This window comes from the organism of the source record quoted next, unplaced genomic scaffold (assembly GCF_019419815.1).
Source record: "Pyrus x bretschneideri cultivar Hongxiangsu unplaced genomic scaffold, Pyrus_bretschneideri_v1 Contig62, whole genome shotgun sequence".
Taxonomy (NCBI): domain Eukaryota; kingdom Viridiplantae; phylum Streptophyta; class Magnoliopsida; order Rosales; family Rosaceae; genus Pyrus; species Pyrus x bretschneideri.
In genome coordinates, this window is record NW_025999801.1 from 1692651 (window position 1) to 1836829 (window position 144179).

The 144179-nt window shown below is 36.2% G+C and overlaps 10 protein-coding genes, 1 long non-coding RNA gene and 3 pseudogenes across 17 annotated transcripts; 5 read left to right on the forward strand and 9 right to left on the reverse strand.

Annotated features, from left to right (window-relative positions):
• Positions 1–3559: 3559 nt before the first annotated feature.
• LOC103946231 lies at positions 3560–4532 on the reverse strand. Its single transcript, XM_009356887.2, has one exon. The coding sequence runs from the start codon at positions 4178–4180 to the stop codon at positions 3560–3562; it is 621 nt and encodes a 206-aa protein (XP_009355162.2). The 5' UTR covers positions 4181–4532.
• A 3982-nt stretch (positions 4533–8514) lies between these two features.
• On the reverse strand, positions 8515–11044 carry LOC125471874 (annotated as a pseudogene).
• A 7295-nt stretch (positions 11045–18339) lies between these two features.
• On the reverse strand, positions 18340–20675 carry LOC125471871. Its single transcript, XR_007253981.1, has 2 exons — positions 20503–20675; positions 18340–19053 (listed from the first exon to the last, which is right to left on the reverse strand). It is a non-coding gene; the product is annotated as an uncharacterized LOC125471871 (long non-coding RNA).
• A 1313-nt stretch (positions 20676–21988) lies between these two features.
• Positions 21989–24297, forward strand: LOC103946165 (MATH domain and coiled-coil domain-containing protein At3g58270-like). The gene is made up of 4 exons (XM_048572614.1): positions 21989–22132; positions 22225–22380; positions 22501–22658; positions 23327–24297. Exons 2-4 carry the CDS (start codon positions 22253–22255, stop codon positions 24142–24144), a joined length of 1104 nt encoding a protein of 367 aa, XP_048428571.1. The 5' UTR covers positions 21989–22132; positions 22225–22252; the 3' UTR covers positions 24145–24297.
• A 2286-nt stretch (positions 24298–26583) lies between these two features.
• Positions 26584–28408, reverse strand: LOC103946233 (annotated as a pseudogene).
• Positions 28409–30563: 2155 nt separating this feature from the next.
• On the reverse strand, positions 30564–39010 carry LOC103946167 (CO(2)-response secreted protease). The gene is given in 14 exon segments (XM_009356814.3): positions 30564–31522; positions 31738–31951; positions 32446–32560; positions 32821–33063; positions 33152–33252; positions 33326–33681; positions 33684–33862; positions 34070–34181; positions 35212–35260; positions 35262–35338; positions 35341–35364; positions 38288–38385; positions 38523–38635; positions 38785–39010. Coding segments are annotated over 14 exon segments (2340 nt in total). The 5' UTR covers positions 38893–39010; the 3' UTR covers positions 30564–30971.
• Positions 39011–41568: 2558 nt separating this feature from the next.
• On the forward strand, positions 41569–83068 carry LOC103946168 (annotated as a pseudogene).
• Positions 83069–93024: 9956 nt separating this feature from the next.
• LOC103946169 (transcription factor GAMYB) lies at positions 93025–97760 on the forward strand. Its single transcript, XM_009356817.3, has 5 exons — positions 93025–93342; positions 93574–93780; positions 94515–94937; positions 95900–96902; positions 97094–97760. The coding sequence occupies exons 3-5, from the start codon at positions 94578–94580 to the stop codon at positions 97375–97377; spliced, it is 1647 nt and encodes a 548-aa protein (XP_009355092.2). The 5' UTR covers positions 93025–93342; positions 93574–93780; positions 94515–94577; the 3' UTR covers positions 97378–97760.
• A 5106-nt stretch (positions 97761–102866) lies between these two features.
• On the reverse strand, positions 102867–108139 carry LOC103946234 (inactive protein kinase SELMODRAFT_444075-like). The gene is made up of 9 exons (XM_048572689.1): positions 107510–108139; positions 107030–107172; positions 106740–106837; positions 105826–106079; positions 104999–105685; positions 104728–104876; positions 104256–104486; positions 103930–104073; positions 102867–103145 (listed from the first exon to the last, which is right to left on the reverse strand). Exons 1-9 carry the CDS (start codon positions 107682–107684, stop codon positions 102867–102869), a joined length of 2160 nt encoding a protein of 719 aa, XP_048428646.1. The 5' UTR covers positions 107685–108139.
• A 5708-nt stretch (positions 108140–113847) lies between these two features.
• Positions 113848–122759, forward strand: LOC103946171 (light-mediated development protein DET1). 5 transcript variants are annotated; one of them, XM_009356818.2, is made up of 12 exons: positions 113848–114011; positions 114248–114372; positions 114711–115135; positions 115243–115471; positions 116599–116715; positions 118492–118560; positions 118733–118789; positions 120533–120613; positions 120705–120878; positions 120992–121087; positions 121438–121537; positions 122199–122759. In XM_009356818.2, exons 2-12 carry the CDS (start codon positions 114259–114261, stop codon positions 122336–122338), a joined length of 1602 nt encoding a protein of 533 aa, XP_009355093.2. In that variant the 5' UTR covers positions 113848–114011; positions 114248–114258; the 3' UTR covers positions 122339–122759. The 5 variants fall into 5 exon arrangements, with proteins under 5 accessions (XP_009355093.2, XP_009355094.2, XP_018502733.2 ...); XM_009356819.2 differs by having other exon boundaries at positions 118739–118789; XM_018647217.2 differs by having other exon boundaries at positions 116614–116715.
• An 809-nt stretch (positions 122760–123568) lies between these two features.
• On the reverse strand, positions 123569–133103 carry LOC125471816 (SUPPRESSOR OF ABI3-5-like). The gene is given in 16 exon segments (XM_048572609.1): positions 123569–123981; positions 124301–124485; positions 124843–125480; positions 125482–125848; positions 126604–126796; positions 127854–128018; positions 128471–128539; positions 128653–128744; positions 128824–128911; positions 129472–129622; positions 130393–130472; positions 130555–130647; positions 130744–130815; positions 130902–131680; positions 131894–132260; positions 132918–133103. Coding segments are annotated over 14 exon segments (3027 nt in total). The 5' UTR covers positions 131556–131680; positions 131894–132260; positions 132918–133103; the 3' UTR covers positions 123569–123801.
• Positions 133104–134038: 935 nt separating this feature from the next.
• LOC103946173 (protein SENSITIVITY TO RED LIGHT REDUCED 1) lies at positions 134039–135155 on the forward strand. The gene is given in 2 exon segments (XM_009356823.3): positions 134039–134416; positions 134419–135155. Coding segments are annotated over 2 exon segments (855 nt in total). The 5' UTR covers positions 134039–134139; the 3' UTR covers positions 134997–135155.
• Positions 135156–136211: 1056 nt separating this feature from the next.
• On the reverse strand, positions 136212–138943 carry LOC103946178. 2 transcript variants are annotated; one of them, XM_018647221.2, is made up of 4 exons: positions 138788–138943; positions 138632–138700; positions 137360–137403; positions 136212–137278 (listed from the first exon to the last, which is right to left on the reverse strand). In XM_018647221.2, the coding sequence occupies exons 3-4, from the start codon at positions 137360–137362 to the stop codon at positions 136469–136471; spliced, it is 813 nt and encodes a 270-aa protein (XP_018502737.2). In that variant the 5' UTR covers positions 137363–137403; positions 138632–138700; positions 138788–138943; the 3' UTR covers positions 136212–136468. The 2 variants fall into 2 exon arrangements, with proteins under 2 accessions (XP_018502737.2, XP_009355108.2); XM_009356833.3 differs by lacking the exon at positions 137360–137403.
• Positions 138944–140969: 2026 nt separating this feature from the next.
• Positions 140970–142584, reverse strand: LOC103946177. Of its 2 annotated transcripts, none has more exons than XM_009356831.3 (2): positions 142447–142584; positions 140970–141949 (listed from the first exon to the last, which is right to left on the reverse strand). In XM_009356831.3, the coding sequence occupies exons 1-2, from the start codon at positions 142480–142482 to the stop codon at positions 141158–141160; spliced, it is 828 nt and encodes a 275-aa protein (XP_009355106.2). In that variant the 5' UTR covers positions 142483–142584; the 3' UTR covers positions 140970–141157. The 2 variants fall into 2 exon arrangements, with proteins under 2 accessions (XP_009355106.2, XP_048428738.1); XM_048572781.1 differs by lacking the exon at positions 142447–142584 and adding an exon at positions 142256–142410.
• Positions 142585–144179: the final 1595 nt, after the last annotated feature.

Below are 144179 nucleotides of genomic sequence, written 5' to 3' on the forward strand. Positions count from 1 at the left end.
AATTAACAGAGACTATACTTACCTAGCACCTAACGAATCTGTCATGAGATTCTTGAGAGATATAACAGAGAGAGAGTGAGAGAGATTGTCTTGATAAAACCAGTGAATAAAAATAATAGAATTTGACACACCTTATATACTTCGCTAAGTCCTTGTTTTAAATCGTAATAAAACCCTAGGCCGTCCACAGTGGGCCCAAAATTGCTATTTTGATTCATGTAAGTTAGTGGTCAAGTAGATTTATAGACATAGAATCTGCATCACGGTGCATAAGCTTCATTGCTTTCAGCATTGAGGTAAAGCATCATCCTATTTAATTTAATAAAAAAGTTGATTTTAGCCCAATTCTTATAGCGTAATTGAGGGTTAAAAAAAAATCGGAGTGAACTTTTCATACCTATTTTACCCTCCACAACTAGTTTGCACACAATTTACTCATAATTTATGCCTTTAACTCTCTTCTTATTGGTTTCTATATGTTTTTATTGGTTAATTTTAGTTATTGACATATATTGGTGATCCCTACCTTTATTAGAGATGGTACAAATATGTAGTAAAAATAACATTACTCTTATATTTAAAGTTGTAAATAGTGGGGGGGGGGGGTTTTTTCTTGTTTTCTTTATGCCATTGACTGGGTCTAAATAAAAAACTAATATAATCATCATCTCGATAATCAATTGGTGATTGTAATTAAAATTATATTTATATTAATTGTATATGACAATTGAATGATAACAATACAATAAAGTCTAACCCTACTAAGTGGAGTCGGCTGTATGAATCCTAAAATGCCACCGCGCTCGGTTTGGTGCCAAGTTTTCATAAGCTCCAAGTACTCCATGATCTTTTCTTAAAGTCTCTTTTTAGGGAGACTTTGGATGCAGTCCCTAGTTATGAAAATTCTTTGACTGAAGCCTTGTTGGTTTTCAATTTTTTATCGAAGTCCCTGAAATTAATGTGATAATTTATTTTATGTACGTTACTATATTTTTTTAAATTAAAAATTGAAATTTATAGTTGTTTATATTAATGAGATTTTACATAAAAAAAACTATAATTTGTGGGATTAAAAATATTAAAATATAAATATAATATTGTGTGTGTGTGTGTGTACATACACATAAACATGGGCACACCATTGCCTAAAACTCATGAGACCCTACTTAAAATGAGATGAAATAAAAACAAGGGTTTTTTAGATATAGACCCTTACAACTCTTATTTCCTAAACAAAAATCCACCTAGTTACAAACATCAAAATAAAACCCAAATTTGAAAATGACTGCCAAGTAGAGAAGTAATTAACCTATTATTACAAAAGATTTACAACTTGTACCACAATATTCAAAATAAATCAATAAATGTAATTACTTACCTTAATTACAATAAACAAATAGTTATTGCACATGTTATAACCCCTAACACACACACACACACACACACACACACACACACACACATATATATATATATATATAGGCCCTTTAAGGGAAGGGATCTCCATTTTTTTTTGAAAAATGGGGACACCCTCTTGACCATTAGATTTGACTTTAATGAAATTATGTGGCTGAGATTAAATCACATGCCACAAAATCTCAACCACAGGATTTCATTAAAGTCAAATCTAACGGTTAAAAGGATATTCCCATTTTTTTTGAAAAATGGGATCCCTTCCCTTAAAGGCTTCCTATATATATATATATATATATATATATATATATATATATATATATATGTTCAAACATGTTAACTACTTAATCTACCTATATGTAAATTTAGGATGAGCAATAACGTATATTTTGTAGGTATATTAATATTGAATCAAATAACATTATTTTATTTTGTAGGTACGTAATATATTTTCCATGTATTATTACATATATTTGGCACATTTTATTGTTATAAGATATATGTACAAATAATAGGTAAACTAATTTTGAATCAAAATAAAATTGCTTTATTTGTAAGTAAATTAATTTTGAATCAAATAACATTTTTTCATTATGTAGGTATTTTATTTTGTATGTATCATTGTTACATCCCACATCATCCAGGAGAGTGGATCATGTAAGCCTTGTATGTATATTCCCATCTCTACCTAGCACAAGACCTTTTAGGAGCTCACTGGCTTCGAGTTCCATGGGAACTCTGAAGTTAAGCGAGTAGCGCGCGAGAGCACTCCCATGATGGGTGACCCACTGGGAAGTTCTTGTGTGAGTTCCCAAAAACAAAACTGTGAGGGCGTGGTCGAGGCTCAAAGCGAACAATATCGTGCTACGATGGTGGAGCGGGCCCGAGATGTGGTGGATACCGGGCCGGGATGTGACAATTTGGTATTAGAGCCTAACCCTGGTCGTGGTGTGCCGACGAGGACGTCGGGCCCCTAAAAGGGGTGGATTGTTACATCCCACATCACCCAGGGGAGTGGATCATGTAAGCCTTATGTGTATATTCCTATCTCTACCTAGCACGAGGCCTTTTAGGAGCCCACTGGCTTTGGGGGTTCCATAGGAACTCCGAAGTTAAGCGAGTAGCGCGCAAGAGCACTCCCATGATGGGTGACCCACTGGGAAGTTGTCGTGTGAGTTCCCAGAAACAAAACCGTGAGGGCGTGGTCGGGGCTCAATGCGGCCAATATTGTGCTACGGTGGTGGAGCGGATCCAGGATGTGGTGGATCCCGGGCCGGGATGTGACAATCATCATATTTATTGGGCACATTTCATTATTATATGTACAAATAATAGGTAAACTAATTTTGAATCAAAATAAAATTGCTTTGTTTGTAAGTAAATTAATTTTGAATTAAATAACATTTTTTCATTATGTAGGTATTTTATTTTGTACGTATCATCATATATATTGGGCACATTGTATTATTGTATGTCCAAATAATAGGTAAACTCGTATTGAATAAAATAATATTACTTTGTATGTAGGTACATTATTTTTCATGTATTTGGGGATTTACTTTATTATGTAGGTAAATTATTTTGCATGTACTTTACATTTATTGGGTAAATTATTTTTCTTTTGTTTTTTTTTAAGCAATCTAACATTTTAAAATTTGAAATCTAACATCTTTTTCAACTAAATAAAAAAAAAAAGTATTTTAAAAGTTCTTGTATGAGTTCCCAGAAACAAAACCGTGAGGGTGTGGTAGGGGCTTAAAGTGGACAATATCGTGCTGTGGTGGGGGCCCAGGTCGGGATGTGACATATTAGGCATGTTTTATTGTTATTATATATTAGGCAATGAATTTATTATTTTTTTTATTTTTGTAAAATCATTAATTCTCCTTTATAATCCGTATGGAATTAATTGTGTACATTAAACATTCAAATAGGGGTATTTTAGGCATAAAAATTTTAAATGTGTAAGTCAAATATAATTGATGTGGAAAACTTCTGTCGAGTTTTATGTGGAGAAACTAAAGTCATATTTTCAGTAAAAACAAAAAGACGAAACAATTCATAGTCAGATCTGATAACCGTCCATGTTTCACTATGTAGTTGTATCAAGTGAGAGACTACTGTTGATGGAAAATCCAAGGATAAATTAAGCTAAGGGATACCCTAACTCACTATCCATATCTATCTTGTTAAAGCACTCTTCTTCCGCCTCTGCCAAATCTCTTTTTGCTACCTGAAGATCGGCTTCGGACGCAGCTAGCATAGCCCTTCGCCTTCTTATGTCGTTCTCGTTCTCCAAAGCATCCACATCTTCTCTCTGTCTATTCACTCTTCCTGCCCTTTTGTTCATCACAAGAAAAGATTGAATGTGCGGCTCAAGCCAACCCAAGTTGGACTTCAAGATCTCAAGCTCCTCCCACAACAGTTGAAGACGTTTACAAGCATCAGGAGTTGTATCCTTCACTTTTGTAGCCTTCAGAAAATGCAAAAGTCGGCCCAAAGCTGTGAATGCGGATTGAACAAACGTACGACTAGCACTTCTCTTCTTGAAGCACTCTATCAACGAAGGATAAGACGAACAAACCTCCTCTAGCAACGGAACAAAAGTTCTCTCTATTCGTACTAAACCCCTAAAATCTAAAAGCTCGCCAGATTCTTGGTCATCTAAAATCTTGATACCATTACGCACTGAAACTTCAACTTCAACAATACATAAATCATTCACCAGGTACCCCTTATCAGGATCATGAAGCTCACTTAGAGGCATGAATGATTTAAAACCCCAGCTTTTATTCTCTGCCACAAACTCTCCACTGCTATCTGCAACATTAAATTGGATGCATAAAACATTAACCAAGCAAGAACGCAAAAGAGGCAAAAAAAAAAAAAACGCAAAAAAGATGAATCATTCATAATCCCAAAAATACCACTAGCTAATTAGGGTTTTAAAATAAAAACAATTTAATTAAAATAAATAAATAAATAACCCAAACTAACAGAACAAAAGCACCGTAGCGGGCAGTTTTGGTTCATTTAGTTGTTTAAAATTTTAAATAAAAAAATATAAATTACAAGTAAAGAATAAAATGTGTAAGAGATGCTAGTCAAAAGCATGCATAAAAGGTACAAGACCAGGTAAAAAAAGAAATATTGGTGATAGACAGAGGAGGCCAGCCGAATTGTAAAAACGGAAAAAACATTCGATTATGTTGTCAACCATCAAATATAAATATGTTGATGAACAAAATCAAATCGATTTTAGACCAACTAATTTGGATCATAAATCATACATACGCGCAAACACAAAGATATTTCGTAGTTCACCTCAAGTTGAAGCTACATCAGCACTTGTGTAGATCCAATTTCATTATGTAAATTGAGAATTACAATATACATAGAAGTTTGTTTCTAGAGGCTAGGGTTTGCCCTCCTTTCTAAAGTGAGGGTGAGATTCCTTTTATAGAATAAGGTTTTCCCTCTCTTCTCACCTATGTCATAGGCTAAGTAGTGGGGCCCAAATATTGAGGCTCAATATATGGTACAACAAAATATATAGCTAGGTAAGAAAATCACAATTTAAACAGATTGTTGGGAGATATTTTAGCTGATTACAGACCTAATTATAATATATTCAAGACTATAGAGTACATTGTCAAGACTTCACAGTCAAGCCATCAACCCATTACTAATCACACTGATAAGTATTCATTTATAAGTACGTAATAATATATTTTGTCAAGTTTCTGATAGGATTGCACACTTCAACATACACAGTCTTATTTTTTTTAATACTATGGCCTTGTTTGATAGAGAAGATAGACTTGTATAGAATTATTCATTATATTAAATGTATTTTAAGGAAAGAAATGAATGACAAATTTTTTTTTGTCCAAGTTAAAAGTTACTTATGAAGAATAGTTCTCCTTTTTCATCCTACCACATGAGTAGCCCTTAACTTGGACAGAATAAGAAATTTGTCATTTATTTCTGCTTTTAAAATGCCTTCAATATCAAAAGTTACTTATGAAGAATAGTTCTCCTTTTTCATCCTACCACATGAGTAGCCCTTAACTTGGACAGAATAAGAAATTTGTCATTTATTTCTGCTTTTAAAATGCCTTCAATATCATAAAGAGTCATACCCAATTTACACACAAAATATACTGACAAAACAGAAAAAGAAATATTTTCAACATAGAAAAAATTTGAATGCGTGAAACAAAACAATATTGCTCTAATGAATAATGATCTTCAGAACACCAAATATATAACTTGTTTTTTGTTAAAAAACTAAAAATCAATTTCCTTAAATAATCACGGGCACATCACAAAAATTGGAAGTAATGACGAAGACACGAGTGATCAACCAAACAATCTATTCTACGAAATAGAAGGGAAGAAAACGAACATAAATTCCAAGGTAAATAAACATTTACATGATCAGTAAAGGAAAGTACTCTTTTTTATTGACTTGTTGCTATCAAGTTGATGAACCACGGTGAAGCTGTATTTGGCATATCTACTCCACCCAGATGGCAATGTTGAAGCATCAGGAACATCCAAATCTAGCGACAAGTGCTCTTCTTGTCTATTCTGTAAACAACTAACCTGCCTGAACAAAGCAAGTCCACAAGCATTTACCTATCATCATTTATAATTAAGCACAAAAATCTTAAGCTTGTAAATTGGAGAGACCCGATTAATTAATTATTAAAACGTGCCACTTGTAACCACCTATGAAGAAAAAGTCAGAGTATTGCCAATGGCTCCTCAACTTAGAGAACCTGTAAATTATCCATGTGAATGTCCCAGACCAAAGATTCTCCTCTTCTTCTTTCTTCATTCTCCTACAAGCTTAAGCCACCAAACATATGAAAAAAAACACACACAAACACACACACACACATACACACACACACACACACACACACACACACACATATATATATATGTATATTATACAGAGCATATAATAGGTGATGCAAACCACCATGGTCCAGAAGACAGACGGTCAGTTTATTCAATATATTTCTTTATGATATCTGCCATTCGACTCATTTGGGTAAAGGGTGAATTCTAGCCTCCTTTTCATTTACTTTTTCATTTCTACCTCTCTAGGAACTCTCCGCCATCTTATTTTTTTCGCACAATGTTTTGTAATGTTGGCATGTAAATTGTGCCAAAAACATGAAGTGGCGGAGTGTCCTTTGAGAATCTCATTTCAGGAAAGTCTCTTTAGCATTTCTCAAAAATCCAATGTAAAAATTAGTGCAAAGGTTGCTAGCATTTATCAATACTGATTTTGCTAATTCCAACTTCTGTTCCTCATATTACATAATCCAATGATTCACTCAAGTAAAATTTTAAATGAATGAACCAAATGGTATTATGGTAGGGAGGGAATGTTCCTCTTCCTTAAACAATGAGAAAACAATTCTGCTTCCTTTCTAATTAGTGGTTTGTCCTGAGCGAACAAAAAAAAAAAGAAGAAACGACAAATGTTAAGGGGACTCTTTGTCATCTTATATGTTTAGCACAATGTTTTATAGTGTTGGCACGAGAATTTACGTTAAACTGAGAGATGACAGAAAGTCCAAAAAAAGTCTCACTTTTGAGAGAGCTTCATTAGCATTTCTGAAGGAGAAACCCTACCTCTCAGTTCTGTATATTTCTTTATGATTTATACCAAAGTTGTTAATACATTTCGTATAACAGTAACGGAAGTTACCAATTAACTATCCACTTACTTCAACACACAACCACTTCATTAGTACATAGTAGCAGTAACAGTAAATCCATGCCATGTATTCACACACACACACACACACACACACACACACACACACACAAGTAACTCAAATATTCATGGCTGGATGTTGCAGAATGCTACAAATTGTCTCCAAGCTCAGTTTGAGGTCCTAATGATGTCGTAGTATGGTATATGGCTGGCACACATGCAACTCATTGCTTTGGGAGGGTACGACTCCAGATCCCATTCAATTTATACAGACGACTGCTTCTCATCTCCAGTAATTTCTACAATCCTAGCCATCCCCCTCAACCGTGATTCTCTCCGTCCCCTTGATTTGGTCTAAACAGGCTTGTGGTTGGTTAAAACTGAATACAGATGGAAACTTCAATGCAATGGGTGACTTTGTGGTTGGTTTTTCTCGTGAGTAAATTGTAGCAATGGTCTTTTAACTTTAATCAAATTGGAGCAATGATCCCTCAACTAAAATTTCATTACTATTGGTTTCTCAACTCATCAAAATGTGTAGCTATGGTTATTTTCGTCAACTTCGTTAGAATTTTATCAAAATAAGTTATGTTGGAATGACCATTGCTACAATTGGGGTCCTTTAACTTGTCAAAACGTGTAGCTATGGTCATTTTCGTCAACTTTGTCAAAATTTTGTCAAAATGAGTTATGTTGGAAAGATTATTGCTACAATTAGGTTGAAGTTGAGAGATCATTTGTCCAGTTAGATTAATGTTGAGAGACTTTCAGTTGAAGGACCATAGTTGCACGTTTTGATGAGTTGAGAGACTAATAGTAATAAATTTTTAATTGATGAACCATTACTACAATTTAATCTTTCCCATGTGACTAGTCCTGTACTAGTTGAAGCTTGGCTGCAAGGGAAGGAATCAGCTTAGCCTTAAGCAATGATGCTTCCCATACACCCAGTGATTGAAGATGTGAAATCTAGTTTACGATCCATTTCTAATTCCCGAACTTACGGACGGTCAGCTGATTGTCGTGCATCATAGATTGGTCAAGTTAGCCCTAGTAATTGAGGTTCCAATATCATCGATGATATTTTTTTGAAGATTGTAATTATTTTTTAATTTATTTTTAACAAACGATATTATCTACACTAAGAGGATGGAAAGTACTTAGCCTTACAATGAGTTTGCAATAATGTGGTTTAAGTTAGCTTTTGGCAAAAATCAAACATAAAATCTCTACTCATAAGTGAAAAGGAATACATCTAGATCGTAATGCTTATAAGTGAAAAGGAATACATCTAGATCGTAATCCTAACTACTAAGTGATAAGGTTATAATTATTAGTTATCAATAAATCACTATCGTTTCGTGTAAAATTAAAATATATATATATATATATATATATATTAAACATTGTGCTCAATTCCAAACAAGAAAAAAAAAGAGAATTCCCACTTGCTCTAATAGTCTTGGAATATCATAAAATACTAGAACGCAAGTGCTTAATACATAATAGTTTGGAATGTGTTGGAGATATTGCACATCACTTGTAATATCAACGAGATGTTTCTCAAATGAGGTTCAATGCCTCCCATAGCCTAACTCCCTGTTCATATCGGTCTCGCCGAAGCCTTCGTCTACCTTTGCCAAGTCTATTTTTGCTACCTCTAGATCCAACTCTGCAACCGCTAGCCTCGCCCTTAGCCTCTTCACTTCCATCTCCAACGCATCCACACCATCTCTCTGCTTTTTAACCTACCCCTGCCCTTTCCACAAGCTTCTTCACGTCCAAAGCAGATTGCACGTAAGGCTCCAGCCAACACAAGTCAAATTTAAAAGTCTCAAGCTCCTCCCACAAAAGTTGAACGCGTTCACAGGTATCTGGGGTCATATCCTTCACCTTCGTAGTCTTCAGAAAATGCAAAACTCGACCCAAGGCTGTGAATGACCATTCAATATAAGTACGGCTTCTCTTCTTTTGGCACTCAATCAACGAGGGATGCAATGAACAGACTTCCTCTAGCAGTGGAACAAAAGCTTTCTCTATTTTCCCTATACCCATAAAATCCATGAGCTTACCATCTGTAGCGGAAAGCACTTCCTCGTGTCCCTTCACTATGGAAGGGTCAACAGGGATATCAGTAGGCTTAGTGCAAACTTCTCCGGTACCTGGTGCAACCTGAAAAGTAAGAGCCTGTTCCGATTTCACGTTTGCTTGCACCTGTTCAGATGTAGGTGTTGTAACTGGTACAGATGAGTGTGGAACTTGCACTGAATCCAAACTTGAAGGTTTCGGGACTCGAGCTTCTTGCTTTGAAGGCTTTTCGGGTGCAGAACTGCGAGTTCCTTGGTTTTCGAAATTCTTTATGTCCACCTTACGGACTGCAACCCTGGCTTCAATAATGCATTTATCGTTGCGAACAAACTTTTTCCCGTCAAAAAATTCATTTAGAGGCATGAATGATGTGAATCCCCAATCACTCTCACTTGCATTGAACTCGTGTTCAGTCTCTGTAAAATCAAAATATGAAGGATCACAGAAACACTTAATTAATAAAATATTCATAGCAAACCGAGAACTAATAAAAAAAAACAACAACAAAGGAAGCTTATTCCTAATTGTAACCCAACCAAAACCAAGACCATATATACATGTACAGGTATTCAAACACATAAGAGGAAACATAGAATTTCCTTCTGAACTTAACCATTGAATGAATCCATCTAAAAATTATATTAATTTCTTCAAAAGAAATCTCACTTCTATTGGTTCTTGGACAAAAAAAGTGACAATTCTTCTTTATCTCTAACTAATGGTTTTCCCAGAATGAAAAAGGGAAGCAAAATTGTATACTTCTTCTAGTTTATCTTTCCCTCAAGTCCCTGATTCCAAACAAGTGTAAAACTTTAACTACAACCGAAGCCCCAAATCCTGAAGTGAACTGACTATTGTTTGTTAACAAAGTTGAACGGTAACTATTTCTTTCTTGCAGACAAAACTACAAACAGGGTAACAGGGTGCCCCATTAGCGATCGTAAACAATAATCACGACTGAATCAAAGCAGAGCCTCAATAACCGGATGCAAGAATCGCAATTTCCTGTTCATAAATTAACCACATTCAAGCAGAATTGGGCACAAAATGAAAAGAAAACACACACAAAAAAGCAAACGTAAATGCGAAATCAACCCAAATGAACAATAGAGAAAATACCCTTGGTTATCGACATGTTGCTGCTCCGCTGATTAACCACTGTCAAGCTGAATTGGGCATACCTAGTCCACGGAAATGGTAAATCCGAAGCATCTACAACCTCCAAATACAAAGACAACTGCTTTGCGTTGTTCCCTTTCGGAAACACAAGGATCCGCCTGATCAAACCAACCAATGAAATCAATCAGTCCCAAAACCAACAATAATTCATCTCAAAACATACAAAACCTCGAAGCGATTTAAATATTAGCAGGAGGAGATGCATAAATTAAATTACCATTTCCAATCACCGACGAGGAAAACCTCAGAGTAATGCTTCTGGGTTTTCAACTTAGAGACATTTTCGATTGTCCATGTGAATGACTTAGTGACAAGCTCCCCTGCGACTTGCTGCTGATTCTCCATTGTTGATGATCCAAGCTAAGCTCTCTAATTTAAACCCATAAACAGTAAACAAATCTGTATCGTTAGCACGAAATATCGAACAACGGAGACTAATTTACAAGACCCACAACTCAGACATACCTTCCAATCGACGATCACAGAGAGAGAAAGGGCTCTGCAGGGATGGCACGGCCGTCGGTCAAGCGCCAAGCAGAGGAAAGTGTTGCCAGTAACTTTACCGATTAGAAACTTTATAGCATGAAACTTTTTGGACGGCAGATATTTTGAAGTATTTCTAAGAGGCGGTGCCATAATTGAAAGTTTGATTATAACGGTATATTTATAACAAAGGATGTGTTATCCATACATCTTAAATTATTTTTCACACATTCTTATTAATTTATATCTGTTAATCTTCTTCAATTTATTCAATTTGATGGCCTAAAATTAGAAGGGTGTGTGAGAAATAAAATGGTATGTGTGGATATCACACCCCTATAATAAAAGGTGGGACACACCAGGGCTTGCATAATACTAGCCTTCGTGCATGCACTCAAGCGCATGTAGAAGACATTTTTTAAATCACGGCGTGCTACGTGTGACTTACACGTTTTAAATATATTTATATGCGTAAATTGAAAAAAAAAATCAAATATTTGAAGTAAACGAATAATCTTAGATCATGCTAGAACAAATCGCTCATAAACCAATTAAAGCAGCTGAATCCACAAAATAAAATCTGTCTTTATTGAATTTATATTAAGAATAAAGAAAATAATATTTAATAAACAACTAATTGAATCACATTATTATTAGCCTATTGAGAGGCTAAGGCTATATCCTCGACCTTAATATAGACAATATCGTTTGTTTAAAATAAAAAAAATAAAAAAAACAATCATTTGACAACTAATTTAATCACATTATTATCCACATGCGAAAGATTTTTTTTATAACTAGCATTACACGTCTTTTAAAATGTTTTGAACGTGTTTAAAAATAGAGAAAATAATATTTAATGAACAACTAATTGAATCACATTATTACTAAGCTATTATGAGGTACTAATTATAAAAAAATTTAAAAAAAAACTGTACAAAAAAAATTAATAATTTAAAAACATTTTTAAAATGATGAAAATACCCCTACCACATATGATTTATTATTTTAGGTTGCTTTTGAAGTTTTTTGTTTGGGGGACATTTTTATCCAATATTTTTGGTGAAGCTTGTGACACCTCACTTTAGTGTTGGCTTCATACATAGAGTTGAGTATATCATCTCGATAGCAATATGTGTCACATCCCAGCCCGGGCCCTCACCACATACCGAGCTCGACTCCAACGTAGCACGATATTGTCCGCTTTAGGCCCCTATCACACCCTCACGGTTTTGTTTCTGGGAATTCACACGAGAACTTCCCAATGGGTCACCTATCCTGGAATTGCTCTTGCCCAAACTTTTTTAACTTCGGAGTTCCGATGGAACCCGAAGCCAGTGAGCTCCCAAAAGGCCTCGTGCTAGGTAGAGATAGGAATATACATATAAGGCTTACAAGATCCACTCCCCTAGGCAATGTGGGATGTTACAATATGTGCTAATGAAAGACATGTGTAAGTATTTAGTCTAAATATATTTATTTAATTGACCCAAAATGGCAAGTGATAGTGTACTTGTGTCATGTAAGTTGTTCTTGGGGAGAAGTAAATTAGTATTGAACTTATCATCTACGAAATCAGAACGTAAAATCTCTCACTTACAAGTAAAAAAAAATTACAATTTGTTAGTATGCAATAGACAAATATCAATAAATCAAAAGCAAATTAACGATACTTATACTATTGTAACAAACTTTACAAAGTTACATCAATGAAAATCACTAGAACAATAAGAAAAATTGAATCAATATAAACTGACTTCATACATAGATAGAGACCTGTTTAGTCATAATTTAGTATATCCTAAAAATAGAATTTCGCTCCTTTTAATTGCTTGAAGTTTAATGGACGTCTATCTCCCAGAATTCAGCTATCTATAAACAAAAAGTCCAACACCAGATCGTTGGTCTCTAGCGAACTTATATGTGCTTCTCTCTATATACCAGAAAAAAAAAATAAATCATGAGTATTGCGTGGTAAATATATAGAGTTACTGGCACCCTTTTAGAAAGTAGATAACTTTTGGGATCATTTAAGTCTGTTACCCACTCAAATTCAAACGATGCATTTCAAAAGCTTATTTTTAGCTATGCCCAAACTCAAATTTCATCCAACTTTACTCCCTTAAAACTCAAAGTTCGCTCAACATCGCCTTGTTTTCTTTAAATTTTCTTATGTGGCTATAAAACTGTGGCAACATGTGTGGGACCCACCATCACATCCAAAACAACTAAGGCCATCTCTAATTGAAGCCATATAGCCCTGCAAGAAATTAATATTTTAACGAACAATGTCATACCATATTTTATACCATCTCCAAACGAGGGGGCCAAGGGGCCATAGGCCGAACATAATTTATTATTTTAATTGAATTAATATGGTTACTTAAATTAAACTACCGCTTGTTGTCAAATGAATAACCCTTCGGATTTCTTATCTTTATATAATCTCAATAATTTTTTGGATAAGATTTCGAGTGACACGTGTTGCTAACGTGAGTAACTCCCCAGATTTCTTGTCAAGATGTAATCTCAATAATTTTTCAAATATGATTTCGAGTGACACGTGTTGCTAACGTGAGTAACTCCCCAGATTTCTCGTCAAGATGTAATCTCAATAATTTTTCGGATATGATTTTGAGTGACACGTGTCGCTAACATGAATAACTCTCCAGATTTCTTATCTTTATGTAATCTCAATAATTTCTGACACGTGTTGCTAAAGTGAGTAACTCTCCATATTTCTTATTTTTATGTAATCTTTAAAAAATTTCGAATAGGATTTCGAGTGTCACGTGTCGAGATGTAATTGGTTGTGCAAATTTTATATAGGATTCTTGACACACCCCAATCACGATATTCCCTGAATACCAGGATAGGCACGTGCTGGCCGACACTCGAGGGTGACAAAATCCATTTATTGAGTGCAAATGCTGAAAATAAGGAATAGATAAAACTTATAAATATAAAAGAATAATAAATATGAATTTAAGGAACGTGTTCAGGGCATACAACTAACTAGAACACTAAAAGAAATAATATAAAATTGAATGAATAAAAGAATGGGTCCTACACCGAGAAGACTCGAAGATGCCGATGCAGAAGTGCCTGGACACCGGATTGTACGCCTCAATTCTAAGTCCTGAAGGGGGCGCAAAACAAACATGAATGGACCAAGTTGATATATATATATATATATATATATAATAAAACAATTATCAAAAGTACTAACCCCCAGGTTTTATAAAAACATATTTATCCTCGGAGTACGTAACGTTTCTTATGCTTAGGCGAGACCCACTCTTATTTTCCAATTTTGAATTTTCAGTATAGGTATTTTAACTTCCTTCCTTTAGTTATTTGTTTTTGGCGTTACAAATGTTTTGGGGAAAGTATCTCCGTTTTCAGTTTTAAGTTAAGCACGAAGTTTTGACCTATATGTTAGTACATATCTATTTTGACACTATATTATTTTGCATGCTTATTTTTGACCTTACGTCAATATATGTTTTCAGCTTTATATTTTATTAAAGTATGTTCTACTTTTACACTGATGGGGAAGAAAGTAAGAGCTTGGAGGCATGATAGAGGATTTTGCAACCCACTCACGACGGTGTGGCATATTCTCTTTGATGCACCCACTCTGACTTGATTTCTCTTTATACATATATTCTTCCACCTATTTTCGAGTATTTCAGTTTAGTAAGTGATTTTAAATTTCTGGACGAAATTCTTTTAAGTGGGGTAGATTGTAACAACCCGTCCCGAGATTTACGAAACAAAAAGAGTATTTTCGTATTTTCACTTTGGTTGGGTTTCTTATGTTTAAAATAATGGTTTTTGGGTCTTAATTGGTGAGCCCAAGGGGCCCACCCCCTGTTTTGTCCCCCGATTCCCTTTCCCTTTTATTTTATTTTTTTCTGAACAATCTCTCTCTCTCTCCTCCCTCACTCTCTTTTCTCTACTCGTACTCTCTCCCCCTGTTACTCCCCCCTTCTCGGTGCTCTTCTCTCCAACAAGATCACACACACACACACCCAAACATACATACACACAGCCATTAGGAGGACTTCACCATCAACTTCATCATCTGAGCTTTACCTTTCCCTCCCTCACCTTCAATATCCATCTCGGCACTGTGCACAATCATTATGCACGAGATCTCCGACAAGGTAAGTGCATAGCACACCTAAATCTCCATAGATCGTGCTTGTTATTGTGTTAGATAGTGTTTGAGTTGTTATGGTACGGTTTAAACACCAAAGTAACTCGGGAAAGCATTTTTCAGATTTTCCAACGAGGAACACCGCCCATTTAGAGGAAATTTCTGGCCAAAACACGGCGAGTTGGCCGGCGTGTAAGTTATCAATCTCTTCGTCTTGCTGAGTACTACAACTTTCCTTTTTGAATCATCCAATTTCCTTGAGTATTGAAGAAGTTATATTCATTTGAATCTTACCCAGTTTTCGGCAACCTCCAAGGCTTTCGAGGTATTTTTCAGCCAAACCACAACGAGTTAGCCATCATGCAAGGTACCATTCTCTTCGTCTCTTCGAGAACTATGACTTTCGTTGTTGGATCACTTGATTTGGTTGAGTAACGAAGAAGTTATGGGCGTTTGAAGTCAACCCAGAAACCGGCCAAAGGGTGGCCTGAAAACCACCCTTAACCCAGGCCTTTGGGCTGGGTTACCTAGCCCATTTGACCCAAACTCGGAGCCTAAATGTCCAGAGGCCCAAGCCTCGTGAAGCCCAACCCAAATTCCTTTTTATTCAAACCCAAAACCCTTTTAGTTGGACCGGGCTTTCAAGCCCAATACCCTTTAAACCCTAAAGCCCTAAACTTAAACCCAAACCCTAAGGCCCAAACCCGGATCCAATCTTAAGCCCAGACCCATTTGACCCGGCCCGACCCGGACCCACGACCCGTTAACTTGACCCGGTTCGACTCAGACCTATTGACTGTTGACTTTTGACTTTGACTTTCGGGTTGACTTTTCGAGTTTTTGTCCGGGACCTCTCATAGGCTAATTTAGACGTCCTGGACCCATTTTTTAAGTCCGTTTTCCCAAATTCAATCATTTGAGTAGAGTTAACTAAATGTATCCTTTATGTACATAGGTACAATTAATAGAGGCGATTCCGTTATTCCTTTTTGGTACAGTTTTGCACCAACTGTGTACGGTGAGTGGACCCTTTCTAAAAATGCATACATGAAAAGCATGATTTGATGACTATGTTTTATGAAACATTTTATGAGATAACATGCTTGCTGAGGTTAGTTTGAATTATTACTATTTTTCCTATAACTCGTGTTCTAATAGAATATCTGATAGATGACGATATGATATTTAGAACATGGTTAGAACATCTCTTTATAGTATAGATGATGGATGACTTTATACTATGAAGTTGCTTTTCAATATATGTATGTTCAATGGTTTTGTACTTATCTAGTGGTCCTTATTCTGCTACGGGATGTAGGGATAGATTTCGGTCCGTCCCGGGCGACGGTTTGGTGTTGGCATAAGGCCTGAAGTGTGTTTCCTCTGGCTATTAGCACAAGGACGGGGAGCCGACATAGGGCCTGGAGTGTATTTTCCTCTGATTTTCTGCTCAGAGACGGGGAGCCAGCATAGGGCCCGAGGGTTATCGGACATTCACTAGTGATTATTATATATACAAGTTATGATTTGAGACATTGCACAACATGCTAGGTTTTGGAAAACCTATGTTTATCATAATATATGTGTTTTCATAAAACCTGAGGGTTAGTACTTTGATAACTGTTTTATTATATATATATATATATATATATATATATATATTAACTTAGTCCACTCATGTTTGTTTTGTGCCCTCTTCAAGACTTAGAATTGAGGCATACAATCCTAGCGTCTAGGCATATCCGCATCGGCATTCGAGTCCTCTTGGCGTAGGACCCATTCTTTTATTCATTTAATTTTATATTATTTCTTTTAGTGTTCTAGTTAGTTGTATGTCCTGAACACGTTCCTTAAATTCATATTCATTATTCTTTTATATTTATAAGTCTTATCTATCCCTTGTTTTTCAGCATTTGCACTCAATAAATAGCTTTCGTCACCCTCGGGTGTTGGCCAGCACCTGCCTATCCTGGTATTCAGGGAATATCAGGATCTGGGTGTGTCAATTTTTATCTACGTGACACTTCTTATCTTCAACTTCCAATGTTAATAAATAGGTTGGATATTGGGGTAGAATTCACACACCTTCATCTTTGCCCTTTCCAATATCTCTTTCAATTTAAGTTTGCAATGAATTCTAACTTCGGATCCTCTTCGCATTCCAACTAGGGGTCCGATTCCAATTCCGAATTGGAAGATAAATGGGCGTAGATGAGACGAGAAGATGAGGAGTCTGATGAAGAAGATGAAGCATGGCGCAACACAAAATATATGGTAGCAATGGCTAGGGTCATGGCGTGTGAGGAAACTGAAGAACAAGATGATCTAATAGGTCAAGGAAGGGTCGTGCGAAAATGTATGATGGACTTAATTTGCCTTTGGATCCAAGAACTGGTAATATCTCTTCAAATAAGCATATGAGGCGCCATAGGATGGTACGTTCGCGTGCCACAAACAAGTACCTACAATAAGATCTTGTTGCACATCTTTGGACCAAAAGAAGCATGGAGTAGGCGTTTAAGTTTTATTTTGTTTAATGTTGTTTAAGTTTGAATAACTCCCCCAAGTAGTACTAGGGTGGAGATTATGTTGTTTAATGTTGTTTAATTTAAAGAGTACAACGTAAATATTAAAAGCTACAACAACTTCAATTTAAAGATTCAACACCTTCAATTTAAAGATTCAACTACTTAAATTTAAATACTACAACTTAAATTTAAAGATTACAACTTCAATTTAAAGACTACAACAACTTAAATTTAAAAACTACAACTTAAATATTAAAGACTACAACAGCTTCAATTTAAAGACTATAATCATCATCTTTATCCGCCATTGTAGGAGTATAGTCGGATGTAAACAACTCCCGTCGGACCATAATTTCCCTTTTTTTCCTATTAAAATATGTCTTACTCATTGGAGTGTAATCCGAAGTGTTCCTTTGCATGTTCCTATCATCCATCTCTTCTTGTATTTGTTTTGCCCATTAATCGTGCCTACGGTTCCTTTCTTCCGCAACAAAGGCATTGTGCTCCCCCATTAATCACAATGAGGACGCCATTTCCTATTGAAAGGCTAAATCATCATTTGCCTTGCCTTTTTCCTTTAACTTCCGGGCCTTGTTTCGTCCCATAGCCCTAGGTATGGAAGATTCACCTAGAGACGGATTTTCTACCCTTGTTTCTCGAATGGTAGGAAATCCTTGTTCATCCCCAACTACATTTGAGGAAACATTTCCGAACACTGGCGTAGGACCAAATCTTTCTTGAGATGGATCTTGAAATAACACCCACCCTTTACAAATTTTCCAACAACCGTGATGACTAAAGGGTTTCAAGTTGTCCTCCATACACAATTCCTCGCCTAGAAAATATAATTACAAAATTTAAAGGAAAATAATTTATGAAATTAAATATAATATAATTAAATATTTAAAATAACTTGTGAAAACACTGACTTCGTAGTAGTAATTGGCTTCACTTTCATGTCTACTTCCGACCTTTACCACTGCTTGATGTCATTTATTCAAACTTGGATGAAGATGTTTTTTCCATCCTGGAAAACAACTCTCGAGGTTTCGGTTATTCAGTGCAGTGGTGCCTTTGGAGAACTCATAGTACTTTTTGGATGTACGATTCCAAACACCTTCACTTGTTTGAGAACTCCCTTTGACACTATCTTCCGAGACTCATCTATAAGCCCTGCAAAGAGCTTCATCTTCTTTTCAGGTCCAACTCCTTCCTTTCATTATTGATGTCACGCCCCAATCCTGACATACTTCTGGAATCGACACGTGCACCAAATACCCGTATATCACACATACCCCACCTCCGGGATATGGACAAAACAAAACTCAAGATTCGAATTGCGTAGTTTTTTTTTTCTTTCGTATACTTTATGGCTGCATCTAACCTCCTTGTTAGACTGCCTACGTACCCTAAATAGGGATCAAGCCATTCGTAATTCACCAGTTCACTACTGCAAGACATTCCTACAAACATGTAATCGGAATAACTATTAAAAACTGTATGCTTTCTTTGTGCAGCTTGTCTAGGCATATGAGAAATATTTACATATAGCTTCACAACGTGAATCATCAACTTGATTTTGGTTTCAGTATGGGCATGCGGATAGATATTTATGTTTAATGGGACATCATTCTACCATTTAAGCAAACAACATGATACATATAAAGGTGTAGTAATTAATCTTACCAAATTGGGTCAGTCCACTATTGATACCTATACCAGCCACGACATTACTAACCAATACACTTTAGATATAATTGTAATCAACTACTATAAGCATACCCCCTTTAAATTGTATACCAAAATACAAAGCCAATAGTACATATAAAAGCAACAATATAACTATAATCTAATGATAACTAGCTGGACTAGTTATAGCATAATAGAATGGTTCGTTAGAACTAACCCAATTGGAGTATATAATGAAATTGAGTGAGGAAGATACGTTGATTTGATACATAGGCAGATAAAACTAGCTGCATCCATTTTCTCTATATAAGTAGTTATGGATTTAGCATATAATTGTTTGAAAACAACCACCTCACATAGAATCTAGTACATTTATAACTTCACTAAATTTGATAACATTTATTTGCACTAGTTAATCAAATAAGCATGCCAAACAAATCACAAGAACCTGACCTGCCATATTAAATTGGTCTTGAACTCAGAACATAGTCATACTCAATTAGAGAATAGGTATAATGTTTGATATCAAGGAACTAGTTCTCAGGCCATAGAATAACATGCAATCCCTAAACTATAACATTCGAATAATTATTCGTAACTAGTACACCAGCCAAACCATATCGATGATTCTTAATAATTAACACAGAAAACCAAACTGTTTATTCAAGTGCCTCAAAATAAAAATATAAATCCTTAGCAGTCTTAAACTCTTCATCCGCTGAAAGAATGAAATAGTGAACCACCAATGAATTAATGACCAAAACCAAGAGTCATATACTACTCTAGTAACAGCATTGTCCAATCCAGTATTTAGCATCAGCATATGACAATGCCATGGAAAAATATAGAACCACTCACTAGTTTTAGAACTCTAATTATCTACACAAATCTGGGCTACAACACATACAAACTCAGCAATGTTCTTCATGGGTAGGACAAATATGGCACACAAAATATTCAAATGTATCTGGCCTTGATTATGGAATAACATTAATACTTATAAAACAAACCCAACCCTTAAATTTCTAAAGAGAACCGAATTGAGGTTAGGATTTCAATGTTCTTCCCTATATATGCAACCAATCATGACTACCGGGTTCCGATTAAACTCCTAAACAATACAACAAGCATCATCTCAAATATACATGCAAAATATCGAATTAAAATTCGAAACCATGAATTGACCCCAAAACTAAAAGTTAAAACCTTGGGAAAATACTTACGCTAGAGGAGAGCCCACGAGGGAAGAACGTTATTCGTTATCGTATGAGGAAATTATGATGAAAATAGTTTGAAAGGGATCCCGTGAGTGAGGGAGGAAGAAGAAGAAGAGGTTCTTCCCCCCTTCTCCCCTTTTTCCTTTCCTTCCTTGCTTTTCATTTATTCCCGATCCTTCTCCACCTCTCCTCTTTTCTTCTTTCCTTATTATTTTCTTCTCTAACATTAATATTTTAAATCTAGTGCTATTATCTTTTTGACTACTTTAAATAAAATGATTTATACGTGTTTTGTAAAATCTTTCTAGTTCTAATTTTCGCTAGACTTATGATTAATTGTTCATAATAACAAGTGTTGTTAGAATATACTAATTAATATGTCACACGTGTCTTGACCAGTAAGTCAATGAAAGTCGACACATTACCTCTAAGGGCATTTTGATCGTTTCATTTTTTTTTTTTTATGAAACTATGGACGGATTGTAACAGCTGATGTGGCCATTTGAAAATTATTGAAAAAATTGAAGGAAAGATTTTTGGAAGAGGTAAGAGAATAGAACGTGAAGAATTGAAATAAAATGAAGTAAGATAGTATGGAATGGTGAAAATTATATGAGAAATGGTGTAGGAATGGTTTAGGTATTTATAGGGAAAAAAAATAGAATTTTTTAAAAAACAAATTTGTCCAAAAAAAAAAAAAAATTCAAATGCAACAGTAACTTAACGTCAGCTAGCTGGCGTTATGCTAACACTAGGTAGCCATTGCAGTTCAAATTTTTGGCCCGCCTTGGGCTGGTTAGAATGGGCTAGCCGGTTGGCCTGATTTCAGATTTTTGGCCCAGTGGGGCCCACAAGCCCTTTGGCCTAACCCTCAGTTGGAGACCATTTTTCGTGTCATTTCGAGTTTTTTTTAGCCCTATAACCCTTTGGCCGGATCGGTTGGAGATGACCTAAGTAAACTGTTTAACTTCCTCTGCCTCACCGCGTCCGAGCTTGTTGATGGATCAACGTCCATGGCCATGCCGGCAACTTGCCATGTATGGACAACGACGACTCCGGTGAGAAAATCCCTCAAGCGACTTCGAGGACATCCCCGTGTCCATTGTCGACGTCAATCTCTTCCAAGCCACTTTTATCTTCCACTTTTAATTATTTAGACATTATTTGAAAAGAAAAAGGATCCCCTTTAGATCCATTATGCGAGAATTCTAAGGATCCTCACATCTTAACTGTCGACCGTGTATCGTGCGGTCAGAAATCATTTTATTTTTATTATTTTAAATTAAACATAAATAATACATGACGAAAACTGACCGCACAATACATAATAAACGGCTAAGATATAAGGATCCCCCACATAATGGATCCGAAGGGTGCCCTTTTTTATTTTAAAATTATGGTAAAACCAGGAGCCTTTAGACTAAAGTAATGATTAGGTATAGGATTCATTCATTGCGTGTCATATTGGAAGTGTCTGTTTGGTGCAAAGAAAATTTCAAGACTATTTAAATTACTGCTTTTCAAGCCATCACCTATTCTGTTCCCTCCCATTTCCATCCTCTTCCCTTTCCTCCCTCCCTCGTATATTGCTTTTTGTCGTAGAGCCCTTTCTCTCTCTGTGATCGTCGATTGGAAGGTATGTCTGAGTTGTGGGTCTTGTAAATTAGTCTCTGTTGTTCGATATTCCGTGCTAATGATATAGATTTGTTTACTGTTTATGGGTTTAAGTTCGGGAGCTTAGCTGGGATCATCCACAATGGAGAATCAGCAGAACGTAGCAGGGGAACTTGTCACTAGGTTATTCACATGGACAATCGAAAATGTCTCGAAGTTGATAACCCGGACGCATTACTCCGAGGTTTTCCTCGTCGGTGATTGGAAATGGTAATTCAATTTTGCGCATCCCCTCCTGCTAATATTTAAATCGCTTCGAGGTTGTGTGTGTTTTGAGATGAATCATTGTTGGTTTTGGGATTAATTGATTTCATTGGTTGGTTTGATCAGGCGGATCCTTGTATTTCCGAAAGGGAACAACGTAAAGCACTTGTCTTTGTATTTGGAGGTTGTAGATGCTTCGGATTTACCATCTCTGTGGACTAGGTATGCCCAATTCAGCTTGACAGTGGTTAATCAGCTGAGCAGAAACATGTCGATAACAAAGGGTATTTTCTCCGTTGTTCATTTGGGTTGATTTCGCATTTACGTTTGCTTTTTCTTGTCTGTTTTCTTTTCATTTTGTGCCCAATTCTGCTTGAACTGGAGGTTGCGATTCTTGCATACGGTTATTGAGGCTCTGCCTTGATTCAGTCGTGATTATTGGTTGTGATCGCTAATGGGCACCCTGTTACCGTATTTGTAGTTTTTTCCTGCAAGAAAGAAATAGGTACCGTTCAACTTTGTTAACAAACAATAGTCAGTTCACTTTAGGATATGGGGCTTCGGTTGTAGTTAAAGTTTTACACTTGTTTGGAATCAGGGACTTGAGGGAAAAATTAAACTTTTGCTTCCCCTTTTCGTTATGGGGAAACCATTAGTTAGAGAGAACGAAGAACTGTCACTTTTATTGTCCAAGAACCAATAGAAGGGAGATTTCTTTTGAAGAAAATAATATAATTTTGAGATGGATTCATCCAATGGTTAAGTTCAAAAGGAATTTTATGTTTCTACTTACATGTTTGAATACCTCTACATGTATATATGGTCTTGGGTTTGGTTGTGTTAAAATTAGGAATAAGCTTCCTTTGTTGTTGTTTTTTTATTAGTTCTCGGTTGGTTATGAATACTTTGGCAATTAAGTGTTTCTGTGATCCTTCATATTTTGATTTTGCAGAGACTCAACACGAGTTCAATGCCAGTGAGACAGACTGGGGATTCACATCATTCATGCCTCTGAATGAGTTTTATGATGGAGGAAAGTTTGTTCGCAATGATAAATGCATTATTGAGGCCAGGGTTGCAGTCCGTAAGGTAGACATAAAGAATTTCGAAGACCAAGGAACTGGCAGTTCTGCACCCAAAGAGCCTTCAAAGCAAGAAGATCAGGCCCTGAAACCTTCAAGTGTGGATTCCGTGCAAGTTCCACACTCATCTGCACCAGTTACAACACCTACATCTGAACAGGGACACGAAAAAGTGCTCTCCGCTCCAGATGGTAAGCTCATGGATTTTAGGGGTTTAGGGAAAATAGAGAGAGCTTTTGTTCCACTGCTAGAGGAAGTTTGTTCGTGGCATCCCTCGTTGATTGAGTGCCAAAAGAAGAGAAGCCGTACGTATATTGAATGGGCATTCACAGCTTTGGGTCGAGTTTTACATTTTCTGAAGACTACGAAGGTGAAGGATATGACCCCAGATACCAGTGAACGCGTTCAGCTTTTGTGGGAGGAGCTTAAGACTTTTAAATTTGACTTGGGTTGGCTGGAGCCTTACGTGCAATCTGCTCTGGACGTGAAGAAGCTTATGGAAAGGGCAGGGGTAGTTAAAACTCTGAGAGAGGATGTGGATGCGTTGGAAATGGGAGTGAAGAGGCTAAGGGCGAGGCTAGCAGTTGCAGAGGTAGATCTAGAGGTAGCAAAAAGAGACTTGGCAAAGGTTGTAGAAGGCTTCGGTGAGACCGATGTGAACAGGGAGTTAGGCTACGGGAGGCATTGACCTTATTTGTGAAACATCTCGTTGATATTACAAAGCGATGTGCAATATCTCCAACACATTCCAAACTAATATGTATTAAGCACTTGCGTTCTAGTTGTGTTATCAATATTTTATGATATTTCAGGAATATTATAGCAAGTGGGAATTCTCTTTTTTTTTTTTTTTTTTTTTTTTTTTTTTTTTCTTGTTTGGAATTGAGCACAATATATAATGGTTTTTTGAATTTTAGACGAAACAATAGTGATTTATCGATAACTAACAATTACAATCTTGGAAAACAATATCATCGATAATATTGGAACCTCATTTACTAAGGCTAACTTGACCAATCTATGATCCACTACAATAGCTGACCGTCCGTAATACGACAACAGCTGACCGTCGGGCATGAACGATTCGGGATAGAAATGGATCGTAAACTGGATTTCACATCTTCAATCACTAGGGTGTATATTGTATGGGGAAGCATTATGCTGAAGGCCAAGCTGATTCCTTCTCTTGCAGCCAACTCTTCAACTGGTACAGGACTAGCGACAAGGGAGAGCCTGCGACAAAATGCAACCACAAAGTCACCCAAAACCAAATGGTTTCGAATCACACCCGTAGGACCTCGATACCACCCATTGCATTGAAGGCTCCATCCGTATTCAGTTTTAACAGACCAAAAGCCGGTTTAGACCAGATCGAGGGGACTGAGAGAGTCGAGGTTGAGGGGGATGGCCGGGCTTGTAGAAATTACTGCAGATGAGAAGCAGCCGTCTGTACAACTTGAAAAGGAACTGGGATCGTGCCCTACAAGCAAAAAGTTGCGTGCCGACCAGGTACCATAGCGCGACATCATTAGGACATCAAACAGGAGCTTGGGGATAATTTGTAGCATTCTGCAACATCCAGTCGTGAATATTTGAGTTACTTGTGTGAATACATGGCATTGACTTACTGTTACTGCAGCTACGTAATAGCGAAGTGGTTGTGAGTTGAAGTGGATAGCCGGTAACTTCCTTTACTCTTATAGGAAATGTATTAACTTTGGTATAAATCCAAAAGAATGTACAGAACTGAGTCAACTGAGAGGTAGCCTCTCTCCTTCGGAAATGCTATGGGACTCCCTCAAAAGTAGTTGTTTTCATAGACTCGTTGTCATCTCACTATTTAATTTCAATTTTCATGTCAATATTATAAAACATTGCATAAAAAACACGCAATAACACATAATCCCCTTAACATTTCTCTTTTCTTTTTATTTTATTCGCTTTGGACAAACGATTAATTAGAGAGGAAGCAGAATTCTTTTCTCATTGTTTTGGGAGGAGGAACAGTCCCTACCACAATACCATTTGGTTCATTCATTCAAAATTTTACTCGGGTGACTCGTTGGATTATGTAATATGAGAGTATAAGTTGGAATTAGTAAAATCAGTATTGATAAATGCTAGCAACTAATCTTTGCAATTGGATCTTTCTACCTTATCAAACGTCATATGTCATTTTTTAATACAAAAAAAAAAAGAAAAAAAAAAGAAAAAGACATTTAATGCATTTGAGATTATATTTTATGTTTTGTTGAGAGTATTAATGTAACATCACACATCGTCCAGAGGAGTGGATCTTGTAAGCCTTATATGTATATTCTCATCCTTACCTAGCATGAGGCTTTTTGGGAGCTCACTGGCTTCGGGTTCCATGAGAACTCTGAAGTTAAGCGAGTAGCGCGCGAGAGCACTCCCATGATGGGTGATCCACTGGGAAGTTTTCGTGTGAGTTCCCAGAAACAAAACCGTAAAGGTGTGGTAGGGGCTCAAAGCGGACAATATCGTGCTACGGTGGAGTCGAGCCCAGGTTGTGATGGGGGCCCGGGCCGGGATGTGACAAGTACAATAAGAGTGGAAAAGTGAAAGGAAAATTGAGGACCACGTGGAAGGCCTACGTGGCACCTCAAGGGCATTTTATTGATTTCACTACTACTAAGAATAAAATACAATAAATTTCGGGACGGGATTTCACAAAAAAACAAAAACAATATGAAGCGAATTTTGAGTTTCATAGAACAAATTTAGCAGCTTTTTAAATGAAATGATGCCCTTGATTTTAACTCTAAACTCATATGGTCCAATATATTTCCCAACAAACAATCAAACCAGTACAATCAATAACGATTGTGTATATGCATGTGCGTGTGCGTGTGTTAGATCATTGCTGAATAAGAACATCTGAAATTTACCTCATGCAATATGCTTTCCACATCGGTTCGATTCATTTCAAAGAAAAATAGCTAGGAACTGAATACGCAGAAATCACAGAGAGCAAAAACATATGGTTTTCCTTTTCCCCAGGTACGAAATTGAAAAATGAAGTAAACTGTAAAAGTTTTAACATCGAATTTTATTTTCAAGGAAAAAGGAAAGAAAACTAGAAACAGATTTGATGATGACTATCAAATCAATCCACTACAACCAGACTCCGATACTCTCTGCCAGAAATGGCCGCTTCCATGACATGGTCTGGGCGAATTTCCCCGTCATTATCTATGAACAACTTGAGCATATTCTTGGAAAAGCCACTCACCAGCGCCACCCCTGGTTCCATCTCCAACACGGGCGTAGAACTTGAGTGTCTAAGATTCCAAAAGACTATCTGTGGCACCACATCTCCATACCCCTTCTCCTTAAACTTCCTCTGTATTGCCTCATAATCCGTCTCCCACTTATAATGTGGCGAGGACATGGAATAATGTCGTAAAGCCATATCAAACTCCATGTCGCTAAACACAAAAATCCTCTTTATCATATATTCTGGCCTCAAATTCCCATTCACAGCCACTTCGAGAAGCAAATCAAAGACTTTTTGAAAATTAGTGTTCATTCCCCAATCCATATTCCTCACAAACTCATACTTAGACCGAAGGTCATCGCCTTGTATTAAATGCAGCTGAGGCCGCTCATTGAAAGTGATCACCTTCCCCTTTCATGGCTCTTCACTCAATTCAAACACCAGAAGCCCCAAAGCCACCGACACATCCATGGGTGTTCCGGACATACTTGACGATATGTCACATACAGCCATGCAATTCCTTATCTTCCCGTGCTGTAACATGTCATCCACCATTCTCTTCCACTGGAGCTCAGACACTTTTCCACCAAGATCTCCCTCCTCCAAAGAATGTATGATCTGATGAGGAAGCAATGCACCTGCCGCAATCTTGGATGTTCCTGCCTCTACATCCTCCAAGTACTTCTCAAACCTCACTTTATCATGCAACAAAAAGATCTCTTTGTAAAGAGTCATCGCCACAAAGGCCACTCGATTGTATGGAATGGAGCTCTACTGGTTGGAGCTCATATAAACCTTGGGTAACTACAGGGCCTTCCTCAACGGCACCAAAACCTCCTTCCTTAGTCGGTTTCTCACTCTGTATGTGTAATGTTCATCGTCAATCGTTTGATATTCTGTGTACAATTCTTTGGGGAAGACCTTCCTTGCAATGCTTTCGCACAACAATGTGGTGCGGTCATAGGGGGAGTCGAGGGAAGGGCACCACTTGGCCGCCAGAGTGAAGTAAGGACTATTTTTAGAAGACTTCAAATTTGCAATATCGTAATTCAAACACTTGGCAAAAACATAAGAAACTCGCTCGTGTAAAAACCGATAATCTGGATCACTTTAGTACCTTTCAAAAGCCTTCTTGGTCTGGGCGATGAACCTCTCTCTCCTCAAAGAGCTTGCTTTTGCCTTTTCCAATTTCCCCCTCTCTAAATCCTTCATCACCCGAACCTCCGTAGGCTCCATGCTGGCTCTTTTTTTTTCCAGCTTCACCTCTTTTACCCTGTTTAGGACCTGTATCATCACATTCATAGCTGTGGGAGCTACGCTTGCTAATTGTTTTTTTCTGTAACCACTCGGCCTTCTGGTTTTCCCTCACCTCCTGGCCATCTACAAGGCGGTAGAGAATCTCGGGGAGGTCTTTAAAGAAGCCGATTTGCGCGACAGACGTGGCGTTGCACGCTAGGGTTTTGGGGTGGTTCTGGTGGAGCCAAAACGCCGCCTTGTAGAACCCCTCCTTGTCGGATTTTCCAGTGCCACGTACGCCACGAAGGTTGCATATGAGCTTGAGGGTGGTTAGGGCATTGTGTGACCAGGCCAGTGGCAGTTGTTCATTCATATAAGAGGCAGGCGTGTCGGGTACGTCATGGAAGAAGAAATCAAGGCAAGGGTTACCGGAGGACAAGAAGGTGGGGGAGTTATTCTCAGTCAAGCCCATTGGGGGTCATGGCCGCATCGGCTAAATCGTAATATGGCTGAAATTGGCAACCATGAGGTCGGTGAAGGGATCACCAGAAGAGGGCGGTTGGGGCTGAGGTGGCGGCGGCGGCGGCGTGGAAAGTACTCTGATCTCTGGAAGGCCGAGAAGAGTAGTGGGAGCCGTTCTTGTGAGGATTTGTGAAAGGTTGACATTTTGGTTTTGGCATGCTTTGAGAACGGAGAGGGTTTGCCTTCGTTTCATGATTGAATTAGGGTTTAGTATATCACGGAGTATGGGGGGATTTGATGATATGCCTCTTTATTATGTACAAATTTGATTACTTGTGCAACAAGGATTCTTTTTTAAATATGATACGCCTATTTCCTTCTATTTTTTTGAGTTCAAATCTTTCAATAAATCCCTAATTATAAAAAAAAACTGAAAGAGAAGACATTGTTTCTAATAATGATAAAATTGTAAATTAATAATCTTAAAAATCAAACTGAAAAATGATAAGATAAAAAGAGTATATTCTCCAACCACTCATCCATGCACCCCATGAAAATTGGTGAAAACGTTTCAAAGAAAAAGATAAACAATGCAAACATCAGCCGTGGTGGAGTCAGAATTCTATGTTAGGGACGATCCTTCTTATACGTACGGGAAAAAAAAAAAAATTAAACTCATAACATGAGGAATCAAAGCAATCTTCACAAAATTGAAAGACCTAATAAATTATCAAAGAGAATCAAAAGAATTGTGCAATACAACTTAATGGGATGTAGATAGCAGGGTAACCACTAAAAAATTTAAAAAGATAAAAAGAACATACAAAAAAGTTCTGATTTACATCATTTAAAAGGAGGGCAAAAAAGAGGTTCCGCAAATAATAGATGATTAGGTTGATTTAGAGATGATATTAAAATCTCTTTTAAAATCCCCATCTACGTAAGAATTTGTTTATTGTTTTCTTGTAATCCATCTTATTTTGATTTTACAGAAACTAAACATGTGTTCAAATGTGGACGCCATGCAATTTCCACAGGTGCTTGCTTTTCAGGATGCACCGAGTTTTGAACAAATGGTGATTTGTTGCAAGAGGAACTAGGGTTGCCCTGATGGATAAGCCAAGGACTCAGACAAAGTACATCAGACCAAAGGAAGTCGAGGTTGACAATAAGGAGAGTAGCCCAATTCCTTTAAGTATATGCAAGGTCCCTTCACTTTTCCATGCACTTTACATCCTTACACACCCTAAACGTGTGGTGACACGCCAACACTGAAGGCAAACACATGGACAAAACATATTGGGTGACCTGGTGTGTGTGTGGCCATTAGACGTCACACATGACAACCCTGTTCTAATACTATTACGAAGTTGAAATTTCACCTCAAAATCAATTGGCAATAGAAAGACAACACTCCCCATCCTAACATGGATTAGCGAAGCAATACCATCACGATCTACAAGAATAGGTGACCCGAAGAAAAATCTTCGATGTATTAGAACAGTATGTGCAAGTAATGACATCACACTCCCCATCATAAAATTGTTGTAAATATCGATGTCCATTATTTGGTTAAAGTGGATGACATCATGTATGTGCAAGTAATGATATTATGCATGTGTAAACAATGATATTATGTCTGTGTAAGCAATGATGTCATTACCCATTCATTTGCCTATATAATAAAGGTCAAGGCCACTAACAACATAGAAGGAAACGGAGAAAAAGAAAGAAATGAAAGTAAGGTGTTATAAGATCGAACTCAAAGTTTGGCAAACACGAACCCGGCAAAACCAGCATGAACTGAGTCAAATCCAAACCCGAATTATTTGAATTATGATTGTGTTGACCATCCAACCTGCCCAACCTGCCCAAATGGTTATTCTTGATAAGTAGGCCATGCCTGATTGTCTGGATTGCTATATGGACTTTCTCCTGCACTTACCAATGTTAATGTCTCAGTTGCTTGGCTACCATTGACTGGTTTGCTGAATGCTCTAACTAGATCAATATATACATCTATACGATGAAGGTACTAGTTTTATTTTCAGAGTTGTCGGAGCTAAGCTCCAAAATGAGAGATTACACATTCTCTTTTGGGCTGCAGATTACTTGACAACGACAATTAAGGCTCCGAAACCTTGTCATTACCAAATTTAAGTAAACATATTAACAAAAAGGTAATATTCATTGTCCAAATAGATGAGGAAATATAATCAAGTAAGTTATAAATCACAGTAGCAAAAATACATTGTCAAACAGCGGCCGGATGGCACAGTGGACACAAAAAATGAAAGAGACAGAGACAAGGAGATGGCGAAAGGTTTGGGGGATTTGTATATTAGATCGAAAAGGCTGAAACATCACCTCATCTTTTCGCGCTACGCAACACCAATGAGCCTCAGCCTGCAACTCGAACTAGCTCTTTTTCTTTATGTATATTGGGAACGGGTTTGTGATGACATAAAAATACTTATCCTACTTTTGTCTTCCTTTTCTTTTACATTTTACCCCTCCTGACATTAAAGAACTCTATCTTTCAGATCACTCCAAGCAGTTAACACTTTCACATTCCGACTTTACTCAATATTCACACTAAACACAGTACGAACTGAGTGTTGACCATCAAACCATGTTATGGACCCAAAATTGTAGCCACTACGAGCCTCCTTGCCGTAAAATGACACTTGGAAAGACACCCTCCTCACACCCTCAGCAAAAACTAACTTCTCCGGGAGTACACTGACTGTTAAGCCTACAGGAGCCTGAACCTTGGCAATGTACGTAGAATTCAGGGCTCCAACATTGGTCACGGTTCTTTTAATAGCCTTTGCAGGTTGGCGCCGGTTGAGCTTACTAATGGAGATGGACGGGTAGTTGATGTTAGAGATGAGTTCTTCAATGGAGATCTTGGGGCAGTTGAACTTTGTGTTTGACATAAATCTTATATTCTTCTCTGGGTAGCCGTAATAGCAAAGGAATTCAAGATAGTTTTCTATTTTGGTTTCGAAGACAAGTCCCGGGTTAAGAGCTTTAAGTGGGTTTATTTCTCCGACCCCCACCTCGTGTGGATTTGCAAAGTGGTTAGAGTTGTCTGTCAAAGGCATTTTCATGTTGTTGTAAATGGTTGCTGAAACAAGAAAAGAGGTCGATATAAGTATCTCCTGCGTGCCGGTACTTTCAAGTGGAAATAAACTCAAACGAGTATAATCTAGGTTAGGAAACCGTGTAATTCTCGTGAAGTATCTTCCTAAATATTTTGCATTGAAATCAAAGAAAGATTGATGCACACAATATCGTTAACATAGAATGGCTGCACAAGATGTCGAAAAGTCAAAAGAATACCTGTTGTCATAAGGGCTGATTTGATCATGGAAGTAGTCCATTGACGATGCACTGACTTGATGAATGCAGCAGTCCCCGTTACGTGTGGACAAGCCATTGATGTCCCGGATTTTATGGAAAATTTTGATGGCTTCTTCCCATTTGGGACTGTCCCTGTTTCATTCTTGGGAGCTATGGCAGCTAAAACGGCCACTCCTGGAGCCATTATATCAGGCTGAATAGCACATCAAGAAACACGAAAAGTAAATACAGTTAGTTTTGCAAACAAATACTGGTACATTATCGAAACCTGGTAATCCAATACGCTGTGGTTTGGATGAGCAAAGTTTTGATATGAACAACTAAAAATCGACCAGACTTGACTAAAAATCAACCAACTTATGTGGATCAAATTCGTCATTTTTTCAGCACAAGTGAATGACTAGCTTATAGGCAGATCAAACAAGTTCATATTTGTCTATCTGATCTCATCGACCTGGAATGTAAAGCCTTTATGGTCCGATTTCATCGGGTCTGTACACTTGCTTCAGAGTTACAAGGTTTAGTGCGAATCCAACTAAATCATGGTTTCCGACTATATAAATGTTTGGAGAACTGTAAAATTGGGAATGTACATCAAATTAAACATGCACGGATATATCTAATGTTAAGGTGCAGGTGAATTTAAAAAAAAAAAAAAACAAAGAGGTGCAAGCTAAAGAAAATAACCTTGAGAATGTTTTCTGTAAGCTGTGCAGGACCCCTCGATGAAAAAAATGCAACGGCCGGTGCAGGTCTATACTGTGGAACTACAACTGTTGGGAGAATCGTTGCTGTTGGTTTTCTGTTGTTATGGCATAAAAATAGTAATTCGTAACTGATGCGTATGAAGATTGTCGTAATAGAGGCTCAAATTCAATGACCATATCCTTTAGCAAGGAACCACCCTATCACATAGGTCTGACCGGAATTTATCGGATATTTAGCAGCACATAATATCGAATAATGCACCACACGACAAGAACATGCAAACCGAAATACTGAGCTGGTAAAAATGATCCCAAAGCACATATAATTCTTAGCATAAATGGTTTGAATGCTTACGGGGTAGAATTTATGTACTTGAGAATCTGAAGCCCTGCAATATTGCCAACTTCTGTAAATGGGAAAATGCCTGAATCGAAAGGTACACCTTTCTCAGCTTCATCAATCAAAATCAACCCTTTGGCTTTAGTATCAGCAACAACTAATTTCTTGGTTCTCCGTGAAACAGCCGGGTCATCATCAACACAAACGACTATTTTGCCAACTACTTTCTTTTGATCCAATGATCCCGGATAGCAATTTCTGCAGTTAAGTGCCAAACCATATACTTTATTAAAATGTTAAAATTTCCCAAAAGAGAAGAGGCCGGACGATGATGAATTATGATCACCTTGCTTCCGATACAGGCGTGTTAATGCCAGCGGCATCTTTTCCAAATACAAGGGGATATGTTTTTGAACGAGTGAGATTGGAGAAATTGATGGCAGAACCCTATTAGAACCTAGATATTAGAAACTTTTGAATAAGCAAGAAACTAACTGCAGGACTTCAGTAAACATCTTACAGTGAATGTTCTCCCATTTCCAAGAATGATATTAGATTGGAAATCCCTATCAATGTTAGAAGCTGCAACGGTGAAGATCCATGGCGCTGTGTTTACAATAGTGTAAGGATTGGGACCATCATTTCCAGCAGAGCAAATTACCATCACTCCCATTTGCTCAGCGTGAAATGCTCCAATGGCTATGGGGTCATTTAAGTAGTCAGACTGAAACAGTGAGCTCATCCCAATGGAAATAGATATGACGTCTACTCCATCTCTAACTGCATCATCGATAGCCTTCAATATGGTGGCACCAGAGCAACCAACATCCAAGCATGCCTTGTAGCATGCAATCCTAGCTGACGGTGAGCCTCCCTTGCTGTACCTTGTGCCAAGCCATAGTAACTGGCATTGGGAACTTGCACACCGGCTGCTATGGATGCAGTGTGAGTTCCATGGCCGACAGAATCTCTTGGTGAGCCACTGGTACTGGCTAAATGGCTCTGGTCACCATTTGTTGTCACCGGAACATTATAGTATCTTGCACCTATCAACTTTCTGTGACAAAAAAAAATGTAATGAAATCAAGATGTAGTATCTTACCTATCAACTTTCAAAATAAACTCTGAAACATTAATTTGAATTCCTCTCTCTCTCTCTCTCTCTCTCTCTCTCTCTCTCTAATTTTCTAATCATAAGCCAGCTGAAATAGCGATTAACACTGTAAATGCAGTGTATAGATAGAATGTGAGACAATAAAATCACCTATTACAATTAGATTTCTTGAAGTCCGAGCCTTCCATACAGACTCCTTTCCATCTTGAAGGGACTGCACCAATTCCCTCATCACTGAAGCTCGGAGACTCAGGCCATATCCCTTAATCAACACATTGAATTAACAAAACAAAATTATTCTACAGAAGGGAGTTGCTAAAGATTTAACCGATCTAATAATGCAATGTAAAACTCTATCCTTCAACTGGTTTGAAAAAACTGTACGATTCTCCTGATCCGAATAAATTGTTCTTTACACAAATAGGATTTGGCTCAACTTATACAATTAAATGTGGCACGAGAATGCCTAACTCTATATACTTTGTGGAGTAGCCATTGTTATAACTTTTTAGTTAGCTTATAGAAAACAAGAACATACCAGTTGATCCCAAATTCTTCTTCTCCTTAAACAACGTCATTTATACGTCCATTTAATCATTTTTCCAACCTAAATACTAAACCAAACCCGAAACACTTAAACCTTTGAACGCGTATGAACAAAGATCAGCAGAGGATCCAATTTCTATCTACGTGTTCAACCATACTTGTACTTGATCATTATATTTTTTTTTTTTTTCAAAGTAGAGCTAAACATGTAAAAGAAAAGGCAGGAGAGCAATTATGTCTAGTTCTCCTTCATAATCCTTCCAAAATATTCATATTTATGAAATCAAGAATCTTCATTTCCCTTCCTACACAAAGCCGAGCTATGGTTGATCTTTTCCTTTCTCATTTTTGTTGACATGGATAATATTGAATCAATGCATTAATTGCTTACTGTAATAACATGCGAATTATACCATTTTTTCCTTCTCACAAAGCGATTCAAAACTACTCTAATGTGGAGAAGGTCCGAACTTAGGTACAAGGCTACAGGCGCACTGCCTTACCCGTATCTGCGTAGATACCCATTACCCATTCAAATACACTTTTTTTTAGCCAGCTATTTTTCCCAACCCCAACAATAACAACAAAGTCTCATCTCACTAAAGATAGCTGGTTGTATGAATCTTAAAACATCACTTGTCTTGATTTTGTGTTGAGTCTCCCCAACCCCACTCCCATATAAATGAAAAACACCGAAACAAGAAAAAATTATTTGGGGCAAAGAAACTGACAGATAATGGAGTTACCTGTGTCTATCATCCCAATTATAACATCACTTGATGGGTGCAGATATTTGTTCTTTAATGGCCTGGCCAATTCCGTACTCCAAGAAATCCCAAGAACGAGTTGTATGTAGTTGGAGCATTGAGTCCGGAAGATTGAGACGATACCATCATTGCCTGCAACATGTTTAGAAATGTTTCAATACAATGATATTGGGGGTAGGGAGTTTGGCTAAGCAACATACTGAGCTAGCCAACAATAATTTCATTACAAACTTTCTACTTAATGTGCCAATGAAATATTTTTTAAGTTGATTACAAGATGAGTTTTATTCGGGTTTTACCCTTTAGAAAGAGAATTAATACTCCAAGGCGAAACACTTCTCCCTTGGTAGCATGCTAGGAGCTTTTAGTAACATATAAACAAACCGTGACAAGTGGTGAATTGTTTTTTATGGTTAGGGTCTCCTCTCAACTTATTGTATTTCGGGTTCATACCTTCTCATTCCCTCCTCTTAGCGTAAATTAATGTATAATATCGCTTGTACTCAAAACAAAGAAAATGAAGACAATGTAGTCAGGGTCTCAAAAATGAGATTGTCAACGTTCAATACAATGTGGATGCACATTATTATAATTTTCTACAGGTACTGTACAACAATTGTAATAAGAAATATAATCCATACTTGAAATTACCCCATTCAAAAGGCAACTTCTCCAAAGAAAAAGCTAGTCCAGGTCATTCTTGGGCCTACTAACGCCTACGAAACCATCAGCTACTACCAGGCTGCCCATAGGGGGAGGAAGGAGGTCCAACATAACGTAAACGCAAGTTAAACGACATCCTCATGAAAAACAAGCACATCTTCACTATTTTCTTTCTACAAATTTATCATGTCATCGGTTCTATACAGTTATAGTAATATATCTCTCGCATTATCTATCTCTACTAATTAATAAAACACTTATTGTTAACCAAAATTCTATAAAATTACCAATTTAACCCTCTAATTAAAACAAAACATGAATGAGAAATATAGGGTCAGAAATGTAATTTCACACAACCAAATTTTACTTTTTTTTTTCAAAGCCTTACCTACATTTAATCATAAAATATCTCTAAGGAAAAAAAAAAAAAAAAAAAAAACTTCCCACTCCCACATTCTCTATCACTCTTTTCCTCTCTCCTTATATTTCAAAAACAAAAATAAAAAATTTTCTCACACACTTTGTGTGTACCCATATGCTAGTACTATTATTACGAGAACCCGCCTTGTCAACTTTTTGCCACTTTTTTTTTCCTATTTTTCCCTCACTTTGATACACAATATTGACATAAGGAGGGCAAAAATAGTAAATTTGTATCTTTTGAACTTTTTTGCCCTCTTTTTTCCTATTTTGCCCTCACTTTTGATACACAATATTTACATAAGGAGGGCAACATAGTAATTTTGTATCTTTTGATAAAATGACAATCATATCCCTATTTTCCCTATTTTACCCTCACTTTTGATACACAATATTTACATAAGAGGGCAAAATAGTAATTTTGTATCTTTTGAACTTTTTGCCCCTTTTTTCCTATTTTGTCTTCACTTTTGACACACAATATTTACATAAGGACGGCAAAATAGTAATTTTGTATCTTTTGAGAAAATGACAATCATATCCCTATTTTCCCTATTTTACCCTCACTTTTGATACACAATATTTACATAAGATAAAAAATATACACTTATTAAAAGAAATTGTCTCACCATCATTTTTTCATATAGGTAAGTGAAATCATAATGTTTTTTGGATAGTTTGAATGAACTAAAGCGGTTGCGCTTGAGGAGAACGTGGAAGAGGTTGGCGGTTGAAGAGGCTTTAATTTTGTCAATCATATCCCTATTTTTCCTATTTTACCCTCATTTTTTGAGAAAATGACGATTATATACCTATTTTTTCTATGACAAAAAAAATATGCACTTATTAAGATAGAGGGAAGTATTATTGGCACTCCAAAAATTTCATTCTACACTACTCACAAGTGTATTTTTCTTTCTAAATATAGAAAGTTTGGAGTAGTAGAATGAGAAACTTGGAGTGCCAATAACAATTCCCAAGATAAATTATCTCATCATCATTGTCTCATACTCTTTTTTAAAATTTAAAAACTAATCACAATCCTTAATAAAAAAAAAACAAAAAACAAAATAAAATTGTTCACACACACAGAGTTTGTACTCATCTTCTAGTGTAATTAGTAAAAAGTGTGTACATATAAATCTATATATATATATATATATATATAAGATAATAATATAGGCCTTTTGTCTAAAGAATTTTCATTTTTGGTAAAAATAGGGACTAGTTGTGGAGTTCACTCCACATCGAAATTCAACGATTTGAACCGTCTATTTTTCAAGTTGCACTTTTATAGATTATCCTTGCAAAATATTAGCCAAATCGGAAATATTTGAGACATCTAATTAAGTTCAAAGAAATTGACAAACACTATGTTCTAAAAAAACATTGAAATCTCATCATGACAATCAAATGAGTAAATGATTTCAGATTGAATTACTTTTTTGCAAGGATAATCTATGAGTGAAGACTTAAAAATAGTGATTCGGATCATTGAAGTTTGATGCCCTACAACTAGTTCCCATTTTTATCAAAAAAAAATGAGAATTCTTTTAGATAAAGGCCTTGTATAATAATAACCATGATAATAATAACAATAATATTTTATTTTTTCATTAGCATAACAACTCATCCAACATGTGTTTTAGAGATCTTGGATCTATCTATTGTATTTGTTCTATATAAATTTCAGTGGCATAAATCAAAGCGATTTATAAATTTATTTATTTTTAAGAAAAAGCTGGCTGTATTTCTGCAAGAGCTGTTGCTTCTTTCCTTGATGGATTCATCAGTAAAATAATAAAATAAACAATTCATGAAAGGATCTGGGATCTTAATTTGAAGGTCTAGAAAGTAAATATATAAACGGTTTCGTAATGAGTACCACAAGTTGTCCGTCGAATAAGATTCCTAATGAAAAGGGGATATATATATATAATGAAATGGTAGACTTACAAAAGGACTTAATTACCTGATAAAATAGAAGCTTCAGTTTCTGTAAGCATGGCAGAGAATCCTCTAAAAGCATGATTATAATTGTGGATTACAGATATTCTCTCAATCTCATGGCTGGCAGATACAGAGACATGATATATTAATTAATAGGCAGTAAAATTAGATTCCTTGATGAAGAATTAATCCAAAAATTCATTAAGTTTATGCTGGTGTTTATGATGTCATAAAGATAAATTATGATAAGAATAAACCTTGGAATAATGGATGACAACATTTGCAAATAAGCAGATTCTGCAGCTTCATCAGCTCCATTATCTCTTGCATTTCCATTTGAGAATGAGCTTCCCATATAAACCACATGATGCTGCCAAATAACCAATGACATATAATTAAAAGAATTTTGATTTAGATATATTAAATATAACAAGATTCGTATTCATTTTCTCGTCAACCAAACAGAGAACAAGATTAATCAGAAGACAGTTTGGATATGAACCCATAATTCAAAGTTACCTTGGGAATCTGAGTTGAAGTAGTAGTGATGGTGGCACCAGAGAGAGAGAGGAAAAAGCAAGGTAGAGAGAGAAAAGGGAGAAGGAGAATAACCAGGGAATTAGTCATGGAAGCAGCTGAATCTGCGAATGTGAGTGCTTGTGCTTCTTCTTCTGATCAATTAAGTGAATTGGTTTGGCAAAGCAATAATGTATGGTTGAGTTCTTTGGAAAGTTTGCTTATATAATCAAGTTATACATTTTTGTAGCTAGGCCCAGTGTGAAGTGAAAGCTTTTTAATTGACCCATCAAGAAGCTTGAGCCATGAGCAAAGCATCTTTGATATACCTTTGGTGCTTTTAACATGTATACATCATTAAGCATTCATAATTTTTTTTACCAAAAAAAAAGCATTCATAATTTAATTCTCAATTATTAGGTTATTAATATATCATTGAATCCTACTTTTGTACATTCATAAAATTATTTGCACAAGAACTTTCTGACTTGCTCCTACAGAACCAATGTCGAAAAGATTGAGTCATTCACAACCACTGATGAAGAATTCATTGAAAAGTTAAGGATTAGAAATCGCGTTAAAAGTTGTAACAACCTACTTTAGATAAATTTCAACTTGTGACCTAACATTGAAAAGAGAAATACAACTAGACTAGTTAGTTGCTCAACTTAAATTCAATTAGTAACAAGTGAATATAGTCGACGTTCATGTCATGAATAACTACGTAAGCATAGGGGCTTTCTTTAGAAATAAGGATGTCCTTTAATTTAAGAAAATGTGCACTTATCAATCGCTCTTACTCATTCAAGAATTAACTCTAAACCCTATATAAATTCTCTTATCCAAATGTTAGTGTCTGGATTTCGTTGGGATTGTGTGTTTGACTGCTGTTCCCTTGGGCGACCGACCAGTTATATCTTACGGTGTCAGTCACAATTTCCTTGGACTGACACATACTTTGTAAATATTGTTTCGGTTTTAAATCTCATCCTTAACACGGCCGTTTTTTCTTCATTGTATATAAGAACCATGTTAGCTCATATTTTAGGTTTTAGATGCGAGCGTAAAACTCATAGAATTTAAAATATAAATCCTACATCAGTCGATTCAGAATGACAATGTTAGACCTGTCGACTGTCACATATTTTTAACTCAAATTTTTGGTACTCAAAATTAATAACAAAACAGATGATAAAATATCAACCTACTTTATCTACTCTTCCTTGATAGAATTTGCATATCCTCATGGCGCAATCATTTCAAAGAGTCAACAGGATCATACATTGTATTTTATTAATCACTTCGCATGAAGGAGAAGCCATAGAAAATCTTTTTGAAATTAACTGGTTTCTCAATGCTACGTGGTTGGTTTACGAAAGTTTATGTTTATGATCGAAATTATTCATGTTATAAATCACTTTGTGATGATCATTTATGCAAAAAATTAGTAAAATATGAGATCGTTTAGTTATTGAACCGTATAAAAATAGATGGATGAGTTTGGTAAAAAGAACTATGAACTGTTTGCTACAGTTAATGACTAAAACACCTTATTTTTAGTTGATTTTTTTGCAGAGATGATCATTACAAAGTGATTTATAATATGAACAGTTTCGATCATAAACACGAAATTCCGTGAATCGACCACAACGTAAATTATAAACTACAGATTCCAACTCCTTTTTTTTTATCAATATTTTTAGCATTAATAAAAAAAGCAGATTATAATCTTGAATTGCAAGTAAACAATTTTTCTTTTCATGTGCATTGTTTTCTTTTATTTCTTGTTTCCTTTATTCTCTCCTTTTTTTTTTCCCATTATCTCCACCTTTAAGCATTTTCTCCATTAAAATTGTATATAATCCTCTCTTTTTCTTGGTTCTCTCTTTTGTCTTTGTTATTTGATGAATGAGTTTCGCCACAAAGAAAAGAAAAGTGCAGAACAGCCTTGCAAGTGAAAGCACCATTACCGGCTTTAGTGCATCAACTTTGTGAACCAATCTCATGAAACATTATACAAATGAAATGGAAGTTTCTTAGCGAAACCGTAGGGACCGATCACGATGACCATACTAATGTTTGCACGCATAAAATATAATGGATTAGGGATCAACTTAACAAATCTATAACCAACTAACTTCTGATCTAATGAAAGAAGACCCAAAGTTCGAACCTCCCTCCCTGTTATTAAAAGAATTCATGCTCCTATGCATCAGAAAATGAAATCTCAAGAACTATAAGTTGCAAGAGCAGCCACTAAGCTAATATTGGGGTGCAATCCATGTCTTATCTACTGAGGTCTCCTATTAAGGGTTTTTAGTTTGGTATTGTTGTACTTAAAAACAAAAAAAAAACTATTTCTGCTATATTATGAGAATAAACAACTAAAATAAAGTTATTGAGTGTTTGATAAACTTTTTCTTTTTAAATGTACGAGTGTTTGGTAAACTTTTAGATAAAACTACTCTAAATATGTGAAATGATAAAAAAAAAAAAATTGATATGATATTGAATGTGAAATAATAATTGCCAAAAAGAATAATGCAAGGGGAAAGATTATAATTTTGAAAAATATGCGGGGTATAGTTATTATTTAAAAATTTATTAAGTGAGCACTGTTTACTATGCTTTAAAAAAACACTTTTTTAGAAGTATGGTAAACTCTACTTTTACTTTTATATGTTTTTCTACTGTTATTGATAGTAGTTTTTAAAAAATAAAAACATTTTTCTTTTGTTTTACCAAATACATTTGGTGTTCGAGATTTTTTAATAAACTGTTTTTATTTATTTATTTATTTATTTTAAGCATCACAACTAAGTATCTTAAATTAGTCAAACCAAGACCTTGCTGTCACTATTAAGTAATTTGAACATCAAATTACTTACCATGTTAGTAACGGATTGATATCCATTGACTCTTACAATAAATGGCTGACATTAAATATAACAGATTTAAGTAATTATGGAGATCAAATTAAACGATTAAAATACTTGTAGTATACTGTATATACGTAGCATTCCCCATGCATGTTAGACTCATGTTGTGGAAATTCTCACCTTTAAACTCAGTCGCAGAAAGAATAACACAAGCCTATTCCTGCTTCCAATTCTGTCAAATCAGAAAACGGAGATAATTCCAGGTGAGAAACGCGCAATCAATCATCTCTCCCTATCTCACACCAATTAATCCAGATTAGTGATAATCTATCAGTTAGCGTTAGGGTTTCATCTCGCGTTTTTTTTTATTTTTTTTTTCTGAAATTTGGGATTTATCTACCTGAACAGGTATGTAAGCGGTTTCAATTTTTATTTTTTTTAATTAAAATCTCTTTCAGTCAGTCTGTTATGTTGATCATGATGGTTTGATTAGAACACAAATTCTGACCTGCTTTGATTAGGTTTTGATGTTTGAAGGGATCGGACGATTACGTTAGGGCTCGGCAACGACTTCCATACATTTCGAATTCTTCGGCCTTGCATCATCTTTGAGATTGAAAGGAAGGACTTTCTGGTGAGTTGATCGGTTCGGGCTATCAGCTGAAAATATATGGAATCTGAAATTCCAATTTTTAGCATGATATTGAAGCATCTGAATTGTGGATTCTTTCGGTTTTCTCGTTTGTAATTCTTTGAATTAACGGTGATTACTGATTTTGCATAGGTATTTTCTGCCCAGCAGATTAAAGTTAGGTTCCAGGTATCCAGTATAGTTAATTGTTAATTCGACTTAGAAATGCGGGGATATGGTAGAGATGTAAATAAAATTTTAATGTGTGTCTATATGCGATTACTGTTGACATGTCGATTATTAGTATTCATAAGCTATTTTTTTATCCTTTCCTTCTTATTGAAACACATTAGTATTTCTGTTTATCTGGTGGTTGCTTTCGTATAGGAATTCCATCATTCAGTCAAAGAATATGATGATTACGAGGACAATGTGAAATACGGGGAAGCGGAGGAAGGAAAAGAAGATACAAAGCGCACCAAGGTAACAGTGGCACGTCATGAGTTTCGACAGTGTTTGAAAAACAACAAAGAAAGAAGTTTGAGACGGATGGTGGTTCTTCTCGAGACAAGTCTTATGAAAAGAAGAAGCTACCCTATGATAAGTAATTAAGTGGCTACTGTAACTTCCTTCTTTCATGTGTTAAAAAACTCAAGATTTCTTTATAGTATGCCGACGGTGGTATTGGTCTTTGCTACCATTTATTTCATCCCTCCTTTTCTTTTAGAGGGTTTGAACTGTTTTAAATCTATTGTGGTCATTGCGAGGACATTTTGAGTCTTATGTATAACTTTATAATTTTTTTGTCAAACGATAGATTTTGTTAGATTAGATAGATTAATCATCGACGGAGTTTGAACTCACACTGTCATGCAAGGGCTCAACACCTTTCCACCATTATATTGATGAACAATATTTGATCATGTTATTTGGACTATGGTAAAGCAACGAATTCAACCAAATAGTTGCTTTGTGAATTCAACCAAATAGGTATTCTACTTTTATTTGAAACTGCATCGAGTACAGGTTATTTTCTTTTTTGACACGTTATTTTTTTCCAAGGGGTATCTTTTTTTTGCAAGGTATAATTCTAAAAGGTGTTTTAAATTTTTTCTCATTATCTCGCAGTTACCGATCTTTTTTTGGCTCATCTCAACCAGTTTCTCAGAGAGTAATACAAGTGACCCAGTAACTGTCATCTAGGGTTAATCCCCTTCAACTTGTACGTATTATGTTTATCTTTCTGCTTGTCCTGCAATACTTTCTCATATCTTATCTTTGTTGAGATTTAAGCTGCTCACAAGCTTAATATCGAGCTGCAGATGACAATCCTGCAGAAAGAAGTGAAGAGGATTCTGAAATCGAAGAGGTGAAGAACTTGTTATTTTTAGCAAGTAGCCGTTAGGTTCAAATGTGCAACGGCTAGGTTTTTGTTTTTAGAATGCTTACAGTTGGGTTCTTATCTGTTTTAAATTGTACGTTGTATTCCCATCTTCTTCCAAGTGGATGGATGATATCCTCCAATGTCCATTAATGGCTGGAGAAGAGTTCCTAGGCCTCTAGAGTGTAGGTTCTGTTTTTGATCAGAAAAAGAGTGTTATAGTCCTTGTTATCTTTATGTTTGAGATAATGAAAAAAAGAGACTTTTGACTCCTCATCTCCCTCTCTCGAAGAACCTCAATTTTTTCTTAAAAACCTATTACTCAAAGATTCAATCTTTAACGAAGATTATTAATCAAAAACACCATGGCTGGTACCATTTCAAACATGGTATCAGAGCTTCTGGTCTGATTCCGAAGAGGGGCGTAAATCTGTGAGAGAAGTTTTTCCTAGAAAAAAGTCCTAAGAGGGATAAAGGTGGTTCTTTTATTGGTTGATTCACTGATACTCACTAAGAAAATGGTGGGATCAGGTTCTTCTGGTGGAGATTTACGAACTCCACAGTTTGATGGTGCAAACTAAGACTTTTGGGCTGTCAAGATGAAGACTATCCTCATAGCGCATGACCTATGGGATGTAGTGGAACTTGGTGTGCAAATGCAGCAGATTCCCGAAGAGGAAGAAGGTTCTGGAGAGGAGGGTAGTGAGGCTGAGCAAATTCCAGTGGAACCACCCACCATCTCCAGAGAAGACAGAATCAAAAATGCCAAGGCGTTGAGTCTCATACAAGGAGCTATAACAGATGAACTTTTTCCTCGTATCAGAAATGAGAAGACTGCAAAAGGGGCTTGGGACATCCTGAGAAGAAAGTTCAGAGGAGATAAAAAGGTAAGAGCTGTAAAACTTCAAGCAGTTAGGGCTGATTTTGAGTATATGAGAATGACAGATAGTGAAAACCTAGATGACTATTTGGGTAGGTTTTTTGGAATTGTGATCTGAAGTCTCTTGGTGAAGATGTGACTGAACAAAGAATTGTGCAGAAATTATTGATGAGTCTAAGTAGGAGGTATAAATCCATTGTTTCTATTATTGAGGAAACTCGAGATCTGGATGCTATTAGAGTGGAAGAAGTCATTGCATCTGTTAAAGTATATGATAAAAGGGAAGACTTACATGATGAAAGGGATAGATTGACAGGAACTGAGAGGGCTTTTAGTAGTCTCAGAGTTGGAAACAATCAAGTCGCTGGCACCTACAAAGGTTCTCAGAGTAGGCCAAATCAAAAGTGGCAGGGACAAAACAAGAAGGGATCAAACTGGTCTTCGAGTGGGAACTGGAGCAACAATCCTGGAGGAAATTAGAATAACAGATTCAATTCACAGAACAAGCAAGGGAGCAGTAGTCAAAGTTTTGTGAAACCACAATGTCAAGTGTGCCAGAAATATCATTTTGGTGTGTGCAGATACAAAGGAAAACCAAAATGTGGAAAGTGCAATCGTTTTGGTCATATTGCAAAGGACTGTGATGGTCACAAGCAAGTTGCTCACTGTGCAAAGGAAGAAGAAGTAACTATAGGAACCATGTTTTATGCTTGTCACTCATCAACTATGCAAGATAGAAGTGTGTGGTTTGTGGACAGTGCTTGCAGCAACCACATGACATCACAAGAGTCTACCTTAATAAATCTTGACAAATCTGTGACCTGTAAAGTTAAAATGGGCACTGGTGATCTTGTACAAGCAACTGCAAAAGGCACTTTAGTGGTTGAAACTCAGCGTGGGAAAAGATATATAAATGAAGTATTGCTGGTTCCTGGTTTGGATGAAAACTTACTAAGTGTAGGCCAAATGATGGAGCATGGCTACTATGTCCTATTTGGGGGTAATATGGCAGTGATCTTTGATGATAGCAGTCTTAACAATGTTGTAGCAAAAGTGATCATGGCAGGAAATCGATGTTTTCCTCTTTCACTGGAATCCATAACTCCTGCAGCAAGAAAAGTATATATGGTTGAAAATTCATGGATATGGCACAGAAGGCTTGGACATTTGAACTTTAACAGCATGAAAAAGATGCAGCAGAAAGAAATGGTGGTTGGACTACCTGTTTTGACAGAAATGAGATATGTGTGTGAAGGTTGTGTATCAGGCAAGCATCACAGAGAATCTTTTGACAAAGGAAAAGCATGGAGAGCAAGCTGCCCACTTGAATTGGCGCATATAGATTTGTGTGGACCTATGCAAAATGAGTCCATTGGAGGAAATAGGTACTTCATCACATTCATTGATGATTTCTCAAGAATGTGTTGGGTATACTTTCTCAAAAACAAATCTGATACCTTCAATGTGTTCAAAAAATTCAAAGTTTTTGTTGAACTGCAAAGTGGGTTCAATTTAAAGAAGCTAAGGAGTGAAAGAGGTGGTGAATACACCTCACATGAGTTTCTAAATTACTGTGCAAGCATGGGAATGGAGAGGCAACTAACTATTGCCTACTCTCCTCAGCAAAATGGAGTTGCTGAGAGGAAGAATAGATCGATTGGTGAGATGGCAAGGTCTATGATGGTTGAGAAAGAAATGCCTGTAGAATTCTGGGCAGAAGCTGTAAGCACAGCTGTGTACCTTCAAAATAGATGTTTTACAACATATGTTCTAGATAAAACTCCTTTTGAAGCATTCACAGGTAGGAAGCTTGGAATCAAGCACCTGAAAGTTTTTGGTTGTGTCTGCTATACTCATGTCTCGTCACATCTGAGGCACAAATTTGATGAGAAATCCAGGAAAGGAGTCTTCATGGGATATGAGAGCTGTGAAAAAGGATATAGAGTGTATGATCTGCAATCTAAGAAGATAATACTCTCAAGAAGTGTAATTTTCAGTGAAAACCAGTCATGGAATTGGAAAAATGATCAAGTGGAGCCTACCTCAACTCATTTTAATCTTGAAGGGTTTGACTATGAAGAAGAAGTTAGAGAGGAACAAACTGATGAAGTCCAGTATAACAACGCTGGAAGTTCTCATTCAAACACCATTGCTCATGAGTCAGTTGAGGACAATGGTGGAAATCACAGTCAAGGCTCCACACCAAGCTCCACTCCAGTGAAGTTGAAAACTCTAGAAGATATATATATATGCAAGGTGTCATATGTGCATTATAGAACCTGAGACGTATAGAGAAGCAGCAAGTGATTTAGCTTGGCAAGAAGCTATGAATGCAGAATTGGAAATGATTGAGAAGAACAATACTTGGGAACTTGTTGAGAGACCTGTTGATAAACCTGTTATAGGTGTGAAATGGGTGTTTAAGACTAAATTGAATCTGGATGGAACAGTTCAAAAACACAAAGCCAGGCTTGTAGCCAAGGGATATGCACAGAAACCAGGGATTGACTACAATGAAACCTTTGCACCTATGGCAAGGTTAGATACAATTCGAACCCTCATTGCTTTAGCAGCACAAAAGGGTTGGAAGTTGTTTCAGCTGGATGTTAAATCTGCATTTTTGAATGGTGTGCTTGATGCAAAAGTGTATGTTGAGCAGCCTGAAGGTTTTGAGTTGAAAAATGCAAGTCAAAAGGTTTATAAGTTAAGGAAGGCCTTATATGGACTTAAACAGGCACCTAGAGCCTGGTACAGTGAAATTGATGCTTATCTCTCTCTGTGTAAATTCAAAAGAAGTACAAGTGAAGCCACCCTATACAAAAGATCTGATAATGAAGGAGGGTTGATAATTGTCTCAATATATGTTGATGACATTATCTATACTGGAAGCAGTGACAAGATGATTTGTGAGTTCAAAAGGGAAATGATGCAGAAATATGAAATGTCAGATCTTGGTCTCCTACATCACTTCCTTGGTATGGGGATATTACAAATGGATCAAGGTGTATTTATTCACCAAAGTAAGTATGCCAAGTCATTACTTGAGAAATTTGGGCTTGAAGATTGCAAACCTGTGTCTATTCCTTTATCTACTGGTGAAAAACTTAAAAAAGTGGATGGGAGTGAGTTGGCAGATGAAGAGCTTTACTAAAAAATAGTGGGAAGCTTGCTGTACTTAACAGCAACTAGACCTGATCTTATGTATGATGCAAGTCTGTTATCAAGGTTTATGAATGGTCCGACTAAGAAGCATCTGGGAGTTGCAAGAAGGGTACTGAGATATGTGCAAGGGACCCTAAACTATGGCATTGAGTATGTGAAAGATAAGTCTGCAATCCTCATTGGTTTCTGTGATGCAGATTGGGCAGGCAGTGAAGATGATAGCAGAAGCACCTCTGGCTATGCTTTCAGTTTTGGCAGTGAGGTATTTTCTTGGGCTTCTGTGAAACAAAACACAGTTGCACTGTCAACCGCTGAAGCTGAGTATGTTTCAGCAGCTGAGGCAACTGCGCAGTCAATTTGGTTGAGATTTGTTCTTGATGATTTTGGGGAAATGCAAACTGAGGCAACACTTTTATTTTGTGACAATATGTCAGCAATTTCTATGGTAAAAAATCTTGTATTCCATCAGAGAACTAGACACATAAACAGGCGATATCATTTCATAAGGGAAGCTCTGCAAGAGGGATGATCAATGTGCAGTTCTACAGAAGTGAAGAACAACTTGCAGACATATTTACAAAAGCTTTGCCAAAAGATAGATTTAATTAGTTGAGATTGAGACTTGGAGTTAAGCCAGTAAGCAGCTTAGGAGAGGCTGTTGAGATTTAAGCTGCTCACAAGCTTAATATCAAGCTGCAGATGACAATCCTGCAGAAAGAAGTGAAGAGGATTCTGAAATCGAAGAGGTGAAGAACTTGCTATTTTTAGCAAGTAGCCGTTAGGTTCAAATGTGCAACGGCTAGGTTTTTGTTTTTAGAATGCTTACAGCTGGGTTCTTATCTGTTTTAAATTGTACGTTGTATTCCCATCTTCTTCCAAGTGGATGGATGATATCCTCCAATGTCCATTAATGGCTGGAGAAGAGTTCCTAGGCCTCTAGAGTGTAGGTTCTGTTTTTTATCAGAAAAAGAGTGTTATAGTCCTTGTTATCTTTATGTTTGAGATAATGAAAAAAAGAGACTTTTGACTCCTCATCTCCCTCTCTCGAAGAACCTCAGTTTTTCTTAAAAACCTATTACTCAAAGATTCAATCTCTAGCGAAGATTATTAATCAAAAACACCATGGCTGGTACCATTTCAAACAATCTTTTCTCCACCTGTTATACCATTTCAAACAATCTTTTCTCCACCTGTTATGTCGGCTTTTCTTGATGATTTTGACTTTCCATTGTGGTGTCCTGATTCCGTAACAGTTAGGGAATGTACTTTTGGCCCTGCATACTTCTACACTTAGTCGTAGATGTCTATTAGGAAATTTGAGAACTTTGTTCTGAGGAATTGATTTAAGATCTATTTATTTGATATTACTATTAGAATATTAAATAATGCTTAGTGATTTTTTATTTTCTGTTTTGACATATGTAAATCACTTTGCAACCCTCCTTTTTAATAACAGACGAATCCATGAGCTCTAAGCTTCTAAACTATAGGAGATCTCCCTTGTTATGATGTTGTCAACCTAAAGTAAAAACTCATTGTTACTTTCTAAGCATTTGCTAGGAAACCTCTCCTTTTTGTGTACTTAATATTTAACATTTATGCTCGCACTTCCACTGTATATTTTGTGAATTTTGAAGCATTCGTGTGCTTTAATTGATATTTAGATTTTAATGTATTTTGATTGGTCCAACTCACCTCTGCAGGATAAGAAAAGCTCCGGATCGATCTCTTCTAGATAAAATCTGTATCATATGGCCAGAAACCCAATGTCATGAATGAGGTTATGGAGCAAATCGTCCTAATAAGTGTCCTTTAAAATCCGAATTTGTCTTCTAGTTTTCTTATTATCCATTAATGGAATTTCTGGTACGTACAGCAAAAAACTAAGGTCCAAAGGATCAGGGATATGAGAGATTACTACAAATTTTCTCTAAGGATGCGGAGCGTCCAGCTCCTGCCAAGGATTGTCGCCTTCAAAATGTCTCTCTTCCAAATTCTGATGTGTTGATATACTGCATCTGATCTGGCTGTTGGGTATTTTTCTATGCCAGTAACTTTCTTTTGTTCATTGAAGATGTTATAGAGGGTTTTTTATGATGTTGAAGGGGTGAAATCAAATCACATGGCGATGAAAAGCAAACAGCCTTGGAAAGTAATGGAAGGAAACCATCGGCTATGAAAGAACAGATGCATTCTGAAGTTGGGTCCAATAAGTATAACTTACGGTGTTGGTCACAATTTCCTTCGACTGACACCTACTTTGTAAATATTTTCCCCAGTGTATATAAGAACCATGTGAGCTCATATTTTAGGTTTTAGATCGCGAGCGTAAAACTCGTAGAATTTAAAATATAAATCCAATGTCAGTCGATCGAGAATAACAATGTTAGACCTGTCGACTGTCACATATTTTTAACTCAAAATTTTGGCAAATAATCAAAATTAATAACAAAACAGATGATAAAATATCAACCTACTTTATCTACTCTTCCTCGATAGAATTTGAATATCCTAATGGCGCAATCATTTAAAACAGTCAACAGGATCATGCATTGTATTTTATTAATCACTTCACATGAAGGAGAAGCAATAGAAAAACTTTTCGAATTTAACTGGTTCCTCAATACTACGTGGGTGTTTTAAACTTTATGTTTATAACCGAAACTGTTCATATTATAAATCACTTTATAATGATCATTTATGCACAAAAATTAGTAAAATATGAGATCGTTTGCTTATTGAACCGTATAAAAACAGATGGACAGGCCCAGTAAAAAGAATTACAAGCCATTTGCTATAGTTAATGACTAAAATACCTTATTTTTAGTTGATTTTTTGCAAAGATGATCATTACAAAGTGATTTATAACATGAACGGCTTCAATCATTAACATAAAATTCCATGAATCAACCACAAAGTAAATTATAAACAATATATTCCAACTCCTTTTTTTTTTCCTTTTTTTTTTATCAATATGTTTAGCATTAATAAAAAAAAGCAGATTATAAACTTGAATTGCAAGTAAACAATGCTTCTTTTCATGTGCATTGCTTTCTTATTTCTTGTTTCCTTTATTCTCTCCATTTTTTCCATTATCTCCACCTTTAAGCATTTTCTCCATTAAATTTTTTATATATCCTCTTTTTGGCTTTCTTGGTCCTCACTTTTGTCTTTGTTATTTGATGAATGAGTTTCGCCACCAAGAAAAGTGCAGAACAGCCTTGCAAGTGAAAGCACCATTACCGGCTTTAGTGCATCAACTTTGTAAACCAATCTCATGAAACATTATACAAATGAAATGGAAGTTTCTTAGTGAAACGGTAGGGACTGATGATGATGACCAAAATAAGGTTTACGTGCATAAACTATTATGGGTTTGGAACCGACTTAACAAATTTGTAAACAACTAGCTTTTGGTCTAGTGAAAGAAGGCCCAAAGTTAGGAACTCTCCCTCCCCCACACTATTAAAAGAGTTCTCCTTCATGCTGTTATGCATCAGAAAATGAAATCTCAAGAAATATAAGAAAATGAAATCTCAAGAAATATAAGTTGCATGAGCAACCACTAAGCTATTATTTGGTGCATCAGTTGCATGTTGTTTCAATTTTTCTCACTTTATTGTATGCTTTTGCTACTCAACATTTTTCTGTTTTCCGGTCAAAGGAGAATGAACTTTCATTACGAAGCCCAATACAGATAACAACCATAAAGCCCAATGCAAACAGAATATACAATACATGGAGATTCTTGTATTTGTTGTATATATTGATCGAATTCAAACAAAATTACAACAATACAGTACTGAAGCTATCAGAAAATCTTTCGATCGGAAATCAAATCGTATCAGGTAAGTAAAGGGAGTTGACTCTTTTATATACAACTGAGTGGTATGTCTATGTAGGCATCAATTGGTGAAGGAATACGGAACAATAGCGCCAAACATTTTGTTCTTGAATGCCACCACAGCAATCAATCTCCCTCCGAACTTTATTGCTTACCGGGCAGAAGCTCATTTGGATATTGAAGCAAAGCTAACTTATTTTCCTTCATTAGAAACAAGAGAGTCCAGAGGAGTTAGAGGTTGACATTTGGGAAGGTCTAACAACGCACGTTTGCAATAAAAGTCAGTCTGTTTAACTTCTTGCATTGGCCTTTTGTTAAACTTAAAGAGTATTCAACTCAAAACCAATTGCTAATGGGCAGAAAGTTAATGGTAAGGGGTGTGATATCCACACACCTCATTTTACTTCTTATACACCCTTTTAATTTTTGGCCGTCGGATCGGATGAATTGAAGAAAATCAACGAACATAAATTATCAAGAGGTGTGTGAGAAGTAAAATGGGATGTGTCGATAGCACACCCCTAATGGTAATACAAAGCCTAGAATGTCCGGTGTATGACCTGCTATTCCCAACATCTTCTTTTGTATTGTGGCCGAATTCCGCCAAACATGTATTCATATCGGATGACGGAGAGTTTAGAGGTGAAATGGGCCAAAATTCAATGAAATGTAAGTTAAAGTTACAGCATTCAACTGAGAATTCAGAAACAATTGCAATAGTGTAATGGGTAGAAAGGCTTTGAGTTTAAAATATTGCGATGCAGAGCTTAGAATGCCAAACATGCATTCATTAGCAAGTCATAGCCAACGAGCTAAACTAGTATCATTGTATCAATCCATTCCCAAGCACATTTAAATGACATTAATTATAAAAGAGGAACTGTATAGCAGTCGTACAAATACTGTAAGTCACAAAGGAAACCTAATGAGAACAAGCAAATTAGATAGTTGCTGACCTGAGATGGAACATTTGGATCATGCTCAACATCACGTTGAACATTCAACGACTGGAAATAGTAATATAACATCAAGCAACTTTGAGGTCTTCATCATAATATTTTGAAGATCTCCGATTTTATTGTGAAATAGAAAGTGTATCCGTTATTTACATACAAAATTGAAAAAGGAAAAATAACTATATCAGGGCAAAGCACGGGTACGACATAATGCTGATATTAGTATTAGGTTTGGTTTGGATGTAATAACTCCTGATCATTTCTTGTCAGTTTTGGAAGAAAATCTGCACTCTATTCAAAGTAACTGACTGCAGAACCAGCATCTCCTGTAGCCCGACTGCAAAAAAAAAAAAAAAAAAAAAAAAAAAAAAAAAAAAGAAAGGATAAAAAAGATGAGTTAGAGATCCACTCAAGGAAACAAATCAGGGATCATTTTCGAACTCGCCATGAATGTAGTAACAGTCTAGTGTCTACTTATGCAAAAATACACTAAGCAGTTTTATCTACGTTAATGATGTCCTTAAAACTCAGATCAAGTGAATCAAAACTCCGTCTCAGACTTCTTATGAAGAATTTAGTGATCCTCAAATAGGCAAATCTTAATTGTCAGTCTGATGATTGCTTAGAGTGCATACAGACTTGACCATCCACAATGTCATCAGTCCATAGCTTCACTCCTGTGACAACCATATATGCATGATATTCCAACAATAATTTCATTTTTTCCCAACTGATGGGAGAATAAAAAAGCAGTTATTGTAGTTTATGCATACGTGTGCAAACTTTTACATTAGGTTTGTTTCATTTATAAAAATGGGTGTCATTTTACGAAGTGGATCGTACAAAATAGTGTTAAAATGTGTCAAAAATGTGTATCCTCGAATCCTTATATATATCACTAGGTGTCTTGTTCAATTTATTAAGTCATATTTGCGGATATGACTATAAACTAGTGTGGGAAAACCTCGTTTCATCAACATGACACAAAAAGATTTAGTTCTTTTTTCATTCAAACTTTCGACACTTTTTATTTTTATTTATCAAAACTACTTTCAATAATCTAAAACGTAGTTTTTTTCTTTCCATCCACATATTCCTTTTGAATACGATCTTTAAAGGTTTAAAAAATGCTTCCTTCCCCTACTCATTGAATATGTTGGCAATCGCAAGTAATTTTCATGGCAAGAAACTCTTAACAACTATGGATTGAAGAAGAATTGAGCTATGCTGATGAAGAAAGGATACAGAAAATGCAGAAGGAAGTCGAAGAATAACATGAAAGCAAGAGAGAGAAACTGATTATTCTTGTGTTTATTGCTTTGTAACGGTAATGAGCTATTACACATAGGTTGCTATATATAGCATTTCTTACAATTGATGACTCAACACTCTCTCTCATTCCAGCTCACTTAACAAACTAATTCTTAACAACTCAACTAACTTGTAACAAACGATAGCTGACATGGCATGAAGGTACATACTAAGCTATCATACATCTTCAATCACTATCCCCCCTCAATCTCAACTGGGATAGCCTAGTCTGAGATTATAGCAATGTATGAGAAAGGCTGGACTATGTAATCCTTTTGTCAAGATATCTGTAGTTTGGTGCTCAGTTGGTATATAGTGAACTTGTAGATCTTTTCTTATAGTGAACTTGTAGATCTTTTCTTTGAACCTTTTTCCCTTACAAAATGGAAGTCCGTATCTAGATGTTTAATTCATGTATGAAACATAGGTTTAGAACATAATGCTAATGCAGACAAATTATCACAATGCAATAATAGTGGTTCTGAAATAAATTAGATTTCAAAGTGCACTATAACATCTATTAATCTAAACAGAACTGTCTCAGCATAGCAAATAATTTAATCTCAGAAATGACCTTTGTTTTATTACTTTACAAAGCTAATTTCTTCCAAAAGCAAAGAGTGGTTTTCGAAATTAAAATACCACAACATGATGAACACATTAAACAAACAATTTCTCGAATTATACTCAACATCATTTCTCGAATTGCTACCATCAGTCATCTAAATTAATATTGTAGAAATCAATAACTGACAATCATTTATGTGTGCATATGTCATGATCCAAAAAATTGTTGTCCTTCTTATGAAGGAGGGGCACCGAGGGATCGTCAATTGTTGTCTCCTACCTTACAATAATGCTAAGATGCTATCATGAATCAAATGATTGATTGATGTGGAACGATTAGCAATGAAATGGTACTAAAATTACTAAAGCTATAAAATTTATGAATTAGGGTTTTCTCCCCCCTTATTACCATCCCATTCCCTCTCATTCTCTCATACTTTCCTTTTTGTCTTTTTCTTTATATAAAAAATTCAAATAAAGACGTTGACATAGTTTAATCGTAACCATTTAAATAGGAGGAAAGAGAAAGAAGGAGAGATTAGAAGGAGAAATAATCATACTCCAAAATTTATCCAACCAGTCAAAACCTGTTTCTAATTTCACATATTTCCCCTTTTCATTTTTCTGTTCATACCAACACTAGTAGAAAAACATGTTTGCGCGACAGAATCTTGCGTGACGCACAAAATTTCGTCGCGCAAAGTATGTTTGCGCGACCTAAAAGACAAGGCGTCGCGCAAACAGCCTTTGCGCGACGGTACTTTGTGCGACGAAATTCTAGCGTCGGGCAAAACCTCTTTGCACGACCCAGGAACTTGTGCGTCACGCAAAACACTTTGCATGACGCCAGCCTTCGTCGCGCAAAGTACCGTCGCGCAAACGCCGTTTGCGCGACGTTTTGTACGTCGCGCAATATCTTGGCGCCAAACATAGACTGTTTTACCGCTTTTTTGCCAACTTTGCGCGACGCATGTGCACATGCGTCGCGCAAAGTTGTTTTGCGCGACGTACGTACACATGCGTCGCGCAAAGTTGACTTTGCGCGACAAGACTGGTGTCGCGCAAAACAGGTTTGCGCGACGCATGTGCAAGTGCGTCGCGCAAAGTCAACGACTTTTCCTACTCCACTTAATTAGTTTGGGAGGCAGAAACTGCAAACCCAGTTGCAGCAGCTACCTCCCTCCTCCATCTCTCTTCAAATCCTTCTCCAATCAATCCCGTTGATATCAAAGTGAGTCAAATTTCACCTTGTTTTTAGATTGATCCCATTTCTAAGTTCTATTTGTTTGCGGAGAAAATGAGGGAAATTATCATTTTATTGTTTGCTCCTCTCTCTGTTTTGTTCCTCCAATTCCAACAAAACTTAAAAATTTATAGCAATATAATGTAATGATTGTGTTCATTTGTAGCAATATAACTTGAAAATTTGTAGCAATACACACACACACACACGCACGCACGCATACTTTTGTTGAAAATTTGTTGCAACATCATTATAAAAGTTGTCTAAAAATCCATATATTTGGAAGCAAACAGTTAGGTAGCGTAAACATATCCTCATTGCAAATTTCAAGGGTCATCATCTTCAATAAATTTTATTTAAATTGATATATATGTTGACAATGTCCAAACTATCACATAAAAACCCTTAACCTATCTCCCATTCAAAATCTTCAACCCCACCCGATACCTTTTTTTAAAAACATTCTTGTGAAATTAATGGGCCGTTTGGTATTCAACTTAAATCCAGATTTTAAGCTCAAAATTAGTTTTTGAGTGTCATGTTAATTCTTCTTTTGTAGAATTGTTTTCAAAAACACAACTCAAAACTAACTCAAGAAAAAGCCTTACTTCCTTGAAACAGAAAAAATGAGAATTTACGATTTTTAGATGACAACCATCCATCTGCTCTCTCTCTCCCTCTCTCTCTCTCTTGCATTTCTTTCCCCATATCGTCTCTCTCATTGATAACTCAAACAACTTTGAGAGGACGATCTTCGTCGCAATTAATTATTTTTACAACATGGAAATCCAGTTTGCCATTGATATATACTGCATCGAATATAAGTGAGGTATTATTTACGTATATTTTCTCTTTTAAACATATGATAATCTTAGTCTCACGACTTTAGCTAATACCAATTATGAAAGAATTAATCAGCCTTCGCATATTATTTGTGTGGAAGAATTATGTTGCGTATTTTTATAGCAAAGTAGATTAGCATTCACAAGGCAAGTGATTTTAGTTGAAATGCAGATTCAATTAGCTTCCTTTTGCAAAGAAACTTTGAAATGCGAATGAATCTATTGACACGAAAACATATATGGTGTTTCAGTATGAATTTAACCAAGTAATTAGACCAAAAAAGAAGAAGTGCAGAGGCATGGAACTTACATCCCGGACAATGCAAGTATTCCAGTAATTAAAAGGCCTCCAAACTTCTCCCTACCTCTATCCCTCTCAAGAATACATTCATAATTGAGGCGCAATTGATCAATCAGGTGCTGGTGTTGCTACTAAGATTTCATTATCAAGAATACATTCATAATTGAGTCAAATTCGACATCTACACCAAATTTATTTTTGAGGGAACGTGCATAAGTGCCTCCTAGACTTTTTCTGGTTGGGCACACTAGTAGAAAAACATGTTTGCGCGACGGAATCTTGCACGACGCACCAAATTTAGTCGCGCAAAGTATGTTTGCGCAACCTAAAAGGCAAACAGCCTTTGCGCGACGGTACTTTGTGCGACGAAATTCTAGCGTCGCGCAAAACCTCTTTGCGCGACCCAGGAACTTGTGCGTCACGCAAAACACTTTACATGACGCCAGCCTTCGTCGCGCAAATGCCGTTTGCGCGACGTTTTGTACGTCGCGCAATATCTTGGCACCAAACAAAGAATGTTTTACCACTTTTTTGCCAACTTTGCGCGACAAGACTGGCGTCGCGCAAAACAGGTTTGCGCGACGCATGTGCAAGTGCGTCGCACAAAGTCAACGACTTTTCCTACTCCACTTAATTAGTTTGGGAGGCAGAAACTGCAAACCCAGTTGCAGCAGCTACCTCCCTCCTCCATCTCTCTTCAAAACCTTCTCCAATCAATCCCGTTGATATCAAAGTGAGTCAAATTTCACCTTGTTTTTAGATTGATCCCATTTCTAAGTTCTGTTTGTTTGCGGAGAAAATGAGGGAAATGATCATTTTATTGTTTGCTCCTCTCTCTGTTTTGTTCCTCCAATTCCAACAAAACTTAAAAATTTATAGCAATATAATGTAATGATTGTGTTCATTTGTAGCAATATAACTTGAAAATTTGTAGCAATACACACACACACACACACGCACGCATACTTTTCTAGTTATTTAGCTGCTTTTATAATGTAATGATGCTTCTGAGTGTGTTAGTGGTATGATTGTGTTCATTTGTCTGAATAATGTACATTTGGAGCTTAAATTTTTTATTAATTCATTTTTAATTTGAATTTCCACCTTGCTTAGCTGAAAAAGAAGAAAAAACAGTTTTTTTTAGCTTAGATTGGTTGGACGAAGGTTGCGTCGCGCAAACCCTTAGGCAACGATTTTTACTTTGCGCGACGAAAGTAATTTACATGTCAGTTACATAATTTTTTAAAATAAAAATTAATAATTGATTTAGGATTTTAATACTCACACCTTTATTAAACTCCTAACTAATTTTCAATTCAAAACATTTCCAAAATAAATAAATAAATTAGAGTAAGTTTGTACCCATTAGCTTTTTATAAAATGCTATTAGTTTTTTAATCTTATATTACTAGTAGAAAAAACAGCTTACGCGACGATATTTTGCGCGACAAAAAATATTTCGTCTCACAAGACGTATTTTCACGACGGAAACAAAATTTCGTCGTGAAAAATAGATAGGATAGGAAAAAAAATTGTGCAACGAATACTTCTTGTCATTGCGTACTTGCGCGGCGAAAAGGGGGCATTTGCGCAACCAATGATTCATCACGCAAAGTTCCTGTCAGTTTTGACCATTTACTGCAGGTGAATCAGAGGAATCAATACCGCATTTAATACATATGTTTGCACGACAAAGCCCATGTCAAGCAAAGGTCCTAACCTTCCTATAAATATGTGTTTCTATTGTCCTTATTCTTCACAATTATGTTCATGATGGGATGGTGGATAAAAACAAGGATGAGAGTGTACGCGACACTAACCTGCATGATTTGAGGGAACATTTGGAGTTTGCGCATGTGATTGCTATAGTCATGGGGAATAATTGTCCCACTGCTGAGTGCCATTCTTAGAAAGATGTGCCCTGGAATGTGAAAAAGGCTGCGATCAATGAACTATTAGTAAGTGTATTGTTGATGGATCAATAATTAAGTTTGTGAAATTTTTAGTTATATGTTGGAATTAATTATTTTCATGTGTAACAGTGTAAGTATACTCTTGATGATGATACGAACAAACAGTTGATGAAGTTGATGGATGATGCATTAGAGGGAGGTTACAATCGGTGGCGTTATGAAGTCTTGTGGAATGGACCAAGACCATCAAAAATAATAGTTTTAAATTTATGTTTTGTATGACAATATTTAAATTTAAGGTTTTTTTTTTTTTTTTGGTAAGTTATGTATTTGGGTTTTAATTCATGTTGGGTTTTTGTATTGAGACCTAATGTAAGCACCCTATCCTCGGTTCATATGTGTTTTCAATCTTCAATGAATATCGTACTTATGCTCAAAATAATTTTATGGATTAAGGCATTAATTATTTATAGAATAAATATTTAAGGTATTAATTATTTATAGAATCATATTTCAGGTATTGATTATTTATAGAATCATATTTCAGGTATTAATTATTTATAGAATAAATATTTAAAGTATTAATTATTTTTAGAGTAAATATTTAAGGTATTAAATATTTTCTAAATATTTGTTTGTAATTATAAAGTTTACGTAAACATACATATATATGTTTACGTAAACTTTATAATTACAATCATTTCATTTGTCGCTAAATATATTGCACAACGCTATGTTCGTCGCGTAAGATGACTTTGCACAACGAATACATATGCTTGTCGTGCAAAGCATGGTCAAACTGTGTTCAAACCTACCCATTTATTGCGCATTTACGACGCATTTTGCGCAAGAAATAGGTTCGTCACACACCAAACTTGACATTCTTTATCTTTTATTATAAAATGAAAAAACAATGTCATTTCTCACAAATGTCATGTATCCATGTCTTATGTTTGATAACAAATATCAAAAATGCCGCGCAGCTAATGAATCACATGACTTGGTGTTATCTTCGAACTGTCTTCCTTAAGCTCCTATGTCAGTCTAATTTGATTTAACTACTTGCCTAGTCACGCTTCTTGGGACAATAGCTAACTTGACAGTCTTAGATAAATTTGCTAAAGTAGCGTTCATTAAACCTCATCTTTCTAACATAAACTTTAGTTCAAAAGGCATAAGGGTGGAATCGTATAGATTCCTTGTGGTTCACACAGTGATTGAAGCAGGGATCAATTCATCACTCCCATTATCAGTCGGTTATAGCACATACAATGAGTGTGTCACATGTCCATTAGACATACATCATACAAATCATAGTCTAGTCGCTACACAAGTGCCTAACCAGAGTCTTCCAGCCTAATCGCCTTCTCAGCACCCACCTAGATACTCATATCCGGCTTTACAAGCTTCAACATGAAACAAATCTCATGTTCGACTTCTGTTAAGTCTCATTTTCGACATTTCTAAGGCGACGTTTACCTTGTACATATTGGTACGTTCAACATACAGGTGTCCGGTCTCGTAGCCCAATGCATTGAGGACACAAATGTCTCATCTTAATCGCTATCTTAGCACCAAGCGAATCGTTCATGTGAAAAATGGATTCTAACTTGGTGACACTCGTAAGATGTGTAAACAATCAGTTCAAAAATAAATAAATATGAAATGAAAAACTTCAATGCCTTTTTATTCAATAATAATGTCAAATACAAAGAAAAACACATCAAACCCTACATAAACCCATATTCTTTACATGAGTCAGAAACGAGTTTCTAATTATAGGTTTGGTTATGGGATCAGCGAGCATATTGGTGGTCGAGATATGTTTCAACACTACTTCACCCTTGGTAACCTTGTTCCTAAAGAAATGATATCATGTATCGATGTGCTTAGATTTGCCATGATACTTATGATCTTTAGTGTATGATAAGGTTGAAGTACTGTCACAGTAGACAAGTACAGCTTCTTGAGCATAAGTCGTAACTTTCATCTGTCATAGAAACCTTTTTAGCCAAATAGCTTGTTGAACAGCTGATCCAAGGGCAACATATTCTGACTCCATTATGGACAGAGCAATACAATTTTGTTTCTTGCTACACCAAGAAACAATTCCACCTCCAAGGACAAAAACATAGCCTAAGGTGGACTTGCGCTTGCCCAATCTGCATCACTATATCCTCTCAACTTCAGATCCCCTTCATGGTAACATAGGGCTAAATCTTTTGTTCCTTGAAGGTATCTCATAATCTTCTTGACGGCTTACCAGTGAGCTTGTCTAGGTTTACTTTGATACCAGTTTACCATGCCCACAGCATGGCAAATGTCTGAACGTTCGCAAAACATCACGTACATCAGACTTCCTACTACAAAGGCATAGGGGAAGTTTGCCATTTGTTCTTTCTCTTTCTTAGTCTTTAGACACTGTTCTAAGGACAATATCGCGCCTCTTTCCATAGGAGTGTCTATGGGTTTGGAGTCTCCATCTTAAATCGTTCAAGTACCTTCTTAATGTAAGTCTCTTGAGACAAACTTAGAAATTTCTTTGAGCGATCTCTCGTGATCTTAACTCCAAGAACATAATGTGCTTCACACATATCTGTCATCTCAGAATGGGATGACAACCATGCTTTCGTTGTTTCTATAGAGGTTTGGTCATTTCCCGCTATTAGGATGTCATCAACATACAGAGAAAGTATAAGAATACTTTTCCCAGATTTCTTAAGATACACATAGAGGTCTTCCTCAATCATCTCAAAACCAAATGAAGTGATTGAATTATGGAATCTAATGTTCCACTGTCTAGACACTTGCTTAAGGCCATATATGGAACGTTTTAGGCGGCAAACTCTTGGCCTCTTGTCCTCGAAGCCTAGAGGTTGATCTATGTATATCTCCTCGTTTAGTTCTCCATTGAGAAATGTTGTCTTAACATCCATTTGGTAAAGTTACAAATCTAGTTGAGCAACAATAGCTAAAATGAGGTGAAAATAGGCAAACCTCACCACAGGGGATAATATCTCTTCATAGTCTACACCTAATTGCTGAGTGTATCATTTCGCCACAAAGGTGTGCCTTATATTTGCCAGTTGAACCATCCACCTTGCATTTGATTTTTAAAACCCATTTTTTTCCAATAGTTTTACGCCCAGACGGAAGGTCAACTAACTCCCAAACAATATTTTTGTCCACGGAGCTTATCTCTTCCTCCATTGCAATTATCCACTTTTCTTTGGATTTTGAAGACAATGCTTCTTTATAAGAAGAAGGTTCGTCTTCCTCCGAAGATATGCAAATACAGGTCTCCCCATTAACCTCAAAATGACATGTGGGAATGTGGCATCTCTTGCTTCTTCAAACTGTGTGACCTTGAATTTCAAAGGGTATGCTCCCATCATTGGGCGTATTCTTTTGAGTGTTTATAGATACATTACTCCTACTAGGTTGTGTACTCCCACATCATATTAAGCGACTATCAGATTGGAAATTAATTCCCCTTCTTCGCTTGAAGATGTTACGAGTTCTTCATCTTTCTTCAACTCATGGAGATCAAGGTTTTTTATAGTATCGCCAAGTTTTAAGAAGTCATTCTCTATGAATTCCACATCATGTGAATCAATCTTGGTTCTCCTTCCATCTAGATGTTCACCATACATCACATAACCTTTCGGGTTTTCATAATATCTTATAAAGATATGTCTATTTGCTCTAGGACCCAACTTTCCAAACTTATATGATTGATTATGAACAAATCCAGCACAACCTTAAGGACAAAAATTACCCAGATTAGGTTTTACATCATTCCAAAGTTCATATGGGGTTGAGGGAACCATCTTTGAAGGCACACGGTTAAGTATATACGTCACAGTCAATAATGCATCAACCCAGAAAGATATGGGGAGATTTGCCTACACCATCATAGACCTAACCGTGTCTAGTAAAGTTTTGTTTCTCTTTTCAACAACACCATTTTGTTATGGCGTGTAAGGAACATAAAGTTGTGTGTGTATCCCCTTACTTTCACAAAAAACTTTGAATTAGTTAGACCAATACTCGCATCCATGATCAGTGCGAAGAGCTTTTATAGCCTTCCCTTTTTTATTCTCAACCTCAGCTACGAAGCATTTGAAACAATCTAAAGCTTCATAGCGATGAGCGATCAAGTACACATAACCATATCACATGTAATCGTCAATCAAAGTCAGAAAATAAAAGGCGTCATTATGGGCCTTCACACTCATTGGTCCACAGATGTCAGAGTGGATTAACTTTAACGGTTGAGTAGCTCGAACAACCTTTCCAAAAGGTTTTCTAACTGCTTTGCCAGCTAAACAAGGCTCACATACAGGCAGATTACCCAACATGCCTTTTCTAACCACCTTGTCATTCTATCTTGCCCTATATGCCCTAGTCTAGCATGCCATGTTTCATAATTAACATGTTTAATAATAGTTACTAAAGAAGTAGAAGAACAAGAATCAATCAAATCCAACAAATAAAATCATTCTTTATTGAACCATATCCAATTTCAACTTGATCCAAATAGATCACAAGTCTAGACAGGCTTAAGTAAAAACAATATCTTCATATAAAAGTGCAGTAATTGAAATAAATTAAATTGCATTCCAGAGGCGTGCAAGACATCATACAGAAGCAGTTGACACCCAGTGATTAGTTGAAGTCGATACGAACCAACTCACAAAGCTTTTGTACGACTTCTTTCACCCACGTACACCCATTGTGACTTTGCTGGAAAGCGTTGATAATTTTCAAACTCCATTTTATCTCGCGTCATATGTTTGTTTGCTCTTGTGTCTACAATCCAATTGTCGGACGCTGTGAGCAACATGTATATGCGAACATACACAAGCAATGACAGATTTAGGGTTAAGGATTACCTTTCTATTTGGCCTAATGCAATTACGAGCGAAGTGTCCCTTCTTTTTACAGTTAAAGCACGTTGACTTGGATTCATCTTTCTTGCTACGTTTACCTCTGTGGGCCTTGATCTAATTAGAATTAGGAGCAAGCTTTGCATCCTTTTTCTCAGACTTGGTTTTACCCTTTCCTTTGAATTGGTTACCCTTTTTGGACTCACCTTGAGTTAAAAGGGCAGTACTCTAGGTCGCCACTCGATGCTTACCTTCCAGTTCAACATAACGCGAGATGTCTTGAAAGTTTTTAATTTGATCATTGTGCATCATGATTTGTTTAAGGGCATCGCACAAGTATGGGAGGGACCTAATTTTTGCTTGGAATTGTTGTTCATCGGTGATGATACTCCCAGCAGCTTTCAAATCTCATATCATGTTGGACATCTTCCTAAGATGTTCAAATACAAAGTGCTTAGGATCCATCATGTAAACCTCAAACTTCAACACTAGACTTCTCAGCCTAGTAGATGAGGTTCCACCAAAAGCAAATTTTAGCTGGTCCCACATCTCCTTGGTGGTCAAATACCCTTCATACTCACCAATAAGATCATCATACTTGCTGCTTAACATAGTAAATCACGCACTTCGATCTTTCTTGAACCAAGATTCATAAGACATTACTCTAGTCGTATGCTGAGCCGCAATGGTTCCATCTCTCTTAAGATCATGCTCATCCACCGAAGCCTCCAAATGCTCCAAGAGCTCTTGTTCATTAAAAAGATATTGGATCTTCCTATGCCAAATATCATAGTTGGTTCCAACCAGCTTTTCTCCTTTGGTCAAATCAGCAACAACATTTTTGGCAGCCATTTCTTTGTACAGGGGTGAAATAATTTTGACATTATTAATTACACATCTTACATTTATTTATTTCAAAAACTCATTAGAAAATATTTCACTTTTTCTCCTATGTTGAAATTGAAAAATCCGCTAAGTCGCTCGTAATTACCATTCAATTCTAAGAGTCAAGATCATATTTTCTAATTATTTTGCGAAATAAATCTTATTTAAACATTATTATGTTTTAAGCTTATCCATTTTTCATGCAACATCCAATTGAGTGCACAATGATTAGGGTTTTTAGACAATGGCTCGACATGTGGGCCTTCGTAAGTACGGCCAGGTCAAATCCGGGAGGGGTGGCAGCGCAAAGCTTTTAAAAAACCGAACCTCTTTGACACCCAAAGTGTCTCCTTAATGATTTTTCCTAGACACCACATCGAATAAAAGGTGACCATTAGTGAACCCCAGTCTAATTTCATTATTTTTTATTAATTAGGTAATCCTTTTTAATTATTCTCCTAAAGACTATTCCTTTCTAATTTAAAATGCTCAATCAACATGAGCAAATTTGATCGACATTATCTCTTTTTGATTTTTCTAAAATCTTGGCATGTGTTGGATATTTTTTAAAGGTTAGTTAAGAACGTTTTAATTAAAAACGTCTCTGATACCAAACCTAAATATACACTTACGTAGGTCAGTGAACCACAATGATTCACTCGTCTGTCGTGTCCCAAAAACACAGCCCATGCGCCACCCAAAGCGACGGTGCAAAATTAATTAATTTTTTTAATAATTAATTTAATATTGTTCGTATCCACTCGCCAGGGGTGGCGTGTGACACACACACATGCATCGTCTTCTGGCGATCTGATGCTATTCTTTTGACCTCCGTTAGATTGAACTCCTTGAGATGAATCCAATAGTGTAAGCTAACATCCATGAAAAGCCTAGCATTGTACTCGTACTTGCTTAGGCTGAGAGTGGAAGAGATGAACCATTGCTCATCATCTTCTTCCAAAAAAAAAAAAAACTGAAATTTCCAGATTTTTCACTCTCGCAATGCCTATTTACAGAGGCCATAACTTAGTGAATATGCATCTATTTTATGCGTATTTTATGTCATTAGAAAGATCAAATTATCATCTACAATTAAGTCTTCGTTGGCGAATTCCAAAAACAACTCTAACCGCATGAAGAAAAAAAAAAGTCTCAAAAACCTTGGAAAAATTCGTTTTTCATACTATTACAAAACTAGGGTTTCAATTATCTATCTAACCACTTGGTTTTTCTTTACCAAATTTTAAACAGTCTCATATGAATGTAAAGAACGTAACCCAGAAAAAATAAGCATGGCAAAAACGAAAATTTTAAAGACAAGCATTCATGGCATATATATCTCTCATGCTTTAATGCGAGGAGTATGTGAGTGGCTCTAATACAACTGTTGGAAGACTATAAATAAATTCGAAACGATGTGTGTACCTTTATGCGGAAGCTTGAATCTCAACACGCTCCTACAAACACGAACAACTGCTCTGACGATTCGTGCACGTCTAGAACCTCACAAGTCATCGAGTTGGCTACTGTATGTCAAGTTGCCCCTTGGTTTTTGCCTCCCAAGACCTAGAGTTGAAAGCGATAGCTCTAAAGACCTAACTAGAATATTTGAACATGTGGAAAAACTTGTGTTTATTTTGTTCTCTCTTCCCCAAAGCCTCCTTGTATAGTGGTTGGGAAGAGTGTACAAAGACTTAAAAGCTCATGAAAATCCCAAGTATATTCTAATATGAATATCTCTTGATTTCATAATATCCTCATGTGAGTGGAATATCCTTTGATATTTATTTATCCCATAAGATAAATCCTACAACAAGCTAGCCCTACTTTGTGGTACACCCAGAGCTGAGAACTGACATGTTCTTTTGTCTTGGTCTAGTGAGCATGAATACTCCATTTTTTCGCCATATCGTATACAAATACAAGTCGAATACACGAGGATACACACTCATATAGGTGATATATATGCGACGCGGAGATATTATATGGGAACACAAAAATTTCGCTAAAAGGTCTCTTGCGTAATTTTTCCTAATCAAATATCATTTTATCCCAGCCTATAGTTTGTAAAAACACGTACTTTACATGCACAGCATATACACATATATACGTTCAATTCTAGTTTATTTACGTACAACTCAAAAAGTAACCTAATATTTTGATTTAAATTCAACGTACAAGTATTGATGATACACCCATATTCTTTTTTTTTCTTTTCTAGTTACATACTTATATATATATATATATATATATATATTAACTACTAATTAAGTGACAAAAAATGATAATCCTGGTTCTTGTAGTAAAAATTATATACAAAGTGTATTAGGGACGTACCAAATTTAAACAAAATGATAATCCAACTACAGTGTTTGTGTTTGTCTGAGTTTCCTTGCCTCCAACGATCCTCGCCAAACCGAAATGTTGCTGGTTTTCAAATCTCTATGAATGATCCTCAATCTGGAATCTTGATGAAGATAAAGAAGTCCTCGAGTGATTCCCAAAATGATGCTAAAACGCATCTCCTTGTTGAGAAACATGCTTTTTGTATGATCTTGCAGAATTTCCATTTTCCTCAATCAAGAAACCATATATCATGCAGTAAAAGCTAATCAAAAGAGGTGTAGGAAAGAACCAAATATAAAGAAGTCTAAACTTTTGTTAGGCATGTACTCATAGAGTAAGATCTTTTCTTCTCCTTTCATGCAATAGCCCTTAAGTCTAACAAGGTTTCGGTGTTGAAGTTTGGCAATCAGCACCACCTTATTCCTAAATTCCTGCAACCTTGTCCTAAAACCCTAGATAGCCTTTTCACCGCAATTTCTTGGCCTCCGAGAAACATTCCCTGGCAACAAAATCCTTATACATATAAATTTACAAGTAACCACAACAGATAAACATTATTGACAAACAAGTGTTGCTATATAAGGTGATAAGAGTGCTAAGAAATGGTAAAACTGTTCAATTACCTGTAAACAGGCCCGTATCCCCCTTGTCCAAGCTTGTTTGCATTTGAGAAATTATCTGTAGCGTCTAGTATTGTTTGTTGGGAAAAATTTAGAGTACACAACTTTAACACAAGTGTTGGAGAGACAATACAAGTAAACAAATTACTTGTATTACACAAACAAAATATTACAACACAAACTATCAAGGACACTCTTAAGAAGCTATGACACTCGCTCACTTTCTAGAGACAAACTCTAGACCACTCACACTCTTACAAGACTACTCTTTCTTCTCACTCTCACTTGGTTGCTTGCTTGCTTGATTGGTTACTTGATTGGTTGCTTACTTGCATTACTCCATTACATATTTATGGACTTGCCAAGCCGACTTTCTAAGTCGGTGGAATGGACTTATTTCATCCTAGCATTGTTCTAGGCTTTTCTACAATCAGCCCACCGAGATGGGCTTTGCATGACAACCTCACAATTGTACAATAGCTAGATCTTTCTAGCTAGTGATCCACCAACATATCCATGCAAGAAGTTTCTAGCATTTGCATGGATCAAACTTTTAGCCTATCATCATGGGCCGGATATCATCTTGGGCCAAGGAAAGATTACACTTCAACACAAACACCAATTGGGCTGGTGTTGATCTTCAACACTCCCCCCTAACACCAGCTCATTCTTTTCTCTATGCTGAGTTGACAACGAAGCTTTTTCTTGAACACTCATTTGCATGTTATGGGTTTCAGATCTCTTCGCTTTGGCCCTAGATTTCAAGCTTGATTTAGCTCTACTGCAGTGACCTCTTTTCCCAACTTTAAGCCACTCAGGTTCAACTGTTTCTTCTTCTATGGCTGCGTTGGCGTATTTAGGATTTTGCTTCCTGATTCTTGTTGACCTCCTTAGTTATGATTGTGGAGTTGATACTTCCACTTCACTAGGTATATATTCTTTTGGTTGTTGATAAACGCCAGCTTGCCAAGGGTTTTGGGGCATTACTTGCTCAACACGATCACCATCAAGTGAATCCCCAGACTCATCTGGTCTCAACTGGATTCGAACAGTTTGCTCCCCCATCTTTTGTTGCAGCTTATCTTCAATCTCTCTTGAATCAGGCAACGCCTGATTTTCTGAGGACCACCAAGAAGATGCTTCATCAAACACCACATCTCTTGATGTGTAACACCTTCCATTCGTAGGATCATAACATTTCCACCTTTTTCTTTGGCTGTCGTATCCCATAAAGATACATCGGACTGCCTTTTTGTCAAACTTGCTGCGTAAATGACTTGGAACAAAGACGTAGCACACACAGCCAAAGACTCGAAAGTAACTAACTGTAGGTTTCATATCCCACAATTTCTCAAAGGATGAGACAAATTCTAACATGGGTTGAGGAAGCTTGTTGATCACATGAGCTGCAGTTCTTATTGCTTCGGCCCAAAAGCTTCCTAGTACATTCTTGGCATGGAGCATACTTCAACATATCTCTGCAAGATGTCAATTCTTTCTTTCCACTACACCATTTTGTTGTGGTGTATTGGCACAGGTGAACTGGTGACGTATTCTACATTCTCGTAGATACTAGGAAAACTCATTCGAGGTATATTCTCCTCCATTATCTGTGCGTATACAACGGATCTTCTTTCCTACTTCTCCTTCAATTGTCTCCTTAAACTCTTCAAATTTTGAAAATGTTTCAGATTTTTCTTTCATAAAGAAAACCCACACATACCTGGAGAAGTCATCAATGAACGTCACCATGTACCGCATCCCACTTATCGATGGTTGCCTGACAAGCCCGAACGCATCGGAATGAACCAACTCCAAAGGCTCTTTTGCTTTAAACTTTGACTCTTCGTATGGTAGTTGATGTGCTTTACCATATTAGCATCCTACACAAACCGTGTATGTTCTCATGTCAAGTTGAGGTAACCCCTTAAGCATTGACTTCATCATCATCACATTTAGCTTGTGATAGCTAACGTGGCCCAATCTTATGTGCCATCAATCTGCTATCTCATTCTTCCTTATTTTGTCTACGTATGCAGTTTCTGCTGACATTACATAGACTGACTGTAGTCACCGTCCTTCCATTGTTGGCGTCCCTAAGATCTTGAGGTGTCGATACACCTTCACATTTCGTGGACCAAACAAGACATAATTTCCCAATAACGTCAGTTGAAGCACTGAAAGTAGATTTTTCTTCATACCTAGAACATGGTAGACATCTTGAAGTGGCACATGATTAGTGTTGCATCGGGGCTCAATTACTGTCTTACCAATGTGAGCAATCAGTAGCCTTAAGTCGTTAGCCGTCACCACTAATCGGCCTCATTTGTACTCAGTCAAACTTTGTAACTTTTTCTCATCACCTGTCATATGGTTTGAGCAGCCTGAATCCACGATCCAATCATTCTGGTAATCAATCGACTCTGGACTTATTGTTATGAGAGCTGACTCTTACTTCTCCACAGTAACGGATGCTTCAACATCCCATTCTTCCTCCAGGGCTAAAGACACAATGGTGTCCCAATCATCTTCACTTTTCTTCTTTGAGTTGGCGATGTTACTTTCTGCAGACCTTTTGAACCAACAATCCTTCGCCATATGGCCTTTCTTTCCACAATTGTAGCACTTGCCCTCAAATCTTTTATTATTCTAGGACTGACCACAATTGCCGTGATACTTCAGAGTTCCCCCTAGCCGAGAACCTTTTGCCTTATCACCATTTGTTTTAGATCCTCCACCAATATGCTGCTTAAAGGTGCCTTTACTTTTGGTGTAGAGCGCTTCCTCCTCACCTTTTGACGCGACCCCTCCTATTTGCTTTGCCAAAGCTTCTTGATCGGCAAGCAAATTCTCAAACTCAACAAGTGATTGTTGGGTCGGCCATCCTTGTATAGCAGTAACGAAGCCTCGATATTCGAGTCTCATGGATAATTATTCTTTTTATCCTGGATTCTACAATGGCAGCACTAGGATCTAATTCAAAATTTTCACGGTAAATAGACTTTACCTTGTGGAAATGTTGCGCAATCGTCATTTCCTTTTGGGCCACTGATAATAGCTCATTCTCGAGAAGCTGCAATCTTGTATCGTTCCTCTTTGAAAAGAGTGCGGCAAAGGTGCCCCACGCTTCTTTCGGTGTCTTGGCCTTCCATATGTGCTCCAACATGTCATCTTCAACTATAGTTTTTAAGGCAAACATGGCCTTACCTCCCTTGATCTTCCACTTCCTCAAAGCGCCGCTAGTGTCTTCTTGTGGCTGTGTAACTTCATTACCGCCAACGACATCCCAAAGATCTTGGCCTTGTAGGTAAGACTCCATACACGTCGCCCACGTGTTGTAATTTTTGTTGTTCAACTTCTTGATTCCTCCAACAACTTGAAGATATCCCATCGTGTCAGCAGAGCGCTGAACAAGATTAACCAATAATCTTGCAAAGTACTAAACTTCTCACTATTCTCAAAAGCTTCAATAGAGATAGTCCCTGATTGTACCGCTCTGATCCCAATTGTTGGGAAAAACTTAGAGTACACAACTTTAACATAAGTGTTAGAGAGACAATGCAAGTAAACAAATTACTTGTATTACACAAACCAAATATTACAACACAAACTATCAAGGACACTTTTAAGAAACTATGACACTCACTCACTTTCTAGAGACAAACTCTAGACCACTCACACTCTTACAAGACTACTCTTTCTTCTCACTCTCACTTGGTTGCTTGCTTGCTTGATTGGTTGCTTACTTGCATTACTCCATTACAAATTTATGGACTTGCCAAACCTGACTTTCTAAGTCAGTGGAATGGACTTATTTCATCCTAGCATTGTTCTAGGCCTTTTCTACAATCAGCCCACTGACATGGGCTTTGCATGACAACCTCACAATTGTACAATAGCTAGATCTGTCTAGCTAGTGATCCACCGACATATCCATGCAAGAAGTTTCTAGCATTTGCATGGATCAAACTTTTAGTCTATCATCATGGGCCGGATATCATCTTGGGCCAAGGAAAGATAATGCAACTACAGTGTTTGTAGCATTCTGGAGACTCTCTTGTGCATCCACCTGAAAAGTCTCCAGAATTTCACTGTTGTAGATACTGGGGTTTGAAACCAGGCAAACATTTACGCAGAAACGGAATATTATTATCATTGCAGGCTGCCAAAGTTGCCGCAAGCATTAAACACACCTGCAGTTATCTCTTGGCGCCGACCAATACAAATTCCACTGCTTTGTGGAATCAATCCACATCAGAAACTGTATCTCTCCAGTAATACTAATCACCAACCTTGTATAATTGTATTCTGATCGTGGAGGAATTCCTATGTTTCTATAAGTGGAGTTTGGACTCGGAGAACTGAAAGTCTTGGGGGAATTTCTAACAACATATTTCTTGCTAAAATTTGATAGTAAGTAAATAACAGCAGGAAGAATTTGATCGGAGCTGAAAAATGTATCACTTGCCCGTTCTCCGCTTCTCAAGTACAGAATCGATTTTGATTTTGAGATGCCATACTGGTTCTCTCCAACTTGATCTTGTTTGAAGATGAATTTCCCGCTTGCTGGGTCATCTTCGCCTCTCCACGAAGTCAACTCCAAGCTTTTATCAATTTCCATCCCAGGAATGAATGTATCGGTTGGACTTTGAAAGCTCTGCCACAGAAAATTCACTGCCAACTTATCATCGCCAGTACTGCTTAGAACAAGGTTCCGGAATCCATGAGCGTCGCAGTCTGCGTTAAAGAATTGGATGTTTCAACCTCCGTTGACCAGTAACTTTTTCCAGCAGCATCCAACACATGGAGGTTACCATCTTGGAGTGCAAGAAATCCGGTACTCGTGGAGTTGAGGACTGGGTTTTCTCTGTTGGCAACCCATTCCACTGTCCTCGGACTCAGTTGATGATACCATATGCCAACATATCTCTGAGTCCCTTGAGGTGAAGGGCTAAAGAATCCGAGTTCAAATCTTCCTCTAGATGAAACAAGAGTTTCTGATTCAACATCGTCGGTAATTGGAGCGTCGTGTGTTATTGTATCTCTAGCACAGCAAAATGGGTGAGATGAGCACAATAAGACTGCTACTGCATACGAAACAAAGATGGAAAACAGCATGCGATTCGCAAACCGTGCAATGACGTAATTTGATGTTCTTAACCTCCCTCTGAGAAACATCATTAAGGAGGCTACTGCTACCAAGATCGTGTCGTGATCTTTTCCATCAGCATTTAGCAAGAAGTACGTAATATATTACCAACATGCAAATAAACTCTCTCAGACTGCAACTTTTTGTCCCATAAGCCATTTTACTAAAACAGATTAACATCAGATTGGCAACTTAATTAACAAATATCGTAGAGAATAATGAATTTACATACGGCCAGAGCAGAAAATGTTAATCCTGCAGCAATCACTCAATGTTGGATGGTTGAAGAGTAGTTGGCCCAATGTGGAACTTTCTCTCGCTCCCTCTTAATTATTCTGTAAATTGCCTTCGTCATATCCTCTTCTTCAAGTACTAATATGGAGAGAATATAGAGCTAAGCTATGTACAATCCAAAAGGCAAAAGCAAAAACTCATAAAGTTAATTATATTTGACTCTAAACGCAGTGGTGTGATGACCCATCTTTAATTTCTTGTAATTTCATTTCTTGAACTTGTAAAACAAAAATGTCCTTGTTAGGTTAAGTGAACCCCTGCGTGCACGTTTGAGCTCAGTGCATAATTTGTCTCTTTTCTTACTATTTTGAATTGTACTCTTCATTATGAACATGTGAGTGCAAACTAAACCCAAATCAAACTTGTAACGAGAAAATTATGTTATTTAAAGTTCAATAACAACTGATAAGTTTGTATTAGGGATTGTATGAAACTCTTGTTAAAACGTGTCGGTGGAAACTGTTTTAGATATGGAAAGCATCTGATTGGCTTTTGAATTTTGTTGTTTCGTGGGACAAACTTTTCTTTAATTAAATCCGGACTTTTCCCTGTGGTGAAAGATCACATTCATATTGCTAAATGGCTATAGTTTAATATTATATAAACTGAGTTCAATGATTGAAAAGTAGCAAATGCAAATTATAGTACCAAAAATAAAAAAAGTAGCCGCAAAGTCCAGGTCGTCGTGCTTTTGTAGCACTCTCATAAAAATGAGAATCACAACAATTTGTATGACTCCTAATTACTCACAAATGTATGAGCCAAACACAACAATTGAAAACCATGTGAATGCTTTTGGTTGGGGCGAGGAAGTCTTCGTTCAAGAGAAGACATGATCACTGCCACAAGCAAAGTTGAAAGAAGGTCTTGACTTTGTGGGTTGCATGCAATTGTGCATGCTTTCTTTTCTATGCATTAAATGGCAAATGGAGAAACCGTTTATAATTTTACAATTTTATTAATTCTAAAGAAGTGAATTGATAAAAATACCCCTTGAGGTGATATTGTTGACTTTTGTTGATCATCTTTTCGTGATGTGTATAAGCTACTATTTTATCATATTCTCGAAGTACTCGACAGTACGAACGTGTAGGAGCGCAAGTGAAATCGAATCGAATCGAAGTTATGATGAAGGTTTTACAAAACTACGAATTGGAATAATATTTTTGTAAAAATTATTGTTTATTATTTTATATATTTTTCATAATTATTATATTATTATTTTAATATTATTTGGGAGATTTATTTAATATTTTAATAATTTTCTAGGCCCGTGGAGCCCACACCCGTGCCAAGCTCTCCGCTCATTCTCTTTCGCATGTCCTCTCCTCCACCTTCTCGCTCCTTCTCTTTCAGCCACTCTACTCGAACTCTCATGTCTCTCCCTTAATTATCCCTCACATCCCTTTTTCTTCTGCAACCACCGAGGTCATCACCAACTTGCCGCACTGGCAAGTTCTTAAACCGTAGAACCACCACAATCTTCAACCATAAACACTTAGGACACCTAGGTCCCTCTCGCGACGGTGGCTGCTACCACTGTTCCTCGTATCTCCAACGATTTTTCTGGTGAACATCGCACTCCTGACCTTGGTAAGGACTTGCACCACTCTGTTTCGTTATAGTTTTTTATTTCTAGCTTGGTGCGGCAAAGGGAAGAGAAAGAAATTGGAGAATAGACTTGAAGAATTGTGTGTTAATTCCTCAGTCTTTGTGTCTTTATTTATAGTAATAAGGAGGACAGAAACTTGCTTTCCAAGTAATACAAAGTATATTAGGAAAGATCTTCTGGATCCCAAATGATTCCTATTCTATCTCTACGTAGGATTTACACAATCACATATTAATAAGAACATGTCACAACAAGTTTTAATTCAAAAATTAGTTTTTCTTCCAAAAGTTTTAGCTTAAAATTTTAGTCTAAGATTATTAAAGAATAAACTAACACTATGTTTGGATGAGGAAAATAAACTTGGAATTTGGATAAAAGTCAAATTTATAAATTGACATGCTCCAATTGCTTTGTTGGGATTCATAAACATAAATTTCTGCTTGGAAAAAATAAATTTGGAATTTGGGACCTCAAATTCTCACATGTGAAGCCAAACGGCCACACTCACTCTACGTCACCCCTATTGTGTTATCCACGTGTTAGGCTTGAAAATTCACCACATAAAGATCGTGTTGAGAATGAGTCTCATGTTGATTGGAAGATGGACCTTACATAGGCTTACAAGTAACTTGGGCTACTCCCCATATTGCCAATTGATTTTATGATGGAACCTCAACTTTCTCATGGTATCAGAGTAGGTTGTTCCACATATGAAGCCAAACGACCACACTTGCTCCACGTCACCCCGTTGTATTGTCCACGTGTTAGGCTTGAAACGTTGCCACACGTGAGGGGCTGTGTTGAGAATGAATCCCACATTGATGGAAGGATGAGCCATGCATGGGCTTACAATTAAGTTGAGCTACTCCCCATATTGTCAAGTTTTATGGTGGAACCTCAACTTTCTTCAGCGTGCGCCGCAATTAATCACACTCTTAAGAGGATGCAATATCTACTTCCTAGATATCCTCTATATTCTCTTGGTTTAATAAGGATTCTACTATCCTAAAAGGTCCTCTCCTTGACTACTACAATCACACCCTTCTAGGGTTCATCTTTGGTAACGCAATATATGTATACTTATGCTCTTACCCACTGCTTGAGTGTTAATATTGCTCACTAACTTAACACTTGGAGAGCCTTTTGGCCTTTGACAGGCAAAGTTTCGGTTTTTGCGCACACGAAACTAAGACAATCATCATCATTGCAATATTGAAGGCACAAGTAACAAGGTAGTGTGTGCGGATATGGGGTGCCTCCATGTCCAAAGATTCACGAAGAATGAAGTTAAGATACCACACATCTAAAAGAAAAAAAAAAGGGTACGTATTCCGACTTACTCCAGATGGCATGGTCTCTTAATATCGAAAATTGACAAAAATTGAGAATCAACAGATTAAGGTTTGGATCTAGTTATTTGCAGGGATCCTTCATGTCATGATCTTTTATATGATACTTATTCTTTATCATATAATATTGTGTAATCACATACGTTTAACATACATAAATGCTACTTAGTACTACGGTCTAGTAGTATTCCTCTTCACTTGTAAGTGAAAGGTCTTAGGTTCGATTCTCGCCAAAGGTGAATCTGAACCATATTATTGCTAGCCCACTGTGAGACTAAGTTTGCCCCTTCTCCGTTAGTGTAGATAATATCGTTTGTTCAAAAAAAAAAAAAACATACATAAATAAATCTAAGATTAACAGCGGAGAAACAATAATAATTTGGGTACAGCATCAGTCGGGACTACTTAAATTGATCACTTAAACACAATTATATAAATCCGGTTATGTACACAACTTGAATGTGAAAGCGTGTACAATTAATGGCCAATCCCACATGTATTCCTTGATCAGTTTACAAAAAAAATTAATGATACAATAAGGCATACCGAAATTTGGTTGTGCTAGATATGAGATTGCTTGTGATAATGTAAATGCAAATTCAATTGTATTTGGCGACTCATGATACGATCTCATTCATATAGTATAAAGCACTGTTATTTTCTTTAATATTGAATCTGCAAAGAAAGCAATATATAATTAGAACAAATATAGATGGCAATAAAGGGTAAGTTACATATATCATCACTATAGAAGTTTGAGCAAGAAGCATAGCGGCAATGATCTCTCAAAAAGGGTTTTCTGCAGTCGTTGTCTCTTTATTCTCCTCAGTCGACATCAAGAGCATCATAAGGTATTGGAAATAAATTGGAAATAAAGTATAAGAAGTACAGAGAACAAGAGAAACAAGATAAATTGGGAGGAGAAAATTGGTGTGTTCATGCCTTCTTATTAGATTACCTATTTATAGGTTTAGGATTTAAATAAAAAATGTCTCAACTATTTACATATTACATGTTGACTCAGAATGCGAACAGCCATATAATAAATATTATTTATAACATGAACTTCTTTTATTTCTTTGTCTTTTCAAAAATCCAAGTTTTCAAATTCCTTTGTTTTTTTAATTCTTGTATTGCATGGAAAACTTTGATAAGCATGATATTTAATGATAACCATTGTGTGAATGCAATTATGCAGGTTGATATCATGACATGCAAGGTGGCCCTAATTCATCCATGATGCGCAAGACAAATATAAGGGGTCTGGATCCTGCCTCCAGTGAGCAAATCATTCATCATAGCAACCATAGCAGTTCTACTAATTGTGAATTTTGAAGCATTCGTGTGCTTTAATTGATTAATAGGTTTTAATGTATTTGGTTTGGTCCTGCTCACCTCTGCAGGACAAGAAAAGCTCTGGATCGACCTCTTCTGGATCAAAATCTGTATCAGATGGCCAGAAACCTAAAGTAAGTAATGAATGAGGTATATATGGAGCAAATCGTCTTTGATTGAACTTTGAAGTCTGAATTTATCTTCTAGTTTTCTTATTTTCCATTAATGGAATTTCTGGTACGTACAGCAAAAAACTAAAGTACAAGGATTAGGGATATGAGAGATTACTCAAAAAATTTCTCTAACGATGCGGAGCGTCCAGCTCCTGCCAAGGATTGCACCCCGAAAAATGTCTCTTCCAAATTCTGGTGTGTTGATATACTGCATCTGATCTGGCTGTTGAGTATTTTTATATGCCGCTAACTCTCCTTTGTTCATTGAAGATCTTATAAAGGTTTTTTTTATGATGTTGAAGGGGTGAGATCAAATCATATTTCGATGAAAAGCAAACAGCCATTGGAAAGTAATGGTAGGAAAGCACCAACTATGAAAGAATAGATGCATCCTGAAGTTGGGTCCATTAAGTTAATTTCTGCCTGCAGAAGAATTGATTCAAAATCAATTGAAGATGTCTGCCTCAACTACTGAGAGGCAGACTTCTGCATCTGGTGCGAAGAATTCCATGTCTGGTTTGCACAAACCACTCCCTCCAAAGTTGCAGTCATCTGTTTCAAAGCAGCACCTGACACAGAACCGGCCCTAAGGGTAGCCCAAGTAGGCACCCGCCTAGGCCCCCACTTCGGAGAGTCACCAAAAAAAAATTTATATTCTGTAATTAACATATAAATACAAAAAAAAAAAAAGAAATATCATAATTCATTTGTTAGTGTAGTGGAAATGTTTGGCGTTGTTAAATTTATTATACTCGTCAATCAAGTTTTATTGTTCTTTACTCTCAATCTTAGACTCTTGACTACAAACATTTAATATATTTGCGTCTAATAATATGATCCGTGTAATGTTTAAGTAATGTTTGTATATTTATCTTCTTTTGACATTAATTTTTAATGATATTTAATATGAAAATATAATTTTTTATGTATTTAGCGAATTCTTTTTTATACAAATCAATATACAAAGAATTGAAGATCAGAGAACTTTAGGGCCCCCACTTCGAAGGCTCGCCTAAGGCCCCCAAATTCTCAGGGCCGGCCCTGACCTGACAATGGCCCTTTACCACTGTTGTGGAAAGATGTTGAACTCTTGCATGGCGTAAATTCAAACCCCGTCAGTAGTTAATATAACAAAATCTATCGTTTACCAAAAAATTGTGGATTTTAGCAGATAAGCATGCAACAATTGCAAAAGCAAACCTCACCCTATACTATGTTGTATGATAATTGGCCCAAGAAAAAAAGGCGGTGTTTCGATGATGAGTATGACCATGAGGTCGGGAATGTTCGTGATGTGATAAGTGTTGGAGCAATATTAGAAAATATGAAAAATAACAATATAATTCTAATGATAATAATCATAAAGAAATTCACAACATCAATTATATATGAGATTAATATAATATCTAGAGAGAAAGTTAGAATAACTGACAAATTTGGAGATTGAGGCTTGCATAAATGCAATGTCCTAAAGATAGAATTTCGCCCTTACTCTTGTGCTTGTAGTTCGGTAGGCATCTATCTCCCAAGATTCAACAATCTATAATCCAAAGTTAAATCACTTCAATCTTCGGACTCTGGCGAACTTTATATATTCCGTACTCTTAAGACACGACTCAGAATTTGACTCACGAAGCATGAGAGAAACAAAGTGGGAAAACCTATTTCTCAAGAGTAAAATTAACTCTAATTCTCTATATTTAATACCAATGGTTTCATGGGTTTATATAGAATCCAATTTCTACTTATTAAAGAAATATAACTTTTCATCTATAAGTATACATCACTTATTAGGGGAATACACCTAAACAACATAACATTTCTAAGAAATTGGTTAACAATATTTTTCATTCAATTATTAAAATTATATATTACAATATTTCATATTATAATATATAATTTCCAACAATCCCCCACATGAATGAAAAATTTGGAAGAATTTGAGAGTACAGGCGGACAAGAGATGCATCGAGAGGTGTCTTTTAGACTTGAACCTACCCTAGTGAATACTTATCGGATTTACTTGGTGACGCAATGAATATAGAATCTTGAACTGTTCACCACAATAGTAAACCGAGACAATAAGCAACACACATTACTAATCCTAATATATTCCGGTTCATACGGTTGTGTTCATTTTGGTCCTAAACAAATCCTGGATTCATGAGAGCTTTAAAGAATTTAATCATACTCATAGAAGCGACTCACTTATATTCTCACATAGGTGATCACTGATTAAGAATAGTCTACTCTATTCCTCTTATTTATAAGATATCATTGTCATTAAATATAAATATACATCCTAAAACTTCTGCAGACAACACATTTCTTCCACCATAGGAATGAGGTATATAGTGTGTTAACTTCTTTGAATCAGGCCTAACCAGTTTACCTATTGAACTTAGATCATGGGATCTCCAATCAACTAAGTTAGGTTTCTGCTCGGTTGATTCATTAGTTATGTTGGCTTTAGCCTCATTCCCTCGATAATCAACTTACTCCCTAGTCTAACCTTTAATAATTGGATCTACCACTAGGTTGACTATCATTAATGGTGTGCACAATCCATCTTATGAAATTATATTTCATACGAGAGTAGTTGTTTGGCATTGTTTGAAATGTCAAGTCCTCAAATTTATATTAGGACTTAATTACTAAGTAATTTGCTAACAATAAGCACTTGGGTAAACTCCCCCACATTTAAGGTATTTGTAAGAAGATCTCTAACCTTGCCATGCCTTAAACAATTGCTCATTACAAGAGATGACATCTTAAATGTCGTTCAATTAGCAAACTACTTTTAACCAACCCCTACAATTCTTTCATAATTGTGGTTTCTTTTAATGCTATCATTAAATCAATCACATTTTCCACTTTAAGAAGTAAGGAACAACTAAGATATGCTCTATCTATCTTTTTAGGCCTTCATGCCTCACTAGAAATTATGAGAAAATCACTTATTGGCTTTTATCCTTTCCTTGCTATGACTAACATGCATGACCCAATGGCCATGGCCATCCATTCATATGCTTACTTAATAAGCATCATTATGTTGAACTCAAATCTGTGAAATGTTTTTCACATTTTTAGTGTGGTCTTGTCCTTTCTAAAAGACCCCCACACTTACATGATTATTTCTTTATATTAATATCACTCTAAGTGACACTCAATATCATCTTGGGCCTCTTGTAATATATAAATATATCACTTCGAAGAAAGCATATAAATGATTTTGCAACATTATTATCACTATATGATAATACATCCAGTCGGTATGTAGAAGTTTACATACCAACCCATGAACACATTTAAATATGTCAATGACCAGTTGGAAAGGTCATACCCTTTCACTATCAAAAGCAGCACTTTCAAATGGCATGCTTTTGCTTTGAATCTCACATGGCAGATTTCAATTTTCAATTCCACCACATCACAAAAACCATCCATTTGTTAAATAGTTGCATCTTTCTGCAACTTCACCGCCACATGGTTTTATATGACTCAAATATAATGGATATAAAACCGCAGGCATGAAAGGCTAGAAGCCGCGGTCTCACGGATTAACACCCAATGATCAATCCTAGTTATGCAACGGTTTGCATTCTCCTATGTATCAATATATGACTTTCCTGATGTAAGAGCAATCCTTTTAATAATGAATTTCTCATAAACTGATATTGCTTATTAGTTTGATTCAGTCCAAGAATCACTTAAGAAACCATGATCCAGTATGTTGGGATAGGACTATAATTTCTCATAATCCAAATCAGTTGAAAGGGATTCAGTAAGCCTCAGTTGCAATTCAAAGTCAGATATTTGTTGTCATGGCGGCTACAAAAATAGTCATGCCTTTCCAGCATATCGCCCTTCCGCCAAGTAATGCATATATAGAGATATATTTTCATATCATCTACAATCATACCAATTCCTATGGGCCTTGACACAAGGATACCAGTCCAATGACTGATCGTCAGTATATACGAATATATGTTTTTTCATGAACAGGTATGAGTTCCAGACTCTGCATGAACCAAGCTCATGAATAACCGTGCTGTTGGGAAGTTATCTACATGCTTTAAGTATAATTGAGTGGCTTATTCCATCTAGATATTGACACTAGTTGAATAAAAATTGCCCCATATATATAAAGTTGTAAAACTAATCACCGAAACATAATATAATTTAACATATATGCTATAAATTACCACAAAACAACCAACGTGCATGGTTCAGTGGTTCCTCAAACGGCCATTTCAAGCATAAAATTGTGTACAACTAGTATGCATATCATGGGTTTAAAGTATCTAATAATATACCGACACATACATATATCAATCATATATAAAACACACAAACCAATTGTGTGACTAGTGAGTATAAGCAGATGCAAGAAACAGCCCATCATATTTCAATAAACTGATTATATATATGAATATCCATCCGCATATCATCATGATTTCTCACTTTTCTTTCTCTGTATTCAAAACCAGCGACAATTCTCTCCATATTAGAGAAGTGTTTCTTTCCTCCAAATGATGGCAAATGATGGCTAGACTTATTATTGAACATATTATGATGTAAGTTTTTCTACATTTTGAGATTAATTTCTCACATCCATATCTTCTAATTGTTCCATAGAAATTTCTATCTTTAGATTGTTGGAGCAATATTAGAAAATATGAAAAATAACAATATAATTCCAATGATAATAATCATAAAGAAATTCACAATATCAATTATATATGAGATTAATATAAACAGCTAGAGAGTTAGAATAACTGACAAATTTAGAAATTGAGGCTTGCATAAATGCAATGTCCTAAAGATAGAATTTCGCCCCTACTCATGTGCTTGTAGTTCGGTAGGCGTCCATCTCCCAATATTCAACAATCTATAATCTGAAGTTAAAGCACTTCAATCTTCGGACTCTGGCAAACTTTATATATTCCATACTCTTAAGACACAATTCAGAATTTGACTCACGAAGCATGAGAGAAACAAAGTGGGGAAACCTGTTTCTCAAGAGTAAAATTAACTCTAATTCTCTATATTTAATACCAATGGTTTCATGGGTTTATATAGAATCCAATTTCTACTTATTAAAGAGATGTAACTTTTCATTTATAAGTATACATCACTTATTAGGGGAATACACCTAAACAACATAACCTTTCTAAGAAATTGGTTAGCAATATTTTTCATTCAATTATTAAAATTACGTATTTCAATATTTCATATTATAATATATAATTTCCAACAATAAGAAAAATGTTTCGGTAAGCTCTATTCTCACCAAACATTTATGTCCATATTTCATTATGCTATGTGGTGAACATTTAAATATATTTGCGTTGGTTAGGAAGTTGTTATTTTTCACATACTCCTGATGATCAATTTCAAATTTCTGCAGTTATAATCTAGATAGATTTGCTGGTGATGCTGAAGACGACAGCGACATGAAGTAAGAAGCGTGTTGTAACACCCTTTAATTTGCAGGAATTAGTCACGTCAACAATTTTCGATGGTTATACATGGTATCCAAATTACAATCGAATTTTTTTTTTCCCCTTCATAAATACGTATGACATGACTGAATATTATTTTGACCTTGTAGCGCACTAATTGCGAGAAGAGAGGATGAAGAGCAAGCTAGGTTGATGGAAGCAGAAGAAGGGAACGGATGGCCAGGTTGAGAAAGCAAAAGAAGCGTTAGCTGGTTCGTTAGAGAGGGAGTGACCAGAGGGAATAAATTTTGCTTCACTTTGATTAGTTCTTTGGTCGCACACACCAATGAAGTGGCACCGGTTTCTCTCTTACTAAAGTGTAGTTTTTGGATAAATTACCTCGCTAATCAAGTATCTATTGTGGTGTCGAACAATTTAATTTAGGTTTTGTTTTGTTTTATCACAAAATAGGATTTGGCTACAATATTTACATGTATTTGATATAATTATTAAGTGATTGTATTAAATACATATGTTTAATTGTATGAATTATATTTGACTGTCAGATGATAATTGCATTAAAAACATTCAAGTATTGTAGTCAATCCTCACAAAAGGTCTCTCAAATTGTCAATTAGTACTACGGTCTAGTAGTATTTCTCTTCACATAAAAATGAGAGGTCTTAAATTTGAATCCAAAAAATGGCAAGTTCACAACTATTTATTCATCACCCCCTTAAATGTAAATATCGTTGGAATTGTCCCCTCCGCATTTTAGTGCTCAATTTCGATATCAATTATCATTGTCTTTGAACTTTACTACTGCAATTCATTGTCGTTCTTCCATTTGATTTCTCAAAAAAACTGTATATGGCACGGGGATAACAAGTTTAGTTAAATGGTGCCACATAGATAAATGATTTAGAGTGGTGATTTAAAATCAATAAAAAAAACAAGATCATAGATCGGCTCCAAGCCACCCAATCCATACGACCTGCTCACTTGCTCAATTAACACGTGCGCCCCAGCAATCTAAAACAGTGTTTGAAATTTCTCCGATACTAGTCGATATTTCTGAACAATAAAGAAAGATATAGAAACTCTTAAATCAGAAAAAGGATATTTCAAGATAGACTTCACCTCATATTGAAGAAACTCTTAAATTTCGACTAAAATCAACAGATTTTGTCGATATTACCGACATGTTCCTTAAATATCGACAAACAGCCATATGACATTTCCTACAGTTTCATTTTTAAATTTTCATGTTTTTTAGTAAACTTCTATCATTTTCATCGAAAACAACCAATATCGATATCGAATGTCAAATTAATATTTTTACAAATTTGCATATCAATATTTCGGCCGATATCTATAATTTAAGCATTGGCTATAAGAAGTATCAGACTAGGACCTTGGGCCCATTTGTCGTTCCCGCCCAGTTGCACCTTGCATACCCAGGTCGAGAAAACTAGGGGCAGTCATGCTGCACCATTACGTACGAAGAGGAAGGAGGAAGAAGAAAAGAATTTCATACCTAAGATTTCTCTGTGAATTCTCTATAGGAAAGCCTGAATTTGAAGTAAGAAATTTGTGAGAATCCAAGCAAAAGTTGTCGCCTATTTATACTAAATCGTTGTGGGGAAATAAAAGGAAACTTTTTCTTTCATGGCTTGAAGACCTACCTTGTGTTGGAAAAAAAAAAAGTCCTATTCAATTACGAAATACTTCTCATTTTGTTTTTTAGAACAAATGATATTATCTACATTAAGGGGTGGGGGAGTGAGTTAAGCCTCACAATGAGCTAGCTATGATGTGGTTCAAATTCGCCTTTGGTGAGAATCAAACCTAAGACATCTCACTTGCAAGTGAAGACAAATACCACTAGACCATAGTACTAAGTGACCCTTTTGTTTCCTACTTCAACACAAACAAATGCGGCAGCATTTGTGGAGATACAAATTAACCACATCGAATAGGAGAATGACACATGGACAATATGCTAAATATGCTGGTTTTACTCTTCATGTCGTGAGTAGACCACAATTTATTTAAAAGGGAGAAGACGTAGTCTATCCTAAGGTAATGGGCCACCAATAGACCATGAACTCTCTAGGCCACCCATGATACGAGTCATGGGCTCTCTGGGTCACCCATGATATATATTACGTGTAAAGAGGGCCGCCCATAATAGGTTTTGTCGTTGGGCCATACCCGGTCCAATGGCGACAAGACACCGACTCTCCAGAGTCTTCCCTTGAGTGTCCAGCTCAACTGCACTTTTACCAACGGGGACCTTCAAGACTACTAGCTGGTTGCCAAAATTGGCTTGCATCATCAAAGATTACCTAGCATAATCTACAACCTTCCCTCCCAACTGCCTACTAGGGTTTAGTCTCTATAAACAGCCAGATGAAACAATAATCATCACTTACTACTCAAAACTCTCTCAATTTCTCTTTTTACTCTATTATTTTTCTGACTTAGACATCGTAGACCCTTTTGGCAGACACCGTCCCTTTTTTCAGGTGTTTATCAATTAGGTAATAGAGTGTCAGTACCAAAATATGAATAAAGCTTTTCTAATCCAATGCATAGGAGATTTTGTGTGTGTGTGTGTGTGTGTGTTTGGGGTTGTGTGTGTGGGATGTTCTCGAAGAGATATGCTCTAATTTTGAAGATAGCTTTTATCCTATAGTGATATACACAAACAAATACATTACATACTACTAAAAACACAGTAGGGATTGTGTGGAAAGCCAAATTCATGCATACGCAATAGATCAAATTACTCATTTCAATGAATAAATGGGTTTGTCATCTTAGCCTAGAAACCTTGTACAAGGAGAGAAACGGATGAGAAAGGCCTGCATTTCTGACAAATATGGCACCATTTGCTTGCAAGTTGGCTTTTGGGGTAGAGACAATCACAATCCACTTTTAGAAAGAAGAAAAAATGAGACGTGTGGGATCAAATTAATTCATCACGAGAAGAAGCTTGCTAGCTAGTACCTACCATACCATACCATACCATTTTTTTTAATAGAAAGGATGCAACATGCTGCCTCTTATGCTTGGCCATGTGAAATCGTTCATTCCAACTCAAACTTTCTCTGCCTTTAATTATATGGAATTGAGATTTTCTCCAGATTTATGTGTTTGTAGCCTCCAGATTATATGTTCAGAGTCTCTGAAACTCTGGATTCGGAGTTTCTGGATCTTTGTGTTTGGAGCTCACAAACCGAGAGATGTGGACTACTCAATTTCAATCCTTTGGCTTCCATTAGCTCATCCTTGTGACCCACCTCACACAAACAAAGAGTTCAAATCTATATCTCTCTATCTTCAACTACTTGGATCTTCGAGTCCTTTGGCTCTGGATACAGAGAACCAAAGAGGATCTCAATTAAATTATATGATCCTAGTTGATGTCTTTTTTTCCTCTAGAACATGATACGATATGGTTTTCATAATGCACATACAATGTCACAACAATAGTGGAGTTATCACCAAGGTGCTAACTGTTAGAGAACAGAGTCCCATATTAGAAATATAAATAAAGACACATTATGCAACTTGTATATGAATATTCTAGCCTTAATATCACCGATTATTTTTGTGATAAAACTTCACACTTAGCGTTAGGTTGTCAAGAAAAGACAATATTAATGATATAAGTGGAGAATCATGATGAGCCTGAGGTCTAAAAGTTTATCACGAACACATTCATATTACATATATATTAACTCATAATAAAATTATTTTCATCAATAATGTGAATTGAATTTGAGATATCTCTCCCTAAGTGTAAACAAATATCATGATACCAAAACTAGTTGATATCATCTATTTTATTGAGTAATCAAAACAGTTGGAAAAATCCAAGGATGGCAATTGTCCATGCATGCTGCGTTATGTTTCTTTCTTTTTCTTTGGCTTTTTGGTTCTACGTACATAATTGCTGACACAAATGGATGAAATTAGTTCTCGGAAAGTTTCAAAATCAATTATATGTTATCCAGCTCACTGATTGGTCAATAGATGAATCGGTCAAAACTTGACTCACGTCCATGGTAATAAGACGCGCCAATAAAAGTTGAATTGGTCGGAAGGTATTAACCCAGTTTTTGCGTCATATTTTTATAGGGTAATGATATACATAAATTTATTTTTATTTCTAATACATTTCTTTTAATTTTTGGTCATCTAGATTGAATGAATTATAGAAGATTAATAACAAAAAATTAATAAAAATGTGTAAAAGGTAAAAATAAGTGTGTGAATAGCGCTATCATTTAAAAAATAGGATGGAAGGAAACCATAAAAAGGGATCATTTTGGGGAGCTTCATAGAAGACGTGTCAATGAAAACTAGCATTCAACATTGGTCTATGTTATAGCTCAACGTCAGTGTTGTTATCACTTAATGGTAGTAGCGTTATTATATAAATTTGGTGGCCTAACAGATATTTATTTTACAAACATTAAGTAGTTATTCGAAATGTTTTCAAAGCCTTTGACTAATTTAAAATCACTGTTAAAGATTTGGTGCTTATTAGTACTTAACCCTAATAACTAATACAAACTTCAAAGAGTATACTACGGATAAAATTCGGGAGGTCCTCCAATTAAAGGGACTTCAACGTAATAGACAAGCCCAGCTTGGCCAGAATAATGGTGGATTTGTGGGCATGAAAAGGCTTGCAAAGCCGAAGAAACTTTATTGTTGATAACTAGAAATTCATTCGCTTCACGAACTAGCAATTAAGAGATTCTATGCAAGACCAGGATTTGGTAGTAAAATTTTGTTGTCTTCGGATTTGACAAAATTGTACATACAAAATAAATTAACACATTTGGTTACAACTAAAGCCACGCGCCCAATAAAACAAATTAAACACTTTTGTTTACAGCCAAAGCCAAGCGCCCAATGAGAGGGGGTTTGGCTAATAAACCTCCGATCCTAGTGTAGTTTCTCTGGGAAGAGAGGGAGATTTAGGTTGGATTGCAAAGAATCAACTTACTTGAGAAGTGTGTAGAATGAAGTATTTATAGAGTATAGGGCATGTCAAATGTGTATGGTTTCTTTCCTAATAATTGTTGTACTTCACAAGTCACATTAATTTGTTGACCACAACATCTTAGGCCCCTAACTACAAGAGCGTTGTAAATATTAGGCATCTTGTCCGATGGAAAAGCTACCATGTCATGTGTCAGCGTCTGATTGGCCAAAGGGTGTTATTCATTAGTTGCAGTAGAAAAGTATCTTTAAGATGTTGAAATATCTTCAAAAGATGCTTGAGAATAATCCTTTGAGATATTATCAAATAAATAATAATATCTAAGAATTATCTTTAGAGAATCCTTAATTGAAATTTGATTGTGCATTCTTGAATAAAGGAATATGTGTTCATTTAGGAAAGCTTAAAGGTAGGAATTAGTTATTGATCTACCTTTAATTCCCTTACCTTATTTCCTTGACATGGCAAGTGGAGCTTAGAGAAATTTCTTGGTGGTTGAACTGCAACAGATATGGACCTTACCAATTTAATGAGGTTATTCTTGTCAATAGCTAATAAAAATCCACATATCAGCTCTAGAACTTTATGAATTATTTTTGGGTCCACACCAGCAACATAGCTAATTGAAGAATGCACCCTTTGGGTACAACCAATCCCAACTTCACAAAGCAACTACGAAATAAATAACTAATGTCTATACCAACAGAGATTCAACGTTCAACCCTATCAAATAACAACTATAAATAACGGATCATACATAGGATGAACCAATAACACACATACATAAAATTAAAACGCTCATTTGGAGTGACTTATACGAACCTCACCAGAGAGGCACTTATTGACAGAAATACAAACCCAACAACACAAGTACAAAATATTAAAAGAAACAAACTACGACGCATATAAATACTCTGTAAGATCCATCCAACGATGCCTTTCACATCAACTCGAATCGAATCAGCCTAGATCGGGATCAACATATAAATCAGGACCACCCTTAGTTTTATTATTGTGCATAGGTTGAGCCAAGGTGTACAACATTCCCAACACAATATGCGACTTGGATACCAATTACTCAAGACAAGAGATCTTCGTTTGGTTGCTAAACCCGAAGTATAAGAAACGTCGATCGACCGAAAAAACACCGGGAGGATGTAGATCTCGTAGAGATGAAAGAGATAGTAGAGATCCGGTCATGAAAGAAAAGAGGTGGAAGGAAAGGTTGAGTGGCTAGGAAGAAGGGGAGAAGGGTGCCACTGAATCGACAAATAGCAGTGAGTGTTAAATGTTTTTCCTACATTGTTTAAACCTTGGATTTTTTTTTTCAATTTAGTTTTATATATTACCCCCTCCAAATAAAATTTTAGCTCAACCACTATTAGTCGTGATAACGAGATATATCTTCAAGGATCTACTTTGTGGAGCAAAAAATAATCCTAAAAATTTAGAAGTTGACACGTGGACTTTAGCTAAAAAAAAAAACAAGACTTGTCTCATTAAATGGGACGGCACATTTATATTCTCACACACAACTTAGCATTCCTGGAAGTGCAGGCATTGGACTATGACTGCTCAAGGCTCTGCTCGTGGCGTGGAAAAGTCAAAGATATTAAATATAGGATTAATTACTAAATCATATCTTAAGTACATTCTCACTTGAACACTAACTCTATCAAGTAAGGAATCCCTATCGCAATCAATTAGAGATTCTCACCATTATTCCAAGATATTATCTCCTAATTAATATCTTGAAAGTCTTTTTTCTTTGCGCATCTTACCAATGGCACAACTTGGTTAATAAGAGACCGCCGTGTGTAAGTCAAAACCCTACACCATGGCCGGCCACTACCTCCAATTAATACCCTCATCACCTCCAAATTTTGGTAAGCTGCTACGCAGACAAGTCCTAAACACTCACTCATTTCAGAGAAATTAAGTTGGGCATCGTGAAGCTTTGGTCTTTGATCAAATGTATTGAATGTTTTGTAAGTACAAATTCGTCAAGACTGAAGACGGCATATTTTTGCTATCACACATTTGTTTTTATATGGGCTAATGTGTAAGCCACATGTGTACCATATTGACAAAAGACAACTCATTAATTTAATAGAGACTTAGATGTTCAAAGACATGAAAGATGTAAAATAGTACAATTCCAAAACTTCAGGGTGCAAGGAGGAAAAATTAAAACATCATTACCTGTGTTTGAAAATAACTCCAAACATAAAAGGAATGTAGTTAACTTTCTTAATACTATTAAGATAGAGAGAGCTACCTAGTATTATGATCTAATAATATTTCTCTTTATAAGTGAGATATCTTATGTTCGATTATCGTCAAAGGCAAATTTGAACAACATTATTGCTAGCTCATTGTAAAGCTTAACTCAGTCTCACATGACATTAGTGTAGATAATATTGTTTGTTAAAAGAAAAAGATAGAGAGAGATTGAGATTTGAGAACACAATTACTTTCTTTTGGTCTGGACACTTATCTTGAAAGAAAAAAAAAAAAAAAAGAAAAGGATATTAACTTTTTTAACATACTCTTTTTTCTGCTAAACAATTTTTAAAAGGGAGTTTTAACTAAAAACACGTTGTACTGTTCACTTTAAAGAAAAACTACATTTTTACACTAAAAAATCAATCATGGTACTATTCCCTTTACCCTTTATTTTGTTCTTATCATTAAAACTCAAAGTTTTTAAGCTATTTTCATTAGTTTTCCTTTTTTAAAATACCAACGAAAAAATAGAATAATAGTGGAATATTAACGTTCCATTTTTCATTGCAGACATTGGCGTACGCACGTTGATAGTGGAACGTTAGATATGTTTTTACTAACTCAAGCATGAGCATGGCACACCATCTAATGCACTCTGTTGATTCATAAAATTGAGTTGATCTTAAATTAACTAAATCCGACTGTAAATCACACATACGTATTATAACACAACGATATGGTCGTGGTTCGCCTCAAGTTGAGGCTATATCCACATTGGAGTAAACCACAATATATTGTTATGTTCTTATGCGTATGAGTGATTTACGATCGAATTTAGTTGGTGCAAGATCGATCCGATTTTATGCATCAACAAACTCCAATTTCCAAAGTTGAATTTTTCATCTAGCCAAATTTGTAAAATTAAATAAAAGAAAAACATGACTATAATAAATTTGTAAAACTAAATAAATCATAGTTGAAATACATCCACATAAGGAAAGTATCTAGCCAAATTCAAAAAAGAAAAAGCAATTGTTCATATATGGCACCCGTGGTTGGCATGCCTGATAGATACATATCCACAAATATAAATTTCCATGTGCCTTTTCCCAATTGGTTCAATCCCATAAAATATAATTTCTTTTCTATAAATTAGTCTCACAAATAATTTGGAGAAATGATAACCACACATTTTTATTTTCTCTATACATATATATGTTTAATCTTATATTTTTTTGTGTATTTATCGTCTATTAGCGAGGTTATTGGTTATTATTTGATGTGATTACCATGGTGTAAAATAAACGCTAGGCCCATAGCAATTCATTTTTTCTTCACCCACCCTCACAACTTGAACTTAACCTCAAGTGCTTTGTTTTACATTACCTCATGATAACTTTGAAATACTTAGTTTAAAAAATATTAGAATGAAAAAACTCATAATTATTATTATTATTATTTTGTAATTTAACAACAAGAAGAGCTATATCTATATATTTTAGGCAAACGATAAGATAATTTACATTAAATTCATATAAACTACGGAGAGGTCACTACCAAAAAACTATGTTTTTCAAGCTTTTAAATTTGATTTACATTACCCTCATGATACCTTTGAAATACTTAAGTAGTTTAAAAAATATTTGAAAAAACCCATAATTACCTTCTTTTTTTTTTCTTTTTTTTTTTTTTGTAATTTAACAACAAGAGGAGCTACATCTACATTTTTTGGGCAAACAATAAGATAATTTACACTAAATTTATTTGAACTATGGGGAGAGGGAATTGAAGGGAATTGAACACAAGAACTTAGATGAAAGAGCAATTACTCTTAACCAACTGAACTACAATCCACTTGTGTTATGTCTATAATTTGAGATTATAAACCATAAATATATATGTATATATTTATAGGCTTCATGATGTTTTCGTATAAAGAGAATAACAAGAAATGTTCGATGATTAATAAACTCATTACCAATTTACACTGAGGATCACACTAGGAAGTGTAAGACTATGCTTTGAGTCATTCAAACAATGTGAGTCAAACTCAAATTCCATTTGGGAAGAAATAAAAAACAAAAATAACACAAGTGAAAGAAATTAATCAAGATAAATGATAACTACATAGAATTTTTCTCCCTCCACACACTGCTCTTTAATTCAAGTCATCAAATTGCATAAATCAAACACAAATAACAAAAATAATTAAACAAAAAGATATAAATTAGAAAGAAAAAAAAAGGTTTGATTATCATTTTCATTAATCAAAATGGGACCAAAAATAGAAAATATTATTCGGTTACTCAAAAAAGTACAATGTTTGGCTACTCAAGGACGACTGGATGATTAGGAACTCTTACTCAAAACTCTTCATGTTCGAATCACAGAGTTTTGCGTTTATGATTATAACCTGTTCATATTATAAATCATTATGTAAATATCATCTCTACAAAAGATGAATTAAAACTATTGTTTAGTCAATCTATTGTAGCAAATATATAGATGGTTCATAATGTTTTTATTAATTTCGTTCATCTATTTTTATACAGTTCAACAACTAAACGACCTTAGTTTTAGTTGATTTTTTGCAGAAGTTATACTTATAGAGTGATTTATAATGTGAACGGTTATGATCATATGCACAAAGTTTTGTGAATCGGCAATATATAATTTTGAGGAGGAACTCCAAATCAATTTTCGGCAGGGTGAAATTCTTCATAGCCTCCCCGTACCGAAATGGTAGATAACTGTAACTTGTCATCCGTTGTCACTTTTTTTTTTTTTTTTTTTTTTTAAAGAAAAGAAGTTTTATTTAAAAAAAAAGAAGAAGAAACCCTAGATATTGTTATTATATATTTAAACTAAAATAAAATAAATAATTGAGGAAGAAAAATGGAAAAAGAAAAGGAAAGGAAAAAGGGAGAAGAGAGAGTTTAGAGAGAGAGAGAGAGAGAGAGAGAGAAAGAGAGGGAGAGAGGTGTTAGGGACTTGGGAGTCTACAGTCACCTCCTTTATCTCAGCCTAACAACGCTCTGCACTTGCCATTTCGCTTCTCAAATCCCCATTTCTTCTAATTCTCAATTTCGCATTCTCCCCTTTTCATTTCTCTCTCTCTCTTCATCCCTTTTTTCCCATTTATTCAAAATTCTCATCTCTCTCTCCTCTCTCTCTTCTGTGTATTGGGGAACTCTGTGGGTGTGGGTGTGTTGGTGTGTGTATATATCTGTGTTCGGATCTCCGTCTCAGTCCGCAGATGTGTTGCACTGTCTACGCTCGAATCGTCTCTCTCCTATTTCAAAAACTGCGGTTAGATTCCTATTCGCCTCAATCTCTGCTTTCGTTTTCTTCAGCTAGGGTTTACATTTTTCCGGATCTGTAAGTTTGCAAACTCACAATTCGACTCGATGCAATTCGCATTTGGGTAGACGCCGGAGCTCTCAGAATTGCGATTCGAGAATGAATTATGTTTTCATTTCTTCAATTTCTCGCTTTTCCGAGCTGATTTCGTCTGAATTCTGACCTTTTCGTCGATTCCAGGTTTTCCTTTGTCACGATTTTCTCAGCTCTTAGTTCCTTCCGTCCCTAGGTTTGAGCTTCCGATTTCGGTTTCGTTTTCAATTTTTCGTTTCCGGTTCGGCGGATTTTCAATTGCGCGCAAAAGGACGTGTCTTTGGCTTTGGGTCGATTCCGCAGCTTCAATTGTTGGATAAATTTGCATCTGGCTTCATCTTCCCTCTGATTCAGGTATGTAAATTTACGGGTTTTTGATGTGATTGGGTTTGTGTATAAATTTCAATTAATTCAGCTGAGGGTTTCAATATTTATCATCCATATTGTAATTAATGTGGTTGCCATATATAGACTTGGTTCTAATCAACAAAGTCAATTGTTTTTTGTTTTGTTAAGTGTGTGTTTAATCCCGATTTATTATGATTTGGATATGCGTTTGTCTCTGTATTAGTTTATTATACTATCCCACACTTTCCTTGTTTTTTTTTTTTTTTTTTTTTGGCTTCTGAATGGGGGTTTAAAGGATTTAATTCGACCTTTGAATATAACTCACTGCTTATCCTTTTGTGGGTTTTAAAGATCTGGATTTTATAACATATCATTAATTTGCATCTTAGTGTTGTTATCTACTCATCATTAGTGCTGAATAATGACTGCATGGATAAGTTATGATGCCATATTTACCCCCATATTGCCTCTCAGGACCTGCTTTTATGATTTTCCTTACTGTTTTCTTTCTGTTTACGGGTTCAATTATTTTTATTTTTTAATATTTGTGTCCTTTGGAGTATCGGGTGTCCTTTGTATTTATGACATGAGCAAATTTCTGTTTAAACCACTGGCTATTTGTTTGTTCTTTTTTTTTTTTTTTTTTTTTTGGGTTCTGCTAGAGTGAATATAAAACAAGTGGGTCGCAATTGGCGCAACGGTTGTGTTTATTGTCATTTTCTTTTATCTTTTTATTCCAGGTTGTCAGCCTGCTCTTTGCATGGTCTTGGCTCTTGGTAGGAGTTTTGATCACAAATCAAGAGATGAGTCGGACAACAAATGAGAGTGAAGATGGAGTGCTGTCCAAGGATCAGATTGATTCTCCGTTGATGGATGAGAGTAATGGAGGAAGTGGAAATGGTGGAATGGTTCTAAAGAAAGGGCCATGGACCTCGGCTGAAGATGCAATTTTGGTGGAGTATGTTAAGAAGCATGGGGAGGGAAACTGGAATGCCGTTCAGAAGCACTCAGGCCTGTTCCGTTGTGGCAAAAGCTGCCGGTTGCGATGGGCAAATCACCTAAGGCCGAACCTGAAGAAAGGGGCATTTACTTCTGAAGAAGAACGTCTCATTGTTGAACTCCATGCCAAGATGGGGAACAAATGGGCACGCATGGCTGCACACGTAAGTACATAGTTTATTTTTGTCTTTCTGTATATGGTTCGTACCAACCTATATTTCCTTGTATTGCCTCAAACTTAGTTTTATATGGTTCATTTTTTGGGATTTTTTTTCTTTCAAAGCTTTAGCTGCAACTTTTGATTTGGTGTTAGTGGCATGCATCTTTTGCATTAAACATTGATATATTCTCCAATTATTCCCTTATTTTCCTCCAAACTTCCTACTTACATTTCAATGTTGTCATTATATTTGTTCAGCTTCTAGAACACAATAAGAAACAAAATTAAAAGCCAGTAAAATCATAAAAAAATAACAGTAACAGTTCCCTAGTTTGATAGGATTCTAAATGACATTGATCTCAGTTCTCCACAACTTCTCAGATGGAAGTAACTTGGCTGTGGAATCTATCAAATTTTTTGTAGTCCATGTGGTATTCATATATATATGTATTTTACTACAGTTTGTTCTTGTTGTTTATGTTTAATATGTTTTGGGAATTTTAAGGAAACTATAAAATCTTGGTAGAATGCAGTAACAGAAATGTATAATCTGACATTATACTTTGCATCCCTGAAAGGGTAAAGTATATTTTCTTACCATAGGGTAAGAGAATGAAAATTAATATATGGCATTATTTTTAAGCTAAAAATTGGAGATCATTAAAGTGTATGTTAGGAAACTAATGTAACAAGATAAAAGCTCACTGTTGCACACAATGCATGTTGTAGCAGATGCACCATATTAACCTATGTCACCTAAATGTTCTTCAGACTGGTACTACGTTTTGCTATTTCTATTTTTTGGGTTCCTTGAATGGTTTTTTCTCACACTAGTTTCCAATTGAAGATGAAATAAATTATCAATTATTGTCAGCTTTATTAGAATCTTAATTTTCGTAGTATTCTTCTCAATGTATTTTCCTTTGTTTATTGGAAATGATTAACAGTCTTTTTTCCACTCCTTAGTTGCCTGGACGTACGGATAATGAGATAAAGAACTACTGGAATACTAGAATTAAGCGGCGCCAGAGGGCTGGCTTACCACTTTATCCGCCTGAGGTGTGTTTGCAAGCATTTCAGGAGAGTCAACAAGGCCAGTCAAGCGTTGGAAATAATGGTGCGGACAGAGAGCAGCATGATTCTATGCAAGCTAACAGTTTTGAGATACCTGATGTTGTATTTGACAGTTTAAAAGGAAACGGTTGTGTCTTACCTTATGTTCCTGACCTCCCTGATATCTCTCCTGGTGGCATGCTGATGAAAGGCCTTGGTTCTGCTCCATATTGTGGTTTTATGCCACCAACAATGCATCGCCAAAAGCGTCTTCGAGAATCAACAGCTTTATTCTCTACTTCTGGTGGTAGTTTCAACCAGTTTGATCAATTTCAAAGTGATACTTGTGATGAAGTTGCTCGAACGTTTGGGTTGCCTTTTCCTCATGATCCTGATCCTACCACCAGGAGTCCGCTGTCTTTTGGTGTAATTCAGGGTAGCCATTCCCTTTCAAATGGCAATTCTTCTGCTTCTAAGCCCACATCCGGGGCCGTGAAGCTGGAGCTCCCTTCACTCCAATATCCAGAAACTGATTTAGGTAGCTGGAGCACTTCTCCTCCGCCGCCCTTACTCGAATCAATTGATGCTTTTATCCAATCACCCCCACAGGTTGGTACATTTGAGCCAGATTGCACTTCACCACGTAACAGTGGCCTGCTAGATGCTTTACTCCATGAGGCAAAAGCTCTTAGTAGTGCAAAGAATCATTCATCTGAGAAGAGTTCAAATTCATCTAGTGTTACTCCTGGCGATGTGGCTATAGGTTCCAATTTGAACATTTGTGAGACAGAATGGGAAGAACGAGATCCGATTTCTCCACTGGGTCATTCTGCTACTTCGATGTTCAGTGAGTGTACACCTATTAGTGCCAGTGGAAGTTCATTAGATGAACCGCCACCTGCTGAGACCTTTACTGGTGAGTATCTTAATCTATGAGACCTGGAGACGAATGAGGTTGACAATAACATTGTAAATTGATTCTTAATTCATTTTTGATAGTCCCGTAGCAACATTTTTTGTGTTAGCAGTTTGATAAGTTCTGTATCTAAGTGCAGGATAAGTCCTGTCCTGCCTCTTATGACTTATGTTGCTTGACTGTTCTGCCAGGGTGCAATGTGAAATCAGAACCGGTAGACCAAGCTTGGGCACCAGATAAAGAAAAAGAAATGGGACCTCTGATGGATTATACTCGTCCTGATGCTATACTTGCTTCAGAATGGTTTGGTAACGGCATGCATGAAAGTATTGCATCGCTGTTGGGTGATGATTTGGCAGCGGAATGCAAGCACCTGGCTTCTGGCAGCCCTACATCAGATCAAGGTTTGGGTTTTAGTTCATGTCCGTGGAACACCATGCCTCCCGTCTGTCAAATGTCTGCTCAGCATCCTTAAGAAACCGCTCCATCAATTGTATGAATCTGAAACTTTTGTCACCTAATTCATGCTGATGATTTGTTAAATGTAGGGGGAAGTGAGTCCTGTTCTGAGAAAAGGTCACTTGCGATCGAGACATGTGGGGTCTGTTGTTATGCACGAGTCATGGTTGTGTTTTCGTTTGTGGTTTTCATTCGGTTTCTTTTCAAACAGTGCAATGCAATGCATGTATGCCTAAACAGAACCATATGTGGTGTACCATTTGCTTGCAGGGTTTTGCTATGATTGTAGAATAACTATGCATTTTCGAACATGGAACCGTTCTCATACTATGGAACCTGCCTAGTTGGTTTCAATTTGTTTACCGTTAAAATTGGTCTACATTGTCTATGCCCTTCTTCCTTCTCTCTGTCTTTTCTTTTTTCCCTCTGATTAATAATGTGGGAAACACACGATCAAATGTATTCATATGGCAGAGGTACACCGTCACCGCAGCCCGTGCTGTGTCACACCATAATGGCATTGTATCATTGTACAATTAGTACAATGGTAGTGCATTCGTGCTATAAAAGTTTCTATCCGCAAGGGTTGGGGTACTTTACAACATATTTAATTACAATTCCTTTGCCTAATAGAAGGTTGTCGTTGTACTCTCTAGTACTTAGAAGTAGTGAACAATACTTGTTTACTCAAAGATGAGTAGGAATTCTTACTCAAAATTCTTAGTATTTAATCACAGAGTTTTATGCTTTTAATCAAAATCGTTCATACTATGAATCACACTGTAATTATCATCTTTGCAAAAAATAAATTAAACCTAAGGTCGTTTAGTTAATATATTGTAGCAAATACATTTACGGTTCGTAATGCTTTTACCAATTCTGTTCATTTGTTTTTAAACAGTTTGATGACTTAACAACCTTAGTTTTAATTGATTTTTTGCAGATGCAATATTTATAGGCTGATTTATAATATAAAGGGTTTTGATTATAAACACAAAGTTTTGTAAATTAACAATGAATAATTTTGAGAAATTTGAAGTAGGAGTTCCTACTTATCTTTGAGTAGTCAAATATTGTTTCTCAGAATGATGCTTTCATAATAAAAGAACGTCTCCTTTCAAGCGTCCTTTTCGTCAAAATCGAGTCGTTCTGTCAATTGATATCCATGGCGTCATTGGGCCACGTGGTGTGTTGGATTTGGATACGCACAAGAAGCATTTGCTGAGAGCATTTCAACAAATCCTTAATTGACAAGGCTAGATCCAAATCCAACCCAGAAAGCCCTTCTACCCATTTTTGGGCGCCAAGGCTTAGCCGTCATGGCTCCGGCCATGTCAATTATGAGTCCAATCTCAAATTCATGACGTGGACGTCGGGTTAACGTCAGCGGGTTAGTTTATTTTTTTTTAACGTCAGGCACCGGCACTACGTGTGCCCGTGAGGGAGGGTAGCGCACCACAACCTTACGCATGTGGTCCGCACACAACAGCCAGCTAACTCCAACTGACAATATTTGAACCACGTGATCACATCTCAAGTGTTCATTTTAAATTCTCACTAGAATCAAACGGTTCTAATTATTTTTCGAAATAAAAACATTTAAAGAAAAAAATTATCCAAAAAATCAGAAAATTAATAACTAAGTAAAGAAAATTAAAAAAACAATTCTAACAAATAACAAAGCATTTTTATTAAACATAATTCAACAAAGCATTAAAAATATCATCATTCAACAAAGCATTAAAAAAGACACAAGTCAAGAAAGCATGAACCAAAGGACAATTCAATCTCCCTGATTTTCTTTCAACCTCCAATTGTGTTCGATCAAGTCAAGTTCACGTTCGTCATGAATGTAAGAAGATTGCATTTCAGTAAAACGTTCCATCATTCTGCTGCACAAATGACCATCTCTTAATAAGGGGTGTGTTGCATAGGTGGTCCACCAAGGCACACCCTAGGTGAATCATAAAGTCTTGTCGTTGTTGTGTTCATCGGGTCCGGTTCGAACACTTCTAGTACATCATAATCATACTCATCTTCCACAATCATGTTATTAAACATGATGCACATCATCATCATACTTCGAAGCTCCTCTTGATTGAACAAATGAGCAGTGCCCCTTAAAATTGCTCAACAAGCTTAAAGGATACCAAAACACCTCTCCACATCTTTACTGTACGCTTTCTGCTTTTAGGCAAAGTATTGTTGTTGGTCGAATTGGGGCTGTGTAATTGTCTTGACAAACATGTCATTCCATCTGCAAGGTAATACCCACCTGATCGAGTATGTAAGGGAATTGATTTCATATGTGATTTGAGGAGAATCCCCTCTCAAGACGTTTTTGAACACTGGGAATTAACCGAGCATGTTGAGGTTATTTTGAGAGCATGCAACAACAAAAAAAACATGCCAAATCCAGGTGTCGTTACGCAACAGCATTTAGACTGATACTTATATACCCCTTCCTATTCCCAAAATCTCTTTACCAGGAATTTGGACATTTCTTCCACTGCTAATGCATACAGTTGATGGTTCCAATCATGTCTAGAAAACCTCGTGCCTCAGCTTTTTGTAGTAGCATGTGGAGTTCCGCAAGTCTTGGACTGCAGAGATACTCATGTTGGAGAACAATTCAGAAGTAAACAAAAATAACAGAAATAAACAGAACTTGAAATTCTAATATTTTATTTACCAAATATACTTGATGTGCAGAATGAAATTATACAATAAATACATAAACTAATATAAAAATATCAATGATACTAACTTGATCACAGAAGGTAGAGGCTAGCGTAAAAACTATGTCCTTCGAACAGTATTTTCGTCCCACTCTTGTACAACTACCTAATTCTACAACCCGCACTGGATTATAGAACTCTAGCGAATTGCTTTGTGTGTTTACTCTCTGGAAATTTTGTACGGAAGATAAGAAGAAGAAAAGATGATTCTCACTTGGATACTATGATTTCCAAATGGTCCAAGTTCTAATTACTAAGAAAAAGGAATAAGCCTATATAAAGGCTAGTGAAAAAATATTGTTGACCAATGTGGGACAAGAGGGTCTCAAACTCCAATAACTCAGTGGTGTGTATAGCTTCGATTGCGTAGAATCTGTTCAAGCACTCTAAGACCGGTGATGTGGCCATCCTTGCAATCTCATCTATTGAGTCCAAGAATGCACCCCTAATCAAGCATTCTAAAGGCGGCTATAAGTTTTGCTCTCAAAGAAGCCCCATCTTATTCGCAGCATCTGGTTTCTGCATGAAGTATGAGCCGTAATTGCTGTAAGAACTTCTGTGTGAGAAATGGTCCAAACCATTTAATAAAGGAAATATGGTTATAGTATACGTTATATACATTAAGTAAACATTTAATATAAAGTGAGAAAACCATATAACTTGTACAAATTATGAAAGGAAGATAGTTACAAAACTTGAAGAAACTGATAGCAACTGCTACCATGATAGGTGGAGCAGTTGCATCCTATAAGTCAGGTTTTGATCCCCTTTCTCAGGTAAGTTACAAGATTCTCATAATGTGAATGCTCGCCCTATCGAGAGCAAGAGTTCCATTCCGTTTCCAAGAGAAAGGAAGGTCCAAATCTCATCTCAATCATCTCGTCTATGACAGCAAGTGCATCCCTAGTTTCTGCAAAATGATGATTTAATGAATATTGGGACTAGTATAAATGCATGCGTGTATATCAGTTTGTAGTTCATCATGCAGGGTTGATCTTGATCTCTGAATGAATGAAGTATATAATTAAGTCCATCAATTGCACACATCATGCGTGATTTTGTTGAACAGGTGAGGCTGCATTCTATATCGGGCTCGAAATTTGTGAGTAGGGTACAAAACACCAAGAATAAAGTAATCTTCCAAGAGATCATCCCTCGGCCGTGCCTACATCTGTCGATATTTGGTGTACGACCGACACGTAAACCGCCACGTCGTTGTTGGATTTCTTCATCAAGCATACCCACTGTTAAAACAACTTGGGTGTTTGTGTGCCTTTTGCTCAATTTCTTCTTTACGCTGCCTCCGCAATCGGATAAAGTAAGACATCAAGATGACACTAGTTTTATAAAATTTGAGAATTGAGATGGGTAGAGACGGTTGGCGTGAAGATATGAAGAATGAATCCTAATATTTATAGACAATTGGGAGATGAGATTGAAGGTAAGGTGAGAACACGTAACGCGATAAGAACAACTAAAATTGACTCGAAAATCTAACAAGACTTTTGATCTTTGAGAAGAGTAACAGCCATGTCAGTTACAGTTCACAATGGGTATATAGTGAATACTAATAGCCATGTACCATAAGTCTAGTCCTAGGTCCAAATCCACCAAAATGGGCAGAAATGCTCTGAGAGAGCCAGAGGGATCCCAATAGGCTGTTACTATTCACAAATCTCTTGTTAATAGGGAAAGAGACTTTCGAGCAGATTGTACTTTTTAGAACCCTTAAACTGTTATAATTCAAAATGAGATTCTTGGTGCTTTAATCATTAAATTTTTGTTTAAAAGTACAAAAGTTAATATTTAACGAGAAGTGATTCCGCACTCCTTTCCCTATATATTTTGAGATTGAATAAATTAAAAAAAAAAAAAACAAAGAATAGAAATAAACAAAGACATACAACTGAAAAAAGAAAAATAGTTGGAAAAAAATTAATTTGTAACCATTTGGTTTTTATTTTTCGTGTTACTGACGAAGGGGAACTATATAGGTAAAAGGACCAAGGAGGTTCGAAAAATAGTCGATGAAAGATGATGGGAGAGAGGTAGGAAAAATGTACAAGGAAAATCTTACAAAATCAAAATAAAAAATCAAAATCTAATTTAGGTTGGTTTCATTTTTAAAGTTTTGTTTTTATTCATTCCTCCTTATTTTTTCCCATATCTCCATAACCCTTCTTCGTCGCTCTTTTCTTCCATATGATGTCATCTTATCTCCAGCACAAAAAAGTAAAAAGTGAAAACTAAAAACAAAATAGTTATAAAATGCACCCTTCAAATTTTGTCATAACAACATCCATGTGAATGAAACCCTTAAAGTTTAACGATGAAAAAAAAAAATAAAGATGTGTGAAAAGAGATAAAGAGATAAAGATGTGCATAAATCACTTCTCAAAATTAATTCTCTTTTTTGTTTCTATGAACTAATGTAACTGTATCAAAAGAATTATATATGGTCTGAATTTAAAAGATAACAAATATCCAGGAAAAATAAATAATGCATATCAAACTTATGAATAAAATTATAAACATACGAAATTAGAACGTTCCGGCCTTTTGCAATGGAGAGGTACCAGTGTAAGTACAACCCAAAAAGCTAGATTAACTTCTGCACTCTTTATCTCCCCATGACTTGCACGTAGAGATCTTCCCATTGTATAAATAAAAAAAGAATTACGAGACAAGAGTGCGTGCTTAAGGAGAAAAGACGTGTGTGCAGAAATTATTTCCTGTAAAGAAGATCTCACCATTATTATTATTATTATTACGTCGTTTCTCTCTTGTCTTTGGTACTTGCAGAAGTACTACCCAAGGGGGAATTCTCAGGGACAGTAGAAATGCTAGACCCTTCTGTTTCTGACGGAATAGTAGAGTTGGGATGCATGTAGTCTTTGGTGGGAGTAATTTCTATGCTAATATAATCAGTACCATGCGATTCAGAAGATCCTGGAATGCTTCCTGCTGACTCAGATTGTGTTGGTGAGAAGTCTCCAATGCAACAAACTGGATTGGCAGCATTCAAGGAATTCAAAGCATTCACCACCTGCCATTGCACCACAAACACAAAACCATACCCATCAGATTTCTTTTGCCCCAGGTAGGTACGTAGGGTTCCTTTCAAAATTAGGGTTATATAACGTGTAGAATTAATATGATTAACGAGCAAATTAGAGTACTGCAAGTCTTGTTTGGAGTCTATGACTGAATAGGAACGGATAGCCACTGAATTTCAAAGCATATTGAAGGTAGAAGTGAATAATTGTTCATTTGAAGAGGATTAGACACGAAGGAAAGTCGTCCCTTCTAAGGAATGGATTGTAATGGATAAGTTTTGTTCATGAGTAATAGATCTTATCCCTTTTAGTTGGACATAATTTTCACTTCTTCCTTAACGTACCTTAATTAAGTGATATACACATCCAATCATAGATACCAAAGGAGGCCAATGTCAATTGTTGGATTAGTATTTTATTTATTTTTCTTTCAGTAATATTACTTAGCCATACAAAACTAACCATATTCTTGGCCGTCCTGTATTATATGTGGGATGCATATGTATTAGATTCTTAGACATGCGATCATCAATGTAATTTAGTTTTGCATGTCTAGCAATTACTCCTTTTTTTATATTTGGTATCACTTTTTTTTCATCTGTCATGTAGCAGTTCCTATATATCCAATATTTGATATTTATCTTTATACTTGTTCCACTATTTATCTATATGCATTCAACTTTTGTCCTAGGTTGATGCTTTATGTTGCAGCTGTTGTGTTGAAGGACTAGATTATGCAGACGAAATTATCAGTCTACTATCAGGTGGACTTACAGCATCCATAGTTAATCTGTTGTGTGGATCCCTGCTGAGACATTTTTCGGCTACCCGAACCATCCAATAAAGCTGGTGAACATCATGGCAATCCACATTACTCGGATCGATTAAATCTGGGTAGTTCCTTTCTTTAAAAGTGGTCTTGCCTGGCAAGAAAGTTATAGAATTGTTAGTTCAAAATAATAAATGGAATGTGAAGTGACATACTAGAAGGCTGCTCCTTTTCTTAGTAATCTGTTTGTCATTAGTAGTTAAAGTTTCCTTGTGTAACAAGTAATGACCAGTGGTGGATATATTTTTAGAATTATTTATGGCATGGAAGCTCTTACCCATTCCACAAGACTTTTTCCTCCAAGCCTCTTGTCAGTAGACCTCAGTCCTGCGATGAGCTGTAATAGAATAACCCCGAAAGCATAAACATCTGTCTTAGTTGACACCTTCCCATTTTCTGCATATTCTGGTGCCAAATATCCCAAAGTTCCGACAACTCTCGTTGTATCTGATGATCGATCTGAGTCTTCAAGTTGAGTTCTTGCAAGACCAAAATCTCCTAGCTGTTGCATAGAACATGTTAGACGAAGCATGAACGTAGGTATTTTGGTTAATATTTGAAAATAGGATGTGCACCTGCCTCAGATGGTTTTGTTAAAATCCCATAGGTTAGGTTATTCAGTTTAGAAACTGTGTTATGAAGAATACATGACGTTTCATATAACAAATTCGAGTCACGTATTAACAGTAATGTTATAGGTTCATAAAGCTGATATTAAGGGCAGACATATCGGGTTTAGTTACCAGTGCTTCATGATCGTGTGTCACGAGGATGTTGTTCGGTCTCACATCTCTGTGGATGATGTTGTTTTGATGTAGGTATAGTAAGCCTTTTGCAGCTCCAGTAGCAATTTTTATCTTCTTATCCCAACCGAGAGGTCTTCTGTTGTGTTCTGCATGAAATTAGAAAAAAGTTATGCAGCATTTAGGGTTAGACTTCTCTATGCTGAAATATGAAGGAAAACACTTGATTTTTTCCAAAATTACGGGTTCTTCTAAGTTGTTCGCAACTTACTTGATAGATGTTGATCCAACGAACCATTGCAAACATATTCGTAAACAAGCAGCCTCTTGCTTCCCTCTGAGCATGATCCTAACAGCATTACCAAATTCTCATGTCTTGCCTTACTGAGTACATGAACTTCAGACTCAAATTCTTTCTCGCCTTGGCAGCTTGCGTTCTTATGCTGCTTAACAGCAATCTTAAGCCCATTAAGTTCTCCTCTGTAGACGCAACCAAATCCACCTTCCGACAGGAAATTATTGTCGGAAAACCCATCTGTAGCAGCTAGGAGGTCTGCATAGGTAAAGTCTCTCTTCCATCCAATCGTTGGCCGTTTATTCTTGCAACCCGTGCATACTGAATTTTTGAATTCTTCATCTATTCGACATTCTCCTATCCAATCGTCCTTGTAGTTAAGCTGTTTCTGTTCATCGGGACTCCCAGCATTATGTGTTTCCTTTTGATCCCTTGCTTGAATCTCTGCAAGTGGAAATGGGGACGGCTCTCCTGCTTTTCCTCTTTCAGCATTTGTCGAGCTTTCTTCCTCGTCATAATTACGGGCAAAACCAGGATTAAATAGGTCAGTATTCCCCAGAGTTGAAGTTGACACTCTACTTGCTAGCTGCAGATCACTTGTTGATGTAGATTTCCTATAGTTAGACCACGCGGTCTCCACAACCATCTTGTTCTTTTCCAAAACTGCTCGCACGAGGACTTGGAGATTCTGAAACAATGTGCACTTTTAGTCAAGTTTCATTTGGTACCGACCGTAAGAATTTGCAGTTATGTGTGATAATATAGCGAAAAATCTCTTTTGATAGTAAATTTAATCCATGAACTTGGAACTTCGAGTCCTAGATTGTACGAGTTGTGATTAAATTTCTTACTTTTAGGAGAAAGTCCTTCCTCTGGGCTTCCTGGTATCATTTCATCATATCTTACATGGGAGCTTGTACTGGGTCTTTTGGCGACTGGTTTGTTGATGTTCCCAATTGCTTTTGGCCCTCTCAATTGTTCAACAGAATTACGTTTCATCCTCGATATACCACATGGCAACTTCTCCATGAAGAATTGCTTCTCTTTCTTCATCTGCCTGCATCATCAAATCAGAATAAGCTATTCAAAGGTTGGTGTCTCTATGTTCTCTTACATTGTATTGTTTCCATATTGCAGTTTTTTTAGTAACAAACATAATTTTACTTAACAAGCTTTGAAAGTTCGCTAGTTTCAAGGAATTACGAAGCTTCATCGGTAGTAGCATGATTTTTCACATCATCTAGTTTGAAAATAAAAGATTTGTACTTTAATCCCTCGATACTCTGGAGGGTTGAATTATCATTCCATACATATACAATCTCTTGATTTACAAGTATACTAGATATCACAGAAGATCTTGATGTATGTATCAAGCAGCGATCAATTATCGCCTATCAGAAAATACACATTTTAACAAATAATATGATGGCATCAGAGTTCACAATTCAGACAGTATCTTAACTATGTTCTCTTCAATTTGAAACCATAACTACCATCAAAGATTTAATCCTTCATCAAATGATTGACTGATTGATAACACAAATTCATCAATTCGATACATGTTTTTGATATTTCGGATACATTTTAGCTCATTAACAGTTTATTATCTGTTTTTATTTGTTTTGCTAAATGAAGGGTGAAACAAGGCTGGATGAGCACTGCTGCGAATGAATGAAGGAGAACAATTTCAGATTCTTCAAATCTATTAATGACTGACCTATCAAGAATCACCCATGTTGCTCCTAATCTTATCGCAGCCTCTACAGCAACCATCTTTGAAGAGGGACCAGCAACCACCTTTATGTTGAATTCAACCTGAGAAATGTCATCCACAAAATGATCCCTATGATTAACAAAAGAGGCTGAAAAAAAGTTCCGAGCGGAAAATGCAATGGTATGATAGGTAGTATAGCAGAACTAGGTGAATTAAATGGATCAAACATATCTTTAACAAACAGCAGGTAATCTCCATGTTGTAAGAAATAGTGACCGAAAATCTTATCTCACATTCAATCTTTTACACATGTTAGATATCATGGTGATCTCCTCTTTGCTACGATACTCCTCCGTTTTCCTCTCAAGCTCTTCTGCTATGACTTTCTGGTTGGTTCCGATAAATGAACTTGAGTTCATCTTGGTTCTGTATCCCACTGAGAAAGAGGATAGAGAAGGTGGAAAAATGGGGTATTGGGGAAAATAAAAAGTTAGCAAAATCTGTTCTTGTGATAGAATCATAGAATAGAACTAAATTGTTTTTTTCATCATATTAAAATACATTGAGCCGAGTTTCAGACAAAAAAGATAGAAAAGACTGGACACTGTTGCTACAAAGAGGAAAGGCATCGCAGCCTTTGGCCCTATCTTAAGAAGCGATCGAAATAACTCTTGCATGTTCACAGCAGTTAAGTAAATTGGTGATTATGTTTATCATACTTTCGGACTTTATTTTCTTCGTTTTATTAGGAAAACAAAAGCATGAATTCTTACAGAGTCTCCCAGCTAACGTACTAGGGTTATTAACATGGTGAAGAACCGAAAGAAGAGTAAGCTCATCCCCAGGCTTAAGGGATAAGCTCTGCAGGACCCATTGGATTGCGCACGAACTAACAAAGTCTTTGGATGCATCCTGGATCACCACTACTTTCTGAACTTCAGCTGCCATAATTTTTTTTTCTAGAACTCGAAGTAGTTCTCGTAATGAATTTTCAAAACAACGATACAGTACAGAAGAGAAGATTGACAAAATGAAAGTACAAAACCGTATGTTCCCAAATTAATGCTTAGTTTTAGGTTGCATGTAAACTTCTCCTATTGTTCTATATGTACATTGGGATATATATGTACATACTAATTACACACACACACACACACACACATGTATATACTTATAGCAGGGAAGAAACTAACACAATAATATAGCAATTGCTAGGAAAATGAGAGAAGTATTTTACTGAGAGAAATGATGAAAGATGATTCTTTTATCAATCAGTGACATTCTGCTGATTTCGTAGAATTAGAATGTCGGAAAAGAATCCGAGTAAGGAAATATAGTAGTGGTGAATCCAAGATCAGCGACCTCAGAGAGCTAGTTCGAGCACATATTCGGATATCCGAGAATGGGACCTGCAGGGGGTGTTTGTTCTTCAAGTTGTGGAGAATAGGGAGAGTATGTAATTAGCATTTGTTTAGTATGATGCATGAACTGTAATTAAATTGCTGTCCCTCAAACCAGAACAGTTGGGGATCATTGATAATACCTAGGCACTCTGAGTTTTGTTCTTGTTGGTAATCCACTTGTTTATGAATTTCTGTGTGTAAAAATAATCAAAAGGTTTGATTTGGATTTTCCTCAGTTTGATCTTAACAGTAGATAAAACGTAGGTGGGTTTTATCACCACTAACCTAAGACAGCATCATGTAATCGACATTTGTTAGGAGGAAGACATTTTTTCGCAGCCCATTGTCACTTTTGTCATGATTTTGTTACTGTTCAAAATATCAAATCAGCAGTGTTCACTTCGTACTATCATATAGTAGTGTTTCTAATTAGTTATAAATAAGATATCTTAAGTCTGAATCTGTTAATAGTAAATTCGATATGAATTTATCTTCCACCCCTTATTATAAATATATTATTATATAATCAAAGCATGAAAACATTCTACTGTGTTTGATTTGAAACACGTCTTGTAAGTTAGAAAAGTTTAAAACATAATATCATCGTGTCAATAAAAAAATACCTATTAGTAAAATACGTTCACTCCTAATTTGTCATTCTATCTGTCTTTTTTTTTTTTAAATATATATTCTCAGTAAATAAGATATTCACGTTTGATATATAGGACTGATTAGACTTAAAATAATTATAGGGATCATCTTGGATTGAGTTGGTTCTATTCAAGCTCATTATTTTAAACAGTTTAAAATAAGCCCACATTCTAATAATCCCAGATTATTCAATTGTTAATTGACCACAAATTTATTTTTTGGAAGATGGGAACATATTGGAACTAATTTTAGTAGGCCAAATTACAGAATCGACATTGAGTCATATGTGCTTGTTTCTACTTCAGATGTCGCATGTAAAATTTCTATGACATATTTTATCTTTCAGGTCTCTTAATTATTAAATCCCATTTTTTGTGTTGTCCAAATAGTTAACAATTAAGATATTCAAAGTATCTAATTTTCTGGAACACCATAAAAAATCATGTCACATTTACATATTATTCATTGAAAGCCAAGCGTTGGTGTAGTTTGGCTCGATACAAGCTTGGATACGTAAGTTTCCCATTGGACCTGTCAACACAACACTTAGGTCACACGAGCTTTGGCATGCATGTTTTTTTGGTAGGTTTAAACTTGTCGTAATGAAAAATAAACAGAATATAAATTATAGATTACAGATTTCCACATACGTTTGGAACAATGCCTGAATTTCGATAAAAGTTCAGTTTCCTTGGTACTATAATCAAAGCTAGAATATGGTTGTGCCGACCGCCGATCATCCGTGCCTGCTACTGGCAAGATATGAACTGAAAGTGAAGGTAACTCGTCCTTTTGCTAAAAACTAATTATTATTATTATTATTTTTTTTTTTTAAGAATCTGCACGTTACCTTAATAAAGAAAATCTTTGTTTTTTTTGTCATTCTTCACAGATGAGTGATAGAATTCTTATCATCTGTAAAACCAAGGTTAAATCATATAAAAATACTTGTACAATGTTATTATAGTATAAAGAGCTCAATTAAAGTCAATCTACATAGAGAGTGATATGAATATTTTGATGTGTCAGATCCAGGATCGACATTGAGATTCTTAAATGAGCTCTTAAACTAAAATTTGAAGAGGAGTTAAAAAAAAAAAAAAATTCTACTATAATCATGTGTCTTATCTTTACAATAGACCAAGCGAGCCACAACAAAGTTATGCTATCGCTACTAGATCCACAAATAGACATAGATTTCACGCAACTGGACTCTTGGTGGCGCTTGTTATTAACAATAATTGTTTTAACGTTGCCTAAAAAAATTCATTCTAATGGCACATAGTGAGGATTTTCTTGCTAGAGAGTATGATTAGAGTAGAAAATAACTATAGCCTTCTTAATTAAAACTTAACTTAAAAATGATAGCTCATCTTAAAGTCAAGAGATATTTTTCAGGTTGCCGAGAACAAGAGCTTGTACATTAAGTATCATAATACAAGTGGTTGAATACTCGAAAAAAAAATAAATTCAACACTTGTATTATAACACTTAAAATACTAAGCCATGTTCTCGGTACACTGAAATTTTTTACAAGGTCAGATAATTGTCTATGCGTAGGTTCTAATAATACTAAATAATAATACTAAATATATACCAAGTAAGATTAGCGTTAATCCTGTCCTGGTTCAATTGGGAAATGTATAGTGATGGATTTTGTATCAAATTATTGTTGCTAATGGAGTCAAAGTTCCACAATTTTCAGCCGATGAAAACAATGGGAAATTTAATCTTCGATTGGTTGACCAACTTTGATGTTTCAAATGAATTAAGCCACCATGACTACGATGGGTCTTACGAATGAGCCCATAACTTGAAGATAGGTTCATTAATTCATCATTGTCCTAGATTATATAAACAAATAAGGTATCTTGTGTAACAAGAGATCTTTCTCTTTTGGCAGCGAACTAATTCAGGAGAGATTTCTTTTAGTAGTGCGATAGTGTTAGTAGAGTTAAACAGTTAGCTGTTAGGATGAGATGAATTAGTAGGGATCGAACACGCACCATAGTACATGGGCACAACTATTTTTCGTCATTAGAGTAAAGCATCATCTACAAATCACAAAAGATACTTGGCTGCGCAAAAATTATGAAAAAAATTCTATACAAAAACATCGTGATTGATTCATGAGATTTCCTACTTATGATTAGAACATTTCATATTATATATAAAATACATTGTAAAGATTATCTTTACAAAAAAATCATTTAGTCAATCAATTGAAACAAATAGATAAATGGCTCATAATACTTGTAATGATTTCGACCATTTGTTTTTATATAGTTCTATGTCTAAACTATCTTATATTTTATTGATTTTTTTTTATTTTAATTTTTTTTTTACAGAGATGACATTTACATAATAAAGTGTAATATAAATGGTTCCAACCATAAGAGTCAATTCAAGGGATAGATAAGGGTTTTTTCTTTTTTCTTTGGGAGCTTTTGTTTTAAGTCAAACCAAATCAGACACTACATCGCATTTATATTTTCCATTTCTGCATATTTAGACCCTGAGTTGTTGTCTATGTTTTGTTATACTCAAATGAATCAATCTATTCCTTCATTTTATTATGGATATTGGTTTCAGAATCCTCGTTACTTTTTTTTTCGTCTCATTTTCAAGTTGAAAATATTTTGCGTCAAGTTGGAAAGTGCAATGAGTCGTTCCATTTGCACTTCATTTGCTTCTTCTTATTGTAGATTTTAATACTTTTAGTTGATTTTTTTTATCGATAGTCTCTAGTGTTATGCAAATTTATAAGATAATGTTATACGAATATTGAAACACGCCACGTATAAACACAAAGAATTTAGTGAGGTTCGGATTTGACTACTCTCTGTGTGATCTCTCTTGAGATATCACCTGTACTATCAAGAATAACAACTCTATTACAAGAACTTATTGAAAACTCTTATGCTAAACATCAAAACCTTGCTCTAGATCTCTTTTTCACTCTTGGTTCTCTACCCTTGTATTCTCTATTGTTTGTGTGAATAAAACTATGGAACTTGTTCGAGTATTAAATTAAAAACAATCGACCCACCTAACATACAAAATACACATAGTAAGTATGGTAGTGTTTGGGTCCAAAATAACACTTTGGGCCAAGCTTGGAGTTGCTCTCGGTCCAATAAGGAGTATCGAGAATATTCTTTGCCATGGGCCGAGCCCAATAGAGTTCGGCCAAATCCTATCAGAATGTGATTTCTGCCTGGATAAAGGTGGAGTGGTCGAATCCTAATTCAATAGGGATCCTTCAGAGGCTAAAAGCTTATGAATCAAAAATGATGCCGAAAGTCAAGGGTTGAATCTAAATGATTAAAGAACTTGGTTCATAATCCTATAGAAGTTAAGATTGGTTGAGGCCAAATCATATTGGGATGGAGAATTCCAGTCTGAGTAAAATTCTAGTTCAGTTATTGTGGAAATCGCTACTATAAATAGAAAGGGGTTGCATCATTCAAACCCTTCCAATTCAACACATAGTTGCCCCCCTTTTTCCCGCCAACACATTTTCAATTTGGATAAAGAGCACTGTGAAAGCAACTAACAACATCTTCAGTTTAGATAAACAGCACTGGAGCCGTAGAATTAGCCGATCGAGAAGCACCTTCAGTTTGGATAAACAACACTACTTTGAGACTGATTGGTTATTTATCCAAGTCTCGGTCATCAAGGATTTCCGAGTCCTTGTTGGTAGAGGTCATCTCATCAGTCTTCTCGGTGGAATGAGGTGTTACCAGGTTAATACATTCGGCACACTGACAGCCGAATTTGATATTGAACTTTGCAAAACTAGCAACCTTGTCTTTAGGCTCTAGAAACCGAAGGCCGAGACATGTTCCTTCCTCCGTCATAGTTGCAAGATCCATAAGTCATCAACACACCCAACACCACATCAATATTCATTTTTACTCCCCGGTCGAGCTAGGCTGATGAGTTGGCCCGCCCTGTATTCGACTGAAAGACATAGTTAGCTTATTAATTACTCAGCTTGCGCGCCATGTAAGTTAGGTAGTTTTTAAGATCAACAGGTAGTTATGTGTATTTTGGGTATGTTCACTATGGTAGTTATGTGTATTTTGGGTATGTTAGGTGAGCTATTGAACCTTTGTTCATGCCATAGAAACTGTTTGAGGATTTTTCAGATGCTAACTACTGAATAGAACTATGAAACTTGTTCTAGTATTAAATAAAAAACAATCAATGGTTTGAGTATTTAGTTAATGATTACTGAAGCGCTGTTTAGTTTTCGATTAGTTGCTACTTAATATTGAAGCTCATGATCTCAAACTCAATAGTCAATCATATCGGAGAAAACAAGTCCTTTGATTCTCCTAAAAGTTTGGGGAAGCTTGCAAGGTGTGACCAAAAAGAGTGGTCGAGTAACATGCCACGGCCTTACTTGTTGAAAAATCTAACCTTCAATAAGTGGGTGGCACAAGGGCCAAACATTTATTTTCATTGCAACCATATCGGGTAAGAAGAAGTTTGACTCATTAAATTGAGGAGGTTGTGATCCATTCATCAAACTCCGTTTTTTATGATTAATTGTTTGAATTATAAATCACTTTGTAAAAATTATTTTTTTAAAAAATTAATTAAAAATAAGGTTGTTTGGTTAATTAATTGTAATAAATATATAGACGGTTGGTAATTTTTTTACCGGATTCGTTCATCTAGTTTTATATCGCTTAATGACTAAACAATATTATATTTTATTGATTTGTTGCAGAAATGATTTTTACAAGGTGTTTTGAAATATGAATGGCTCCAATCATAAATATAAAATTATGTGAAAGATCAACCACGTAATGAACTGAAGAGGAACTTATTCTCATCTATAAAGTATTATCAGAATCATTATTAATGATAATCAAATTTAAAACTTTTCATTTATAAATAATGAGAAACCATAGTGCCAGTGACATTACGGGTTTATTTGAAAAATATTTTTAAATAATTAAAAATGCTTTTAGAAAAATTATTTTTGAGCGTGGTCCTTTTATCTTTTGTTACCAATCGAATAACGATAGACATTTGAATCAACTTTCTGAAGCCGTCTCACAGCCCGACACCACTCTCTCAGCTTCTCACCTTCGACTCTCTCTCTCTCTCTCTCTCTCTCTCTCTGTGCTCTCTCATCGAACCCAAAAGCAACGGAGACACGATATCGCCGGAAAATAAACACTGTCGCCGCCGTCAGCCACCGCCTGTGAGGCTTTTCTTTTTGTATAATTTTCATGAATTTCCTTGTTTTCAAAGAGAGAAATTTGAAATCTTATGCTTACTGTTCTGATTCAATTTGGTGATAGATGTCAAATTGAAATTCTTTTGAACAATCCAGAAAGGAAAAGATTTCCTTTTTGTGTATCTGTATTGGGTTCTAATGATTTTTTCAATTAGTAGAAGCATTTGATTTTTCCAATAAGTAATTGCAATTGATTGTAGGTGGAATATCAATGGAGCTTCAGCATCATCAGTCACCAATGGACGTGTTCAGACCAAAAAAAAGAAGCAATGTTGTTTGCAGGATTTTCGACCGCCAAATTTCCTCTGGTGCTTCTGGAACCAGTGTACCTTCTCCTTCTGATTACTTTTTACTTTTATTGTATTATTTAGCGGAATGTACAACAAGATATGGACTCAACAACTTCTTTTAATTTTTAACTCGTGCTTGTTTAAAAGAAATTCCAACATTTTGCTTTCCTTGGAGTCGACTATCTCATAAAGATACTTTAAGAAGATCTTCAAGAGAACAAAAAAAAAAAAAGCAATCAAATCATATTATTTAGCCTTACCTGTTCTCCAGATATGTTTGATATCTAACTAACCTGATAGTTGTCTGTCCTATTTAACATCTTCTGTGGATAAGTACAGAATCCTGAGTACTAATGCATGCTAATGCTCTCAGGTTCGCTATACTAGGCGATTTTACGAGAATGTAGTCCCTGATTATACCATATATGAAGTTGAGTGCCCAGATCAGATTTACCGTAAATTCACTGATGATGGACAATACCTCATATGTTTCAGCAGAAATCATCAAGATCTGATTGTTTATAGACCAACATGGCTTTCATATTCATGCAAAGAAGATTGCAATACTAATGATCTTCCCCCAAAAGCAAAGAAGTTTGAGAGCTTCTTTAGCCAGTTATACTGTGTATCACTTGCTTCTAGCAACGATCTTATATGCAAAGACTTTTTTCTTTACACGGGGAGTAACCAATTTGGAATATTTGCTACCTCTACTGCACAAATTCATGATGCACTCCCTGTTGGAGGAGCTGTTCAGGGAGTCCCATCGATAGAAAAGATAACATTTCACCTCTTGAGGTGTGCGTTTCCCTTTTTCTTGTACGGGATATTACTTTTAAAAAAATTAATTGGTTATGTTTGGAAGCTTAGTCTATTTGTTACTTATTTGATTGATTTTTCACTAGATTGGAGGATGGAGTTGTTCTGGATCAGAAGTCCTTTCAGAATGATTTTATTAATCTGGCCCATAATATGGGTGTCTTCTTGTATGACGATTTACTGGCGATTGTGTCTCTTCGCTATCAGACGATACACATTCTGCAAATCAGGGATTCTGGCAACCTTGTTGATGTACGATCAATTGGTACATTTTGTCGTGAAGATGATCAGCTTTTTCTCACTTCAAATACTCAGGTTAGTAAGCCTTTACTGAGACTTTGATGGATGAAATTTTCTAATATCTTGGCTAAGATTATCAATATATAGAAACTTGAAATTCACTTATGAAGAATTTGTAATACCTTTTGCTAATAATAAGCAAGAATGAACAAATATTTTATTCCCTACTTACTATTTGGAGACAAAAGGGTATTAGACTGAAATAATATTTATTATATAATGGGAGGACAATCATTTTTAGCTATCTATCCAATTATTATTCTTTTAATTTTTCATAATCCTTTTAAGAAATAGGGTATTTATCTGGTGTGTGCATATACAATTTGAGAATGCACAATGTTTCAATAAAAACAATTGGGTTTTTTGTCATTGTTTCTTATATTCCTAATTCCTATATGGAATTAGGTGGTAAATCATGAGAGTAATTGAAGATAATATGCATTCTCCATAGTCAGCGACTCAGCGGCAACATGAATTTGTATTACAGCCTCAAAGGTTAGGGCCGTTTAGTAACCATTTTGTTTTAAGTTTTCATTGTTTGCTGGGAAAAAGGAAATTACATGGGATAAATGAGGATGAAGAAAGGTGAAAGGGAGGGTGGTGGGAGTTAGGAGGGAGAATTGAAAATGTGTGAAACAAAAGCTTGAAAGTGAACAATTTGTTTTCAATTTTTTGTTTTACATTTACTTAGATTTTCATAATCATTTTCTAGATTCCTTCACCACCCTTCCTCCAGCCTTCTTCTTCACTCTTTTTTCACCAATATGCTTTCTTTCTACCTCTAACAAAAACATGAAAACCAAAAATGAATTGTTATCAAATGGCCCCTGAGTTTTTTATTCTGTTTCTGCTAAGGTGTGTCGTTGTTCATTAGTATAGGTTCTTTACAACTTGGAGATTGATTTTGATTGAAACTTGATGTTGTAAATTTCTGCCATTTTAACCCTTAACCTGACCATCAAAAGTAAGAATTTTCAACCACATTCACCTTGCCTTTTCATTTATAGATCCAGAGATTAGTAATTAATGCAAATTTTTCCTACTTTATTTTATCATCACATTGACAAAGTTTGGTGATCAGGAACTCTTTCTCATGTTTGATATGTCAAGTAGTCTATTGACAAATCACCTATTGATGGCAGACTGATTTACATCAGGGCCAGCCTTCTTCAGATTATTGTTTTCTTAGCGGAATCAAACAACGGTTGCTATCTTTCATATTTAGAGGAATATGGAATGAAGAATCAGATCAGTCATCGGTTGGTTCTCTCTGTCATTTTTTGGCTCATTGTTTTATTATTGCTTTATATCACTATAAGCATGGTTCAGGCAGGAGATTGCATCCATTTACGTTTCACAATCTTGACTCTTTACTACTATTTTTATACTCTCCTAGTTAATTTTTTCAATGCTTTTCTTGTATTAATTGTGTGTTGGTCTTGTCACATTTACGTCATCCCATTTCAGTCCATGGAGAGTTTTCGGTGACTTTGAGCTGTTAGAAGCTCCATCTTCATATTGTTTTATCATTCTTGTTCTGATGTAGCACCTGGGTGACCTCCTACTTAAGCTAGTTATATGTCTTTTCTCAGTTTGCTTGGTGCTTCTCTAGACTATCTTGTTTACATTGGTCCAGAAGCCAGAGCAAGGATGCACAGAAACTGATGGCAATTGCTATTCCTATTGTTCGGTTCCAACTTAGAGGCCTTAAAACCTAAGTGAGCCTGACAAATTTATAGAAACTTTTCATAAGCTCTTTTTTTGGGACAGAAAAGTCAAACTTAGGTAGAAGGATGTGTAATCTAAATGGGCCTGTATGCAAGTATTTATGCTATTAGCCTATTATGAATTAATGTAGAGACCTACTGCCAGATTGTGTACCAGTGACCTGAATGATAAGTGTTCAAGTGTGAACCACTATCTTAACTAGTAAACCCAGTATGTCTCTGACCCAGAGAGTACATGGAACTGGTGCAAGTCACATTACCAGGAACAACAGAAGCATATCACATTTCTAAATTTGTACCATGAACCTAATTGTTCCTGCCATCCTATAAACTTTAGGGTAACAATAATATGCATATGCAAGTGGGACTAGATTAAGATCTCGTTTATACGATGCACTGAAATAGTTAAGATAGAAGCAGAAGTATTTAATATGACGTTTTCCAACCTATACCAAATAGCCATAAATTGATGTCCAATATTTGTATGACTGGAATACAAGGCTTAGAATGCCTGATGTGAGACATTTTAACACACACCCTCCCATGTGGTTGGATGAGCCAAATACGTGGATTAATTATGATGGGTGACGTGGAATATGTGTTGTGACTTGGACCTAACATGTGAATAATTGTTTCCATGGTATCATGTTAAATTTGGAGAATCCAGCCAAAACCAATTGGCTTTGAGTGGAGAAGCCAGTAACTTTGCATATTGAGATGCATGACTTAGAATTATCAATATGAGATTAACATGCACCGCCACCTTTTGTTGAATTGAGCTAAAGAAATTTACAAGTTATTATTGGGTATGTGGAGCATGTGCGGGCAAATTGGGCCTCACACTTGGATGAAATGCATGTGCTGGCACATCTTAAACTTTGAACATCCTACTGAACCTGCAACAGGTGGAGATGCGAGGCTTGGGATGCTTGATGTGGGACTTTCTATTCGAAACAGTAGCCTCAAGTTACTTATCTTAAATGTGTTTTTTCCTTCTAGGCTCGGTTACTGGTCTGAAATGATATTAATATTACTTTGGAAATAAACATATCATTTCAGAACGTAGCCGAGCCTATGAAAGGGTGATATAAGTCCACCGGAAGTTGTGCTGTGTTTTTATTGTATTCTAGTAAAGGCCGGAGGCATTAGAACCTATTGCTGGGAATCTGGGCAACGCAGGCTTTACTTTAAAATGCATAACAGACCTCTACTTGTTTGATTTTTGTGTAGGAAATAGTTTTATGTTGATGTTTTGAAGGAAATAGTTTTAATTCAATTAGCTAACTGATATTTTCTTTTTAACTTTAGAGGGTCCAATTGCTGAAGAAGAAGTTCTATTTCCATTTTCAAGACTATGTTGACTTGATTATCTGGAAGGTATGACCTAAGTTTGTTTTCTCTCTCTACAAATACATTCATATTGTGTTTTGCCATTTTTAGAATTCTGAAGTCATTTGCATAATCTTCACTGCTCTATATAACAGGAAAATCTGATATTCCGCATCAAATATGACTTGTAACAAGTTGTTTATACGCAACTCTTGGGCAGGTACAGTTCTTGGACCGGCACCACCTGCTAATAAAGTTTGGTAGTGTAGATGGAGTGGTAAGATCTTTCTAGCATTCCATTAATATCATACTAGCTTCAAAGTAGTATCTAAATGTTTGGGCATTCTTTGACCACGTAATTTCATCCTCCCTCTCCAATTGAGTCCCTGAAAGAAAGGATATCAATTACTCTGGAGTATTGTACCCAGATGCCTTATGGAATGAGTCACCCCAACATTGTAGTTATGCATCAGGTCTAAAAGAGTTGACACTATCAATTTGACCACCTTTTCATCGTGTATAAGATGATTCTGAGGCGGGTAATTACAGTATCCATTACTTACAGAGCTCATTCAGTAATTTTTGTTGGTCAACATCCCATTCCCAAGATTTCTTTGACGTGAGCCTACTGCACAAAGTTCGTCAATATGCCTTTTATTAGTTCAATATTTTTTAGATAGGAAACAAAAATTCAATAAGAAGAGACAAAAGTATAAAACAATGGACAAGATGTCCACAAGAACAAAGAAACAAGAGAACTGTAAAGGAATAACAGCCTAAAAAACACCAGAGGACCAGCAAATACACAAAAGACACTAGAAAACAGCTGCACAGTGCAGGAACGAATGGTTCACACTCTTTGCTCCATCTTTGCACATCACACACGATTGAGGAAGAATACAGAGGTCTTCTCCTCTGAATTTAACATAAAAAGGAAACCGGCGAGAGGTCCCTTTTTCATTGGGTGATTACAAGTAGAAGGCTGTGACAAACATGAAAATGTGACATGGAATGACATAATTAGTTAACTTTCTCTGCTGTTTCCATGTTCATGTGTTCTTTATTCCATTATTCACATGCCCACACCTTTGAAAAATTGGATGGTTTCAAATTGCTATACTTTCTGAAATAACTGTTATGAAGGTAATATTAAGCAGTGTATTGTACCAACTATTTTAAAATCATCTAAGCCTTGATAGGTGCAGCTGATTGTTTGCTAGCTAAAATTCTGGGAACTTTCAAGAGAGAACCCCTGATTACCTGATTCAGATTTAACTTATCAGTCCATATCTGAGAATAATCGAGTTAGAGTCGGACGACCTTTATCTGATTTATATTAAGAGTTTGACAAATTAAGATCTCATTAATGACCTTGTTCTTTTTATTGTGTTTATCTACTTTATATTTTAGTTTGAACTCTTATACTTAGTAAATAGTTTGTGTATGGCACTAGTGCACAACAAAACTCAATTATCTTCACACGTACAATATTTACAAAAAAAAAAAAGGTTTGCAAAACTTAATATTATTTAGTGGAACTAAATTATTAGCAGATCGAATCAACTTAAACCATATTTTATTTATTAAGTTAATGGGTTAGCAGATTCGGAGCATAATAGGATTATCAAAATTGAAAACTTCAATACATATCTTATTAATTACACTGGATTCAAGTCAGATTGAGATCAAAATCCAATCCATTGACAGATTTTGGAAAGTGGTAATGTAATGGAATTTATCATCGTAACAGATCAGGATATCTTTAGTTTGAATCCCTGCAAATAAGTTGAATTCCACATGTTGGGGTCTAGTTGTGGAGAGAGGCCCACAAGTGAGTGGGAGCTTTATAATAGTAAAACAAATCCCAACAGCTGAAGCATTTGGGAATGGTGGTAAACTAACAAACTTTATCAGTTTCAAATTGTGGGTTTCTGACTATTTGATTTATTTTCCTTGATGTGGCCTTTTCGTTGTCTGAGTACATGACAATTTTGGTCATTATTGTATATGTGTTATGCAGGTATCTCGCAATGTAGATCATCACCGATCCTTTTTTGCAGTATATAACATGGAGACAACTGAAATTGTAGCTTTTTATCAGGTAATATTGTGACAATTGTTTTTTCTCGCTCTTTTTTTTTTTTTGTACAATTTAATGTAGAACTTGCTTTATTTGACATTTTTACTTGTAGAATTCGGCTGATGAGCTTTATCTCTTGTTTGAGCAATTCGGCGACCACTTCCATGCAACCTCTAGAAATTCGTTGTATTTAAATTTCACATCATCTCACTCAAATAACATGCATGCTCGAGAACAACTCAGAAGTAATAAAAATAAAGCAAGTAGCTCTTCAGCCTCTTCACAGGTGATCTTTCGGTTATTTTTGCATCATCAAGGCATGAGAACAAGGTTTATCGTTATCCTGGTTAATTACCTATGTGCTCAAACCTCACTTATAATCTGCTGATGATCCTGCAGTTTGTGAAGAAGGTGCTAGCCTCTTTGCCTTTTAGTTGTCAGTCGGAGAGCCCTTCTCCCTACTTTGACCAATCACTTTTTAAGTTTGATGAAAAGGTTTGATTCAGAAACTACAAATTTTCCCCATTTCATGCACTGCTTTGTTTTTTAATTATATTGAGGATAGTCTTTGTCAGTGCCATCATGTGCATGTATATGCTCCAGATATCTTTAGCAAAGGAAAACCTATGAAGTCATCTTGTTCATGAAATAAACAAATTCAATTTCTGAAACCGTATGTACTGTAAATCCACCCCCTAAAGTCCACAAAGCCCATACCTAATCTCGTGCGCTTTTCTCTCTATAGTGCACTTTGTGGCATTAGATTAATTATGTTATGGGCAAATAAGTTTTGTCAGTTCAATCTCCTCCTTAAGGTTTCACAATTTCAAATGTATCTCTTGCAGTCAATTTCTCCAATGGATCGGCATAGACCCTCACCAGATCAACACATAAAGTTCTGCTTAAGAAGGAAACCAAAAGTACTCAAATTTAAGATGAAACCAGGTATTTATTTACGTGCATGCCTATATTGTGATTGAAATTTAACCTAAGGACCCCATGTTCAGGAGGAGGACTTACATGGAAAGGGTACACCGCCATCGCGGCATTCCGCTCCAATGAAATAAAGACGTAATTTTTTTTGTCCAAATGTCCTTATTTCGTTGGAAGGGATGCCACGTGACAGTGTACGCATGCCATATAAGTTGGTCTCCATGTTCAGGTACCAAAATGAAAAATAAGAAAAATAAAAAGTAAATAAACCTAATGACCACGTCATGAGAGCATGAGGCCCAATTTGCAATGTGATCACATCATTAGGACCCTGCATTTTCAAGTTCCCATTGTAAGGATCATTCTTGCAAAAGAATAATCGAAATCGAAACCATTTGGGTATCCAGTTGATAAGATAAATAGACGAACATGGTGCTTGCGATGCACTGGAATGATTATGACTACAGCCAAATGGCTAAACAATTTCAGTTTGGTGAATATTGCATAAAAACAGTATTTATCGATATATCATGTTCATCTATTAATTGGATTGCAGTTAGATGATCAATCAGTTTTTTATTTGGCTTATAGTGTGCTTGCCTGTGTGCGTGTGTTTGTGTTTGCATAGTGACGTGAACTAAACGGATAAATGATGCTGTGGCCTTTTGAATAGGTCCAGAAGCTGGTAGCGCAGACAATCGGACTAAAAAGATCTCTTCGTTTCTTTTTCATCCATTTTTGCCTCTTGCTCTGTCCATCCAGCAGAGTATGTCCTTGCAGCCATCAGTTTTGAATATTCACTTCCGGAAATAAGTAGTGTATTTCTTTGCTGTCTCCTAGCTCTTATTTTAAGCGGCCTTTCTGTGAAATATGTAATTCAATGAAACAATTGTACATTACAAGTTCAATATCAGTCTTGGATTACTCATCTTCGGTGAGGCCTGTGTTCAACGGCCTCTCTCTTAGGAGAAGACTAGTAGTGACGAGCTTCATCGTGACGATGAGGGCAGCTGCAACTGGTCTTTTGGTCGCCCTAGTGATGTCGGTCTCTGTTCGAGGCATCGATGACGGTCACCATATAAATTGTACAAAACAAGTGTCGAAGGTTAAGGGTATTTTCGAGGATATTGGTTGGTTTTAAGCATTTTAGTTATGGAAAGCATCCATTTTGTACATTCAAATTATAATGAGCCCAACACATTGAGTTTCGTGTATAAGAATTACTGTTGGTAAATCTTTCATTTCTCTCAAATCAAGTCTCAACCATTGTTTTTCGATGATGCGAGGCCGTATATGCATTTACTTGATAGATTCACCATCAAACGGTCGGTCGGTCGGGTATTTTTGGTTGCATATCTGGTCGTTAGATGATAATGTATTAAATAAATGCATGTACCATAGCTAATCCTAAAGCATTGTTATTAACACTTTAAAAAGTATATTTTACTTATTGATAGCGTCAATAGCAGCTTCTTAAAACTGAACAGTACGTGGTGTTTTTTTTGGACTAATTCTAATAGTAGAGTGTTGTAAATGAATTTTTTTTTTCATCATAAGGAGATTTTGTTGATTAAAAGCACTTAGTGTGGAATCACAGTCTAAGCTCTTGTGAAAATTACAAAAGGAAATATATTGAGAGACAAGTGGAGTTGGAAGATGTATAGTTTTCAAATAATGTATTTAAAGAGGACCTTGTAGAAAAGTTTGATTAGGGTACAATTATACACAAATTGTTTCCCTTGTACTAGTCCCCCATGGATTGAGGTCAAGTTAATAAGAAAAGTAACACAAAATGGGATAAGAGGGATTAGAAAATCTCATATTCCTACAAAGTCATGTCAGGAGACTTGCAAAGGACTTGGATTGTCTGCGTTCTCCATCCCATATCCTTCCCATCCCATCCCTACTTGCCAAGTATCGTTACAAGTAAAGCGTTGCAGTTGCAGCGTATCCATGGCGGCTAAGCTGTCTTTGTATTGTATGTTGTGAATCGCGATACTCCAATTAAATTTTTAAAGTACTTCCAAATGATCACACAGGACGGATGAAATGTGAAATTGTATTCTTGAAAAACTGAAAATTTTAAGGAGTGCTAGAAAGCGAGTTTTTACAAGGAGCAAAGCATGGACAATACCACATCACTACGACATAGACTACTTGCTCTACGACTGCTTCCATGGCTTTGTTCGAATCATCGATCCTTAAGGAGACAATATCGGCTATATCTCCTTCAAGCAAAAAAGTCGAACAAAATAAAGATCAGCTTTATCAGTGCCTTAAGACATCTCCCGGAACCTGGCCAGTGCCTTCTTCTGAATGAGAGTCTTGTAACTATCTCCAGCCTGCACCTCGAGAGTAGGATCTAACTTCTTCTGCTGACTCCCAAGTCCTGCTCTCCGTTCCACGGACTGAGCCTGCACTGGTTCTACCATTCCGCTTCCATCTCTTCCTAACCCCTGTGACCAGATCAGCAGCAAAAGAAGAACAAACAATACCCAAAATATTTAGTTAGAAACCTCGTACACATGCACCGACGAGCCAGGGCCGTAGACAGGCAATTTAAGAGGCGTCAGATTATTGGCACTATAAGCTGCTGTGTTTATAAGAGTAGCACTACCAAATTCAACTATTGAACCTATACAAAAATAGAGCTCTGCCTGAATCATTTCATTCGAGTTCAATAAGGGGTATTTTTTTAGGGTGCTATCTGGTTCAACTGAGTGATTAAACAAAAATTTAGAATAAATTATGAAGTGCAAAAGAAGAATATGCTACCAAGCCTTCATGCCAGCCCATGTTGCGAAGCATCTTGTTGCCCACATTGCTCTCATCAATTGCTTTTTCAGCTGTAATCACCTCGTAACTGTCAATGTCAGCATCTCGAACCCCACGTCCTCCACCAACACCAGGGGGAAAAGGCATTGAATCAAAAGAACCCTTTCTTGATGCAGAATCTCGATCTTTACAGTAACAATGGTAATCACAGAAAATGTTTACAAGTCAATCACAATTGTGAAATGCAAAAATGACTCATCCAACTTGGATAACGCTATTGGGGTATCGAATAACAAAATTGAACTGACATCTTCACATCAAATATGCAAACCAGTATGAAAGGTTGCATGAGTGATGGTTCTAATAAATGAAATTTGAAACTAGTACTAGATTCGATTGAGCTTGTACGACAGAAATAAGGGCCATGCCAATCAAAAACCATATTTGAGAAAACTTTAGACTGATGCGCCCTTATATATTGACCATGTAATAAAAAAATAAAAGGGTCAGCCAATGAAAAACAAATTCTTAAGAAAGCTTACTTGACTCTACAAAACCAAGGTCAGATACGTCATCACTAAAAGACACTGATGAACCATACAAGCTTCTTCTCTCAGCCGCACGATCCCTGTACGCAGTATGAGGTTCTTTGGGAGCAGAAGCAGGAGTTAGTGGCATTTCAGAAAATCTTCTCTTTCCACTCCCAGCAGCAACAGGTGGCATATAAGAACCCAATGCAGATGCATCCGTTCTAAAGGGTGTCAAAACTGTGGGGATGACTGCATTTGTTGATGCAGATGAACCTGCCATGCCGGCAGCAGAAGTTGAAGGCGTGGAAACTCCAACACTTGATCCTGAAAACGAGGCATCCGATTTCACTACACCTCTTCCAGATCCCCTTATGACTCCCATCACTGTCCCTCTTATACTGTTACTCACAGGCCTTGGCATAACTGAACACTCCAAACCAACAGTCTCTGCAGCAGAAACAGTGTCAGTAACCCCTGAACTGGACGTAATCTGTGCAGCAGAAACAGTTGCAGTAACCCCTGAACTGGATGTAGTATTCTCCTTTGTCACATCAGTTTTAAACTTGCTCTTTGCAGACTGCACAGAAGAAACTGGTCTATCATCAGCCGAACCACTTGGCTGGTTGTCATCCAGAGCTACAGCGGGTTGCTTGCCCTTCGTGACTCCTTTGCTTCCACATTGTCAACACATTACTCATTTTTTTCTTGTTTGCCAAAATACTGCTCTTTGAAGCCAGTTTGATCTCTTTTGCCTTTTCCTTTTCCCTTTTCTCTGCAGCTATTGCTGCTGCTGCAGCAGCCTGGACTGCATCTGGTAACGATGCAGCCTTCTCAGATGTTGACGTTGTAGCTGGTGCAGAAATTACTGCTTTTCTATTACTTGAACCATCCGATGCCTTGGAAAGCTCAGATTGATCAGCAGATGTTTTGTTATCATTTTGATCAGTGCAAGGGATGTAGTGCTGAGTTTGGTTGTCATATGTATACCAAATGCCGTTGTTACCATCATAGTAAAGGCCTGTGTTGAGAAATGTACATAAGATACAATAACACGAATTAAGACTGGCAGAATGTTCATCTGTGCATGCGAGAGAGGGGTAAGAGGAAGGGCACAGAAATTCTAATGATTTTCCTCTGATATTGGAGAACTTAGGTTGCAAATTAATACAGAACCATTGTGAAAATTCATGATTTGAACATCCTATAATGACAGCACATAAAAACTACGCTACTTGTTAAATGACTGTTCGAGCTCTCTGGTCTCTGAATTTAGTTTTGCCACAATATTATTGCCGGAGAACAAAAAATAATAAAAAAAAATTAGGCAAAAAAACAAGTCCAGACAATTGACAATCACAAAAATGTAACTTATTATCTTATTTAATAGAACCTTGTGATCTAAAAATAAATGATCCACTAATTAAAGTACCAGCGAACTACTCCAGATCAAAAACAGGGAAATACAACAAACATACTTATGTCAGGAGTCTTTGACAGAACCCCCCATGGAATCCTAACAATCATTCGTATTTAATATAGACAGAAAAATGTACTGAATTGAGAAAAAGAGTCCTTAGTTTTACACTAGAGCATTTCCAAGATGTGAAACAAGTTAATCAGAGCCAATTCGTTTCAACAGCAAACAAAAATAAAATAAACAGTTTGGTTCATTAAAACAAGTGCAAAAAAAAAAAAAACGTACAGAACTATTAGTTTGCAAACAGTTTGACAACATGAACCGAATGAGGCAAAATGAACACAAATAAAAATAACCTGTATTTGGGTCATAGTAGAACCCAGAAGCAGCATCATAGTAATAACCAGATGCCTCATCCCACACAAAACCAGATTGTGGAGCCAAACCATCTTGTTGTACAGCCATCTCCCCGCCATTTTGCTCGTTCCCTGCAGTGGATTGTTTGTCATCTGGATTATATTCCTTTGGAGCCCATCCAACAGCATCGTACTAAAACAGCAAAACAAAACCAAAATGCATAAGGTTTAATAAAATATACAGTACAGTAACATATACATAAGAAAGCAAAACAGCAGACAGTTGACATACTATCGGCACCATAAACAATGACTAAGGGTGATTATCAGCAATTTGAGTTACTTTTGCCTTGCACAATTACACTGGCCCTCTCGTGCTCACTTTACTTGCTTAAGGATCCTTTCTTCTGTTAGGTTTTCCCTTTTTTAAGATTTTGTAAACAACCCTTAGGGTTTTGCATGCTCCCAGCTTAAACTATGAACTATCCTTAGACAAATGAGAGAAATTTAAGGTTAATCATAAGTTCGTAACCCAAAAAGTTCCATAAACACCCAAAATTCAGAAAAAATAAAATACAATTCCCAGTACGTAATAGGGGTGGTGCGCTTAGTGGTGGCTGAAAGATCAAAATTTAAAAAATGAAATTCTGGCTGGCAAGTATGATACATTACCACAATCTCCATGCTGATTTAGACAATATGGTCATTTTCCCGAATTAAGTAATTTCACACCATGAAATATTAATAGAATTCTCTTTGTCAATCAAAAGAGGGTGAAAAGACTATTCAGTATTATCACAACAAAAAAGTTAAGGGCAGTAAAGTAATTTCACACCATGAAATTTTGCTGTTTTTTGTTTAAACCTCACCTACAAGTGATTTTAACATATCTAATTTTAAAAATTAAAAAATAAACCTCTCTCCCTCTCTCCCCACTCCCACATTCTCCCTCACTCTCTTCCTCTTTCTTTCAATTTTAATTCAAAAATAAAAAAAATTTCACACACACTGTATGGGCATATACTAGTAGTTAGTTAAAAGAACTACATGAAAAGCAACTATCAGGTCCTTCTCTGGCAAGTAATTTTGTCTATTAATTTTATACCAAACTATGAAACTTGCTTTTAGTTTATGAACCGCTTTTGGCACTATCTAATGCACTCCTAAACTGACCCATAGTAGTAAACACTACTTGAGGAAGTTTAATCACAAACAATACTAGTGCAAGCTTGATTCAAATTTCAATTCACCTGTTGGGCAAATGTGGCCGCCTCAATCGCAGCAGCTGCCAGGCTGCTTGACTGTGAAGATCCTGGACCAAGAACGCTCTTTGCATATGCTACTCTCAAAATTTGCCCATTCCTCTCAAGTGTTGTTCCATTTGTTGCTTCAAGAGCTTTTGTAGCATCTCCTACCTGAAAATCATAGGTTGTTTAAAAAAACAATTTTACCAGAACTATGCTAATATCCATGTAAAATAAACATCATATTCCCTACTGGAAAGAAGATTATTTACTAGTAGTAATACAATGAACCTACAACCATAAAAGTACAGCATATAATGAGAATATAAAAGGTCTGAAGACCTAAACTCATAAGTTCTGAACGTATACATTTGGACAGTAAATTTTGTACAAGTTCTGTAAAATTGTAAATATAAGTTGGTAGCATTTTTTTGGTTATATTTCGAAGTTCTGTACTTTTAATTGCTGGCATCATTTCCTGTTCCCCACATCAGTTAACTTCAGTGTCTTTGAATTCTAGTATTATACCATTAAAATCATGATTGATACAACCAGAAGAATAGAGGAAGACAATCAAATTACAATAATTCACCAACCAATCACCGAAGACAAAAGGGACATACCGAATGGAAATGTACAAACGCAAACCCCCTTGAAACATGAGTAAATTTGTCTCTAACAAGACGAAGATCCTGCAAATATTATGTTAATAAACCTTCCAAAATAGAAAATAAATTGTCTTTTAACTTTAAGATGAAAGTAAATGAATAACTACAGCATCCACTGATTTGTTCAGCATTTGCACCTTAATTGCAGCATGTTTGGAGAACTCATAGCGCAGCATTTCCTCATCAGCATTTTCATCCAGTCCACGAACAACCAAGACATGAGTAGGACCTAATTACATACATACTCAGTGAAGTTCATAACAAATAATACTCAACTACGCCAACTAAAAGCAACAAAGTAAACCAACCAGCTTCAGACCCCTTCTTTGCTGAAGTCATTTGATTGGACAAAGAAATATCTGCTGCAGGAGCATCCTCAGTTCGTGCCTTATTGCACTGCAACAATGGACAAAAAATGAGATCTACTAACATGAACTGCTTTTCAAGAAGAAACATACATGAACTATTCTTAAATTAACATCAGAAAAGTCATATGCTACAAATTTCTGCATGTCGAAGATTTTCTTTTCTGAAATAATAAACAGAAAAATGAGATAACGAAAAAATATTTCCATTACACTCATTTTATATTTTATTGGATACAAAAAGATTTCATTCTCAAATCACTGTACCCAAGCCTAGAATAACTGAAAATCTAAGTAACTCAGCCTGTATACAATAACAAAATACCATAAAAGCAGCTGAAAAAGCAGCGAGCATGCACAGATATTTGACACAACCACCTTAAAACATATAAAATTATGGACTATCTCCATATAAGTCCGACTGTTATTCCCAAAATTGCTTGATGGTATGCATTTAGCAGTTACCACAATCATTGTCAGAGTGCCACTACAAATTTATTTATAACACAATGAAGACTTTGAAAGGTTTAAGAATTAGATCAAAACATAACCATGGGAATGCCCATGTTCTAACAATAAAAAAAGGCATACCTGAAAACAGGAAGTGCGCCGTGCAAAATTAACATATTCACAACTTATGCACATCCAATCAGATGGCATTGTGGTGCTTTTATGGGTATTATGGCCTAATTTAATGGAATTCTCCTGAACAAATGATCCACCTGCACCCCCAGTTGGCTTACTACTGCAACAACAATTGAAAATCCAAATTAGTATACTTGCAGAAAAATAAATGGGTTCCTAGTACACAAATAAAACTACACAATTTCAGCCCTTAGATGTTCTATCATCCAACGGCTGAGGATACATCTGACACAAAGAATAAACCCTTCATTTTTTGAGATATTAGTATCTGCACATCATATCAGATGTCAGTTTTTCTTTACATTAGTTATGCAATCTTCTTCACCTTTATTATATTTCCAACCTACTACCAGAATACCTCATCTCACTGCTTTTTCCTCACTATGATCAAAGTTCGTGTAAAATGATTTTAACCTTGAAGAACTACGAACCCAACTACTGCACCGGTGCTCCCCAACCCTATTGGTGAGCATACCAAGAGAATTATGTGTTTCTATGATACCAACAGGAGGTATACATGGCTGCTTAAAACTTTCTAGTGGATTCCTACTTCCAACCAAAAAGGGGGAAGAAAGAGAACTTAAGGACGAGGGAGAGAAGATATTAACACAAAGTATACATAAAGATATACTATATACATAACATTGGCAGGAGGTAAAGATATTAGCACAGCACTGGCCAAAATGTCGGTTTTATTTGTTTAAGGTTACATTAAAATTTATTCGGATCAGACCATTTTGTGCTCCATGTTAATTCCTCAGTGTGAGAAGGTAAAGATACTAACACAGCACTACCATTACTATAATACTCATTACAAAATAGTATATCACAACAATATATGAATCAGGAGTGTGGGAGAAAAATCACCTATACTCGAAAAAAAGCTTCCTGTCATCGACCACAAGCCCTTCATCCCCAATGTTGTCCATCATAGCGCGTGCTGCTCCCTATTTAACAAACATAAACTCCATTTTGAATTATTCGTTTAAATCAAATGTAAAATAGTTAAATATAAAGAATGATACATACCACAGAAGGAAAATCAATAAACGCAAAACCACGAGAAGTGCCAGAATTACGTTCTTTGATCACACGGACATGTCGAAGGGGTCCCCATTCAGCCTGGTAGAGACACAAATTGCAATGCTATTAAAAAAGAAGATAGAAGTAAAAGAATAGTATTCACAAAAAACAAAAAAACATCAAGATGAATATTACAAGGATCTGGTATAAATCTTCCTCATTTGTCTTCTGGGAAAGACCCTTCACAACAATAGTTGCAGATGGGGCCTACAAAACAATATCATACTTATGAAGTTATCAGGCATGTAAACCCAAAGGAAATTAGAACACAAAAAATGGACATAAAAATATACCACAGAATAATGTTCTCTATGGCGTTTCTCATCACGATCCCTTCGCTTATCAGTTCCCTCATACCGTCCATCATCATAGCTGTCCTCTCGATGACTTCGCCCATGGCTTCGACTTCTAGGGGACCTTGATCTAGGGCGATCATCATGCCCACGAGAAATGGACCGAGAACGGGACTGCTCATGCCTTCTATGTGGACTCTGTTCTGTCTCCCTACTCACACATTTCTTGTCATGCTCTCGGTCACGAGATTCACGAGATCCCCGACGCCTCCAATTGCCATCTCTCCTACTACTTCCGTCATAATCAGAATCATAACTGTATCGACCATAGTCATAATCCCTTTCACGACTATCCTCCCTGTTCTGATGGGTAGCACGGGGCCTAGAGTCAAAATCATCATAAGCATAATCATCACGATCACGTCCACCAAACCGAGCAATCCTGTCAAACCCAGGATCACGATAGTTGACACTTGCGATAGCTATCCCGAAATTTATCAAAATCCTGAAACGTATCACTGTCACGATCAAGAAAGTTATCCATCTCGTGATATGAATCCATGTATTGCTTCTCATGTCGCCTGGTTTCCCTCTCAATTGGAAGATCTTCCTCATAACTTCTCCTTCTTGAGTGTGGCCAGACACCAACAGCATGAGGAGGTGGCAGTGGATAGTTATCCCTATCTAGAACATCACGGTGAAAAGAGTTTCTTGGGTAGATGTTGTCCCCTGAGTATCTTTCATCTATAAACCTCCTCTCATCATATGAACCACTGACCCTACCAAAAAAAATATAATGGGATGAAAGGAAAAGAAATAATGTAATACAATACAACTAAAAAGATATATGACAAAATTAAAGAATACATACCATTCCACAATCATTTATGAAGTTTAAAAGTAAAACAAAAATGTAAATCTCAATCTACAACACATACAAACTTAAGTAGCAACCGTAGTGAAAATGAGAAGCAACATTTAGTAGCACTCACCGAAAGTTTGGCTCATGGACTGCACCATACCCCTCCAGAGCCTGTGGATTCAAGAGAATAAGGTAATGTCAGCAAGAGATCAATGATGATATGAGGTTACCAGTCAGTCCATATCCACATTGCCCCCACGGCTTTCTCCCATTTTTCTCCCAAAAAAATGGATATTCAGAATGGGCCCTAATAAATTCTTGTATTTATCATCATTCATCCCATATAGGTGATTTATTAAGGAGGAAACCACAATTACGCTGTTATTATCCCATCTTTGCTGATGACCATAGCGACCGTGATCCATTTCTTTCTTGCATGCAAGCAAAACCCAAGAAAGCTCTTGATGACGATATCGTGCAGAATTTGAATATCTTTCCTGTATATAATGCACAAACAGACACACAGTTATACCCATGATGAACCAATAACCTACAATTCCCATGACTTTGACCTTGTTGGCCTCCTTTTCACAAGTCATAACCGGAATAACCAAAATCCTTTCCAGAAAGTCCCAATTTCTCTTAACACATGACACCCTCGACAGATAAATACCATTCAACCAAATCTTGAGCAATCAAAATGTTAGATGACCGAAGCACGACTTACCCTTGTACATAGGCACCACAAAGATCATAATTGAAAATACAAATTACCTAGAAGGTAATCCTAAACTCTAATCGAACCAACTAAAACAATCAAAAAGAACTTCAAAATAACACAATGCAGACCTGAACAAAATCAAAACCAAAATTTGTAATCTATGATTGATAAAACTAGTCACATAATCGTAATTTTCCCATAGTGAATCACACATATGGAGGAATAGTAAGCCTCTCAGTCACAAAAACAATGGGTTGAATTTCAATTCCACGGAAACTGGGGATTGAAATTTGAGAAAACGGCTAGCATAATTTGATTGGGAAGTTTGATTTTCCAAAAGGAGTTTCACAAAATTAGAAATTCCAGCAATCAGGAATTCCCAGCAGGCACCATAAATCCGGAGGAAGAAGAGGAAGAAAAGCAAAAGGCTTACCTCTGCAGATCCTAAGCTTCAGATCAAGGGCCAGCTTTCGCTCGCTCGATCTCTCTAGTTTCGACGCCCCTCTCCTGCTCTTTCTGTGTCCAGTCTCCTCTCCCCTCCTGCCTTTCCGGCTGTCGCTCGTTTGGACCCAAAGAATTCACTCGTGCACTTTAAACGTTAGTTACTGCGACTCGTGTGCTACGCACGCACATGGATTGGCGTATTTAAATAATAAAAAATAATCCGCAAGGCCAAAACCTAAATATTGGATTTCTTTCGACCATTTAATAAGATGACGAAGAGAATTAAGAGGCTTGGATTTTATTTAGGGCTCATTGAGACTTATAAAACAAAAATGCTGGTTTTATCATATATTTATATCCTCTAGCTAATAAAAATAAGATATATATATATATATATTTATAGACCCTATTTTTATTAAAAATAAAGAGATCGAATACACTTTATAAGCGTCGGAACATCAAGAGTGAAATTACACTACTGAAGCTATTGTAATGCATATTAAGTGTATATATTTTATATGAACAAGGATTGTCTGTCCTCCCACTTCTGATGCCCTCTCGTGCCCTTCTGTTTGTATGGTCACAGTTAAGTCATGTCAACATTTTATATTACTATTCATTTTTGTCTTATTATCTCTATAAAAAACAATATAAAATGTTGACGTGACTTAACCGTGACCACATAAAATAGGAGGACATTGGAGGGTACAGGAAGTGGGAGGGCAGACAATCTTTGTCCATTTTATATACAAGCCCTTTATGCAAGGGATTCTCATTTTTTGAGTTGTGGGACCCACCTCACACTGAGCTTCAATAATCTGAACCGTTTATTTTGTAACTCTCAAGTCATAGATTATCTTTATAAAAATTCAATTCAACCTGAAACTATTTGTCTATTTAATTATCACGATAATTGTTCTTTGTTTCTATAGAACAAAATATTTATTAATTTCTTTAAATTTAATTAGATATCTCATATATTTTCTATTTACTAATATTTTGTAATAATAGTATATAAGATGTAAATTAAAAATAAACAATTCGAATCATTAAAGTTAAACGTAACATGAGGCCGGCGGCTAATCCTCGTATATATCAAACTACTACACTCATTTACCACCACTTGAACTTGTGTTGTCTCTGTGCAAATTGTGAAGCTCTGTATTGCGCATTGCATTCCTGGACACAAAGTGAATTATTCTCGAATTGCAATGGCTGCTTCTGCAAAGACTCTCACTGCTGAAAATCATACTGTAAACGAACAGTGGACAGTCGTTTCATCTCGTCGTGGCATCAAGAGAAGAAACTCGCCCAGAACGCAAACCCTAGCTCCGAAGCAGCAGCAGCAGCACCACCACCACCATCCTTGGGCTCCAACCGATTCCGAAATCAACTTTGCCCGAGAATCAAAGCTGATGCAGAAGATGCAGATCTACATGAAGAAATTGGAGACGTCTCGCTTCTTTCTCACTTTACTGGATCAAATCCGAACCCGGAATTGACCAATTGCTTCCTCAAGGTTCTGAGCTCTGAGTCGAAAATGAACATGGTGATATACGGAATTGGCAGCCTCGAGAGCTACGATTCGCCTCGGTTGCAGTTGAGCCTTGCGATCTTGCTGAAGAGAAATGTCAGCTGGATTGGAGATATAGAGGTGTTTGATCCCGTTCTTTCTGCCACCGAAACTCGAGTTCTGGAAGCTCTTGGCTGCTCTGTGCTGTCTGTAAACGAGCAAGGCCGGCGTCGGGCTCAAAAGCCGATGATGTTCTTCATGCCGCATTGCGAGGCAGAGTTGTACGATAATCTTCTGCAGGCGAATTGGGAAGTGCGGCTGTTGAATTGCATCGTATTGTTTGGGAATAGCTTTGAGACGTACGAGCAGCACCTGTCGGAGTTTAAGAACTCGTCCATTGTCGACTCGACGACGCATATCTTGGCTGCTCGAAAATTCACAGATGAGTTCGGAATTAAGACAGTTTCTGATGATTATTTTGGCGCTTTTCATGATTCAAGTTGGCATTTTTTCAGCCCTGCTCTTGAGACAGAACTGCAATTTACCAGTTGCTGATAATGATTATTCAATGCTTGTTGAGAAATTTATTGATGATTGAATCGAGCTTAATAGCGTTCTAGTACTTATACATCCTCTAGTATTCGTACATCTGTAAGATAACGCTTGGTTGTTGTTGTTGTTCTATTGAATCGAATTAAGGCAGTTTCAGATTAATTATTTTGGTTGTTTTCATGATTCAAGCTGGCATTGAAACAAACCTGTAGTTCAGCAATTTTTTATATTGCTTATTCAATGGGTTTTAGGATTCATACAGCTGGATTCATACGGCCGATCCTACTTAGTGGGATAAGGCTTTATTGTTAGGCTTTATTGTTGTTGTGCTTAGTCAATGGGTGTTGAGAAAGTTATTGATGATCGAGGCATATTAATTATAAATTATCCGTATTTTATTGCAAACTATGTTTGCTGATTGCATTGGTGATTTTTTTTTTTTTTTTTTCATGTGTAAAGATTGACATTATCTCAAATTGTTTGTTCTGATTTATTGATTAGGCCAAAAACAAATGGATCTCACATACCCATAGGAGTAGTTTTTTTATGGCGCAGGTCTCACAGCAGCGACTTGGCTCCAGTTTATTTTATGTTCATATTGACTGTTGTGTAATGATTCTGCAGTTGCTCTTTTTGTGGCCGATTGGTGTTTAAGTCGTGGAAACAGTCTCTTTGCAAAACAAGGGTAAGCTGTGTGCGATAGACGCCACCCTTCAGACCTCACAAAGTGGGGAACCTTGTTGGCCCGGGTTGCCCTTTTTGTTTGTGAAGTTCGACCATGCGGAAGCAAGCCTTGCAAACCGCAAAATGGTAAATGCATGTATTGTCTTCTTTTCTTCCATATTGCATGTAACTGATAACTCGCGCATATATCTTAGAAACTGGTTTTATGGAAATCTCACCGCAAATGCGGCACTTGATTGAAAATAATTTGTTTCATTGAATTGGTCCTTTGACGTTATCTCTCTGTCTTTTGGACACAGTTTTGTGGTGCTTTCTTTAAGCAATAACACAAATCACCCAACTTTACAAGATAAGGAACCTGCTTCGCGTATGTTACTCGAATGTGGGGTTAAAAGCAATGGCTTTCAAAGAAGGTGATCAAACCATAGTGATAATATAATATTGGGATTCTATGGAACTAGGTTTAGTCAAGTTGGCTAGAGCAAGTAGTGTGCTTCCACCCTTAGCACCAAAGTTCGAATCCCCCTCCCACAATTTAGAGTAACTTTCCAATCGTTTGTCATAGATCATACTAGCAAGTGACACTTGCAAAACAGATTCCCTATCCACAAAGATCAAATGGAACAAGAGTCGGAAGGACGGTTCCGTACCAAAACAAGGGCAAGACATATTGAAAGTCTTACAAACTATTACACACACATTATTCACTTGGTGTTGCAACCATTCGTGCCTTCCATTATTAGGATGAGATTCTGATAAAACTTTCCGAAAGCACGCGAGTTTAAGTGCCTTCAGTAGGGATAGGAAGGGGAAGGAGGCTGAAATTCAGGGCAATTTGGCCGGATATGACCAGGCTCGCCACAGTGGTGGCAAATGTACTGCTTTCTTGGCCTTTTCTCCCCTGCACTAGAAGCTCCCTCAAACGACTCTTGCTCTGCCAGAATGTCAAAAGATCTTTCCACTAACAAAGCCGCTGCCCTCACCTTAAGATAAGTATCATGCGGTATTACAGCTACCTTTGATCCTATGGAAGGCCTCAGTCCCATTAGAAACTTTTCTGCCCTCTGTTCATCTGTACGCACAAGATGGGGTGCATGTCGTGACAGCTGAAGGAATTTAGATTCGAACTGAGCAACGGTCATGTTTCCTTGGGTCAACCTTAGAAATTCTTCGCATTTAGCATTCCTTATAGTTTCAGGAAAATACATATTCAAAAACAGCTCCTCAAATTCTGCCCAAGTGACGGATTTAACATCACGGATCCTTTTAACAAATTCCCACCAGTAGTGAGCCGCTCCAACAAGACAGTATGTGGCAAACCCAACTTTTAGGTCTTCGGGGACGTCACTTACATCAAAACATTGCTTTATCCTTTCGAGCCACTCCACCCCTTCTAACGGTTCATCAGGATTTCCTGCATACTGTGGGGGTGACAGACTAATGAAAACCTTCAAAAATTTCAGCCTCTGATCAATTCCGGATGTGCCCTCAAGCGCAAGGCTAGCCATTTGCTTGATGGCTTGCAAAACCTTAGCCATGTCCTCATCATGCGGAGCCCTGGGATTGAATGAAGTAGCGTCACCTGTTCTAGGCATATCTTTCTGAAATTTAAACAAACAAAACATTAGCTTCCATACAAGTGCGTAATCAAGAGATTATTCAAAGTGTAGCCAACAGCGTACCATCCACCTGAGCAATTACCCATCATGCCGCTGAAATCTACCAACTTCAGAAATACCAAACAAGATTACATACAACTCGAATCTAAAGCTAAAGCTTAAATACACCATCACTATCATCACAGTATTCACCAACGAATGGCATAGCTGTAAGAATATTAATCATTTATAATGCATTCTCTAGAGATGAAACACAGTACACTTTTTCTTTGGTTTTTCTTAGAATAGCAAATCAGAAAGCAGACTCAAGTAACGCTGCAGAATACATCATCAATCTGAGTTTGACAACAAAAACGCCTAACAAACATCATCGTACTTGCTACAACTCCCAAAAAACTACAATCAGTGAACACAAGCAATGCTAAATTACTAGAAAAAATCATCATTCTATAAGTACAGAGAAAGGGAAACGACTAGAGGCGTTCACTCCATAAATTTTTTAAGCCAATCAGTCTGAACATCAGGATAATTAAAGGCAATGAAAAATTCTATGTTTATTTTAATTAAAAGTCTCGGCAGATAGCAAGTACAGCCATATTCTCTTCACTCCGGGAAGGACCCTAAGATGCACATTCTGGCTTACTCTTGATTGTGTTCACAAATGTGGTCTGTTTATTGAGGTAATATGTTATAACAGTCATTAAGTTTAAGAGAAAATTACTTGAATTAATATGATGAGGTGAACATCACAAGAGAACATGAAGAGAGCAATGAGGCGATCATTCTTTATTTTACCACAACGATAAATTACACAAAGGGTTGAGGATTTGAGATAAGCCACCCAATGGGCTTAGCCATAGTAATTTGGTACTTATGAGTCGAACTTAAGACATAGCACTTACCAGTAGAGACGAATATCATTAGACTGTAGTACTATGCAGCGAAACCTAATCATTCTTGAATAAAATAAACAATTGTATCAATCCCTGAGGCTTTCCCTTTGGTTAATCTACCAGTGGTTACTGTAATTAATTAATCTCACATCTTACATTAAGTTAGTAGATGAAATTTATAGGTCAAGCTTTTTTTTTCAGCTAAATTGCACTTATACACACCACACCCATGCATGCATGCATACCATCGCTACAAATTCTTCATCTTTCAACAACAGAAAACAACAAACCAAGTTGCAGAAGAGAAAACCCAGAAAAAAAAAAAAAAAAAAAAAACAGAATCAGAATGAACTTCCACCAGTAACTAACTAACCAACCAACCACCATATCAAATTTGTAGAATTATTCCAGCCGTCTGAACCGATCGTACAAATTTCTTTACCTTCTTGTCTCAGAATTCGTTCACTAGCCTTCAGTTAAGCTCCAAGAAGTCAAATTGGGCAAGAAAAAGCTTGAAATCGAAGATTTGAGCTTAATTAGTCAAAAATCCCAAACTGAACGAATGACTGAAATCTAAGTAATAATCCTCAAAATTTACCTCAGAACGCTCGTTGGGTTCGATTCACTGTTTTTCAATCGGACTTCCGGAATGAAAGTTACGAATTTTGAGAGATTGCAGGAAAGTTTTTTCTTTCTCTGTTTCTCTTTTTTCTGCTCGTGCTTCTGTCATCGAAGACGAAGAGCAAGCAGGGATGTTATCCCGCGCTTTTGCCGCTCTCCGCTTCACTTAAGTTATCCAATGGTAGATGGCCATGTGGCAGGACAATGAGAAAATCTTAGACAGTGTGGTAAGATCAGCCACTCCTCGGATGCCACGTGGCGCAGTCATCCGTTGAATTTGAAAACTGCCACTCGAGCTCAAAAAACCAGGAATTGGATCCATCCTGGCACATTTTATGGAGATCCTAGCGATTTTTACATCTTGATCATTCATTTTGTATTTTATAATTAGAAATTATTTGATTTTTTTATTTAAAATTAAATTCAAATAGTATCTAATGAAAACCAAACATATAATATGGGATAAATGATTAGAATGTGAAGATCTCTAGGATTCCCATAAAGTAGATCCGAAAATGATCCTTTCTAAACAACCAATCCCAAAAAATACTACCAACTCGTAAATCACCTTGACTTTCATTGTGCGATGTCCAAATCATCATATGACCTCAATAAAATTTCAATTATTTTCCTCCATCATAAACCAAAATAAAATTTACAACAGCATGAAGCTTGAGTTGATCCTTTTTGACGGTACAAAATATCACGGGTCCCGCAGTTTGTGAAGTTCGCCCGAGATAGGCCTTTAACATTTGCGAGTGACCAATTCCACATTTTATGAAAGACAAGAACGCAATGTAGACCTTTACTAGGACGGAAACAAGCCTTGCGAGCCACAAATGGTAAATGCTTACATTGTTTTCTTGTCTTTCATACGACATGGAATTGAATACTCGCACATATATCATCAGGAACTGTTTTATGAAATTCTCACCGCCAAAACCTAATCACTGAAATTGGTCCTTTCATGTTGTCTCTATCTTTTGGACACAATTTTGTGCTTTCTTTAAGCTGTAACACTAATCACCAAACTTTCTGGTTCATGTATGTTACTCAAATGTGGGTTAAAAAAAAAAAAAAAAGACAAGGGCTTTCTAAGTAATCAAAACGAAGCGATTAATATAATGGGTAAACTACGGTTTGACCTTCTAAACTATTGTCTCATTTAAAATTGATCCTTGAATTATTTTTTTGATAAATTAATCCCTAAACTGTTTAAAATCAGCTAGTTAATCCTTATTGTTAGATTTGATTCACTATTCCGTCAAATTCAAGGACAAATTAGCATCATGAATTCTTCCTTGTCATTTGTAACCCCCAATAAAATTATGACACGTGGAAACAGAATAATAAAAAGAACTTATAACATAATAAGAAAACTTTTTAATTATAATAAATAAAACAAAACGAAAATCCCGAATGACCAACCACCCATTCCCCACCCCTATCAACCCTATCATGGAGGAATTCATGATAAAAAGACTAATTTCCCTTGAATTTGATGGAATAGTGGACGAAATCTAGAGACAAGAGGTTAATTGATTGATAGTTGAGGGGGTTAGATTACCAAATAAATAGTTCAGAGGGTTAATTTCAACTGCAATAAAGTTCAAGGGGTCAAACATTCTATCTTAATACAATAGCAAGCAGTCTTTGCAACAAAGTTCGAATCCTCCTCTCGTAGTTTACACATGACTTTAGTGTCAATTTCTCATCGTTTGTCAAATATATATATATATATATATATGTAGGGTTAAGATTCAGGAACACGCTTTTGACACACGTTTTTGTATGGCCCACTCCGTAATGTATTTCAACAATCTAATTGTCTTTTATATCTTACCTCCAAGATCATTGTTTACCAAAAATAACCCAAATCTAAAACTATCTGAGCGTTGAATTATATTTTGTGTTTCTTTTGTAGAACTGTATTCATCTATTTTCTTCCCTACAAATAAATGTCTTAATGGTTTTTGATGTCTAATTTTTTGTTAGAATCATCTACGAATGATGTACTAAAATATAAACGGTTTAGATCTTTAAATACATTACAATGTAAGCCCAACAAATGATGTGTCAAAATGTATGTCTTGGATCTTAAACCTTGTATGTATAATTGGGATTCCATTGATTAGCAACTAGCAAGTGACACTTTGACATCTACAAAACAGATTCTTTATTCACAAAGGTCCAAAGGAACAAAAGTCAGATGCATAGATACATGGATACATACCAAAACAAAAGCCAGGCATATTGAAAGTCTCACAAACCATTATCCATACACTACTAACTTGGAGTTGAAACCATTTTTGCCTTCCATCATTAGGATGAGATTTTGATAGAACTTTCAAAAAGCACGCGAGTTTAATTCCGGGCAATTAGGCCGAATATGACCAGGCTCCCCGCAGTGGTGGCAAATGTACTCCTTTCTTGGCCTTTTTTCCCCTGCACCAGAAGCTTCCTCAAATGACTCTTCCTCGCTGTCCTCAAAAGATTGTTCCACTCTTAAAGCAGCTGCCACCATGTCACCATAAGTACTGAACTGAGTTACCCTTGCTTTTATGGAAGGCCTCAGTCCCCTTAGAAATTGCGATGCTGTAAATTCATCTGAGCTCACAAGATTAGTTCGTGCATACCATGCTAGCTCAAGGAACTTAGATGCATACTGAGCAACAGACATGTTTTGTTGGGTCAACCCTAGAAATTCTTCGCATTTAGCATCCCTTACAGTTTCAGGATAATACATATTCAAAAACAGCTCCTCAAATTCTGCCCAAGTGATGGATTTAACATCACGGATCCTTTTAACAAATTCCCACCAGTAGTGAGCCGCTCCAATAAGACAGTAGGTGGCAAAACCAACTTTTAGGTCTTCGGGGACATCACTTACATCAAAACATTGCTTTATCCTTTCGAACCACTCCACCCCTTCTAAAGGTTCATCAGGATTTCCTGCATACTGCGGGGGTGACAGACTAATGAAAACCTTCAAAAATTTCAGCCTCCGATTTACTGCAGAAGTGCCTTCAAGCGCAAGGTCAGCCATTTGCTTGATGGCTTGAAAAACCCTAGCCACGTCCTCATCATATGGAGCCCTGGGATTGGATGAAGTAGCTTCACCTGTTCTAGGCATATCTTTCTGAAAATTAAACAAACAAAACATTAGCTTCCATACAACTGCATAATCAAGAGACTATTCTTAGAAAAGCCAATCAAAAAACAGACTCCAGTAACACAGCCGACTGCATCATCAATAGCGCTATGTTATTCTTGCATAAAATTTGGAAGATAACAAGTATACTCATCTTCTCTTCTACTCCCGGAAGGACCCTAAGCATCTCGATCACCTCTCGGCTTATCCCTCCTCCAAGATGCCACATCGGTCTCATCTAATCTAGTATTTCAGCTAGTTACTGCTATTATTTCAAGCAATCTCACAACTTACACTATGTTGTAGTTGGAAATTTATTGGTAAAGCTTTTTGCTTTGTGGTCAATTGAACTTATCCACACAAGCATGTACAGCATCGCTTTCAATTCTTCAACTTTCAACAACAGAAAATAATCATGGATGTTGCACGAGAAAACAACCCATAGAGAATCAAAATCAGAATCAGAATCAGCACCAGTAACTAACCTTCACATGAACTTTTCCTTTCACCTTCCGGTTCATCTGTTTGTTTGTTTCGCCGGACCGGATCGAATTTTTTGGTTCGCGCGCCAGCAACTCGGCTTTTCATAACAAAACTTTCGCGTCTGGAACTCTGCCTTTCATTTGAACGGGTAATAAATATATTTAGGAGTAGGATTTTTATTTCTTTTTATTTCTCTTATTCTTATTTGAACAGTTACGTTTAAGTCACGTTAATATTTTATATTAATTTTTTATAGAAAGAGAAAGACAAAATAAAGAATGTGAGAGAAGATGATGAAAGGAGAAGGGAAGAGAATCTTAGTCCATATATTAAAGTGGAAGCATTTTTGTTTACCATCATAAATTATGCTTCATTATACATTTAGTTAATTGATATGTGTCTTTTTACTTAACCTTGGTTAACTTTTTTTTTTAAATTGAAAATGTTATATTTAATGTGAAAATTAACAAGATGTAAGTGAAAGAATACATGTCAATTGATTAGATGTATGATAAGCATACATCATAGTTATGGTGGTAAGAAAAAATGCTCCCATATTAAAGCTATTCTACATTGGGCTGTGTCATTAAATGGGGCCCAATGATATTCTTGGGACTTTTTGCGGAAAAATGAAATTCATTATTAGTTTGTTTAGAAGTATTTTTACAAATTTTACAGTGTATTTTTTATGGAAATTATTTTTAAACTAATCTTTAGTAAAAACGTAACTGAATTCTAGTAAAACACTTAAAATGCTCCTAAAAAAACACAGATGATGCTTCTTTTAGGAAACACATTTAAGTGTTTTTGCAATCCAAAAATATTTTCTCTAAAAGTACTTTCAATTATTTTAAAAACAATTCCAAACAACCCAATAATATTTATTGTTTAAACAAACAAATTATAAATTACTAGAAATTCTAAACTGACGAAATTTAAATTTTCATCAATTGCAAGTTTATATATTTGATGGAATTTAAATGACAGAATGTTTAATTATGTTGTTTGGATAACTCATATAACTTGTTGCAACTTTGTAAAACAAATTAATGATACTGACTGATACATTTTTGGCCTTCAGCTTTCCATACTCTTATGAATTTTATGGAGAAATATTTTTTGTTTCCCAAATTAAGTCTATCACTGTCAACTAACTTAGTTTAACAATACATTTCTAAACAAATTACTAATGATACGGCTGAGAGGAAGAGCCAGAATTTCAAGATGGTTAAAAGGGAAAGGGATCGGGAGAATTTCAAGATGGTTAAAAGGGAACGGGATCCCTCTCCGGATCCTTTTCCACCTAATCCATCTAGTCTAGGATTCGGACTGTTGAAATTTGATCTAACCGCTACAAACAAGAAGTCCCTTTAAAAGTCATAATAACTATAACTGTTTGATTAAATTTCAACGACCGGATCCCGGACTAGGTGGATTAAGTGGAAAGAGGATCCCTTTCCGGTTAAAAGAAGTGGTGGTGCCAAGGGCCAAGCTCCCATAACTTCTAGACTGAGGTAAGAGAGCTCAAGATCTTATGCAGCTATTTTGTTTATGTCATCTTTATGACCTTTATTATTGATTAATACGTGTTCATAAACTTAAGTCTCTTATAATTTTAATATATTTGAATGATAGATTTTTGTTAATGGGTCACGTCATAGTCAGTATACTTGCCGTACTAAACTGTTAGTATCCAAGTATTGTCCAATTCGGTTGTACAACTCATCCTTGTAAG

Coding starts and splice junctions, on each gene's coding strand:
- LOC103946231 (XM_009356887.2), bottom strand. CDS start 4,180: ATGCCTCTAAGTGAGCTTCATGATCCTGATAAGGGGTACCTGGTGAAT.
- LOC103946165 (XM_048572614.1), top strand. CDS start 22,253: ATGGAGAATCAGCAGAACGTAGCAGGGGAACTTGTCACTAGGTTATTC. Junction 22,381..22,500: donor CTCGTCGGTGATTGGAAATG/GTAATTCAATTT, acceptor TGGTTTGATCAG/GCGGATCCTTGTATTTCCGA. Junction 22,659..23,326: donor AAACATGTCGATAACAAAGG/GTATTTTCTCCG, acceptor TTGATTTTGCAG/AGACTCAACACGAGTTCAAT.
- LOC103946169 (XM_009356817.3), top strand. CDS start 94,578: ATGAGTCGGACAACAAATGAGAGTGAAGATGGAGTGCTGTCCAAGGAT. Junction 94,938..95,899: donor GGGCACGCATGGCTGCACAC/GTAAGTACATAG, acceptor TCCACTCCTTAG/TTGCCTGGACGTACGGATAA. Junction 96,903..97,093: donor ACCTGCTGAGACCTTTACTG/GTGAGTATCTTA, acceptor CTGTTCTGCCAG/GGTGCAATGTGAAATCAGAA.
- LOC103946234 (XM_048572689.1), bottom strand. CDS start 107,684: ATGGCAGCTGAAGTTCAGAAAGTAGTGGTGATCCAGGATGCATCCAAA. Junction 107,173..107,509: donor TACGTTAGCTGGGAGACTCT/GTAAGAATTCAT, acceptor CCTCTTTCTCAG/TGGGATACAGAACCAAGATG. Junction 104,487..104,727: donor CACACGATCATGAAGCACTG/GTAACTAAACCC, acceptor TCTATGCAACAG/CTAGGAGATTTTGGTCTTGC.
- LOC103946171 (XM_009356818.2), top strand. CDS start 114,259: ATGGAGCTTCAGCATCATCAGTCACCAATGGACGTGTTCAGACCAAAA. Junction 120,614..120,704: donor AAATTGTAGCTTTTTATCAG/GTAATATTGTGA, acceptor TTTTACTTGTAG/AATTCGGCTGATGAGCTTTA. Junction 121,088..121,437: donor TTTTTAAGTTTGATGAAAAG/GTTTGATTCAGA, acceptor TATCTCTTGCAG/TCAATTTCTCCAATGGATCG.
- LOC103946177 (XM_009356831.3), bottom strand. CDS start 142,482: ATGAACCGGAAGGTGAAAGGAAAAGTTCATGTGAAG. Junction 141,950..142,446: donor AAGGAAAAGTTCATGTGAAG/GTTAGTTACTGG, acceptor TTTAATTTTCAG/AAAGATATGCCTAGAACAGG.